A 136,449-nucleotide genomic window follows, 5' to 3' on the forward strand; every position below is an offset into this window, starting at 1 on the left:
AAAGATGGGGCCTTGAAGAGATGATTAGACTGTAGTTCTAATCATCCACGCCATAGTGAATGGATTAAAAATGGTGGCCACGGGTATGGTTCTGAGGACTTTAAAAGAAGTGCACTAGAGGTTCTGCCATATGAGACCCCTGACTCACTGTAACCACCACTGAGACCCTCACCAGATGTGTTCCCTCAACTTTGGACTTCCCAGCCTCTGAAGCTGTAAGCAATAAATTTTGCTTTCTTATAAATCACCCAGTTCTGTATTTTGTTATAAGCAAAAGGAACTAGTACCTGGACATATGGGTTGTTTCCACCTTTTGGCTATTGTGAATAATGCTGCCATGAACATGAGCGTAGAAGTATCCATTTAAGTACCTTCTCTCAATTTTTGGGGGTATACTCCTACTGGTGGAATTGTTGGATCATATGGCAATTATATGTTTAACTTTTTGAGTAAGTCATGCCCTCATGTGATTCTTACATGTAGCCAAGGGAGAAGAACATTGGTATGACCAGCATCCTTCTTATAACCTAAGAGAGTACTGATTGGTAGTTAGTAAATATTACTGAATGAATTTTTTCATAAATTGCTTTGTAACCCAATGCATTTGTTATCGACACAAATTCAAAAAACTGTTATGTGGATTAATGCAGTTATTGCCTTGTTGAAAATCCCAACAAAGTGTCTCGTGTCCATTAGAAATAACATCCCAATTGTAGTTCCTTCCTGAAGTTAACTTGTGTTTCTCAGGATAATTTAAGTATCAGAGTTTCTGAATGATTTGCTTTGTAGATAATAAATTAGACTTGATACAACACTTTTTCTATCATAATGCCATTTCTATCCTAATACCTAGTATTATTCCTGTCATAATACTAGTGCTTGGATAAGTTTTCTTGAATAGGAAGAAGGTAGCACTATCCATAGGTGTGTGTTGCACATGCGAATGTCTCCCATCTCATAAATTATTGCCAGACTATTAGGCCCAAAAACCTCTACTTGAAAACTAACTGCAAGGATACTCACTACGTGATAGTATACCCTTCCTCCCCAAGGGGTGTCTACTCTAAGATATCAACTACCTTTTGCAATGCTCTATCACCCTTTCTGTAGATTGGACCATTTCTTCAGAATTTACAACTTCTGTTTGAACACAGGAGCCAACTGGCATGCTCCATGTGGAGACAGGGATGGGCAGTGAGAGACAGAAACACATGCAGTCTCCTGATAGAAGTTCTTCAATCCCAGACCTCTATGTATACAAGTCTGTAAAAATGCATACATGCATAAACATGCATGAAATACATAAATGCCAGAGTGAACTTAAAAAAAAAAGAAAGAAAAAGTTAACTGGTGTAAGCCATAATAAAAACCTCAAGATTTGCAATTTTAGTGTGGTCTCTAATAATTGATCAAACTCTCCCTTTTTTCTAATTGTTTTATGATCTTTAGAAAGGTTCCTGCAATTTTACAATCATTCTTGGCTGTGAAAGAAAAGGATAATGGCTTGGGGCACCAGCTGGGGTCAGTCAGAGGGATAGGAGGTACAGAGGAGATTTAATGCTGCCTGGACAGTGGATTGTCCCAAGAGGAAACATGCAGCAGATGCTAGTTTTGAGATCAACTAGGTAAATTCTAAGACAGCATTGTCTACAAGACAACCTGGAGAACCATGGTTCTGGGACAAACATGGCAACAACAATCCTAGTAAGCAAATAAATTTGGAGAAATGCTATAAACTGGCAAAGTCACAACACACTTCAGTGTAGTAAAGGCTCTGAGACCTAAAGAAACCTGAATAACTTTAACACAGGGTTTATGAAATTTATTTTGCATGGAACACTGTTCTTAAGTAACACATTATTTCAAGGAACTGGTGTTCCCCGGGACATAACTTGAGGAATTTTGCTCTAGAGCCAGAGAACTGGATGTCTTACATGGCTGCTCTTGTATCCCGGCCCTTCAATCCCTGTTCATCCCTCCTACAATCAAAGCCCTCTGTCAGCCACAGCTCCTTGCCACTTCCCTTCCCTTTACTAACCACTTCTCTTCCTTCCAAGACAACATGCAGACCAGCCATTGAACGCCACCTGCTAAAGTCCACCTCCTGCACCTTTGGCTCTTTTCATTTCTCCCACTTGGAACATGTCCATTTCTTCCTTCAAGATCCAGCTCTAAATTCTGCCTAGGGCTGGCTGATTAACTCAGTGATTAGAACATGGTGTTACACCACCAAGGTCAAAGGTTAGGATCCTCATACAGGCCAACTGCCAAAAAAAGAAAAAAAATTCTGCCTATAGGAAGCCTTTTCTGAAGAGGTCCACTTACTCCAAATGATCAGTATTTAAATCCTACTTTATTTAATGCTACTATATCACAGAGAACCTACTGATGATATATATTTACACAATTGTTCTCTTGGGAATAATTTGTCATTTCCACCTTTCAAATTTACTCATTTAACAACAGGACTAATCTTCTAACAGCTTTGTCCTCTCTACTGCACTTTTACAATACTCCACATACTTGAAATGCTTGTTTTATTTCTTCTTAAGTAAATCAAGTTACAAATAATGTATTTGAAAGTTTAAACAACGTTCTTTAAAGCATAGTGAGTCATGTAACCTGGCATGATCATAGACCAGTAAAAAATAATCCCAAATACTTCTTTAATTTGTCCCCTACTTTCCATGCCCAGTATCACGGCTCTTGGCAGAGGCCTTTATTTCTCTTCTTACACTACTGCAGTACTTCGTGGATCTCCAGTCTTGCCCTCCCTACATTGCTGCTTAAGCAATTTGAAAAACCAAAAGTGAAATCACTGTCCTGCCTAAAATATTTCAATTACTACCTGTCACTTACTTAAAACAGGATTTCTAAAACTTCAAGCATTTACCAGTTTTAGGGGCTTTAACATAATCCACATACCACCTGTACTCTTGGATATTTAACATCCATCTTTAAACAAAATCACATTTTAACTTAAATAAATTTGACATTACCCTAAATACTATCAGTGAAATGGCAACTTTGATTGGCAGGTATTTTTCTTTTTGGTACTAAATTAATATAGAACTATAAGATAAGAATATTCATCCATGTAGTACTTAAAAGCATCTTGTGTAACACCAATGGGGCAGAGATACTAGACTGTCTAGTAGGCACAGTCCTACAAGGATAAAAACTCGGTCCTTTGGCATGACATAATCTGGTCTTCACTGCCTTTCATTTTGGTCTCTGTCCTTTTCTCATCTGTATCCCCAGCTCTCCTGAACCAACTACAGTCTCCAGTGTTGCTGTGATGTTTATGGCTCTATGTTTCTACATATGGCTTTCTTTCTACCCTGTTCCCCAAACCATCTCTTCTTTCCACTGAGAAAGGCTCTCTTCAGTATTTTCACACTTCCTCCTTGCCATCAACACAGCATTCACCACTCCCTTTCCTTGCCTTCAGTGGACATTGTATTCTAAGTACTCTAAAATATAAGGGGTCTTCAAAAACTTCATAGAAAATGCCTATTATGAAAAAGCTGCATGGATTTCAAAATTGTTTTGCACTAAAATAAACTCGTACCAGCTAGTGATAACATGTCTGATATGATCTAGTTTAAGGCACAAAGAAGGATAAGACATCAGTTTGAAGAGTTCCTATCAGAGCAACATGAATTCTTCTAAAATTCAAGCAAGAACACACATCAAATTGATGGTGATCTCGAGTGGAAGAATGGTGAAATTGTTGATGCTTTGCAAAAATTTTATGGAGACAATGCCCCAAAGAAATCAGAAGTTTAAAAATGGATAACTCATTTTGAGAAGGGACAAGACAATATTGAAGATGAAGCCCACAGTGGCAGACCATCCACTAATTTCCGAGGAAAAAATGAATCTTCTTCATGTCCTAATTGAATAGGACCAATGATTAACATCAGAAACAATAGCCAACACCATAAACATCTCAATTGGTTCAGCTTACACAATTCCGACTGAAAAATGATAGTTGAACAAACTTTCTGCTCAACGGGTGCTAAAACTGTTGCACTCAGATCAGCCGCAGACAAGAGCAGAGCTTTCAATGGAAATTTTAAACAAGTGGAATCAAGATCCTCAAGCATTTCTTCAAAGAACCGTAACAGGCTTTTATTGCTTTGCAAGTACAATCCTGAAGAAGCACAATCAAAGTAATGGCTACCAAGAGGTGGAAGTGTCCAGTCAAAAGCAGACCCAGTCAAGAGCAAAGGTCATGGCAAAAGTTTTGGGGATGCTCAAGGCATTTTGCTTGTTGGCTTTCTGGAGGGCCAAAGAATGATAACTTCTGCTTATAATGAGAGTGTTTTGAGAAAGTAGCCAAAGCTTTAGCAGAAAAATGCCCAGGAAAGCTTCACCAGAGCCCTCCTCCACAAGTGCTCCGGCTCATTGTTCTCATCAAACAAGGGCAGTTTTATGAGAATTTCAATGGAAAATCATTAGGCATCCACGTAACAGTACAGATTTGGCTCCATCTGACTTCATTTTGTTTCCTAATCTTAAAAAAACTTTAAAGGGCACCCATTTTTCTTCAGTTAATAATGTGAACAACACTGCATTTACATGATTAAATTCCCAGGACACTCAGTTCTTTAGAGATGAACTAATGACTGGTATCATCACTTACAAAAGTGTCTTGAACTTGAGGGAGCGTATGTTGAGAAATAAAGTTTATATTTTTCATTTTTATCTTTTAATTCCATTTTTCCATGAACTTTTGAAAGTTCCCTGACTAGGTCATCTGTCTGGGTTATCTTCCCCTTTCATTGTCTTTGACTAGGCCATTTTACAACTCTGACAGATAGAAGTGAACTTGTAGAAAAGTGATAGTAATGCAAATAATTCTCACTCATAAATAAATTAATTCTGTCAGGTGGGGGTTCAATTTCCCTCCTCCACTGGGAATGAAGCCAATTTTGCATCTGTGAAGCAAATTCATTTCAACATTCCTGACGAGATTACATATTTATCTTATCTTTGGATTCTCCCCTAAAATTGTTGTAACCCCTTTCTGGTTCCCTCATTAATTAGTGAATTAAAATCTTCAACACATATTCATTATATATTTGTTGAGAGTCATGATTTAAACATTCTTTAAACAACTATCTTTTAGCAGTATTTGGCACAAAGCCTGGCACAAGGTAGGCACCCAGTGAATATTTGTTAATGATTGAAGACACAATTGATTGAATGAGTGAATTTAGACAAGTAAATATAGTCTTTGCTCTGGGCAATGTCAAGTATTTAGGTCTAGATGATTCATCATGAAGGAAATGTGTGGAATTCTAGTGCAACACTTAGCTACTATACCAAAGTTGAAATCAAAATGAGAAAATTCCCCTAATCCTTTGGAATATGGTGGCAGGAATGGGCTACAGCGGATGTGGCAAGCCTTGTGTCTGAGGGTGGCCTGAGTGGTCCTAACACAGTGGCTGAGTCAGAGAGGTCACTAGGGGTGCTGGGCATGGAATAAAGGAGACAATGAATGCCACTTAAGGCACATTACTCCTGCTTCCTTTCCCTTCATTGTATACAGGTCCAAGGATCTGCAGGTTTCCTCCTGCACTGGGTCTGTTAAAACCTGTCCAGCTATGAATAATATATTCATTTTGCCATTTTTAGTGGTAATACTCATCTACACAAATTGTGTAAAGGAGAAAAAAAACAACCTATGAGTCAATTTCTCCATCTATGAGTGTTTTGAAGGTTACATCAATGAAGTTCCATAGACTGAAACCACAAGCTTCCTGCAAATTGTCTGGATTCACAAAGATATATATCATTTTCAAGCAAGGGGGAAGAACTCCCAAGGATATTATCTATAGACATGCATGAACTTTAAAGGGGCATTTAAAAGCCAGATTTCCACCCTCAATCTTTTTCCTATCTTTATACAAACACAATGGTTGATATAGAAAAGAAAGCTGAATTTGTTTATTATAATGTTCCCAAAATTAACGTGGCAATTTTGAGAGTACTAACATACACTGCACCTTCTCCCATTCTATAATACTATTATGTACTATTATCTCCACTTTTTACAGATGTGGATATTGAAGCTCAGAGAGGTTAAGTAACTAGCCTAAGGTCACAGCACTAATAAGTGGCAGCATCAAGATTCAAATTCAGGCCTAATGCTAAAGGTCACATTCTACTATACCATTATGCCCCAGAAAAGAACCACAGGAGTGAAAATACACAACATATAATGAATACTTGATTGAGAGGAGAAAAAGACCAGTTATAAAATGTAATGTCAGTCCAGAGTAGAGGATGGAGGGTGGTGAGTAGAGTTCCTGGATATGTTGTGAAATTGCTAGATGGGAAACAGGGTCGGAAATGAAAGAGGTACTAGCTTGGGAAGAGGGGGGCGGGGGTCAATACAGTGCCCATCTGAGCTATATTAAATAAGGAAGCACCTGATCAAATTGGGAAGGATACTCTCAGGATAAATAACACAGGTACCTATTTTAACCCACATGCACATATGAGAAGCTGAATAAGTAACAACTTGCATACGGGAGACCTAGAAAAAAAAGAAGTCTGTTGGATCTAAACTGAAAGGTAGGATTCCAATAAAGACTAGAAAACTTGATTTCCATAATTGGCACATGCTGGTAATAGACTCAGAAAATATTTGTTTGATGATTGAGTACAAAAGAGGAAGGCACTAGAAGTGATCGGGAAAGGCTTATCAAGCCAAGCTGAGTATGAAACAGGCGCTTGTATATGCGAGGGTAATAGCCAGCATTTATTATCTACTATGTGCCAGTCGCTGAGTTAAGTGCTTTGCTTACATCAGCTCCTTTAATTCTGGCAACAACTCTATATAAACTATATTTACAGTCCCTCTTTAACAGATAAGGCAGAAAAATTAAGTAACTTATTCAAGGTCATGAAACTTGAATCATCAGATCTTTCTGGATCCAATGGTTATTCTCTTAGCCATTATACTGCAGTCTAAACTCTGAACTTATACGGGAGTGACAAAGTTTAGCGACTGCTTGTGCTAGAATGTGGTGAAGACTGCATAGGGCACCAACCTCGCCAAAAGGTAGTGAGAATTTGGGTGTCCAGATTATTGCTACAGAAAATCCTGCTGCTTTTGGTGATAAAAAGGACACAAGAAATTGGGCCGGGAAGCTTTGTGTCTCAGGGCTTCCTGGCTAATCACACTTCATGAATTGCTTGCTTTTGTCCCAAACTAATGTATTTTTCAATGGAATAATGGCGTTGGATATTGGTAAGATTGGGAAAGAGAGCTCGGGTATAGTCTTCACCTATTCCTCTATTCTGGATCATTCCAGGGAAGGGCATCCTGTATAAGGTTTGCTTGCTTTGATTATGAAGATTGTGGGTTGCAGTCTGACCCAGAGTAAACCAGATGATTCCTGCTAAAAAAAAAAAAAAAAAAAAAAAAAATCAGTAATTTCCAAGATCTGATAGCCTTAAATACACCACAGCTCAGTTTTTGAAAGTAATTTTAAAAGTCTAGGCAGAGATTTCAGCCAATTCTTACGTAAGTATCTGGATCTCTAGCACTACTTCCCTTTGTCAATGCCATGCACATCTAACCCTAAAACAGGAAGCGTCCGCCGAGGCTGCCCAACGCGGAGTGCTGGTGGCGTCGCCGGGCTCACGCAAGTCCCTGAGTCAGCTGAGAGCGGTCCCTGGAGCAGGCGGGTGGGGCGGGCGACCGAGAGCCGCGTGCGCCCTCTCCAGCGTGAGGCAAGCCTCCTCCCACGGCCTCGGGAAGCCCCGACGCCGCAGGCTTGCCGCCGTAGAGGAGCCGCCAGGGCGTAGTTCCTCCACCGCTTCCTCCTCCAGCAGCATCCGTCGCCCCTTCCTGCTTGGCAGAGCCGCCACCTTCCAGATTTGAAGCGCGCGCCACGGCGAGCCCAGCGGCGACGGGGGAGGAGCAGGCGCGAGGCCGCACGCACGCGCGCCCGGGATGGCCGGCCCGCCCCCGTAGGGCTCCGCCCCCTAGAGACCACGCCCCTCGCGCAGCTGGCGCGGCCGGCCAGCCCGGCTGCGCCCGGCAAACCTGTCTCGGCGGGGTGGGGAGCGGAGCTTCCTCCTGCGAGCGCAGCGCAGCGCCTCCCGATTTGCCCTTCCGCCCCTGCCTCCTCGGTGTCGAGGCGAGCGGAAGGTGCGCCCGAGCCGAGGCCCGCGACGCAGCCGGAGGGAGCAGCGGCGGTCCGGGTCGCCGGCGCGGGCCATGTCGCTGTGGGGGGATCCGCTGCAGGCCGCGCCGCCCCCGCCCTCGCAGCCGCCTCCGGCCGCGCCCTCGGGACCGCCGCTCGCCCCTCCGGCCGGCGCGACCCTCAATCGCCTGCGGGAGCCGCTGCTGCGGAGGCTCAGCGAGAGCTTGGACCGGGCGCCCGAGGGCCGGGGCTGGAGGAGGCTGGCCGAGGTGGCGGGGAGTCGGGGGCGCCTCCGGCTCAGGTGAGCCCCGGGGGCCGGGCCGCGGCACGCGGGGCGGACGGGCCGGGGCGCGCGGACGAGCCAGGTGGGCTCCGGGGCGGAGGCGTGCACACTGTCCGGTGGGGCTGCAGCGCGTCGGGGGCCTAGCGGGGCCGTGCAGGGACGGCTGGTGTGAAAGGAGCAGTGGGAGAAAGGAGGCGGGGAGAGCCCGAGCCCAGCCAAGTCCTGGGAGTGCGAGTCGTTCGCGGTGGGACCCCGAGCTCTGGAAGGGGGAGGCTGAATGGCACAGCGGCACCTTCACACCTCCTACCCTCCAACCTTTGAGCTGAACGAGGGACGTCGAGGTTGACCACTGAGCATACTGGGAGAAGGAAAGCTATGTGCAGACCATTATGATAGGGCAGCAATTCTAGAAGACTTAACCAAAAGAAGGTCTTTTGCATTTTATGGACACAGCCCTAGAAGACCTAAGGAAGGTCGGGAAGAAGTGCAGGAAAGACGTAATGAAAGAAAAGGGTTGGGGTCCAGGAATTCGTGAAGGTTTTGAAGGATGGTGGGAAAGACTGAAACTAAACTCACCATCTTCCTCCATCCAACCAAGTTACCCAATGCTCTTCTTGACTTCACCATGAGCATTAAACTATGAGTAAAACTATTTATCTTATTATCGGGCTTGGAACCCATATTAGTGGTTCTTGAAGTTTTTGTCTCAGGATTCTTCACACTCTTAGGAATTATTGAGGACCCCAGAGAGCTTTTATGTTGGATTATGTATTAGATACATATAATATATACTGACATTTACCACATTTGAAATTAAAACCAAGAAATATTTATTTTAAAAGAATAATCCATTACATGGTATTAGAAATAACATTTTTGTGGAAAAACAAACTTTTCCAAAACAAAACAAAAAAATTAACTATTAAAGTGGCATTGGTTTTACCAATTAAATCCATTTAGATTTAAAGAGATTAAAAATCTCTTTAATGTCTTGGCTTAATCACGGAGCCGGATTCTTTTATGTGCTTCTACATTCAGGCTGTTGCAATGTCACAGTTATGGAACACTGGAAACTCCAGTGTACACTCCTAATAATGTTTGAATGAATGGAAAAGGTAAATAAGTTCTAAATGTTATTATGAAAAATGGTTTTGACCTTGTGGACCCCCTTGAAAGAGTCTCAGGAATTGCACTAGGGGTACCCAGACCACACTCAGAACCACTACTCTATATCGTTGTTATGATTTTGGTCTGCCTTTGAACCCTGTAGCAGTTTTTAAACTTCTCAGATGACTAAACTTTGTCTTGTACTATAATTATTTGTACACATCTTTATAAACTCCTTAAAAATGTGAACCATCTCAATATTCTGTGTTATGCGTAGAATCTATCAGTACTTGTTGAATTGGCAGGGGAGGCATTCATTCAAAATTGTCTTTATTGAGTACCTATTTTTTGCTAGGAGTTCCAGAGGATAAAAAGTTGACAGATATTTAGTTCCTTTTCATAAGGGCTTATTTAGTAATGGACTATTTGGGGTCATTACTAATAACCTATGAAATGCTATGTTGGGTGTCAATAACAATAATGGGTTTTTATCATGTATTGAGCACATAATATATACTAGACAACGTACCGTTTACATGCATTTACTTTAACCCTCCCAACAACCCTGAGTTTCAGAGTTTGAGGTGAGGCAAAGAGTAATGATGATTTGGGATTACTGCCTGTACAGAGGAGTAGTGATATGAGAAGAGAACCAAGAAGTGGTAAACTAGCAAAATCGAGCAGATAGATGGCATTTTTTTTCTGTTCTAGGAAAAATATATTGGGTTTTTGGTTGTGCAAAGGAAATCCAAAATACTATTATGGTAGGTCCATAAATTTCTGAATTTCTAGACTTATAATGTAAAAGTTGTCTTCTTGGGGGCAGAGCTCCAGGGTATTATGGTGTTAACTAGTTCTCTGGTTAGGGTAGGTTCTGGGCTTCCTGAAGAGAGCCTGGCACCCAGTATCCCTACTTGGTGATGAAGGAGAGTGGAGTCAGTGAGGCCCTGCCAGGGAGGAAGCTTGGCTGGTAGAATCTAAAAGTAGTGGATACCTAATGTCAGGTGTTGTGTTTTCTTCCCCACACCTTCAGTCAGGTTTTGTTAAAGGCTACAGAATGGCATTCTCTTTCTTTCCAGAAGTAATGGGAAGGCTTGGGGCCACTTTTCATGGAGTAGTGTAGAGAGAAGGGCAGGCTCAGCACTGAAGGCGTGCATTTGTGGACTCTGAGAATTCAAGGTAGGAAGTCTGATGAGAGACGGGGGTTTCATCAGTCTTTCAGGACAGCCAAGGGTAGTTCTGGATAGATTGGTTGGGTTGGAATGGGAAGGACTGGAGAATTGGGGAACATTAAGCTCATATACCAGTTGAGATCAGAAGAATCAAGCTGACATAAAAATGGTTTGCACTGGGAACCTGGGGGCTGGGGAATGATAAGTGAGGGTGAGGGTCAGCCGGTGATGCTTACTCTGTTTAAAACAACAAAAAAAAGTTATTGTAAAGTGATTTCGTTGTGATGGGAGAAGAGCATCTGTGCTAGTAGAAGGTCCTAAAGGTATTTTTCTCAAACTGTAGTGTGAGAGTGGACAGGTCCCATGAGAATATGAAGTCCTTTTCTCAGAGTTGCTGGATCCACAGCCCTAAAATCTCAAAAGGTTGCCTGTTCTGTTTCATTTTCTTCCCTTCACTTTTCTGACTTTTTACGTCTTTTCTCAACTAGATGACAATTACTTAATAATAAAAATAAGCCACAAGAAAAAAGTCCATTCAGAATGGTCTACCAGGGATTAAGAATAATGGTGCATGTTTTCAGATGGTTGCTGATGACTCAGAATAAATCTTTGCATATACAAGTGGGCCCTCCAGGTCCATGGGTTCCTCATCTGTGGGTTGCACATGTGTGGATTCAGCCAACCCCAGAGTGAAAATATTCGGGAAAAAAGAAAAAAAAAAGGATGGTTACTTTTGTACTGAACATGTACAGACTTTTTTTTTTTTTCTTGTCATTATTCCCTAAACAATACAGCATAACTATTTATATAGTATTTACATTGTATTAGGTATTATAAGTAATCTAGGGATAATTTAAAGTGTGCAGAAGGATGTGCAAAGGTTATATGCAAATACTGCACTGTTATATCAGGGACTTGAGCATCCATGGATTTTGGTATGAGGGGGAATGTGCTGGAACTAATCCCCTACAGATACCAAGGGACAACTATAGTTTCTCACAACCATGTGCATGTAGGAATGCCCTATAAACAAACTTAGCCCTAATTCCATTTCAAACTGATGAAATAATTGGACGTCCTTGCTGTCAGTATAGATAGTCAAAGATTCTGAATGTCTTGCCCAAGCTATGTGAATTATATGATGGTGTGGAGCATCTGAGCCCTGAGGATGGCAGAGCTTTCAGGAGGCTCTAAAATGCTGCCTGAATTCCATTAAGCAGGGAGCTTATAATAGGTGGAACTATGGAACATGAATACCCAAGAAAAACAGTCAGTCATTGCATACCTGCTGTATAGAAGGTGCTCTTTTAGCTGCAGAAATCCTGCTCTCAAGCAGCTTATAATAGCAATGAGACGTGTGTAAAAAGCTCTAACAAAAGGTTTCCCCTTCATCTCTACCTCCTCAGTCTCTGAATTTTGAAGTGCCTTAGCACTCAGGCTTTGTATTTCTTTATCTGTGCTTCCTTACCTAATCTCTTTCTTGGTGTTGTCATGCAGTTTCATGGCTTTACATATGTTTAGGTTGATTACTCCCAATTACTGTCTCCAGCCCATTTCTCTGCTGTGGACTCCCAGATTCATATATGTAGATGCCTCTTTGCCATCTCCTCTTGAATGACTATTAGATGTTTTAAATGTAACCTGTCCAAAGCTTAACATGTCTTCCCTCATAAACTGCTTTCTCTCAGTTTTCTGCATCTCAGTAAATGGCAGCTGCATCCCTCTAGTTGCTTAGGCCAAAAACTTCAGAGTCATTTCTGACTCTACTTTTACACATGGCATCTTTTCTTGTCAGCAAATCCTGTCTGCTGTACCTTCAGTATATGTGTAGAATCCAGCCTCCGTTGCTACCACACTAGATCAAGCCACCATTGTCTCCCGCCTAGGTTATTCCAGTAGCCACTTAAGGTTTCTCTCCTTCGTCATGGTCCCAACCCCCAGTCTGTTCTCAATCTAGCAGTAAGAATGATTCTTTTAAAACATTTAATCAGATCTTGTCCCTCCTCTGCTGAAAAACCTCCAATTGCTTTTCCATCTCAGAGTAAAAACACCATTGAGTTACCTGTTAACTCTTGGACCCTCTGTCCTGTTATTATCTCTTCTTTCTTTCTACTCTAGTCACTCTTGCTTTCTTGTTTTTCCTGGAACACAGTAGCGTCTTTGGACTTGCTGCTTACTCAGGCTGAGATGTTCTCCACAGATCATCACATGATTTCACCTTTTCAAATGTTTGCTGAAAAGTCAGCTTCTTAGTGGTGTCTTCTCTGATCATAGTATTTAAAATTACCCCTGCATCTGCTTCAGCCTTACCTATTCCCCTGCTTTGCTTTAGTTTTCTCCAGAACACTTACAGCCATTGGATGAATGGAGATACACACACACACACACACACACACACACACACACACACACACACACACACACGGAGATATCTCCGTGTGTGTGTGTGTGTGTGTGTGTGTGTGTGTGTGTGTGTGTGTACATATCTGTCTCTCGCTTCTAGAATAAAAAAATCCAGGAGGATAGGGAATTTTGTTTTGTTTGCCACTATGTCCTCAGTGCCTGTAAAAAATGGTTGGTCTGTTTTCGATGATTAACAGATAGGTTGAATTAATGATAAAGATTCCAAAATGTAAATGTACCAAGAGGAGAGGCAGAAGAACCTAAAAGTAGTGCTATGGGCTGCACTCTAAAGGGTGTATAATATGTTGCATTGATTACATATTTTTAAAAGTAAAGATAAAAATTTATTTTTTAGAAAGCGAAGCTCATTTGTTTCAGTGACAAATTAAGTCAAAAATTGCACATTAGGGCTCGTTGAAACCACTTCAAAGCACAGTCTTACAGGAATGTAACTAAAAAAAGAAAGAAATAAAAGTTTGGTATGTGTAGGCATCATCTTAGCCGAAAGCCAGTACCAGCGTGGAAAATCAGTAAAACGAAAGGTGATATAGAATCTTGTTTTTCTCCTGTGCCTCTTGTATTGGAAGAGAAATTGTCTACTTCAGTTTGATCTTTGTTCTTTTATGGGAAAAAGTCAAATTGTTGTTAGTTTTCTCTATTTCATTAATTAAAGCATCACTTGGTTGCATTCTGTGAGATAGCTTCTTAATTTAATGTATCAGATTCTGGTAAACTTCTGAATCATAAAAAATTTTATTTAGCGTTCATCCTTATTTTTATAAATCTTATATGCTAGTTATTTGCAAAATTAGTAATCCTTATATTGTTTCTAATACAGGTTCCTTGACTTGGACATTTCAGGGACAAGTAAAAGAAAATTTTACAAAATAGGAACACCAACAGGCATCTCCAGTTTTTTATTGTTGTTGCTATTGTAGTCACCATTATTTCATAAAAGAAAGGACAGCACTTAAAAATAGGGAAGACAATTTTAGAATGAAAGACAGTCTTGTTGTCCTTATTTTTATTATTTTACCTTGGGCTTCAGACTGGTCTGCAGTCCAGAATTTGGGAACAGTTGATCTGTAATATAATGACTCACATTTAACAATAATCGTGTATTGAATAAAATACAAATTTAACTAGTATACTTAGAAAAGAATACTTAGTAAATATAATGGTCACAGGAGGCCTTGGAGAACATTATCAGGTTGTCACAATAGTAGTTACACAAAAAAATTTTAAGGAAAAGCTAAAATAGGTTCAGAAATAAACGTAGTAAAGAAATTAACCTTAGTATTCGTTTAATATTCCCATTTTTTAATTACATAATAAGAGCAAACCTTTATTGAGTACTTATTACCTGCCAGGTATTGTGCCTAGCACTACTTACATGGATCATCTAATTTAATTCTAAATTGGATTCAAATTAAATTAGAATTAACTCTATGAGGTAGATAATATTACTATTGAACTTATTTTGATTGGATGCATTTTTTTCTATATGAGATAATCAACCTTATCACAGAACTATAAATCTTGGATGACAATATAAGTGCTGTGGCAGCATTTTAATAAAATTTTAACCTGAATGAATGAGGATTAAGAATATTTCAAGTAATAAATCTTTCTAACGTCGATTCTGCCACAGCAATGGCACTGTTTGACCTCTTCCACCTATCCAGGCTTCCAGCCTTTTCAATTATGATTGAAATTCATCCAATAATCATTCAATTGCAAAATAATATGGGCAAGACAGAATTTCAGGTATTGAGGATATATATACATATATATTAGATGGGGATTCTGTTTTCAACAAGTTTTCTGTAATCTAGTTAGAGAAGATATGCTCACAAAGAAAAAGCTCATAGTTTTAAGGCAAAATTATGTCAGATAAAACATAGAACATAGATCTGCAAACAGCTGCCCATGGGCCAAACACAGATTGCTGCCTGTTTTTATACAACCCATGAGCTAAGACTGGTTTTTTTATTTTAAAAATTGTAAAACCACCACCACAACAAAAAAAAACATAGCAAAGAAGAATATGCGACAGAGACTGTATGGCCCATAATGCCTAAAATATGTACTCACTGACTCTTTAGAGAAACAGTTTGCCAACTCCTGGTCTATAAGATAAGCCAGTTAGGAGATTGTCTATAGTATGTTTGGTGGGCTGGTGTGGTCTGAGAGGACCTCACAGAAAAGCTAGAGTTTACATTGTACTGTAATTCGAATTGGCAGAGAAAGGAGAGGTGTCTGCAAAGATGGATGGGGTTCAAATTCTACAATATACCAAACAGATGATCTAAACGCTAGTTGGCCATTGTTGTTGGTTATGTTTCTTTGGGAAGGTTTTTGGGTTTTTTTGATTGTTTAGTTTTTACTGTATTTTTTTTCTTCCCTTGCATGTTTCATACTTGCACTTTCCCCTTCTATAAAATGATTAAAGTCCCTATTGTCCCATTATTTATGGCCTTCTACAATCTGATCTTAATCTGTTTTTCTAACCTTGTGTTCTACTGGACACAGTAACATGGAAAAGGAAATCATATACGTATGTTAAACACTGGTACTAAAAAAAAGAATGGTTTTAACAAAAGACAATAAGACAGAGTGTAAAGATTCTTTAGAGCAGAGGTTAGCAAGCTATTTCTGTAAAGGGTCAAATAATAAATATTTTTGGCTTTGCAGGCCAACCGTTTAACTCTGCTGATATAACAGAAAGCAGCCATAGACATATGTAGATGAATAAATGAATGAGTGTAGCTGTGTTCCAATAAAACTTTATTTACAAAAATCAGGTGGCTGGACACATTTGGCCCACAGACCATAGGGTATTTCTAGGCACTTAAAAGTACTTTAAATGTCAATAGCACTGATTCTCTCTTTAAAAATATACCTTTTGAAAATAATTGAAAAATGAGTGCACATAGTAAAACATTGAACAGTACAAAAGGGTTTATAGTGGAAAGTCATCCGGCTGTGAACTCTACTCTCCTATATCCCCTCTCTAAGGCAACCAGTGCTACCAGTTTCTTGGCTATCTTTTTAAAGTTACTCTGCATTTATAAGAATACATACATATATTCGTGGTTATAAAAATAGTAGCGTAAAGAACATACACTATTCTGTATCTTCTTTTTCATATGAATACACATGTAGACATACTACCTTGTTGATACAAATAGTGTATTATACACACTTTTGTAGGTTAATTCTTTGATTTTTCAATATGTCTCAGAGATATATGCCTCTGCCTTAGTTTTTTTTATGAATTTGCAGTATTTCGTTTGATGTACATGTAATAATTTATTTAACTAGTCATTTTGGATATTTTAAGTCTTTTTCAATTGCTGACTTTATAACATTGATTTCTATCCAGTGCCATATCTGAGACATTAGCATCTCTTTCTCTCAATTCAGAGTACTACTCACACTGTTTATATATGTGCATGTGCCATGATTTAAGATACTTTGGCTCCCTGATGGAGTGAGATCGTATTCCTTTCACTCAGCAGGCAGCAGAATCTAGCCAGCTAGGGCCTTCATTTTGGGTCATATTGTACTTCATCACTGAAGGAGTAAAGACATTTTTCTGGTCTTCCTATTTCTCCTTCTCAAATTAAAGGCAAACATTTTTATCAGCGCTAAATTTCTCTCACATCCTGTTTCAAGATATCGCTCATTCTCCTGATTCAATAATCATGGGAGCTGAGTAGGAGACGGGAATAAAGAGGAATTCCCATGATGGAGAAGGAGGAGGAAAGGACACTAGCATTCTAATGCAAATAGTTTCTTACCACTCACCAACTGGTGGTTTGTTCCCTGCATCACACGCAGAGCAGGCATATTGTTGACTTGAATTAAATCTGTTGCTTTCAGTTGTCTGGACGTGGAGCAGTGTTCTCTTAAGGTATTGGAGCCCGAAGGAAGCCCAAGCCTATGTTTACTGAAGCTAATGGGTGAAAAAGGTTGTACAGTCACAGAACTGAGCGACTTCCTGCAGGCTATGGAACACACTGAAGTTCTTCAGCTTCTCAGTCCTCCAGGTAGGTTTTTCCCTTAGGAGTATTCTCCAGGAGTTCATGGAGTCAGACTTAGAGGAAAATACCTCATTTGACCGAGTGAGTTGCATTAAATATTTCTGGGAAATATAAATGTGTAGAGCCTCATTTTTTCCCCTGGGTTGGGACTAAAGAACACATAAAAAGCAAATACAGTGCATGAACATTGATTGGATTGTGGTTTAAAAAACCAACTATAGGAGACATTTTTGAGACAATTGGAAAAATTTGAGTATAACCTGCATATTTGATATTAGGGAATTATTATGTGACAATGATTGTGTAGTTCTACAGAAGAATGTCCTTTATTCCAAGGAGATGCATGCTAAAATGTTTAGGGGTAAGAGTTATACAACATGCATTGAAACAGTGCAGCCAAAAAAAATGAGTACTCATTTATTTCTATGTGTGTATATATATATATACTCAGATGAGATAAAACAAGTATGACACATGTTTATTGTTTATGGGTTTTGTTGACATGATGCTTTTGAGATGTTGATTAACTCAATCATATGAATTTTTCCTGAATATACCAATATTGAGTGAGGCTTCTCACTTCCAAGGTCAGGAGGAATGGTGAACAGTCCCTCCTCTCCATAGCTGCAGATAGAGTTGGTTAACTGCAGTGGTGCTGGGCAGGAGGGATGTGCCATCAAAGCTTCCTGATGGCAGCAGCACTGCAGGCCTCCTTTCCTAAGGGTCCAGTTGGCCATTATGTGTCCCACTGGAAGTTAAGAGGCTAGTAAAGCTTGGAAGAGCCATGGAATAAGGACACGATACTCCATTTCACATGGTTTTGACATGTGCCATTTCATTATATAACCAGCTCAATTGTGTTATATTTTAAAGCTAACATGGAGATCCTAAAACTATCATCTAGATCTTGGTTTTTACTTTGTTAGTCCTGGGATTGAGGAATTAAGGACACATGATATAGTGGTGTGCTGTCAATTACATGAACCAAGAAGCCCCAATTGAAAGGGGCATGATAAAGGGAATATATTTCTTCTTCCAGCTGAAAAACCTAAAAGCAGGTTGGGCTTCAGGAGAAGCAGGTGCAGCCCTGTCTCTGGGGACTTGGTCTGTTTTTGTCTTTGCTTGTCCTCTCTTGGCATTGGCTTCCTTCCAAGGCTGACTCTCCACATAGTCCAAGGTGTCTGCCAGCTGTTCCTGGGCTCGTTCACCTTTGTCCTTGATGTCCCAGCAAAAATCAGAAAGCTCACTCTAGTTAACTAGTTTCTGTCACATGCCTGTCCCTAAGCCTATCACTGTGGCCAAGGAGATGGAATGTGCTGATTTGCCTGGCTTAAGGCCAGGAATGGAGTTGGGTTGAGTCAGCTTTCCAGGAGACATGGATCACCAAACACAGTTGGCCCTGTTGGAAGGAAAAAGGAAGCAAATGCTGGAAGGTAACCAGAAAGTCTACCACAAAGGGCCCTGGATCATGAGGAGGAAACTTGGGCTTCAAGATCATCCTCTGCATTACAAAGCCTAATGTAGATGGTGCAGTAGGCCTCCTGTCAATGCTTCCTTTGTGATATGCACTGTACTGGATGCTTGACTTTTGTTTCCCAGTACCTCTTTGTACCAAGAGGTATGGGATAGGAATAACTAGCTGCTAATGCAGCCTCCCCCCAGCTCCCAAATACAACTGTTACCTGTCACCCAACAGTAAACTTCTTAAGGTGGCATTTATTAATTTTTGTATTCTTAGTGCCTCAAATAGCACCCGGTTGTGACTATTGAAGTCTACCAGTCTAGAGGACACAAAATGAGTTACTAAATTCTCTTACTTTGTAGAATATCAGGGCCTCTGAAAACTTAAATCACCTCTCTGGGAAGTAATATAACTTTTATGTCTCTTTCTCTTTTTCAGTTATTTCATGTAATTACTCTGACCATTAATTGCCAAGTCTACAAATATTCTCTACCTCGCAGAGTTGTAGGAGTTACATGAAATAATGCTGTGTTGAATTGCATTTAGACAACAGGGGCCTCACATCTCATGATTTGTGGTGTGATCACTGGCTTGAGATCTAGGGTTTCCGATTTTTAAAGCTTCTTATATGTAAAACTGGGATGATTGAATTGAGTCATATTTATTTGTATGTAATGATCTGCCTGATATTTTAAGGCAATATTTTATATTTTGATATTTGACTAAACCAGCAACTAATAAAGTGCCATCCTAATAAACATCAGTACTCTTCCTTTGAAAAGTCTATTTTTGCTTTTTGTGTTTTTCTCCAAAGTATGGGATTTGCACTTTCCTGTCAGTGTTCCCTTGTACAGATTGTTCTGATATTTGACCTATAGGCTTTTTCAAGATTATCTTGTAGGACTTTTTTGCATTTGAAGGGAGAATAGGAAATAGAAGGCCGTTTCTATGTTACCACTTATGCACTGTTTCAGTGAAGTTTTATGTCACATTAGCCGTATAGTAGCCATAGGAACCAGTTGTTACTTGAGTATTAATTATTGATTTGAGAGGAAATATTTTGAGATCTAATAAAGCTCAGTAATTTTAGGAAGAAGTAACTGATTTATTGTTAGCTTATTATCTGCATCTAATATGGATAATCTAAAACTCATTCTATTCATAGATATTAGAATAAAGAAATATAAGAATTATAGAGAAGAATTTAATATTTAATAAAGATATTGAGAATAAAAACTGTTATTATATTAAGAACTTAAGCTCTGATAAAATTGACTTAATTTGTGATTTTGCTCATTCATTTAGTAAACATTTAGTATATTGTGATGCCTTTGCTATTCCAGGCATTTTGTTAGGTACTGAGAATTCAAAGATGAATAAAACAGTAGTTTCTGTCTGCCGAAAGGTTAGGGTTTACTAGGGGAGACAAACATGTAAATGACCACATCCAGAACTACAGTTTTGCCAGCCAGCAGCAGAGGCCAGAGATACCACCTCCCCTTCCCGGAACTGGCCAACAGGTCTTCAAGGTCTCCAGCAGCTGGAGATGATTGTCTGAGCCCACCAGGCACTGGGGTGGGGCAGGGCATGCGTTATTTAAAAGTTACAGTGCAGAGTTTTCTCCAATAAAGGTAGATTGACATTCAGGAAGAAAAAAAAAAAGGACAATCATAAAAACAAGTATGTATAAAATAAGTTTATCTAATCTGGTTATTCCTTTATGGTATATTCTTGAATCTTGGTGGATATCCAAAGCGAAAATATTCTAATGTTTTCTCTTTTCGTGGTAATGCCATTTACAGGAGGACATTAGTTCTTACTCCACAGGAAATCTGAGGAGGTGATTTTTCTCTGATTGTCCTCACAGAGAGAGGCCTGGTTTAGGTTAGTAAGATGAATTCTGCCAAAGGTGCTGTGAGCCTCTGAACAGACCTTTCAAGTCTAAACACAGGGAGAAGGGGAAACTTTAGATTTATTTTGATAAAGGAAAAACTTCAGTCTCATCTGCCATATTCCATTCTAGTTGTTTGTATAACAATAGCCAGAGATAGCTATAACTGTAGTATGCAATGTCTCTGTTTTTTGAGAAAATGACCAATTTTCTTTTTAGTGTTTGTTTTGGTAGCCCAGACTAGTGAGGGCAGCATTCCCACACCTCTAAGTGGAGCAGTTCCCATGACTAGGAGCCATCTTGTGTGGTCACCCAGCATGAAGTCTAAGTTGAGTGTAAACTCACCCCGAAATCCTTGCACCCTGTGGGTTCTGGCTTCTGATTTGTTTTCTGAAGGAGCCCTGAGGAGCGAGGTTTATCCTCTTCTGCCTTCTTTCTCATTAGCCTTGTCCACAGCACATGGCTTGGCCAGCTTGCCTCTCAGCCCAGTCTTGCTTGAGCTATGGTACAGAAATTGCTTCCAGTTTTTATGTGCAAATGGTGTCCATCCCCATTTTTCAGCACTAAGAAATCTTTTCCCTATTTATTCCCTTGGTCGTCTCAGTGGGAATTGGAGAAGGGAATTAAATGGATGTGCTGAAATGGTTTTGAACCAGAAGTCTGTAATGATTTTTTTTTTTAGACCTTTATTCTTTTATTTAAGCTTCAAAGACTCTGACCTCAAAACAACCAATGTTGACATCTGTATTCATGGCAAATGTAGATAAACTTAGATGTGCAGTTCAAGATGTTTTTATTCGTTTGTTTCATGTTAAGTGAAAACATTCTCAGTACAGATTTATAGGCTCGATAAATTATAGTTATTTAGATCACGAAGTGGTTGTCTGAGAAAGTAGTACCCTTACCTGGAATTGGCAAAGTAGAGCTGGACAGTGGAGGATATTTAGAGAGAATTAACATTTTATCTGTGGGTTTCATTAGGGTGCATCCTAAGTTTCTTTCCAGCCCATTTTGTGACATTGCCATTTTATCTCATTCTTCATGTAAAAGGTCTGTCACTGAGGGTATGTATCAGGCGGCTATGGCAGGGTCAATTAATTTCTCTCCAGTGACATCTTTTCCATTTGCCCCCACCCCTTTTTTATTTCATATCACATTTTCCCTTAAATCTCTTGTAGCATACTCAGTTATATTTCTGATATCAATTTTTTTACTTTTATTATCTCTAAGATAAGTGCAAAGATTGTTGAAAATTATTCTTTAGTTTCCAGAATATCTTTACGTCACATTTTATTTTCACAATTCTTTGGGGAAACAGAACAGTACTATTATAAATATTTAAATTTTACCAGCAAACACTCATGTGGAAAATGAGATTTCCAAAAGTTACCACTTGGCCAGAGTAGCAGTTAGTTTTTGACAAAGATAGGATTAAAAACCAGGTCTCTCAAACCTGACCTGAACTCAAGGCCATTTCTGTAATGCTAGAACATTTGTAGGTTGAGAAACTTAGTTATGGATTATTACCTCAGTTGCCTCTTTGACCCATGAACTTTAATTTTTTTTCTTCTTGCCATGTTAAAAAGTACTCAAATACTGTATCTTACTTATAACAGGGTTTTCTCATCTCGTGAACATCAGGAAGTTGGCAATTATTCCTGAAAGGAAAATGTCAAGGAATGGAAAGAGACAAGGGTGGTGTGGATGGGATGAGGTTAAGGAAGAAGTGGAGAGGTAGAGACGGGGCTGGAAGCGAGGCCTGGAAGAATGTGCTCCTGGGTGTGGAGTGTTTGAGGGAGTCTTGGGTGAGGGAGCAGTCTTGGGATGAGGGACGTGATGCGGGAGACTTGATTTAGCCACAGTAAATACAAATGGAAATTTGACTTGTGAGAGGGACATATGTGGTCATGTAGTGGGGGAGATTGTCAGAGGAAGAGGAATGGTATTTATTTCTGCAATGCTGTGAGCACATAGGACTTTTCAGTGGTAGCTTAGAAAATTTCAGAGTAGCATTGAGGAAGAGATTTTTTTTTTTTGTCTTTTTGGTGACCGGCACTCAGCCAGTGAGTGCACCGGCCATTCCTATATAGGATCCGAACCCGCGGCAGGAGCGTCTCCGCGCTCCCAGCGCAGCACTCTCCCAAGTGCGCCGCGGGCTCGGCCCGAGGAAGAGTTTTATATGGAAGCTGATGAAATTAAGTTTTTGGTTCATCGGCTCTGAAAGTAGATGCACTTTAATGTATGCAGTAGATCTGTTTCTGGAAAAGGTGTTTGTAAATTACATCAGTATTTACATGCATATAAATATATATATAGTGAACCTATGATGAATCCTTCTGTCAAGTCGAGAATCATCCTATTTTATCTCTCCTGTAACTCCCACAGGATTTTAAGTGTTGTTTTATTACCTAATATCATGTATCTGTTGTCTGTATATGTGTGTGTTGAAAGCAGAATCCTTCCTTCCATCGTACCTAGTCACATTCTCCCAGGCTTACAGGAAATCTAGTCACCTCTCTGATTTCTTTGCAGATGTTATCTGAAAATATGCTTGTTTGCCAGGAAGCTGTGTGTTCACCCTTTAAAATAGAACTTCCATTTGTGTGCCTCAGTGTACCCTATGTAGCACTGGGCCCTGCTCTTTCCTTACCTTTGTTCAGCACCTTCTGACTAGTAGGCGCTGCGGGAGGGTGGTTAAGGGTTGACCAGCTTCCCTGTTGCACAGCGCTGTGTGGGAGGAAGGAAGTATGTGTGGTTAAACATAGGAGGTGCTGTGACTTCTTTTCTTTACTACTTATCAGGGGCAGTTTCCAAATCACATTTTGCCTTTCAGTTCTCAGTCTTTGAAGCAATAAGTAATTATTTATAAATACACACATACACATGCATACACACACACACACACACACACACACACACACACAAGATTATTTCAAAAAGTTCGTGGAAAGATTTGTATTATCTTTCAATTCTATTTTTTCACAAGCTTTTTGAAGTACCCTGTGTGTGTGTGTGTGTGTGTGTGTGTGTGTGTGTGTGTGTGTGTGTGTGTGCTTGCTTGTTGAAGACTAGACTACTAAAATTGTTGGTACAGGAGAGACATAAACTGCAAGTTTGAGTGTATGTTAAAAATCACTTAGTCTTGTGTTCCACACAAAGGAAGGATACTTTTTAGAACATCCTGGCCATATGATTCCATTCCAGTAAAGTCATTCCTTCCTTTGCAAGACACTGTAGGGAGGAAGCCTTTTAATTTCCCTTAGTCTGGTCTCTTTGTATAATGGCAGAGCACATTTGACTTGGTAAATTTCTGAGCAGTGTTACAGTACAAGATTGTTCTCTACCTGACCCACTCCCTCCAGAAAGGTAGGCTAACTGTGGCAGAAGATGGTATTACCATGGAAGATATATTAAGAATCACTGGGATAGCAAAAGCATAAGGGTTTTAAAGCCAAGGAAACCTAAGCTTGCATCCTAGTTCTGCCATTTTACAATGAAAAAAAAAAAAAAAATTACACTCAAGGTAATCTGGCTGACCTGCAAGTTGATTAACCTCATTTTTTCAATGTAACATGGACCTAATTAATACCTACCTTGTATGGTTATTTTGAAAGTTAGAGATAAAAATGCCTGGTGCATATAAAGTGGTCAGTAAATTGCTGCTGTAGTAATAATTATTATATTATTATTATTATTTATTATTATACACAGTCATTCAACAAATACGTGTTGAATACCTACTGTATCCCATATGCCAGACACTGTTCTAGGCGCTGGGTTAAACTAGTGACTAAGACAAGGTTCTTGCTCTTGTGGAACTTCTGTTTTAGTAGGTAAGATGGACAATAAGAAACAGGGATCTCGGATAATGATTAGTGCAATGAAGGACACAAAACAGGATGAATGTAGTAGAGAACTGGGGATAGCTATTTTATAGATGTTTCCCAGAGAAGCTGGTGATATTTTAGTAAGAGATCTGAACGATGAGAAAAGAAAGAGCCTGCGATGAAACAGTATGGAGTTGGGGAAAGAATTAAAAATTAAGTTCAAGGACTGGTAAGTGGCAAGGCGAAAGATAGCTTGGCTTGTGAAAGGAAAGAGGAGCGATGTAGGGGGAGAACCATAGAATAAGGGCGAAGCAGGAGAGGTCAGTTCACATGGGGCCTTGTAAACAGGCCATAGTAAGGAGTTCAGATTTTATTCTAGTGGGAGGGCATTACAGGGTTTAATTCCAGGAGTGATAGGAAATAATTTATGTTTTAGAAAGGCTGCTGATTGGAAGCAGGGTATCAGGTTAGTAGAGCATAACAGTAGCTCTCTTGAGCTGATGGTGGCCTGGATTATGACTGTGGTACTGAAGATGGTAAGGTGTAAAGAACTTCATTGGCAGCACGTGCAGATAAATTACACATGAGAATGAGGAAGTGAGGAGGAGGCATTCAAGGGTAACTGCTAAGATTTTGTCCTGAGTAACTGGGCAGATGGTGGTAGGCTGCAAGACTGGCTTGCCTTTCCCGAGATAGGAAAGACTATGGGACTGGCGGAGTAGATTTTATACCAGGAGGGAATTGGAACATGCTAAGTTTGAGATTGCTGTCAGACATCCAAGTTTAAAGCCAGTGTAACCAAAACTCCTACATTTTCTAGATTTATACTTGTTCTCTTTTGTTGTTGTTGCAACTTTTTTTTTCTTTTATCTCACCCAAACTTGGAAAATCAGAATCATTGTATCTTAAAGTTGTGATGTAGGACTCCCTTGGCAGATGAGTGGTAAATATGGGGACATTAAAAACAGTGTTGTGAATTTGCTGATTTCAGCTAGAGTGCTCATCCCATTTTCCACCTTTCCTACCAACATGTACCACAGAATTCAGAAAAATTCTGAACTTCGTCTATCCTGTGCTAACTTGACCTCAGCATAAAAGATTAATGAATACATAAGCTATCTCTTGGTAAGAGCTTTAAATTAATTTTAGAGAGGCTCTGCAATATATACTAAAGATTTTCTAGGGTTTCTTCAGACCCTCAAATGTGCTAGGAATGTAATAAATGTTTATTGTGGTTTTATTTGATATCTTTCTGGCATGGATTTTACATATGTACTTCTATACTTTTTTTCCTAGAAAATTTAGTACTTTTGATGTATACTAAGATTGCTATTATTTACAACATCTCATCTTTACAGATGCTCCTTAATTTACAATGGGGCTACATCTTGATAAGTGCATCATAAGTTGTAAATATCATGAGTTGTTAATGCATTTAATATAACTAACTGGCCAAACATCACAGCTTAGCCTAGCCTATCTCAGACACGCTCAGAACACTTACATTAACCTACAGTTGGGCAGAATCATTCAACACAAAGCCTAATTTATAATAAAGTGTTGAATGTTTCATGTAATTTTTTCGAATGCTGTTCTGAAAGTGAAAAACAGAATGGTTGAGTGGGCTCTCAAAGTATGGTATCTAATGAACATGCTTCGCTTTCACACCATTGTAAGGTTGAAAAATCTCAAGTCGAACCATCATAAGTTGTGACCACCTGTATTTGTAATCTTGTTTTGTTCCTTTGGATTGGTGGGTTGTAGAGAAAAAAGGCACTGTTATGAAATCACATTCAGGATAGAAAAGAAAGAAAATAAAAGTAGGTGAAAAACTAAGTTTTATAAATTTAATGACTTTTCCTCCTTTCCTGAAAGCCAACTAACCCAGTTTTATGTATTATTACCTTGGAAAATGTAAAATTTCCTAACTTTGGTTTCTTTTATGCCAGTTTTCTATTGCTGTATGATAAATTACCCCAAAACTGTGAGCTTAGAGCAACCACCATGTATTATCTCACCTGGTTTCTAAGGATAGGAATTCTGGAGTGGTGTAGCTGGGTGGTACGGGCTCAGGGTGTCTCATGAGGTGGCAGTGAAGCCGTCGGCCAGGGCTGCAGTCATCTGAAAGTTTGACAGGGTGGAAAATCCTCTTCTCAGATGGCTCATTCACACAGCTGTGGTCAGAAGACCTCATTTCCTCCCAGGCTGTTGGCAGGAGGCCTGAGTGTCTTTCCTCATCCCTGGGGCCTCACTGAGGTGCTGCCTGAGTGTCCTCCTGACATGGCGTGCGCTTCCACAGCGTGAGTGCGTGAGAGGCAGGAGAGGGGAGTGGGGGTGTTCTGTGATTTACTACAGGGTTTTCTTCCAAACCCCACTCAGAAGTTTTCCAAGTTTTAATGCTGGTAGACATTCCTCAAATCAGAAATGTTTGCATCACAAGTATCAAATTTACATCCCTCTACTCTGTTTCTGTGCCTTTCTGCTTCCAAAATAATTTTCACTTTAACATAAATCATGGTAAAATCATTTGAAGACATTTTCAGTGACCGCATCTTAGTCTGTTTCATACTGCTGTAACAGAATACCACAGACTGAGTAATTTACAAAGAACACAAATTTATTTCTCACAGTTCTGGAGGCTGGAAGTCCAAGGTCAAGGTGCCGGTATCTCATGAGGGCCGTCTTGCTGTGTCCTCACATGGCACAAGGCTGAAAGGCAACCAGGGACAAATGTTACATGTTCTTACATGGCAGAAGAGCAGAAGGGAGAGTGCGCCTACCCCCCACAAACCCTAATTATAGAGCCCTCATGACCTAAATACCTCCTGTTAGGTCCCAGCTCTCAACACTGTTGCATTGAGGATTAAGTTTCCAACACATGAATTTTGGGGGACACATTCCGACTCTAGGAGGCATTTAAACTTAACACTTGTGTTACAAACAGTGTACCTACCTCAGTAGAAGTGCTGGCCACGTGAGCATTTATGACTGAGTATTTGTATGAGCTGGCACTGAGAACTACATTATGACTACTGCCTGGCAGGCGTATGTTATAAGGTGCATCCTGATTTCAGAAGTGTTAGAATGTGGAAAAAAATGTTTCTAAGCATTGAAGAAATAGGGCAAATAATTTTCTTCCATATCATGGGGAAGTACAGTAGATCAAAGTCTTCTACAGGTAAGTTTCCTTCCTCATGGTTTTACAAAGCCTGCAATTCACAAACATAATCTGATGGGGAAGGAGATGTGAATGGGTGATTTATGAGAAAGATAAGTATGCAGGTTATTTCCAAAATATTTCCTTCTTTTGTTTAGATATATAAACAAGGAAAACCTCTCTTGTATGATTTTATTTAATTTTTCTCTCTCTTTTTTTAAAGGAATAAAGATCATTGTAAACCCAGAATCAAAGGCAGTCTTGGCTGGACAATTTGTGAAACTCACTTGCCGGGCAACTGGACATCCTTTTGTACAATATCAATGGTTCAAAATGAATAAAGAGGTAATTTTTATCTTTTCAACCTGTTAGTCGTGGCAATTAGGCTTTCTTCTAAACTTAATGCTAAGGTCTCCATTTGCAAATCTGAAACTAAATAAAAGTTGTTCTGAGATTATGATCTTTCCTTCAGTGTAATCACCTTATGCCATAGAAGAAATGTGTGGTTGTATACAATTTTGATTTCCATCCCTTACACGGAGGTAAGGGAGAGCAGGTACAGAACGTAGTAAAGAGACTGCACACAGGCTTTGGTGCTGGACAGGTGGTTGGAACCCCGACTCCCACTGTTAGCATGTGAATTCCTATCCTCAGGGCTTGTGAGAATTGATGGGATGTTCTATGTGTCTAGACGAGATAGTAGATAAAGATGTTTTTACCATATTTTCTCAATTGCAAAGTTGCTTTCATTGTAATAAACAACTTTTGAAGGAGAAATAGTGGAAGAAACTTACTACATTCATTATATTGTTTGTAAAATATGTCCTGATGGGAGAAAGGGAGAAATGTAAGGTGATGGGGAGTACATCTTAGATTCGAAGAGTTGTAGTGGATTTTAAAACTCTTTAGTCAAGTTTTGTCAAACCTCTCTTACGTTGTCAGTTCTATTTTAAGAGATATTTATTTAACAAGTATTCATGGAGGGCCTGTTTTGTGCCAGGCCATGTCCTAAGGCTTGATGTTGCATGGTGACCCACAGGTCCCTGCCCTCAGGGAGCTTACACTCCAGTGGGGAGAGACAACAGTAAGCAAATGCAAGAAGACCTGCTCCCGGCTGGAAATAGCAGTAGTGGGACTATGGCTGGGCGGTGGAGGTGGATCACAGCACATGATTCAGTATGCATTTTAGAGGCAGAGTTAACCAAACTGGTAGATGAGCTGTGGAGCCTGAGGAAGAAGGAGGAGAACTCGAGGATGACCCCTTGGTTTTTCACTTAAGCATCTGGGACATGTTATATGCTAAGGTGTGGAAGATTGGAGAGGAATAGATTCAGGGAGAAAAATCAAGCATTTGACTTCAGACATATTAAGTTTGAAATGCCTGTTACACATCCAAGTGAATCAGCGAGGCATTTGGAGATCTGGAGAGACAACATTGAGATCTATGTAGTGGAGGACGAAAAGATTTTCGATAAGGTGACTAAGAAGAATATTCCAGAGAGATAGAAAGAAAACCAAGAGAGGATGGTATGAAAGTCTAAAAAGGAAAGAAGAATGGGGTAGCCAGCTTCAGTGCTGCTGAGAGGGGTGTGGGATGAAGGGAGGTTTGTTTGGTGTTTTTGTTTATTTAAGGTAGAAGGTACTAGAGTATGTTTTTGAGAGGGATACAATAAAAGGGAGAAATAGATGCTAAAGCAGAGAGAGGGAAAATTGCAGGAGCAAGGTCAGAGAGGATGGGATTGTTGGGGAAGAAAAACTTTTCCTCTACACTCTTAGGTTCAAAGACTGGGAGCCTGTGAATTAACCTCAGATTAATAGGAGAAAAAAAATGTATTCATATGCATACAAGAGCTTACAAAAGGAGTAGCTTGCTAAATGATAAAATTAAAGACTTATATACTTAACTTAGTAGGGAAAAGTGAGGGGGGCGAGAAGCCTGTATGGAAAGAACAAATAGGTTTCTTCAGGAAAGACAAAGGGGTTTCCAGAAGAACAAGGAGTGAGTGGAAAGTTTGTTTGACATTGTTTGTTCATGCTGGTGCCCATGGTCCTTTCTCTTCTTCACAGTCATAAAACTCCCCAGAGAGAGGATTTATGGTAGGTTTACTCTTGGTCTCCTTACTGGGAGTAAAAACTGCCCCAAGAGGGAATTTATAGCAGCCTCATTTCCCAGAAGTTTCTGCTTTTAATCAGATAAGGGAAGCTCAGGAAGACTTCTTTCTGCATCTGTTGAAGCCCGTATGCCTTCAGTTTAATGTAATCTTCCTATCACCTCTGGGGTTCTGAGTGGGTTTCCACAGATCTTTAGCCCCTTGCCTTTGTTAGGGAGATGCATCTTCCCTTTTAACAAAATAGAGGAAGGCACTTATAAATAGGTACGGACACGGATAGGTGTGTGATTTTGTGGCAGGAAAAGGAGAGAATTTCTATCTGAAGTCATTGCTTGAGGGAAGAAGGATTGCAGGAGGTTTGAGGACAGAGTATACAGGAATAGTGGAGTAGGAAAGCAGACTTAGTAGGGTGACACTGCAGGATCGTCAGGCAGTACTAAGTGCAGTCTGTCATCCCGGCTGTCACATCTTCAGTGAAATGTTCCTGCCCTGGTGCAGTTCCTGAGAGGGAGGATAGTTGGATTCAGTTGGCTGAGGTTTGGAGAGGGAGAGGGGTGAGCTAGTTAAAGTACTTTGCAAGGGAGCTATTATGGTATGTTGAGGCACTTGAGTCAAGCCCTGGGCAATGTGCCAGAGTTGGATGGAGCTGATGAATTGCTGGGAGCAGCAGAAGTGAAAGAACCTGTTGTGGTGACAGAAGCCCATGGGAAGACATTGGGAAACCTTGGGTGGCCTTTCCCTCCCATCACTGATACCCTTTCCACAGGCTTTCTCCCACCCGACCTTGAAAGAAGTTGGATATTGTTTGGTTAAGGTGATGCCCTCTTAAAATTTTTTGCATGTGAGAAAGTGGAGTCGTGGGGTAAAATAACTTGCTCTTGTATTCACAGCTCATTTAGTCAGAACTGAAAATAATAGCCAGGTCTAACTCTGTGTTCTCTCCACGCCACTGGGGTGTTTGCCTCATTGTATGGCTACTTAACTCACAAATGTTGCAGTGCAGGTCCTTCTGATACTAAACGTTTGAACTGTTGTAAATGACACAACAGATCTTCTGGAAAATATTTTGGGAACATTTTAACTCTCTGGTTTGTAAAAGACTGTGGATTTCTAATACTTCAGTACTAAGTAACTCAAGATGTTATTGTTTGTTTTATAAGTAACAAATATTTTAGAACTTGAGAAAAAAAAAGGACACACTTTCAAAACTCCATACTGAGCTCACAGATTTTGCATTGTGTATTTGTCATTCACTTATAGTCTCTTATTGATTCTTTTACAGATTCCATATGGGAATGCATCAGAACTTATTTTTAACACAGTGCATGTAAAAGATGCAGGCTTTTATGTCTGTCGAGTTAATAATAATTTCACCTTTGAATTCAGCCAGTGGTCACAGCTGGATGTTTGCGATGTCACAGAAGTAGCAGAAAGCTTCCAAAGTAAGTGATAAAAGAAGTTAACGTTGGGATGGGGATTGCCTCATTTTATTTGATTTTAAATGTTTACTTTTAAATAATTTTAAAGTATCAAAAACAGTACCAAAAGCTCACATATGTACTTCATTCATCAGTATAATGTCAACATTTGTTAAGACTTGGTCCCATGGGCTTTGATTGTCTTTCTCCATGCATGTATATATAGGTATGTGCAGATCCCTTAGGGTAACATAGAACCTCCTCAGTCTGGTCTCTGCTGCTGACCTCTCCAAACTCGCCTTCTTTCATGGCACTACCCTGCCCTTACACACGGCATCTGTGCCCAAGCTCAGTTTCTCCCCATTACAGAATTGGTAAAGGGACACGAAAAATCAACTATGTTGTATATTTATAAATTAAAATTTAAAAATTTAAAAAATCAAAATAAAAAGATATTAAAAGAAAAAAATTATTTATTTGCCTAGCATTTGAACTGTGTAGGGGTAAGGAGTAGCTTATCGTTCCCTTTTCTTTTCCTAGTTCTCATAGTAGTCACTCATCAGTTATGCAGTTCAATGAACACCTTCATGAGGCACAGCACTGGCCGTAGGTGTTAAAGCTGTTCTAAACTATGCATAAGAGAGAGCCCTTGATCCCACATTACTTACAGAATGATCAGGAAGGAAAGATTATTGCAGTAGAAAGCAGACTTCTTCAAAGTCTTCCTTGGTACCACCTTCTTCCCCCCCAAAAATTAACCTTCTGAACATAATTCTATTACATTTTAGTTATTATTGTCAGGCCTGTCTGCCTATTAGACTAAACTCCTGCAGGGAAAATCTGGGTGTTAATAATCTTTTGTAAAACCAAATGCTTAACAACAAATAGGCTCTCAGTAGATGACTGAATGAAGAACTAGGGTGAATTCTGTTTAACAAGGCAAAGATGGAAATATTTCCATCAAAAACATTTAATATTTTTGCATTTAAAACACAAACCTAGGCTATCTAAATATCTGAAGCGTTCTCAATGTCCAAGACTTATCTTATTTAGAAACAGATTATGAAACTAACATCATGGAAAAACCACTACATCTTAAAGTTACTTAAGACTGCTGAATATGGTCGGTCCTCCATATCTGTGGGTTCCACATCCGCAGATTCAACCAGCTGTGGATTGAAAATATTCAGAGGGGAGAAAAAAAAAACCAATAAAAACTACCAATCCAGCAATAAAAAAAATACAAATAAAAAAACAATAGAGTGTAGCAACTATTTACCTAGCGTTTACATTGTTCTAGGTATTATAAGTAATCTAGATCTAGAAGTACTTTAACATATCTAGGAGGATATATATAGATTATATGCCAATACTACATCATTGAGCACCCATGGATTTTGGTATTTGCTGGGGGGGGGGGGGGCTGGAACCAATATACCCACAGATACTGAGGGATGACTGTACTGCCTTGTAAAAAGTAGATCAGTAGATAAACACAGCATTTAAGACCTGATAGTCATGTGTTCTATAATTAGGCTGTAAGTCAAGTAGAGGTCAGTTAGTTATGGTCTCTGGTTTTGGAGAAGAAAACCTTATCTAATGTAGTCTTACTGCTCACTTTTCAATTCCTTTCTGTGATGTATATTTTTCTCCAAACTTGTATTACTCCTAAAAACTTGTGTCACAAGATGTGAACTCTAGAGTTGATGTTGACACTACAGGCCATATAGTGTATCATTTACTACAACAGAACATTTCATCAAGCTGCTTTGCTACTCATTGTCCTCCATCTTTTTAGTTCAATAACTAGTATTGAGCAAGAAAAAAGATGATTTACTCTAAAATAAAGAGTAGCCATCAGATTATTTTGTTTATTAACACATATAGTCAAGAACCATATTTTCACATTTTCTTGCTTCTTTGCAAGTATTACAATTTTTCTGTGCTGGACATTGAGTATAAAAGAACAATAGAGATTTAAATAAATAGTATTCATGCCCAGAAATTGGGCATACCTTTCTTGTGTCAGACTACTAGAATGGGGGTATACCATCTGATTTTTAGTTGAGTTAGGTCTGGGCTTTAGTTATATTCAGTTTATAACTGGCTGATTTGAGGGCAGAATGAGGATCTTCCCTGTTTGCAGGGCTTGAGACTTGAGTATCAAGGAGACTCCAGAGATCTCTGCTTTACAGCCCTAGTATTGGACTGTAAGAGATCTCACTCCGCTTTAAATCCAGACTGCCAGCTTTTTGGGTCACTGGGGAATTTTTGTTCTCCGACCCCACCCTTGACTTTCCTGTGTGTCGGTATCTCAGATGCCCTGCCTAGCTGCCTCCAGCCAGCCTCGGAAGCCTGTGACACTGTATTCACCGAGAACCTGATTTCCTCTGAGGGGTTCTCTCAGACCTCCGCCCTGCCCTCAGCCTTCAGCAGGCCTTGTGCACCTGCACCTCAGAAGGGCTCTTTTCAGCTCTCCTCTGCCTCAGTCTTCTGCAAGAGCACTAGGTCATGGCCCACGGGAAGGAGCTGGGGAGTGGAGCAGAATTTCTTTGTGGCTAGGGCTTTTTGAAAATCTATGCAGTCATGGCAACAAGGATGACCAACCCTTCAGTCCTAGGCACACTGAGACCATTGGTCACTCTAATGCCAACTCATACTCTGCCTTTGAAAATGTGTAGTATTCAGCTGGCTTACTCTTCCTCACCCATTCAGCTCTAAAGGCATTAGGTGTGGCCAAGCAGAGTAGGCATTCACGGGGGTGAGGGGGGTTGTGATGGCTCAGAGCAGGATATCGAAGCCCACGTAAGGCGTCCGTGTGGAAGTGGGGCACAGTCTCTGGAAATAATCATAATTATTTGAGATAGATATTTATATCTTTCTAGACTATTTCTGTGCATGTAAGAAACTTTAATATATGTAAAGGAAATCATATTCATTGAAGAAATATTATTGGTCACCTGCAATGTGTTAGACACTGAGTTTCATGATGGAGACTTGGTATTATGTAAAACTGATGAGCCCTCTGCTCTCAAGGACTTAACAGAGTAATAAGTGAGTGTTTAATGAGTAATTTCTGATGAAAAAATTTCATTGGGAAGAGATGTTAGTGATAACCCATCCATATTTAGTTAGTGACAACAATATTCCTTATTTCAGTAAGTTAAAGAGCAGAACCTAAAAGTTTTACATGTTGAACATGAACATCACTCAAGATGTTAGTAAGTTGTCTGCTCCCACCAAAAAGGTTCTGCAGGTCAGACACATTTGGAAGACACTTGACCTACATTCCCCTCTTTAATTCACAATGCATAATAACACTTTGAAAGCTTTGAGAAGTCCTGCAATAAAGAAATGTGTTTAACCTTCTTTAACCCAGAATTTTCTAAATTTATTTGTTCACAGCATTCTTTTATCCGCATAACATCTCTCAATATTTCTGGGAGTGTTACAGTGTCATGAAACATAGTTTGGGAGATATTACTAAAGATTGTAAAAAATGAAGGGTAAACCTGGACACATTTTTTTTTTAGATCATGAAAAACTTTGTTTTATTTTTAACCTAGAGATTTTATTTTTTCTTTTACTTTAAGGAAGTTTGGATGGCATCTCCGAATCCAAGTTGCAAATCTGTGTTGAACCAAGGGCCCAAAAGTTGTTGCCAGGCAGCACGTTGGTTTTACAGTGTTTTGCTATTGGAAGCCCTATTCCTCACTACCAGTGGTTCAAAAATGAATTACCATTAGCACATGAGACAAAAAAGCTATACATGGTAAGAAGTTGATTTTTTGGTTATTTGGGGGGTTAATATATAAAACAAGTGGTACAATTGAAATTTAAGTGAACATTAAAACTCATTTTCTTTGGGCTATCTAATATTTTCAGTATTTTTATTTAAGTCTCTTGTTATTTAATATTAATTGATTCTTATGTTGTCAAAAGTACTAGATTCAACATGCTTGTATGTAAAATGTCAAGTAGTATTGTACCAAACTCACCACTATTGGAATCATTATATCATTTGCTTGCTAATAATCTTCATGAATGGAGATAATCTGAGAATGTCTAAAGCCTTCTGAAATGTTATGTTTTGGAGGGTTTTTTGTTAAAAACAAAATGACTTTTTCCTTGAGCCAATTTAAATTAAAATTGAAGAGGAAATATGTTCTGATATTGATATAGGTGCCTTATGTGGATTTGGAACATCAAGGAACCTATTGGTGTCATGTATATAATGATCGAGAGAGTCAAGACAGCAAGAAGGTAGAAGTCATCATAGGTAAGCAGTATTCCTCAGTATTTTGATAAGTGGAGTATAATATAAGTTCCATAAACTGAAACATTTAAGCAAAGGACTTCTACTTCTTTTTATACCATACTGTTTAATGGTGTGTTAAGTATCAGGAGTTATATTGTTTATGTAGAAATTTGAGAGAATGCATACTAAATTCATAACCTAGGTTCACATACAAAGAACAGAAAGAACCAGAAAAAAAGCTATTTTATTTAGGTCATTTTAGTTATTTTTGAATCTTAAAGTTTATTTTAAACATTTATGGCAAAAATGTATTCTTCAAAGCTTTAACTACAAAAAACTTGGTTTAGTGGAAAAAGATTTTTAATAAAACATTTTAAAATGGAAACATTACAAACATATAAAGGAAAGAATGACTATTAACCAATAATCCCCGTTAAGTACTGCATAATTTGGGAGTTCGTTCTATCTAAGCTTAATACATTTATGGTTATGTTGTTACTAGTAGGAGATGTCAATGCGTGTGCTGCCAACATATTTCTATGATATTTTTCTCTCTGCTTAATGGCTTCCCTTCCTAAGATCATGAATTACAATATATTCAAATTTGTTTTCTCTGAAACAAGGAAGAACAGATGAGGCAGTGGAGTGCACTGAAGGTAGTATAATCTTTGGTTTGAAACCAAATCTCCTGCATGCTGGTTGCTCTTGGGATTGGTGGAGTGCTCTAGCTTATTGAGTGCAGTGATGGAAAAAATACTAGCTCTAAGAAATGATTTTGATTGAATAATGTTATATCTTAGTCTTTGAAGTTTTATATTTATAAATTGCCACAGACACAAACGGATACGCTATTACAATAACTGATACTCAGTTAATTTTTCTATGCATCTAAGAACAAAGTTCCAACATTATATCTTTTGAGTAGTAAACATTTGCAATCAATTGTTAATGTTAATTTTTATCTTTATAAAATTTGTAAAAAAGATAGGTGGCTATACTGTCATAGGTATTTGTTTAGATTACTTTATCCTTTAGCCATGATAACATACATGCCTCTCAAATGCAAGTATAGTTTCTATATAAGTTTCAGGACAGGAGATCTATTGTTCAAAACATGTTTTTTCAAATATCAAGTATTCTGTGTTAATATAAAAGTGACAAAGATTTTTTTTTAAGCTACAAGGCTATAGATTAATCTACCATGGTACCTTTACCATAATATGTAAACCAAACTGAAAATGTATGCCAACATAAGCTTCTCATTTGTCTTAATAAGCCAAAGCATTGTACTTAAATTGTAATAAGTGAATATTAAAACTTAGATCACCTTACCTTAGTGTGATATCACATTGTTTTGCAAAATTAGGTTTGTGGATAGCAAAGTATTTTTTCAATTTCTGCCTCTTTAAACTACTATATAACCTTAGGCTCTACTTGAGTAAAGTAAGAAAATGTTAAATCTTATGTTTCCTGGTGTTCCTGCCTTTCATATCTCTATGGTATCACTTTGAAATACTCTAATCCTAATATATAGTTGTGAACAAGAATTCTCTCATATGGGGATTTCCAGTCCCATGATCTATTAACCCTATGTGAGGGAAGCCATGTGAAGAAATCCTAATTAAACTCCTCTTCCTCTCTTACTCCTTTTTGCCTAATTGCATGGTTTTTAAAACTTCCTAACATTTGAGACCCCTAAGAATAAATACAAGCTAGCACTGCTGTTTGGCTTCCAGGTGATGCCTGTGAATTATCACTTTGCTGTGCTACTTCTATACCTACAAGATTCTCCAAATAATTGTTGCAGTAACAAACGCACTGTTAAATAATTTTCAAATAACTCTATTCAGAACACATAGAGACGAAAATTCAGCTGTGAACTTGCTTCAAATTTTTCAGATGGAAAAATTAGATGCAACTTTTTTTTCTGAAAGAATCTATAAAGTCGAGACATTTTGTAGGTGGTGGATTCATGCATGTTATGAACAGTTTCCTATAATATATCTTTTTCTTTTAAACCTATAGGGCATGGTATCCTCTATTCATTTTATGTGTTTTGTTAAAGATACTTGTCAGGATGAGGAGTGGGGGTTGAATAGGTGTATTTTTTTTTTAGAGCAGCAATAAATGTAATGGTGAATACATGTATACACATTTTAAACAGTCATTTAAGAGGTTAGAGGAGTGGGGACCCCAAGATAGAATGTGGAATATGGCAAAAGAATCTAACCGTATTACAAATGTATGAAACAATCTCACTGAAAAGGGGTAGAAGAATAAGATGCTTCTGACCTAATTAGAAATGCATCTAGTCTGTAAGACTGAAGGCAAAAGTTATTGTATATATCCCAGGCACTGGTGGATACCACTCTTTGATTTTATGTCACATGTAAGAATGAAGTTCCTGCATAATATATTATGAACAGTATAACATTTGCAATTTATTGTTAATGTTAATTTTTGTCTTCATCAAATTTGTAAAGAACGTAGTAGTGGCTATAATGTCATAGATATTTTTTAGATTATTTCACCTTTCCTTTAGCCATGATAAAATGTCCCACAAGGGGTCCTGGTTAATTCTGAAACCACTATATCTCCCAAAACACATTACACCTTCAGAAACCACAAATCTAACCATGAGGAAAACATTGGACAAACCACAGTTGAGGAATATTCTACAAAATACCTGACCAGTTACTCCTCAGAACTGTCAAGGTCACCACAAAGATGGAATGTCTGAGCAACTGGCACAACCAAGAAAAGCCTGAGGAGACAGAAGTAAATGTAATGTGGTGTCCTAAATGGAGTCCTGGAACACAAAAGAACGTGGATAGTTCATAAGTTGTGACAAGTGAACTATACTAACATAAGATGTTAATAACAGGGAAATTATATTTGGGGTATACAAGAACTCTCTGCTCTATCTTTGCACTGTATGTAAATCTTAAATGATCTGAAATTAAAAGTTTATTTTAAAAAAATCATTTGGGATAGTTGATCAGTTTCAAGAAGTTTATAGTTGAGGCCACAGACAGACTTATCTTTTGGCTGTTTTTGTCCCATAATTTGACAGAATATCTAAAACTTTGGACAAATGATGAATGAGTTTATTACCTTTTTGTCATTTAGTGAAAGCAATAATAGCTTAGAATCCCAAAATGATATCCACAACACTATTCCTTCCTATTCAGTATTTGAAACATTATAACATGATTTAATAGCTCAAAAACAACTTTTTTGATTAGTCTTACTATTTGTGCTAAATTGGCAGTTAGATTATTTAAAGTTAATCTATTTTCTCTTTTATTTTAGATGAATTAAATAATCTGGGGCATCCTGGTGAGTAATACAAATATAAAACATTAATTTTAGATTTTTAATTTGTCAAATGCAATAAAGATACTATCAATACTCTTTTGCTATGGTAATACTAGTTGCTTTTTTTCTTTATTGAAATAATATAATTTAGGTTTGAAATTAACTACTTATATGAAACACAATTTTATGCTAGTGAAACATTAAAAATATTTAGACTAAAAAACTTTAAGGTAGAAAAGTATTTGAGGCAACATAAAACATCAATATATTTTTTATCATTGTGTATTACTCCTTATATCATAAAAAGGAAGTTAATGGAAGAAGTGCACGATCTTTAATTTAAAAGACAGGAAGCAGTTTTGAAAGAGTGATGGGGTAACATTTTTGAACTTGTCAGACCCCTGGGGCCTTGTTCTTTGCTGCTCAGTCATAGAATATATCTGAACTAGTTGGGTGGGGTCCTCATCAGAAGTAAGAGGCATGTTAGTGGGGATAGTTGGCACTATACAGGTAAGGTTGGTCAGCGAGCATTAAGAGACTGACAGTTGGCAGGAGTGTGCAGAACTCTCTAGGCCAATTTTAATCACAACAGATTTCTGAACAAATTAAGAACTACATAAAGAGAGAAGTCATCAATATAGGCTGTGGTCATTCTGAAAGATAGTGATTGGAACCTGTGAATATATCTGAAGATAAAATCTTATAGGAGTAGATTAAGAAGGGAATTTTATCATCTAATATTTGTAGAAAGCCCTGTTATTTTTCTCCATGTCATTTCTCATTATTTTAGCACCACAGCTAGTTTCTTTAGTTTCACAGTCCTATTTTGTTAGTAAATATCTATTATTGTGATTGCCGTTTTGGCTGGGCTGATTGCATATAAGCTAATCAGACAAAGCAGAAAGCCACCATTACCAGTTTACCATTCTCCTTGCCGTAAGGACCTTGAATTCATGCGAAGCCTCAGTAGACTTGCTCCAAACATCCAAAACTAAATAGTGTCAAGAACAATCCTAGTAATTGTTTCTCTTGGTCTGGATAGAATCTCCTTTTCCTGAATTTGCCTGTTATTTCTTGCCCTTCTTCAGGGAACATTCTGAAAGTTATTTCACAAAAACTTTTGCAAAAACTACTGCTAAGCTTCTAAAATTTTCCTGGTCTCCTCTTTGATTATGTCTTTACTCCCCAAGATTCAGAGACACCAAAAATTTGAGTTTGAAAAAAATGATGTGTAGGGAAATGATGTGTTTAATAGGCTCCAGCAGCATTTATTTTACCAAAAGTGCAAAGTTACCTTCTCTGTAGTAATAGACACACAGTGATTGAACTTCATCTTTCCCTGTATCTCTTCTGGGTGGTGCTCAGTGTGGGAGCAATTTTATTTTATGTGTAATAGATGGTGAAAGCATAGAATCTGGAATGAGACTCTAAATTAGAATCCAGATTTGCTATTTACTAGCTTGGTAACTTGGACAAGTGGCTTAATCTCTCTATGCCTCAGTTTCCTTATCTGTATAATGGGTTAATAATAGTATATACTGCATAGAATAGAGTGAAGTTTAATTAAATCTGTTACATATAAAACATGTAGAACAGTGCCAAGGTATCAGTAAATGTTAACTGCTGCCGCTACTACTTCTTGTTAACATCACCACCATTTTCAGATTGTAATTTCTACCCAGCATGTAAAGGATTAGTAGCCCCAGCTGTGGCAGCCAATTACCAAAGGAATTCCCCTGCCTTGATTCTAGTTCTGTCCATCTATGTCTTTATCAAAAATCTGAAAATCTGAAAATCGTAAGTTAACTATTAGAAACTATATTCTACATTTTAATGATGCTACTGATGTTATTGTTCATTGCTTTTCTATATCTATATCATGGATAATAACATCTTATCTGTTTTGCTTTTTTATCTTTGTATAGATAATAAAGAGCAAATAACTGACCAACCATCAGGTGAGTAGGACTTTAAAGAGCATGATCAAAGCATAATTATAGTATTTAACTATATTTAATTATCATAAAGGAATTTAAGATAATTTTAATTTGATTGTTTTTGTAAATATTTGAATAGCATGGGGACCAAAAAAATTTTTTTTGGTAAAGGAAATTATAGGAGAGGAAATTTAAAAAAGATTACAAATTCAGTTTCTGGTGTCAAGTCAACTTCTATGGAGTGATTCATGTGTTTTTGGCAACATGCAAAAAAACATGTACCTATTACACAGCTCGCATAGAGAAAGCAGTGATTAGTACTGTCTTTGGTGGGGGGTAGAGATTAGGAAAGCATCACAGAAGCTGCAAGAAGCTTTAGAGTTTGCTTCCCCATCTTCTTCAGTGAGAGCAGAAGAGGATTTAAGATAAAGTGTAAATGAGCAGTTGCATTTAAAGAATGCATTGGAGAAGAAAATACAAGGGAAAAAACTAGGAAAGTAGGAGAAAATCCAGGAGATTCATACTATAAAAGTTTAGCAGATTAACAGTTAAAGGTGGTAAAAATAGTCAACATCTTTTTTTTTTTTGACCAGTAAGAGGATCGCAACCCTCGGCACGGTGTGGTCTGCACCACGCTCAGCTAGTGAGTGCACCGGCCATCCCTATGTAGGATCCAAACCCGTGGCCTCGGCGCTACCAGTGCTGCACTCTCCTGAGTGAGCCATGGGGCCAGCCCAATAGTCAACATCTTGATCCCAGCAGAAGTCAGTTAAAATAATGTCTAAGATTTGTCCAGTGGATTCAGCTAGTGAAGAAATGATTGATGACTTTCAGTAAATGTTGGAAGTGCATAATGTGTGTCAGTTACCAAGGCATGCCTAGAATTCAAGTACAGATAACATGTCTAGTGGGTAAAGAACCATTCAAAAGTGAACAAGTGGAGACATACAGTACAAATTAATTTGTTGAAAAAAATGGTGATCTGAGGTTAACTAGGTGGGGCGTACCTTCAGAGTTTTTTGGAAGGTGGGAAAAATATGAGAATTATTTACATTTGGAGAGGAAAGATCTATTGAGACTATAGGTTAGAGGGACCCATAAAAGAGAGGACCATTTATGGAGCACATTCCTAGAGGAGATGTTAGGGTTTGGCCTAAGATGAAAAAGAGATATTGGCTTTAATCAAAATGTTGAAACCTCTTCTTTACATATTAGAAGGACAGAAAGATTGGTGAAGATGTAGATAGATTTGTTAGAAAGATGAGGACATTTTTAGTTGATGGTTTTCCTTTCTAGGTAATTAGGCTCAGTAGCCTGATTGAAGGATTGAGGAAAAGAGAGCAGAGTAAGGCTGATTATAGAACTGGGCAGTGGCAGAGGTTTAGTGGCTAAAGAACATGGAAGCTAGTGAGGTCTGACCATCTACAAGTGAAAAAATATACAGAGAGTACAACTAAGACTTTTAAAAATTAAGAATTTGTAGTGGTACAGATGAGTTGTGTGATTTTTCTGTAGCAGAACTCACCTTTAAAATAGAGAAGGCAAACTGATGAGCTGGTCTTTCTGTTTGTTTAATAAATACTTACCAGGTACCTACTGTGTGCCAGGCACTGTGGTAGTTAGAGATTTATAGGCCACATTTGGAAGAGGGCATGACAGTTGGGATTTGGAGGAATTTACCAAGGGATAAAGACTGTGTAGAGAAAGAAAGCCTTGAACAGGTTAATAAACTGGTGGAAAATGGAGGAGTAAGGAGATTTAAAAAGTTAACTGAGTTGGAAGAACAAGAGTAGTAGGGACAAAAATGTTAAAAAATGGGAGGTTGTTATGGTTACAGAAGGAAATGTATTGTTTTGGATTTCAAAGTTGGGGCAGCTTAGGTGATGGCAGAGTCTAGGATATGATCATAGAATTGGGTGACTGTGAAGGTGAAGGCCTTTGATGTTGAGTAGAACAGGGGACTGTGAATTACTATCTTTAAAAAAGTCTGCCATATTTTATTCATAGTGGTAAGTTTTTGTGTATTCCAGCTCCATTATCTTCCCTCTAGATCCTAAAACCTCACTGGCTAAGAAAGACCTATTAAAACAGTGTTCTGAACAAGATATAGCCGTTCTGTACTATAGTGAGAAACATGTATGTGCCTGTAAGCACACAAAATGAGAAAATCCTAATGTGACTGGGTTAGTTGTTGAAGATGGTTCAATTACATTGTGTGTTTAGTAATAATATTAATAAACTAAGTGTTTTCACTTAGTGCAATATATAGTTGAACCCTGAGATGTTGATACAGTCCTCATTTTTAGTAGATGAAACTTTAAAACTATAAGTGTTTAATAAATCTTGCTCAGGATTACACAATTGAAGTTGAACCAGGCTTGATGCTACATTCCATAGCTTCTGTTAGCTCCATTTTATCAGGTATCCTTTCTCAAACGTGTCCTAATTGAAAGAATAACATGATAAACTGATTATCAAGTCAACTTCTGTTATTGAAGTTCACCAAATATTTACTGAACATTTCATCTGTGCTACCCTTTATGAAGTAAGAGAATGAACCTTGGTTCCTGAGCTCAAGGCATTGCAGTCTTAACAGGGAAGGCAGACATTAAGTAAATAATACAGTACATAATACATGCCGTAGTAGAACTATGTAAAGGGTCTAGAAATTGTTTATTGAAGATGATGATCAGATTAGTCTGGGAGAGTCAGGGAAGGCTTTACCTAAGAGGTGAAGGCCAGGCAGGGAATTTCAAGGATAAAATGGGAGATCCTGAGTGGATAAAGTGGAAGCGCATGTTTGAGGTAGAAGGGATAAGACACAGAGAGGATGGAGGTGTGAATCAGATGGTATGGGTAAGGAGCAAGCAGTTCAGTACTGCTGGAAGGTAGAGTGAAACGGAAGGAGTAGTTGGGACTAGACTGGCATTGTAGTTACCTATAGCTGCCCAACATCATTCCAAAATTTACTAGCTTAAAAACACCGGTTGTATTATGTCTCATGATTCTGTGGGTTGACTGGGTCCAGCAGATGGTTCTTCTGCCAGTCTCTCTTGGGGTCTCATGTGGTCATAGTCAGATGATAGCTGGGCTGCAGCATCCCAGGGGGTTTTGTGCACATACCTGGCACCTTAGGGGGGACTGATGAAACACTGAAAACCGATCTCTCTCTCCCCAGCCGCCTTCTTCTTCCTTTTCCTCTTTTTCTCCCTCCCTCACTTCCTCCTCTCTCCTTGAATGGTCTCTCTGTGTAGCTGCTTTCTTTACATGGTGACTGGATCCCAAGCAACAGAAGCTGTCAGGACTTCTTAAGGCTGAGACCCAGAACTGGCAGAGAGTCACATCACATTATGTTGCTCAAAGAAAGTCACAGGGCAGCCTAGTTTCAGGGATGGGGGTGACTACACTACACGAAGACAAGGGTACCATGGTTCATTGGGGGTCATCTGTTGCCACAGTAGAAGGGTAGGCATGGGCTAGAATGCAAATGGCCTTATATGCCATACTAAGGAACTTGGAATTTATTTGTAGGATAATGGACAGTCATTAAAAGATTTAATGCATGAGAATAACAAGGACTGTATATTCAACCAGTCATATTTGATGCTAATACTCAATTTTTTGATAGACATCCAAAGGTTTTTTAATTTGACAAATACTTAATAGCATTTAATATATGCCAGGCCCTTTTCTAGGTTCTTATGAGTATTAACTCATTTTGGATTAGTAACATAATAATTAGAATTATTAGACATGGAATTAAATGATATAACACTGTACCAATTTTTGAAGAATACGTTGCATTAAGCTTTGGAAGATGTCTAGGATCTTGTAGTTAAAATATCTTTCTGAAGTAGTTTCATTGTTTTTTTTGCTTTATCAACTAGCGTTTTTGTTTCCTTTTTCCAATAAATTGTTTGTATTCCAGAAGCTGTGGGTGGCTCTTACAGTAAATGTTTTTCTACAGAAATTTCTTCCATTTGTTTTATCATTTGAAAACTATCATAAATTGCTTATATAGTTGCTCTTTGGAAGTTTTTTTTTATTCTCTCTTATCTCCTCAAATTCAAATTTTACTGTTCCTTTCTCTGTCATCTCTCTAAGGTCTGACTTTTCCTTTCCCTTTTTACAACTAATTTCCTAGAATGGGTCTTTGTTGTCTCTCATTTCCACCACAGCAGTCTGCTTCTCTATTCTAAATCCACCCCAGTTCACCTGCCATCCAGGAACTGTTTTACAAGTAGACTGGACAAGGTAAGATTTACTTACCCATCATCTTAATTACCATTAAATTCAAGAGAGTGCTCTAAGACGTCTAAAAGTCTAGTTGAATATTAAATTATTCGTTGTAATTCAGTGAAAATGTACTTTTAGTATATGTGCTGCCGAAGCGAGCACAGTGAAAATGTACTTTAATATTAGTTACCATTATGCTTCTTTGCTGGTAGTAAATATCCTTTGCCTGGTTCTCAAAAGCATCAATAAGTTCAATTTCAGTTGTTTGATATTTTAGCCTCTTGTGTTCCTTAGAGTGTACTGGTCTGCTACATTATTAAGTATAATTTTTAAATGAAATTAAATACTAATTAAATCACGCAGTCTTAAAGCATGCTTTTTTATTATAATGATACCATTTACACAGGTTTTATTTTAATCTTTATATCCTCCTTTAAATGCCCACCCCCCGCTTTTTTTTTTTTTTACAGCAAAGGACAAGGTTGCTCTTTTGATAGGAAATATGAATTACTGGGAGCACCCGAAGCTCAAAGCTCCTTTGGTGGATGTATATGAATTGACCAACATATTAAGACAGCTAGATTTCAAAGTTGTCTCCCTGTTGGATCTTACTGAATATGAGATGCGTAATGCCGTGGATGAATTTTTACTACTTCTAGACAAAGGAGTATATGGTAAGATATTTATAATCTTTGTTTTTATAATTATCTACTATTCTTTTCATTGTGGAAGTTAGGTTAAGAGTTGAAAATCAGATACAGGTAAGGTAAGCACATCGTTGAATTGAAGAGTTTTATTTTTCTTGTAAAAGAAAAGATAGATTTGAACTTCACTCCATATGAATAATTAATTAGCTTAATGTCTTTACTTGCTTACGTATTTCTTTTTTTGTCAAAACAATATTGTTCTTATTAGAATTCTGACCTGTCTTTTGTGATTTTGTTTTTTTTTTTACTATAAGAGCTACTCTAAAGGCTGATGACCAAATAGCTAAATGTACATTAATATATGTAAAATACTACTGTATGTGTTTAGGGGTTTTTTGAGTATAAAAGTTTGTAACCGAATGTACTTTAAATTTGTTTATTTTTTCTAACTATTGCTTGGTATTTTCTAGTCTTTGAATAGGAACTAGAATTTAACAAAGAAGTGGTGAGTGAGGCATATGACAACAATTTGTAAATTAAAGTTTTATGCAGACATGGTCAAAGATGCATCTCCACAAAAATTGTAACAGTACAATTTTTAATGTTTTTTCTCATTCTTTCACTTACCTATGTTAAGAACACTGCATGTAGGTGAAGAATTTTAAGACAGATAGTACGCTGTCAGTAGTAATGTCTTTGGTGTCTTATTCTTTTAATATATATAACCTCAAGTATGGGAACACCAGCTGTTGAGCTCATTTGAACCATCTTTCACAGGATTGTGCTTATCATGACATTGCGCAATATCATTTGACTGCCAGGAAAATGATATTTCCAGGCCTGTTGTTAGGCATGCAAATGATAAACAAAAAGTATCAAGTAGGCTTCTATATCTTTCTAATTATTTTACTTTAACAATTTCTGAATTTAGTCTTTTTATTTATACTTAGATTGATGTGATGAGGCAAACTTGGTGGAATTGCTAATGATTCTCAAAGTAGGATTTTTAATGGAACAAAAACCATTTTTTTCAAGATGTAACACACTACTATGTAAGAGAAAGGGGAAAGTCAAAATTGTATTTAAATGAGTTTCCTTCTCTAAATGTTGATTACTGTCATAACACAAATGTAATTAACAAGGTAAACCTCAAATTTGAGATTTCAGCTATTACACTGATGTTGTAATAACATAACTTTGAGGGCCGGCCCATGCCTCACTCGGGAGAGTGTGGTGCTGATAACACCAAGGCCACGGGTTCGGATCCTATATAGGGATGGCCGGTTAGCTCACTGGTTGAGCGTGGTGCTGACAACACCAAGCCAAGGGTTAAGATCCCCTTACTGGTCATCTTTAAAAACAAAACAAAACAAAGCAAAAAAAACATAACTTTGCTTATGAGCGTTTTGGAGTAATGAGTAATAGGAGAATCCATCCATTTTTCTTTCAAAAATATGAAAGAATACACAAATATGCCCCCTTGGTAATTGGCTTATATTTTCAGGCTAGAATCAGGTGAATTGTTTAAGCATTTTTATATTATATGATTTATCTCGGTTTTTAAGTTGCCTACATGGCCTAAACAGGAAAAGGCTTTTTAAAACTTCACTAGAAATAATGAGGGGTAAGGAAAAAATATTGATCACTTAAGGTTTCTGGATTGGTGAGGTATTGAAAGAGTGAGGAAATTATATGAAGAATTAGGTAGTTGATTATTTATTCTCATTTCTTATTGACATTGTCACCTTGACTTTTTAAGCCCTTTGTTTGGCTTTTTAAATCAAAACCTTTATTTGCCCTTGCTAAGTAGAGAACCAGAAATATAAGCAACTGTTACAAGATTTTAGTTTAGGCTGAAGCTTTGCCCCACTGTGAAAACATCATCTTGGAATACAGAATAAAGAGGCATGTTAAAGCAAAATCACAGCTTAAGAAAGCTAGAAAATTTTAAAATGCTACCGATTCATGTCTTAACAGGGTGGCTGCATTGTATTTTGAAGTATTGTGACTATCCAAAACATCAGACACATCTACATTAAATGTAAGTGTGGTGAGGCTTGAGGGTTTAGGGCATGTTGTAAAGAAATTTTTCATTTTTCTTTTGGACCATGCCTTTACCTCTAGCTGATATCCCCCAGTGACTAATAGTAATTGGGGAAGGGTTGGAAGGGAAAATCATAGGAGTTTCACCATGAACAACTTTAGATATGGAAAACAGGGACTCAAGCTTACTCCCTTTTCTATTATAACACCCGTGGGTCTATAAAAGAAATAAAAATTACAACAGAACAGAAAATAAGTAATTCACTTTTAAACATATATAAACATAAAAAACAAGAATCAAAAACAGAAATAACTGACTTACACTACATGTCCTTGAAGATAAATAAGGGTAAAGATTTCTACTTATTTTATATAGATAGCTAGGATTAAAAAAATAACTTTTGGCATGCTATCTGCCCCACCATATGTCTTTCTATATTCATCACTTGCTGCAGCTTAGCTGTGCTTTGTGGAGAAGAAAAAAAAAGAAGTCTGGTCAGAATATGCCAAAAGCCTTACTCACCCTAGAGGAGTCATTCAGTTCACTGCAGCTCAGTGATTAAGTAATGGGCATTAGAATAAGCTATCCCAGGTTTGAAGCTTTGGCATTTCTGCTTAATAGCTGTATGACTGTGGTCTAGTTATTTAACTTTTCTAAGCCAAAAGGGGATCCATAAAATGAATAGAACTAAGTTAATGAGGTTGTTACAGGGTAAGTAAAATAAAAAATTATCCCCATGCCTGACACGTTGAAAGTGCTCAAAATATTGTAGCTATTATTACTGTAGTTTCCTGAGAAGTTATTAAAGGAATTCATGCTTTCCTTCATCTTTAGATTGGGGATTTGGATTAGGTAACATTCCACTTCAGGCCTCAATGACAGAAACCCAGCTTTCATCAGTTTTTATGTTAAGTGTCTGCCGAAGTTTTCTTTTGGGAAAAAAAGGAGTTTTTAAAGCCATAGTGTAAAACAATAAAAAGCCAGTACACTGACACTTCACATTTTCTGAGCGTAAAGTTAACTAAAAAGCCGGCAGTATATTATAGACACAGTGTAACATAGCACAGAGGTTTAGCTAACCTACATCCAAATTCTGGTTCCATCTCTTATTAGCCTTTTGAATTTGGGTGAGCTTTTAAACCTCAATGTCTCAGGCTTACATCTGTAAAAGGAAGTTGATAATATTACCTACCCTGTTCTGAGGTTTGTGTCATGAGGATTGTATGAGGTAATAGGACTAAAGAGCTTTCTGGAGCCGTGCCTGACACACCGTGAGTGCTGCATGAGTCTGCCGCTGCTGGTGCTTGATGCTCTCATGGAGCACCATGCTAGGTGGAGTGCAGATTCACTCAAACAAGAACATTTTTCATTTAAATGATTATTTTCTTTTTAGACAAAATATCTGTGACAAACTATATTCTTGAAAATCATGTTCCCAAGAAATAAGATTCCCTAAAGATATCTAATTCTTTGACATTTATAAAGATATTTATTTTGTTCTCTATCCTTGAGAAATGGGATAATTAATTTAATGAATAAGCAGTACTAGAGATGGAATTTTAAAAATACAATGATTTGGAGTATTTTATTTTACATAAAAATACTTAATTCCCCTCAGTATAATTTGGTTGCAGACTTTGATACAAAATGCTTATATTTTTCATAAGTCATCTGGGGAGGAGAGACCATCTTGGTGTAAGTGTCTTAATTTCAGTGGTTGCAGGGCTGGACATATGGCATTGATGTAGTAGAATCACACTTAGCTTTCCCCTGGATGAATGGGAGCTAAGCCCTCCCTTGAGTCAAGTCTTGCTAGAGCCAGACATGTTAAATGGCATGATGGGGCTACACTCAGGCTTGCTGGTTGGTGTCTTAGTAGTGCCATTTGTTGACCCTTTCTAAAAGACCTTTAGATCTGACTCTGTCTTGATCAATTTGCATTATTAATTTAATGCAATTCAATATGTATTTACTGAGTTCCTATTATATTCATAGTCCAGATAAGGAATATGCTACATGCTGAGGGAGATATAGAGAATAAAGAACATGATATATCCTCCAAAGAAAATTGGACTTACTTTATATAATGGGAAAGAATGCTGTATATGGAGTTCAGACATAAGCAAATCATTTAATCTTCTTAATTTAGTTTTCTCATCTGTAAAATAGGGGTGGATTAAAATTAAATTATGTGTATGAAAGTACTTTGAAAACTATGAAACTACTACGTAAGTGTAAAAGATTTGTCAGAAAATTTAAGTATACATAGAACTGTAGTGTCCATAAAAACCAGTATGTAATTACCAAAAAGTGCTGCTGCAGCATTTCAAGATAGGGAGAAACTGAAGTTTATTAGTAAGCTACAAGCCAGGTGATGACTTGCCAAGGATTCTGAACTTGAGATAACCTTGAGGACTGGTTAAGATTTGAGTAGATAGAAAGGAGAGAAGCACTAAAAAGACTGATGGGAAATATTTTGAATACAAGATAGAGGAGTACAAATTTTACTCTTTTAAAGTGTATTATTCGGCGAGCGGTTTAGTTGTGCATCAGTCACCACTAACTAACTCCAGAACATTTTCATCTTCCAAAAAGAAACCCCATACCCGTCAGCAGTCACTCCCTTTCCTCCTCACTCCAGCCCTTAGCAACCACAAATCTACTTTCTGTCTCTATGGATTTGCCTATTCTGGACGTTTCGTATAAGTGAAGTCATTCAATATGTGGCCTTGTATGTCTGGCTGCTTTCACTTAGCATAATGTTTTCAAAGTTCATCTATATTTTAGCCTGTATCCAGAACTTTATTATCTTAGGACTGGATAATAGTCCATTATGTGAATATACCACATTTTGTTTATTCATTCATCAGTAGATGGACATTTGGGTTGTTTTCACTTTGCAAATTGTAAATAATGCTGCAAAGAGCATATGTGTACACATTACTGTATGGACTTAAGTTTTCAGTTCTCTTGGGAGTGGAATTGCTGGGTCATGTGGTAATTCTGTATTGAACTTTTTGAGGAACTGCTAGACTCTTGCCAGAGTTCTTACACCATTTTATATTCCCACCAGGTATGAATGCCATTTTCAGTTTCTCCATCCTCACCAACCCTTGTGCTGTCTGTCCTTTTGATTATAGCCGTCCTAGTAAATGTGAGGTGGTATCTTATTGTGGTTTTGATTTGCAGTTCCCTGGCAGCTAACGATGCTGAGCGTCTTTTCATGTGCTTATTTGCCATTTGTATATCCTCTTTGGAGAGTGTTTATTCAAGTCCTTTGCCCGTTTTTAAATCCCATTGTTGGTCTTTTTATTGTTGAGTTGAAGAATTCTTTATGGATTCTGGATATAAGTTGTTTCTATTAGATATATGATTTGCAAATACTTTCCCCTGTTGTGTGGGCCGTCTTTTCACTTACTTGATCTTTGTTGCTTATTGCATTCAATCCCCTCCCTTTGTGGTGATTTTCAAAATTCTACCTGTGCGCTCTTTTTTGTTGTTGTTGTTCCCTATCTGTGCGCTCTTATTTCCATTTACAACAGTAATTTAATTGCTGGCTAGGCCAGTCTCTTTTCTGTTAGCCTGCGTTCCAGGGCCATGCCTTGTTTGCATCTGTTCTCCTGCCTGTAGTGGGCCTTGCTCTCTCCCTGCCTTTCCCCATTCTCCCCAGACCAGCGCCTGCTGTTCCACCTGACACTGACCTCCCTCCCTGCACTTTATGCGTTTCCTCCATGATTGCCCTGACGACCTGATTTAGGGCATTTAATTGTGTGCTGACTCACAGTATTGCATAACAACATGAGCATGCTTGAACATCCAGCTGGGCTGCAGGATCCTAGAGTGTGGGAACTCAGTGCCAGCATGATAATATTCAGTGCACACTTGACCTGCACTGGATACATGGGCATATTCATTTTCTCATTTGACCTGAAATGTATGTGCAAGAACTATTTTTCTCATTTTAATAGAAATTCCAGAAAAGAAGATGACCTGGATTCTGCCCTCTAGGACCAAATGAAGCAAGTTATCTTCAGTTCTCAAAGCCACGTTCTCTGTTAGGAGTTGGGGCTATAATTGCAATGGACTAGCTATTTTTTGGTTTCTTGTCTAAATGCCTGGTAGTATTAACTTTAAAGTACCCTTTAAAGAAATCTTTATGTCCAGAAGATTCAGAGAGCTAAACTGGTGGGCTTTAGAGATCACAGGCTTAGGGGAATATATCTTCAAAAGTATTTCTATCAAATATTTTTATAAGGAAGTCCATGCCAATCTTTTTGTTGTTTTTACAGCGGAAACAAACTTCTTTTCAAGAAAGCATTTAGAGTTGTTTGGTGTTTTTATAGTATCATTTCTCAGTAAGGAAATGTGACTCATCTATTGAGTCCTAAAACTAACCCGAATTTTAGATTATTAATTTGAGAGAGTCTAGCTGGAAAACTTATGATATTTATATCTCATAACACAAAGAAGAAATATAAACCTATAAAATCAGATTTCCCCTCTACGATTATAAATCTACATTTATATCTTTATAACCCATAGAAATATTTATGACAATGACTATGGAGCTGCTTGCACTTGGTATCATGGTAGCTATTCATCTGAATTGTGTGTGTTTGTTCATCCATTAAATCCTTGCTAAGCTCCTGGTGTGAGCCAGGAATACACAGGTAAATGTAAGACTATCCCTGCTCTGAAGGAGCTCCTAGCCTCATGGGGGAGACAAATGAGTCAGGAAAGAAGTCGTAGGTGCCTTCTTTTTCATACATCATGACATAAAATTGCATTCCATATTATATCATTGGTTACAAATTATTGCTTTTATAAATTAGATTATACTTCAGACAACATCTTGATGTTTTAAAATGCAGAATTGAAGACTGTTGCCAAAGTAATTTTAAATGCAAATTAACATTGACTGTATTTGTAATTTGGTATTTCTTACACATGTGTGCATCAACTTAAAGAAAATAAAAGTCACTTTTTTAAAAGAAGTGTGCTATCCTTATGTTCAGAGTGCATTTAGAATTAACATCTACCTCTTTTTTTTTTTTTTTTTTTCTTTTTTCTTTTTTCAGGGTTATTGTATTATGCAGGACATGGTTATGAAAACTTTGGGAACAGCTTTATGGTCCCTGTTGATGCCCCCAATCCATATAGGTCTGAAAATTGTCTGTGTGTACAGAATATACTGAAATTGATGCAGGAAAAAGAAACAGGACTCAATGTGTTCTTGTTGGATATGTGTAGGAAAAGGTAAAATTTCTAATCTTTATTAAATGATTGTTGGAGTTAAATATCAACCTTGACAAATTAAACGTAAGGCAAACTTGTGAAATGCTAAGAACCATTTGAGTTTGTGAATTTTAGATTATACATTGAAACTGAAAGAAGAAAAGTAGAGGAAAATATATTTTCTCTATGTATATCTAATACTTTAACACTTTTCCTATTTGCTATAGAACAAAAGTAAAGAACTAAAGGGTTTGGGTACTCATCATACTACAAGGGATGATCTATAATTTTAAGTTATGTATATACTAAACGTATTATATTTTTCATTATATTATTTCTACTCTAAGAATGCTGTTTAACTTTTTGTATTTGTATCTGCTCTTCTCTCCCCGTTCCTTCTTTTAAATAGAAATGACTACGATGATACCATTCCGATCTTGGATGCACTAAAAGTCACTGCCAATATTGTGTTCGGATATGCCACGTAAGAAAATTTCGTGTTTATGCAGAAGATTCCTTTATTCTTCTATGCCTTCTTTTCGATTGTAGATTAGAGGCCTAGAAATACCCATAGACATCTAGGCGTAAATTTGTCTCTATGATACTCTTGGTAGAAAGCCTTAGATAATGGCTTTAGCCCTTCATATCTGGTTGTCTCTTCACTATGCACCAAGGCATTTAGTTCCTGCTTCAATGTGAACTCTAATTTAATTAAGGATGTCACATGAGGGGCAGAAGAGAGAATGGGGCTCATCAGTGTGTACAGAAGCCGCGCATAGCAAGTGTCTGCTGTTTAAAATTTTTCTTTTTTTAAAAAAATTTACCTTTTTATTGGATATTGACAAATTATAATTGTATATATTTATGGGGCACAACATGGTGGTATGGTATTTGTATACAATGCAGAATTACTGAATCAAGCTAATTAACGTATCCATCACCCCAGATACTTATCATTTTTTCCTCCTGTCTAGCCAAAACCTTCAACCAATATCTCCCCTTCCCCCAACTCCCCAGTCTCCAGTAACCACCACTCCACGTCTGTGTGTCCTATTTTTTAACTTCCACATACAGTGAGAAAACGTGCTGTCTTTCTGTGCCAGCCCTATTTCATTTCTTTCTTCCCCTATTTTTAAGGTGTCAAGGAGCAGAAGCTTTTGAAATCCAGCATTCTGGACTGGCAAATGGAATCTTCATGAAATTTTTAAAAGATAGATTATTAGAAGACAAGAAAATAACTGTGTTACTGGATGAAGTTGCAGAAGGTAAAATAAAAAATAAAGAGAAAACTACCTGAAAAAAAGAGAGAGTAAGGGAGATAAACCTACACAGGGTTCTCTGGTGATTATTTTACTCATACTGTTATTGTGTGGGTTTGGGATTAGTATTTACTTTATAAAACAAATTTTTAATATATCATGGAGCAAAATTCCTGCTATGTAATTCCTTTCTTCCTTCCGTAATTCCTTTCTTCCTTCCCAGTTGACTTAGCTGCATGCTGTCTGTGCAGCATTCCTGAGACTACGGGGCTGACCCCAGGCACAACTGTGAAGTAAAGTTTAATCTTCAGGGCTCCAACTTGTTTCTATGCCTGGCACTTTGGCGCTGCCCAGTCTACCTGTTTGCAAAAACAGTTGTCCAGTGAGCAGTCTCTCCCAGGATTGAACAGAAAAAACTTCAGAGAAATTTTGGGACCCTATGAGAAAAAGCTGAATTTTTTTTTTTCTTGATGAACCTAGTAGTTTTAAAATCTTGCTTTGAGAACATGATTGTGGAGGTCTAAAACCACATCTTTCATTCCCTCTGTCCCCTTCCCTGCCTGCTGGAATAATGCTGTACTCATGTCAGGTGCAAAATAAGGACCTGTTAAGCAGTAGATTGCAAGGTGTTTTTTGAAATGCCATTTTATAAGCCACATCAAAAAGAAGGTAACTCTTTTGCAAACTAGCACCACTAGAAAATGGGGTTTCATGGATGTTCTCAAGATGGCAGTTTGAGTATAAGGTGTTCCACCAACAGCCGTCAGTCACATTGATTTTTGTGTTTTGATCAGTGTAGATATTTTAGCTAGATCACTTGATTTAACCACTTTCCCTTTTAATATAGCCAGCCAGGGATTTGGACTTCCTTCCACTCTCCTGCTTCAAGCAGAGCAGTTCAGCTTTTGTCTGTTTTTTTATTTACTTAATGTATATCTAAAACATGTAGAAAGAAAATAGCACATTACAAAAGCATGCATATAAATAACATTTTTGTTAAATTTAAAACCTAAAACATTGGCACGTGCTATTTACAGATACCTAAACATGAGTAAAAATATGAATGGGAATATAGACAATGCACTGGAATGGTTACTTCAGGTGAGGAGAGAGGAATGATGGTGCTTTAGCCATATGGGTGGTCTTAGCACATTATTTCCTCTTTTCAAAAGTAAAGATAGCTGGGCCCGCCGCGGGTTTGGATCCTATATAGGAATGGCCCATGCACTCACTGGCTGAGTGCCGGTCACGAAAAAGACCAAAAAAAAAAAAAAGGAAAAGAAAAAGTAAAGAGAGCTGAGGTAAATGTGGTAGGTTGTTTTAACTTTTCTCATAGATATGTAGTCATTTGTTTACTAGCTGAATGTATTTTTCAACAGTACGGACATAAAATTATCACAGCTGCTCTTCTAGTAAAGAAATACACTTTTAGCTCTTTGTGGATTTCAAGCCTTTTCTAGTCCCTAATATTCCTAGAATTACAGAAGATAAAAGCTAGAAAGGGGCCTTTAGAAGTGAATGGGTCCAATGTTTTTCTGTCCTTGCTTACTGCTACATCCCCAGTACCTTGAACCATGCCTGGCACATAGTAGGTGCACAGTAAATATCTGTTGATGAATGAATGATCTCAAGACTATAACATGATTTGTAGGAATGTTTTGGGGCCAAATGTTTAAAACACAACAGCAGAATGGTGGTCTTAAAAATGACATTTACTTTCTTATCTTTCAGATATGGGTAAATGTCACCTTACCAAAGGCAAACAGGCTCTAGAGATTCGAAGTAGTTTATCTGAAAAGAGAGCACTTACTGATCCGATACAAGTGACAGCATATTCTGCAGAATCTCTGGTGCGGAATCTACAGTGGGCCAAGGCTCATGGTATGGTAAAGTCTATTTTTTGTGAGATCTTTCTATAATATACTTATTTTAAATCGTGAAGTTTTTTTTTTCCTGAATAAACAGCTTTCCTTCAATTTTATAGTGAAAATATTTTGGCCTAGTAGGCAAATCCAAAACTAAACAAATGTTTCAATTATAGGTATTAAAATGATCATTTTTTAAATCTTCTATTTTTAAAATGGGCTAATTTTCCATTTGTATAATATATAGTCCTGTAGAGTCTCCTATATGGTGATCTGTTCAAGTGTGCCACTGTCAGAAATCAGACAGGTCTATCTGGGTTCTCATCAGTCTCTAACACTTGATAAAATGTGCTCTATGAAATAGGGATGAGAAATCGTCCCTACTTCATAGGCTTGTTTGAGATTGCACGAGAGTTCACATGAGAGACAAGCATCATACCCACCAAGTACTCTGTGCTCAGGGGTGTTACTGAGCATTCTCTCTTGGACACTTGAATCGGTTGGATGATCAGGAGAAAAGAAGATGAAGTGAAAACATATCTATAGCTTGATTACTTTTTGGTAATTCTATGTGGTTTAGTGAAAGTGAGTTTAAATTATTGACTGATATAAAGACTTTGGATTTTCTGTGAGTCCTGAGTGTCTATTCTGTGGATCTTTTAGCATAGATAACTGTAAAAAAATGTATTTATTGAGCTCCTATAAAATATCTTTCTTTTGATAGTATAGTACTTTTTGTTTCCTAAGATACATTTTTGGTAAATTAACATATTAAAGCTCATTAAAATGTAAAATGCCATAAATATATTATCTTGACATTCCAGATAATTGGATAAATAATTGAAATTGAGTGTCTTTTCCCTAGAAAAAGATCTAAACAATAACAAAATTACAATGGTAAAGATCCATTTATGGTAAACAAAACCTTTTATGAAATGAAACTGGAAGATGTGGTGAAAAGTATTTGTAACAGATTTAATAAGTAAATAGTTATTTTTATGATGAAGTGCTCCTACAAAATAGTAAGAGAAAAAACATTGACACCCCCTTCAATAAATAAACAAATGATGCACATATAGCAATCCACACAGTTGGAAATATATTAATAATAAAGAAAGAAATATAGAAAATGGCAAATTTAAATAGTAATTAAGGAAAAATTAAAACTGGTGTATTTCTTTTTTTTAATCGCATCAAAAAGACATTTTGAAAATTAATAATCCCCTGTTTTGGAAATGTTATGGTGAAACTGTTATCTTCTGTGTAAATTTAAAAGTTTGTCACCAAATAGCTATATCCAACAATCCTAAAGCATTAAATATGTGTCAGAAATATTGGTCATGATAGAAAAACAGTAGAACCCAGAAATATTATATCTACTCAAGAGTAACAGAATGGTTAAAGATAACAGACTCTAAGTGTGGCCATTCAGTAACATTATACTTTACTAAAAATTGTTGTCATAAAGATTGAGGCAACAGTGAAAATGCATCTACAATTATATGTATACTTTTGATTACCACTATAAAAATTACATAAGGAGATGAACAAGAACTATAAGAAAATAATAAATGGAAGATTTGATTTGTTTGGCCAACAGAATATTGAGCTTTTTTTTTTTTCCTTTTTTTAATTGTGTGTATATGTCTTTGTTTAAACAATATGATGACGCTAACCATGTTTTGCCCCATAAAGGATATTTGCATCAGAAAACCTACCAAGCACTCTAAGTAATTTTTTGTAAATTGTTCTGATTGTTCTTTTTCAGAACTTCCAGAAAGTATGTGTCTTAAATTTCAATGTGGGGTTCAAATTCAATTAGGATTTGCGGCTGAATTTTCTAATGTCATGATAATCTATACAAGTATAGTCCACAAACCACCAGAGATAATAATGTGTGATGCCTATGTTACTGATTTTCCACTTGTAAGTCTCTTTTCTCTTTTATTTAAAATACAATGATATATTCTCACTTATTAAAGACTAAATTTTTGAAAACTTAAAGTTGATGGTAATATAAAGGAAATATATACAAGAATACTTCAAAATGTTCATGGAAAGATTTGTATTACCTTTTAATTCTATTTTTCCATGAACTTTTTCAGGTACCTTCACATATATTTATATACATGTATATGCATATGTTTATCTATTTGTAGTTTAGTAACACTGGTCATAATATTTAATAATTCCCCAAATTCCTCAAGTTTATCAAATTTAGAAATGTCTAAAGTTCACTCAGGAAGGATGCCTTTAATTTCTCATGTCCTAAATAGGACATCAAATATAAATGTGCTATATGGATTGTCAAGAATGATTTCCTTTTAAAACCATTGTTTCCAGTATAAGTTATTATAACAGTATAAGTCTTATTTGTTGAGGTATGACTATATATTGGAAGAATAGAAATCTAGTTCTGTTCTTTCCAGACATTTAGGTATGTTTATTTTGTGTTGCTCTAAAGAAACTGATTAATAGTACCCCTCTCTCCTATATAGGTGTGACAGATTAAGAAATAAACAGGAGTAAGAAAAACAGAAATCCAGAATATCACTGGTTAGTCAATGTGCAGTGGTGTTTACAACTAACTGATCACAACCAGTTACAAATTTCATTGTTCCTTCTCCATTCCCACTGCCTCACTTGACCAGCCTTAAACAACAACAACAAAAAATCACTTTTATTACATGGAGGACATTGCTTCATGTTAGAGCAAACGGCCTAGCACCAAACCCCAGAATGAGACAGTCTTGGCAGCATGGACTGGGATAGGTGTTGGGCAGGGCGAGCCTGTAGGCTTCTCTCTGGAGGAGCAGGACACCTCTTTGCTCTTGGCCGGTAGGTTAGCTCTAAAAGAAGAAAAAAGGAAAGGCTGACTGTGGCATGCCGATTTATTCTTCCTAAATATGCTGATCATATAAATTCCTGTGCTCCTTCCCAAAAGCAATGGTAATGAAGGAGAGAACCTGGGAGTCAAACAGGAAACCTGAGTAGGTTCAGAAGTGTTTCTAGGAATAGTTTGAAAGGAAACTATCCTTTCAGAGCTCATTTTACTTTTTAAATGTATTAATGTAACATTTAGAATGCCTATTATAACCATAGAATGTTGTTTTCATTGTTTCTTTATTGCTGGATAAGGGATTACCAACTCAGGCCAGAATTCATGAGAAAGATATACCTGCTGAGATGTTTTACATCATAGACTATGTTGTGATTTTCATTGATTTCGTTATTAACATTCACTGATTTTTCACAGGACCTAGATATTGACCCAAAAGATGCAAATAAAGGGACGCCTGAAGAAACTGGCAGCTATTTAGTATCGAAGGATCTTCCCAAGCATTGCCTCTATACTAGACTCAGTTCACTGCAAAAATTAAAGGTTGCTACTTTTCCTGTTTATAGCTTCTAATGGAAAACTTTTTGAAGCTTGAAAATTCATTTTGGCATAGTCCATAGATGTACCACTTTGTTGGGTATTAAATTGAAGTAGATACAGATAACTGATCTATGGTGGGTCTTATCAGTGACCCTTTTTATATTATAATCTATCCCTTATAGTGTCCTCAGGGCTTTTCTGTGAAAGTATATGTGCTTTACCCTCCATATTGTTGAAAAGTTAGGAACATAGAGCTATTCCGCTTGTAAATATTTTAACATTTTCAAATATCATTTTCTAGTACTGTGATTTTCTACAAAACATATAGCAAATTAGAACTGGAATTTCTTTTTAATTTTTTTTTCATTTCTGGTTGACTTGCAGATGAAGGCTAATGACTTAGCTGTACATGGTTGAGCTTTCTAATAAAAGCATGTCCTTGTGAAAATTGAGTTTTTAATTTATTCATAGCTAAATGACCATAGAAATGTATCAGCCAAAATTCAGGGAGCAGAACAGGCACTACTGGCACTTACATGAGGACAGCAGGCATAAACCTGTTGTCACTGCGTTCATAACTAATCTATTTAAAGTCTCTTCTCTTACAAATTTAGCCTGTTATCTGATTCAACTATATTTTCCACCTATGATTGTGAATTATTATTTCATAATATTCTTAAAACAGCTTAAACTTTTGACGTAGGTGTAAAGTCAGGTTATTTTTTTTCATTAAAGGATAATTCCCTATCTCCAATAATAGAAAAAGATAAGTTTCCTAAGCCCCACTGCTTAGAAAATGCCTTTTCACTGTTCATCAGAAAAACAAGATCTCTGTGATTTTGACTACTTATAGTAGTAAAAACTAGAATTCTACTAAACTGTTAAGTATTGAAGGAAGGAAAAGGAAGATGATTATAGCTGGCCTTTCTTAGTTCAGGGTAGATGGAAAAGATGCCCTGAAGATTTGGACCTTGGGAAGAAAGGCAGGGGGTGGCAAGGGAGGCAGTGAGTGGATTTTTGTTGTGTATGTGTGTGTGAATAATATTTTAAGATTGATATATTTTCACTGTCGATAAAAATAATAAACCTCATTTCTTTTCTTTTCCAGGAACATCTAATCTTCACAGTATGTTTGTCATATCAGTACTCAGGATTGGAAGACACTGTAGAGGAAAAGCAGGAAGTGAACGTTGGGAAACCTCTCATTGCTAAATTAGACATTCATCGAGGTTTGGGAAGGATGACTTGCTTTCAAACTTGTCTTATGTCTAATGGCCCTTACCAGAGCTCTGCAGCCACCTCAGAGGGTGCAGGGCATTATCATTCATCTCAAGACTCATTCCATGCTGTTTACCATTCACATCTTGGTAATTCAAATAGTGTTATGCCATCAGGTAGTTGTCATTGCAGCCGGACTCCAGATGCATTTATTTCAAGTTACCACACCCACCACTATTCATGTCAGTTTGGTAGAAGCAATGTGCCAGTAGAGACAACTGATGAAATTCCATTTGGTTTCTCTGACAGGCTCAGGATTTCCGAAAACTGACCTCCCTGTTTTTGAAAGTGAGCATCATTACTAGATGCCTGGTGTGAAATAGTGCTTACATAAAGTGAGGCTTTGTGAAAAGGCAAGTATGTATATGTAGAGAGGGGAAATTAGTAGCAGCTGTTTCCTAGCAAATTCAGGACTTTCAGATGTTGGAATTATGTTATTTAACCACAGACATCCTCTTCCTCTTTTTTCTCTTTTAAGATTTTGTGAATTGGTTAATGTGTTCTATAAGAATGAAGTATGGGTATGTGTGTTTATATGTACGTAACAAAAATATTTTCATTTTGCCAACTCTGAAGTAAGAGCAATGGGAATGGCATTATTGTAGAATAAGTAATTGTGTATTTAGCACCAGAAAGAACCTTGCTGGTCATCAGGCTTAACCTGATTTTATTAGTGGGAAAAACAGATTGAGGCATCTTGTCTATGTTAGAACTGGCACTAGAACTGAGACCTACAGACTTCTATTCCAGTATTTTTTCCACTACACACTGCCTTCCTGACAGGGTCTGAGACACGTATTATTTTTGTAGATAGATTGAACTATATATATATAGATATAGATATAGATTATATAGATATGCATATCTGTAAATTATCTCAAGGAATGTAGAAACTTTAGTTTGTGACTATAGGACTTCGTTGCAAGTGTTAGTTAAGAGATTTGCATACAAATCTTATGTAGAACAGGCTGAAATATTCTTGTGCATGAGGTCATGAAACCACATGATAAGTCACAAAATGTTTCTCTATGTTCATGCTGGACAGCAGAGGTCAAGAGTAGAGATATAATTGAGAAATTTTGGTAGCTGCTTATGTGAATCTTCCAAACATTGAAAATGTCTTCTTTGATAACGTGTATTTTCTTATAGAATTTTGTTGGCATTAGGAGATAGTTTTCTTATCACCTTTGGTTCTGCTTAAAAACAGGTTATAAAGGCAACTGGCAATAACAAGGAAAAAGATTGAATTGGTAATTTTAAAAGTCCCACAAAGAAAATTTCAGGCTCAGATGGCTTCACTGCCGAACTCCTCCAAACATTAAAATTAACACCAGTTATTTGCAGACTCTTCTCAAAAAGTCAAGAGGAGCAAACATTTCCCAGCTCATCTTATAAGGCCCATCTTACTCTGATACCAAAACCAGACAAAGCTATTGCAAGAAAACTACAGACCAGTATCCTTAATGAATACCAAAATTATTCACACCAAAATTATGAACAAAATATTAACAAAGTGAATTCAGCAACATATAAAAAGGATTATACACTGTGACCAAGTGGGATTTATTCCAAGAATGTATGGTTCGCTTAACATCCAAGAATCAATTAAGCTAATAGTCACTTCTCATTATTCACAGTAGTTATGTTTTACAAAGTCACTACAAACACTGAATTAGAGAATATTGAACCATTGCTCCTAGGGAAAGTGTGTATGTGTGTGTACACATATACATACCTTATGTAGATTGTGAGCTTGAATCCTAAAAACAACTCATCCTAGCAGATTCTACTTTCTTTATCTCAGAAAAGTAAAAATGAAGTTTAGAAGTATTAAGTTACTTGCCTAAGGCCACCCCACTAAAAGGTGCCACAGTTGGAATTCAAACCCCTTTCAACTGGCTCCAGAGCTTCTTACACTACACTGAACTGGCCTCTGCCATCTCCGTCCTCTGGTCATCTATCTACGAGAGCAGAAACAACCTCAGCTGGGAACATGCATATTGAGTGACCCAAATTTTTCACTGTTCTGCACGTCTACTAATGATTGCAAAAGTGCCATGAGTATTGGTTTGAGGGTTATAAATAAATTTTAGCAAGTTGATAAATTCATAAATATCATTGTGAATGAGGATCAACCATACCATATTAATAAAGGACAAAATCCACATAGATTGTCGTGATAGAAGCAGAAAAAACACTTGATAAAAACCGAAACCTTTTTATGATTAAAAATACCCAACAAACTAGAAATAAAAGGGACCTTCCTCAACATGATAAGCATAACATTTATGAAAAACCCACACCTAACATCATACTTGTGGTGACAGACTGAATACCAATTGCTTTCCCCCTTCGTATCAGGAATAAGACAGCGTGTTCACTATCACCACTTATGTTCAGAATTATACTTTGGGTTCTAGCCAGGGAATTAGGCAAGAAGAAGAAATAAAAACTGTCCATATTGTAAAAGAAGTAAAACTATATGTATTCACAGTTGACATTCTTGTATATAAAAAATCCTAAGGAATTCATTAAAAACTAATAAATGAGTTTAACAGGTTGCAGGATACAAGATCAGTATCCAAAAATCAGTTTTATTTCCATACTAGCAATGAGAAATGAGATTAAGAAAATTCTATGTAAAATAGCATCAAGAAGAATAAAATATAACTACAAAACATTGTTGAAAGAAATTAAAGAAGATGTAAATAGTTGTAAATGGAAAGACTTCCATTTTCATGTATTGGATTCCAGGACATGACATTGTTAGGAAGGCAGTGGTGCCAAAATTACAGATTCAACACAATTCCATCAAAATCCCAATTTTTCGCAGAAATGGCAAACTGATGATAAAATTCATATGGAATTACAAGGGACCCGGACAGCCAAAACTTGAACAAAATTGGAGGACTTACTGTTAACAATTTCGTAACTTACTACAAAGCTACAACTATCAAGACAGTGTAGGTGTATCAGTGTAGGATGGACATGTAGATCAAAAGAATAGAACTGAGAGACCAGAAATAAAACCACACCATTCTGATCAGTTGATTTTCAACAGGGGCAGCAACACTGTTCAGTAGGGAAAGAGTAGTCTTTTCAATACATGGTGCTGGGATGACTGGTAGCTACATGCAAAAGGATTCCTACCTCATACCTCATACAAATGTTAACTCAAAATGGATCATAGACTCCAGTATAAGAGCTAGAAATCTTAGAAGAAAAAAGAATTAAATCTTTGTAAGCTTGGGCTAAGCAATGGTTTCTTAGATACAACACCAAAAGCACAAGCAACAGGAAAAAATAATTATGTGGGACTTTACTAAAATTAACTTTTGTACCTTAAAGGGCACCATTGAGTAAGTGAAAAGACAACCCACAGAATGGGAAGAACATTTTGAAAAATTGTATGTCTAATAAAGGACTATATGCAAGTGCTTAATTAGGGTGACTGTGGAGCAGCACTGCCCAGTGAACTTCTGTGGTGATGGAGACGTTCTGTATCTGCACTCCTGGTGTAATAACCTCACCATGTGGTTGTTGAGCAAGTGAAATACAGCTAGTGTGAGGAACTGAATTTTTTAAATTTTAGTTTTAATTTAAATAGCCCTATGTAGCTAGTAGCTTCCACGTTGGACTATGCAGCTATAGTGAATGGGAGTTAGGTAAAGGAAATTTTCACATTTCACTTTTTACCTTTCTGTATATTGGCAATTTTTAAATCTAAGCATGTATTGTATTTGCAATTTTAAAACTGGTTTAAAAAACAAAAGTATGGTACAGTTTTTGTCTTTTTTAACAGCTATATTTTTATTTTACTTGAATCTTTTGTATCAACTGCTTTGCAAATAGTAAGATAGGATTTATACATGAGTGGAATTTGGGAAAGGTAACCTATCAGTTCCAATTAGAATGAAAGAAAGAGATTAGGATAGTAGAGTTGTGAGCAAGTAAAGGTTCACCTAAATCCAAAGCCAATATTTGATGCTGAGGAAGGAGGTATTTTCTGGAAGGTAACTTTAAAAATGTATAAAGTAGCAATTATAATAAAATTTTCTAGTAAAAGAAAATTCAAATCTCAGTGCATGGGATAATTTGCATATAAAATATTATATTGTAGGGCTGGCCGGTTGCTCAGTTGGTCAGAGTATGGTGTTATAACACCAAGGTCATGGGTTCAGATCCCCACACCTGCCAGCTGCAAAAAATAAATAAATAAATAAAATATTGAATTGTTATTTATTAAGTGATGAACAGGCCAAATCATGAGAGAGTCTTAGAAAAGAGAGTCTGTAGAGAAGAACACTGGCACAGAAAAGGTGCACTTACACTTTGCCTTCTTCCTCTATCCCCAGTGTTATTACTTTTCACATCTCTGACTTGCACCTGAAGCACGAGTGAGGTGGCCTCTGCAGTAATCACAATTTTTGATTTGTCAGATTCAAGAAATTCAATCATGTAGCCAGACAGAGCTTAGGTATTTGACACATACATCAGCACAACTTTAATGTCAGGATGAAATCTGATGTTTTTTACTTTGAAGGTTTTTTTTTTAACAAAAGGCCTAATAAATTTTAAGTTTTTTCCTGTTATTTGAACATTCCCCTGATACTTATATGTTGTCATCACTTTCAACCGTCAGCTGATGCCAAGTACTCAGAATTTACACATTACTTTTGTGCATTTCATCCTGTTTCTCAGATTGATATTGATATTAACGTTCAAATTCACAGTTGGGCATTGTGGATTTTATCCAGGCCTAACTAAAATATATTTTTTATTTCTTTCCCCTTGAATTATATGACATATTTCTCATATTAATAAAATATTACTAAAGAAAAATATACCTGGAACATGAGAATGTTTGTATAAATGTACATATGCTCTTTTTTTTCCAACTTGACAGCATTACAAATACTACAGCATCAGACACAAAGTTAGTCTTTACTAAGGAGAAGGGGTCTGAGACAACTCCAAGTTTCACCAGTTACTAATAGTGCAATTTGAAGTGTGTTACTTGTCTATGATCCTGCTTCCTTATCTGTAAAATGATGATGATGATGTAACATCAAAGAGCTTATAATACTTTGCAGAGCTGGCAGTACTGAGACCATTCCTGTAAGGTGTCGGCTTTTTGAAAAGGATTGGCATTGTTCTTCAAATCGGACATTAAAACCACACCTGTACACAGTGTACTTGTTATTAAAGTACTTCCTATAAAGTACGTTCATAGTATTGGCAATGTATATCTTCTAAAATAAGTTGCAATTGAATTCCGTTCACTCCAAATACGTACAAGTAAATGTTAAAATACTCTGAATTTTTTAAAAAATCACTTTTGAAAAAGCATGCAGATTAACATCACCTATTGTTAGTGTCATATAAAATACTTTAAGTATATCTACCCCTCAAAACAGCTCTGGAAGGTGATTTACTAAAAGATTAACAGTGTTTATCTCTGGTGGGGTTATTTTTCTCTGTTTGCTTACCTATGTTTTCCAGATTTTGTACAGTGAACAACTATTGTATAATTTTAAAATACAGATGTGCAAAATTGTATAATGTAAATATGCTCAGCTTCAATAAATATTTTAGAACACATTTTTAACTTTTAATAAGGACAATCTTAAATTCAAAAATACACAGGACTTCATATATTTTTTAATGTTGTGAGGAATTACATGCTAAGCACCAGGACAGAGGATGGTATCACTTTTTGCGTGCTAGGTACAAACATTTTACACAGCCTCGCAATTTATAGATGAAGAAACTGATTGTCAGGATAACCTGAGATATTAATTTGCCCAGGACAATCTGATAAATGCAGAGACAGGATGATTGAAACCCAGACCAGGGCCCATTTTCCCACATGTACTGCTTATACAATAATGTAGAAGATACACAATCAGGGCTGTCCGGTTAGCTTAGCTGGTTAGAGTGCGGTGTTACACAATCAAGGTGAGGATCCCTGTACTGGCCAGGTGCCAAAAAAAAAAAAAAAAAAAAATCAGTGCAAAAGTGGTATGACAGCAAATGCTCATATTTGATGGAGTATTATGTAAAGATTGTGTCTAAGAGATATAACTCTGAGTGAAGTTTGCAAGAAATTGTCCTATTTTGAAAACAAGAAATGGCATCTTGAATTAAGATAACTTCAAGTGCTTGATCTTGGTGTTTACCAACCACAGCAGAAAAAGAACCAAGTCGTTTCTGGTGACATTTTAACAGTGTCTTAATACCTCATTCTTCCATGAAAAATATTTTTTAAATATTGAAATATTGTTCACAGAAGAGAAAGTAATTTACCATCTCTAAGTATGAAATCACAGGTTACATTCAAAAACTTTCCAAAGGATTTGACCTAAAATTAATGGTACATGGCAGCAGAATAAAGAATTTTTTAAAAATAGTATTGCTATATTATGCTCAATAGAGTAGGCTGTTTTGATAGGGAAATGTGATTTTTTATGTTTTTAAAATATTTCCATAAGCTTTAGTTTCACTAGCAACTTCCAGCTTTATGTGAAATGGCCATTTCTGTATTACGAAGACATAGTGTTCTCCCCTAAAGGTTGTCAATTTTTGTAGTACTTGTATATGTTTATAATATATACATCTCCTCTTGCTGTCAGACTTGGGTTCCTGCATTACTGTATGACCTCAGCGTCCTCTAGGCTATACCCTAACTTCGGTAAGTGGTTTTGTTTCCCTTCCCAGTTTCTTGTTCAAACAGTTGACCTCACATCTGAGTCCAGTGGTTTTCAAACTGTTCAAAGTAGCTCCTCCTTGCAGAGGTGGATTTGGGTCTCCCACCTCTGTTTCATCTAGAAAAACTCTGCTCTTATCTGTTACACATTGCCTTTCCAAGTAAGCTTTGGTTTGTGTACTTTCTCAGCCCAAAACACTAGGCCCCACCATTGCTGGGGAATCTCTCCTCACACATACAGCCATATCCCACACCAGCTGGGTGACTTGAAAGGCCATAGTGCTGAGAAAGAAGGGAAGAAAAAACAACCAACTGAGCAGGGAGGAAAGAAGGATTCTAGCCTCCCCGTTGAGGGAAGGAGTGCTGTAAGTCAGTTTGAGCTTCTGATGACAAGTAAAGGCCATGTACACAGCTACTGACCAACAGTTTTAGCCTCTGGAGCAAACAGCACCAAACTTGGCCATCAAATCAACTTCATAATACACATGTGGCTTGCTGGTAGGTGTTAGTAATAAGGCAAGGTGCCATCTGGTACCTTCCTACTTGAATCAGTTCTTATTGCTAATAAGTTTCTTGAAAGCTGATTTTACACTTCAGTGTCTCCTGACCTAGTTATGGCTTGGAAGGTGTACATTTGTGAGGTGCACAGTGGCTTGTCCATCCACAAGGCACAAGTGTGCTCTTTGGAGAAGGCCAGGTGGATGACACACTGGGGTCAACACGCTTGGCCTTGCTCTTCCTGGAAGCACAGCTGTGCAGAAAACCTAATCACAGAGGCGTCTGTGAGCATGACAGGAGCAAGGGTGTCACCTCTCCCCCAGGGTAACGGAGACACAAAGGATTACGCAAAAAGCCCATTTCTTCTGAGCAGTGAGAGGCCCCAAACGGGTTAATTTCCCACAAACCCTCAAGAACGAAGCATTCCTCAGAAAAATAACACTGAACTGGAGTCTTCTCTCAGTATTTATTCTCCAGGCCAGAAAGTCACAGAAAAGAAACATAGATGATTACAAAAAGAACAGTAAGATAATTGTCATGGCGACAATCATTAGGTTTAGCTGCACCAAGGACATCTGCCCTTGGAGCCAGCAGTTTTACTGTGTTACAATTATTTATCTACAACAGAGACTTTAGCCAGGGGAAAGTTTTCTGTCTTTCGCAAGCTTAACATTTCTATATGTAATTTTAAAAAGTCTGTATCTGAAACTACAGGGCCTTGGAAGCTAGGCCCTGTGAAGTACATTTGCTTTATAAATGTTAGTATCCTCCACACAAGGGGAGTCATTTAGCTGGATCTAATGGCCGATGGCAGCAGGCTAAGAGGACCCAAACACCCATTTCATCGGCCAACCTTGTCAGGGAGCCTGGAATGCTTACAAACCAAGGATCCTTCTGTGCTGGACAGCACCAGCAGGGCACTGCCAGTGTCTGCTGTGAATGCCCCTTTCTGATGCAAGTTTTGTTTAGCAGTGGTAATTCATCTGATCAGCTTGCAGACTTAACCTGCAAGCCATTCCAGCCATGGAAGCTGCTTGACACATGGCCAGCCTGACCCATCATGAGTCCATATCATGGTGTGACTCAGGACTATCTTTTCCCGTAGTTTCATATCATCAACGCTTGTTGGCATCATGTGACCTACATTGGTCACCAAAGCCCAAGCTGGGGCTGGTCAGCAGAGAGGCTGAGGGCTGTGGAAACCCCAACAGTTATTGGATAGCATTGATCCTGTCCATAGATGGAAAAGAATGTCACCAAATAATGCTGTAAGGAAGGGTAAGGAAGACCATTCCACAAAGTCCTGCTCAGCTGAGCTGCCCCAGGCATTCCCCTGCTGGTGAGAATGGAGAAGGGACGTCTTTCTGCGTGGGCCACAACGTGTAGCCGACTTTCAAAATGCCTCCTGAAAGGGAGGCTATCGGGGTTGGCCCGCACTGCATGGGAGCTCCCTGACCAGGTGCCACGGGGCCTAGGATCCAGCCAGTCTAGAGCCAAAGCTCCCTGAGCCCAGCCCCCAAACTATAATCCTAGTGGGCTTGTGAGGGGACAGAGGGCAGTTGCAGGGCCTTCTCCTGGAGGACTCATACTGTTCCCAGAGGGTGTGCAGTACAGGCTCCAGGCCAGTCTGCTGGCTGAGTGTGAGGAGTTCTGTCCCATTCTCAGCTGCCTGGCACTGAAACAGGAGGGCTGGGTCCTCTAGAGTTCCCATTAGGAATTGTTCACACAGCCCCTGAAGGGCAAGAGACTTCAGAGAAACCCTAAGCTGGCTGGGGTGGCAGTTCTCCTTGAGGGGACTTGGGCTGAGCCCGCTGTGTGGCAGCCTCTCCCCACCCTTCCAGGTGGAGCCCCCGCATGCCCTTTGCCCCACTGATCTCTGGCCCTGTGGAGCACTGTGTTTTCCAAGGTGACCACGACAAGTCTCCCGTTCAGTGTGCTGTTCTGACTGTGTAACTTGGACACTCCTCCCATGGAGAGGTGGCATCTACGTTCCCTTCTCCAGAATCTGAGAGATAGAAGTGACATCCAAGGCTAGATCATAAAAGGTGACACAGCCTCTGCCCACCTCCCTGGGGACACCTGCTCTTGGAACCCAGTTACTGTCAGGAGGCAGAGGGGCACAAGCAGAGGCTGTGGGGGGCCTGGCTGACACCGGAGGTCCCAGGTGACTGCCAGCCTCAACCTCCAGGTGCGCTACTGGGTGAATCTTCAGAGGGCTCCAGCCCCCAGCTGTCAGTTTACCTTCCTAGCTAAAGCCCAGACACAGGAGAGAGAAGCCATTCCTATGGATCCTTTCTAAGTTCCTGACTGTATTAGCTGCTGCTGCTGCTACATAACAAATTACCCTGAAGTTTAGTGGCTTCAGATGACAATAATCCCTTATTCTTTCTTGTGGTCTCCGTGAGCACAGCAGAGACAGCTTGTCTCTGCCCCACGACATCTGGAGCCTCACCTGGAAGGCTGGAGGCTGGAATCACCTGCAGGCTGTCCACTCACCTGTCTGGCAGTTGATGTTGGCTGTCAGCTGAGGGCCTCTCTGGGCATGTCAGCTGGAACGTCCACACGTGGCCTCTCCAGTGTGGTCCACATTTCCTCCCAACATGAGTGCTTCAGCCCCCCATCTGCACTGCACGTTCCCCCACTTTGAAAGATCTGGCTCAGAGTCATCCTCTGAAACCAGCCCACAGGCCATCTCTCCCACCACGCCCTCCCCTGGTCCCTTCAGAAGGAAGCCATGGGGACACAGAGCAGCACTTTTTGTGTGCATTTCAGACCTGCCTTGGGAGACTAAACCACATCTCGGCAGGAACAGTACCTGACAATGACCCCAGGACACGTCGGCTTGGCTGGGCCTGTCACCTTCCCTGATGGGAAGGCCCACCTGTGAATCGATTGTCCTGTGGACCATGCCATCATGGTCCAATCTACAAAGCATCATGTCATCCTTTGTTGTGACTCCTGTTTCACCATTTGAGGAAGGAGAAGAGGAAGGAGGAGTGAGGAGGAGACTGACTGGTCCAGGAAAGGCCACACAGTGAATTGAGCCCAGGCAGAATCGATGTGGTCACCCAGAGTCGAGGTGCCCTGCTCCATTCATTCTCAACTCGCCTGGCAGTGTTCAGTGCACTGACCTTGGAGACAACGTCCCCGCCACCCATGCTTAGCCACATGCTTGGAGAGGTGGCACTGCCTGCAGATGGACAAGGTGACCCTTCCACCAGATGCTCCGCCCCTCGAACTCAGCTTTGTCTGCTGTTGCATCTGGCACAACTTAAGGTCTGTCCATCATTCTTCCATCAAGCCTGGAGACAGTAAAAGGGTACTTCAAAAAGTTTGTGGAAAAACAGAATTAAAAAATAATACAAATCTTTCCGTGAACTTTTGAACTGCTCTTATATGTTTCAGTCAATTATATATCTTCCATTTAAAAATAATAATTTAACTCTTATTTTTAAAGTCTTGGTTATTTGCAGGAGAGTTAATAAGTTTAAAGTGTTGCCTCTAGGTGTCTGGAAACATATCTGAACATTCTACCTTCATTTTTGCATGATCTTACTTTAAAAGTTTTTGCATTATAAACTGCACTTCCTTGGAACATAGTCTCAGTATGTAATGCAAATTCTCATAGAACATTGGGGCAAAACACCCTCTCCTCCAACCACACAGAACCTCTGGCAGTTCCCAGGTGTCGTTGGGGGTCCCCGAAAACACCTTCAGGTTCATTATTTCACTGGAAGGACTCAGAGAACTCAGAAGCCATAGTACTCATGGTTATGGTTTATTACAGGCAAATGCACACAAAATCCAGTCCTATCCCATCCATACGCAGTTCACTGTAGAGGCACTTGGCCACACTTCCGCTGACAAGGCTGGGGGGAACCTGGGGGTCTATGGTTAGAGAAGGGGGACAAGGAGGTGAGCTCTCCAAAACATGCCCACGTGTGCCTCCTGCTATACTTTCATTCCTCTTCCCCTTGCAGCCCTGAGCTGCCACCATTTCTCCCCCCCACACACACTGTTCTCCTGGCTTCTGGTGGCAAAGGAGAGGCTGAGGGGGAAGGAGGCGGTAAAGGGAAGATTGCTCGGATGGTCTCATCCCTCTCTCAAACCCCTCAACACTGAACTCATGAAAAACTCTTCAAATATTTACATCTTGGCTGCCCTGATAGCCAATCATGAAAAGAACGAGCCCTATATTTGAACACAGCACTTAAGTCAGAAGAATGGCATCCAACCCCCGGCTCACCATGAATAAATAAAAAAAGAACCATAGATCTATTGTGTGACTCCATTTCTGTGAAAGGTCCAGGCAAGGCAAATGTGTACAGATAGAAGGTTAGTTTTAGGACTCAATAGATGAGTCACATTTCCTTATTGAGAAATGATACTATAAAAACACCAAACAACTATAAATGCTTTCTTGAAAAGAAGTTTGTTTCCGCTGTAAAAAATAGCAAAAAGATCGGCATGGACTTCCTTATAAAAATATTTAATAGAAATGCTTTTGAAGATACTTTCCTCCAAGCCTGTGATCTCTAAAGCCCACCAGTTTAGCTCTCTGAATATTTTGGATATAATGATTTCTTTATATGGTACTTTAAAGTTAATACTACCGGGCATTTAGACAAGAAACCAAAAAATAACTAGTCCATTGCAATTATAGCCCCAACTCCTAACAGAGAACGTGGCTTTGAGAACTGAAGATAACTTGCTTCATTTGGTCCTAGAGGGCAGAATCCAGGTCATCTTCTTTTCTGGAATTTCTGTTAAAATGAGAAAAATAGTTCTTGCACATACATTTCAGGTCAAATGAGAAAATGAATATGCCCATGTATCCAGTGCAGGTCAAGTGTGCACTGAATATTATCATACTGGCACTGAGTTCCCATGCTCTAGGATCCTGCAGCCCAGCTGGATGTTCAAGCATGCTCATGTTGTTATGCAATGCTGTGAGTCAGCACACAATTAAATGCCCTAAATCAGGTCGTCAGGGCAATCATGGAGGAAACGCATAAAGTGCAGGGAGGGAGGTCAGTGTCAGGTGGAACAGCAGGCGCTGGTCTGGGGAGAATGGGGAAAGGCAGGCAGAGAGCAAGGCCCACTACAGGCAGGAGAACAGATGCAAACAAGGCATGGCCCTGGAACGCAGGCTAACAGAAAAGAGACTGGTCTAGCCAGCAATTAAATTACTGTTGTATATGGAAATAAGAGCGCACAGATAGGGAACAACAACAACAAAAAAGAGTGCACAGGTAGAATTTTGAAAATCACCACAAAGGGAGGGGATTGAATTCAATAAGCAATAAAGATTGAGTAAGTGAAAAGACGGCCCACACAATAGGGGAAAGTATTTGCAAATCATATATCTAATAGATACAACTTATATCCAGAATCCATAAAGAATTCTTCAACTCAACAATAAAAAGACCAACAATGGGATTTAAAAACGGGCAAAGGACTTGAATAAACACTCTCCAAAGAGGATATACAAATGGCAAATAAGCACATGAAAAGACGCTCAGCATCGTTAGCTGCCAGGGAACTGCAAATCAAAACCACAATAAGATACCACCTCACATTTACTAGGACGGCTATAATCAAAAGGACAGACAGCACAAGGGTTGGTGAGGATGGAGAAACTGAAAATGGCATTCATACCTGGTGGGAATATAAAATGGTGTAACAACTCTGGCAAGAGTCTAGCAGTTCCTCAAAAAGTTCAATACAGAATTACCACATGACCCAGCAATTCCACTCCCAAGAGAACTGAAAACTTAAGTCCGTACAGTAATGTGTACACATATGCTCTTTGCAGTATTATTTACAATATGCAAAGTGAAGACAACCCAAATGTCCATCTACTGATGAATGAATAAACAAAATGTGGTATATTCACATAATGGACTATTATCCAGACCTAAGATAATAAAGTTCTGGATACAGGCTAAAATATAGATGAACTTTGAAAACATTATGCTAAGTGAAAGCAGCCAGACATACAAGGCCACATATTGAATGATTTCACTTATACGAAACGTCCAGAATAGGCAAGCTAAGGGCTGGAGTAAGGAGGAATGGGAGTGACTGCTGACGGGTATGAGGTTTCTTTCTGGGGTGATGAAAATATTCTAAAATTCATCAGGGTGATGGTTGTATGATCTATAAATATACTGAGTGTACATTTTAAATGGGGGAATGTGTGGCATGTGAATTATATTTCAATAAAACCTTCTTTAAAAAAAAGAATGTAGTTCAAAATTTCTGAGGCTGTTTGGTTTTGGATTTTTTTAAAAAGCAAATCATTCCCCATATGTATTTCTTTCTCTCGTTTTTTGGGGTGTGTGTGTGTGTGTGTGTGTGTGTGCGCGCGCGCGCGCGTGTGTGTGCGTGTGTGTGTTTGTTTGCTGGTTTATTTTTGTCCTTCTAATCTGTAGGGAAAGTGAAGTATAAATGGTCAGCATTCCTCGGGGGTTCAGAGTCTTGCTGGGCATCTGATGTAAATATGCACGTGTGCCCGGGTGTTCCTTGGTTATCGTCTAATGTAATTGCACCTGTGCACCCAGGTGTCCTGGGTTATCAGACTTAAGTATAAAGTCGAGTGGCTCTGATCCATGGTGCCCCCTGCCCCGGGATGGTCACTGCCACTGCTTCCGGATCTGCTGTAAGCTACCACCACCAAGGAAGCCGAGGACTGAGCTCCTGTCGTCTGCCAACGTCTCCCGGGATCTTTCCCAATTACCTAGCAAGGACCTGTGTGTGAGGGGTCTGGTGACCCAGCCTGGCATGTGAGGGGTCTGTGACCCAGTCTGTACAACAGGTTTGAAGGGTCTGTGGGCCCTAACCCCTAGCCCTGACAATACAAATAGAAAACTTATTGTAACTAAAATAATGAAACATTTTGGCCTTAGTTATGAATTGCCTAGCCATACAATTAACATAGTCACTTAGCAATACAATTGGCTATGTCTGCAGGATTCTGACAATTGTCCCAGCCAGACATAATCCCAAGAAGAGCATAGGAAAAAGTATGTGAAGAGGGGGTGGAGGGAACGGCCCTGAAGAGACTCTGACTCATAGCTGCCATTTCTTTGTGGACGAGGTGCCTCCTCCATAAACTTAGTCAAGGGGGTAGTGAAAAGAGAGAGGTGGGTCCTCACGGATGCCTCTGGGACTGGTTATCAGGACTTGTGAAAGGCCCAAGGTGTAAGAACTGGTCTAAGGAGGGATCTTTTGGGTTCCAGTAACAGAATCCCACTCAAATGAGCATAACCGTAAATGAGCTTTAATTGAGATGATTCAAGAATGTCCCAGAACCCAGGGGCAGAGGATACAGCCATGCTCTGGAAGGATCAGAAAGCCACCAGTAGCCAAGGCTGTGCCTCCCCAGAGTGTCTTTCTCCACTTCTTTAAATGCAGGTAAGAAAATGGTCATCCCAGGCCCCACATTTCATCTCGGTTCCAGAAATACACCTACTGGGGACCTGAGCCTCAGTTGCAAATTCCTGATTGGGTTAGCTCAGCCAGATCTGGACCTTAATTTAAACTGATTACAGGTAGGTTTATGGTTGATAATTCCTTCTTACCACATGTATGAAATAAGTATCTTCAGACTTCACCTGTGTAAAAGAAAATGCAATCAATATATAACGGAAACAACCCCTTGGGATGAGCAGAGGCTGCGGGAACCTGCACATTTCCACCAAGAGGCAGGTCGCACCAGCCTGGGATTAAGAGTGTATCCTCTCTGAGTTTGAAGGTCAGCTCTGCAGCCTGCTCACCTGTTTAAGCCTCAGTTTCCTCATGTGTAAACAGTGCTATCTGCCAGAGGGGTCATTGTGAGCATTAAATAAGGTAAAGCTAAAGAGCTCACCAAAGAGCTTAGCATGGACAGGTGTATGGTAAACTCCCAGTAAGTCTTAACATTATGGTCAAAATTACGGTCAAAATTAAATTTGGAACACCCAGTATGTCATTACACTGGGGAAAAAAGGAAAATGTAGTGGGTTGAATGGTGGCCCCCCAAAAGGTATATCCACGTTTTAACCCCAGAACCTGTGAATTTGTGACCTTGTTTGGAAATAGGGTCTTTGCAGATGTAATTAAGTTAAAGATCTGAACACAAGATAATCCTGGATTAGCGTAGGCCCTAAATCCAGTGTCCTTATAAGAGACAGAAGAGGAGATGACATGGACACAGGGAAAGTCAGATGGAGGCAGGGATTGGAGTTATGCAACCACAGCCAAAGAATACCACAAGCTGGAAGAGGCAAGAAAGGACTCTCCCCTAGAGCCTTCTGAGGGAGAGCAGCCCTGCAGACACCCTGATTTCAGAGATTTTGGATTTCTGGGCTCCAGAATTATGAGAGAATAAATTTCTGTTGTTTTAAACCACCAAGCTAATGGTAATTTGTTACAACAGCCCTAGGAAACGAATACAAAAGGGCCGAGGGGATCATGAGCAGGTTCACAATCCACCTCTACGTTTGCTTCCTTTAGATCCAGGACCTTCTGTTCCAGTCTCTTGCGCCCCCTCCCGGCCCAAAGAAAGAACTGTGCCCCCTTCAGTCCCACAGCTATTTGACAATCTCAGATAAAATGGGAGAACAGAGGGAATCTCAAAACTTAGACATACAGTTTGATGGAGTTTGGATGTGTTGTCCCCTCCAAAACTCGTGTGGAAATTTGATCAACAATGTGGCACTGTTAGAAACTGATTGAGTCATGGGGGCGGATCCCTCATGAGTGGATTAATGTTGGGGGGGGGATTAATGAGTGAGTTCTCACTCTATTAGTTCCCGCGAGAGCTCGTTGCTTAAAAAGACCCTGGCACCTCTCTCTCTCTTGCTTCCTCTCGCCACGTGATCTGCTTGTACCCACCGGCTGCCTGCTGCTTTCCACTATGAGTAGAAGCAGCCTGAGGCCCCTGCCAGATGCAGCTGTCCCAGAATCGTAACCAAACAAACCTCTGTTCTTTATAAATTACCCAGTCTCAGGTATTTCTGTTATAGCAACACAAAACGGACTAATACACGGTTGTAAGAAAAAAATTATTAATAGTGCATTATTTCCCCACCTTGAAAAAAAGAGTGAAGACTTTAGCGCTAGTCCTGAAGTCTCGTGGTCTGTCATGTCCCCTCTCGCCATTCTTGGTAAATTCAAATCCAAGGTGATGGCCCTTCCAGCAACTTTTCTCTTGTTTCTTCAACTTCCTCACCAGCAGAGACCTCTTCCTGTAATCCAGCCATACACATCCCTGGAGATACCCTGGACCTTGTTGTCACAGAATTTGCATACTTCCAAAATCGTGAATGTAAACTTTGTCCTCTAATCACAAACCTTATCCTTTCAGCTCACTTTCTGAAGTGTCCCTTCAGTAAAAACCGAATCAAGACTGCTGAACTATTGATCCCTCTAACTGCAGTCAAGTCTCTCTTGACTTGTTTTCTTGTCTAACCCGGGTCCTTTGGTCCACCTTCGCCCTCACAAGTACCAGCAAGTCCCTTGATCCACTCTCCCTCCATTTTCTTTTCACTGTCAAAACTCCAACCTCCACCATTTTCCACACACATTTCTCTCTACAGAGACCCCCATGCTTCCTTCTCCTCCCCTCGCACTCTTGACTGAGAGCCTTGCCTCGTCCATCATTGAGAAAATGGAAACTGTCCCTGAGAAGCAAGAAGCCATCTTGGCCATATTTCTAACCCTCTTGCACCTACGACCGTATTTTTCTGTCTTCAGCTACAATTGAGGACACGTCCTTCCTCCCTGTAATCCCTCCACGTACATATCTCCTTTTTGTCTTTCCCAAATTTCATTTCTTTGGTTGTCACCCCTCTTTCCTACATTTTTGATATTTCTCTTTTTGGCAGCTGCTGCTCATTGGCACACAAACCTGCTGTCAGAGCCAGCTTTGTGGGCGTGTGACTTCTGCAGTCACACAGGGCCCCGTGCTTGGCTTAGTGCTCTGCTGGGTTTAAATTCTTAGTAGTTGTTGAACAAGGGGCCAGTCCCGCCTGCTGTAGTGTCTCCCATTCTCTCTTCCTCCTCTCTCTAAATTGCCAAAAAAGCAAGCTGTGTGAACCCTCCCTGTTCCAGTCCCAACACTTTTCTCCTGAAACTATCCTTGTCAAAGTTCCCCATGGCCTCGATTTGGTGAAATCCAATGAATACTTTTCTGTTGTCATCCCTGAAGACCCTCCTTTATTCTCCATCCTAGCACACTATTGATTACTTTCCAAGCACTTTTCCCAATTTGTAATTGTGGAATTTTTAATGTATTATTTTGTTTCCTTCTACTAGACGCTAAGCTCTGTGGGCAGAGATGGTGTGTGCTCAGTGCCTGATCTAATGCCCGGCACACAGAAGGCTGTTTATGGAGCGAAGATGTGAATGAATGTGCAAATGTATTAAAGAACCTGATGGCCGGCCCGTGGCTCACTCGGGAGAGTGCAATGCTGATGACACCAAGGCCACGGGTTCGGATCCCATATAGGGATGGCCGGTTAGCTCACTGGCTGAGTGTGGTGCTGACAACACCAAGTCAAGGGTTAAGATTCCCTTACCGGTCATCTTAAAAAAAAAAAAAGAACCTGATAAGAACTCAAATGGTCAGTAATGTAAAAACTCAGTAGGGAAATTTTAACAAGCTAGAATGATCTGATGGGTGAGAAAAGCAGAGACCAAAAAATTGGGTAAAAATAGTCAACCTGGAAGAGAAATGAGCAGATATAAACTAGTTTACATTAAGAGAGGCGGAAGCGTGGGTGGTGGCTGTCGGAGGTGGAATACTGATGTTTAAGATTTCAAAGGCAGTGCAGAAAGTCCTACATGCTGACTAGTTCCAGGGGTGGTCATGAGTGTGGGTGGGTTGGGTAAAGTGGAAGTGAAAGTCACCGGGGCTAAGATCAACTCATATGAACAGTCAAGCAATCAGACTGACAGTAAAAGTTGGAGTCAAAGGGAAGGTGCCACCAACATTTTCAATGAATAATAATGACTAACACTTATAAAGTGCCAATTATGAGAGAACAGAGAGACTGCACTGCTGAGACAAGGTGGGCGAAGGGGAGGAGTAGACAGTGAGCCCAGCCCAAGGAGCTGCCGAGAGCCGGAAGGACTGTATTTTTCCAGAGGGGAAGTGCACTCTGTGTCCCCCCCATCTCTGTTCCAGGCTGCTGCTGGACATCACCATTCTGGGACAGGATCCAAGGGAGCTCAGAGTCCCATGACCCGGCGGGCCCGCCCACCCCAGCGGAGCGCGGGTGAGCAGCCTGGCCATCTGAATCTGTGCCCTTCTCCACCTCCAGCTCAGAACCCCACTCAAGGCAGCGACCAACCCCCTCCATCCCAGCAGACAGCAAGCAGGGAGTGCGCTGGTCCCCTGCACCGGCTGGTCGCCTGGATCCATGCCCACCTTGCCCGGGAGCTCAGAGTTCTGTCTGACACAGCAGACCACCCACACCAGTGGAAAGGGTGGAGAGGGTGCGGGGGGTGAAACAGCACCTACTACTGCGCTCACCCAGAACCAAACTCAACACCCAACCCAAGCATCAGTATAGAACACTTCTATAGGCAAGAGTCTCTCCCCTCAAAAACTGTTCCAGAAATTAAAAGATGTGACCACACCCCCAGACCAAAAAAACAATACAAAAGATAAACGAACAAAAAGTTGTTTTTTTGAGAAGATAAACAAAATTGACAAACCAGTAGCTAGACTAACCAAGAAAAGAAGAGAACAGACCCAAATATCAAAAATCAGAAAGATTTTATGAATAAGACTTCAAAAGCACAGGCAACAAAAGTAAAAATAAACAAATGGGATTGCATCAAACTAAAAAGCTTCTGCACAGCAAAGGAAACAATCAACAGAGTGAAAAGACAGCCAACAGTGGGAGAAAATGTGTAAAGTATGCATCTGACAAGAGGCTAATTTCCAGAATAAACAAGGAACTCAAACAACCCAATAGTAAAAAATCAAATAACCCAATTAAAAAATGCACAAGGGAGCTCAATAAATGTTTACCAGAAGAAGACACACAAATGGCCAAGAGGTATATGAAAAAATTCTCAACATTACTAATCATCAGGCAAATGCAAATCAAAACCACATTGTGATATCATTTCACCTCAGTTAGACTGGCTATTATCAAAAAGACAGAAAATAACAAATGCTGACAAGGATGCAAAGAAAGGGGAACCCCTATACATTGTTGGTGGGACAGTAAATTAGTACAGCCATTATGGAAAACAGTATGGAGCTTTCTTAAACAACTACAGATAGATCTACCATATGACCCAGTAATCCCACTACTGGGTATATACCCAAAGGAATGGAAAGCATCATGCCACAGAGATACCTGCACCCCCATGTTTGTCGCAGCTCTGATCACAATAGCCAAGATATGGAACCAACCTAAGTGTCCATCAACAGATGATTGGGTAAAGAAAATGTGGTGTGTATACACAATGAAATACTACTCACCTGTAAAAACGAATGAAATTCTGCCATTCGCAGCAACAGGGATAAGCCTGGAGAAAATTATGTTAAGTGAAATAAGCCAGACACAGAAAGAGAAATACAACATGTTCTCACTCATATGTGGGAGCTAAAAAAGGAGAACAAAACAAAACAAGCAAACAAAACAAATAATGATAGTTGAACTGTTAAAAGGAGAGAGAAGAACTATGTTTACTAAAGGTGGGAAAGGGGACGGGGGACAAAGGATAGTGAAAGGCTGATTAACGGGCACAAAAGTACAGCAAGATAGGAAAACTAAGCCCTATTGGTGTACAGTCAACCCAGAAATCTATAATCAATAATGATTTATTGCGTGTAACCAAACAACTAGAAGAGAGGAGATCAAATGTGCACATCACAAAGAGATAATTAAGTTTTGCAATGATGAATAGGCTAATTTCCCTAAATAGATCAATACACGTTGTATACATGTATTGAAATATAACTCTGTGCCCACAAATATGTACAATCAATATGTTTCAATGAAAAATTTTAAAAATAAAATTAAAGTGCTTACTATGTGCCAGATACTGTTCTAAGTGCTTTACATACATTAATAACATGTTAACAATAACCCTATGAAGCATGTTATTACTATTGTCACCCCCATTTTATGGATGAGGAAATTGAGGCGAGAGGTCACCCAAGGTCAGACAGCCAGCATATAGTAGAACTGGTACAGGAGTCCAAGCTGCTGGACTGGAGAGTACACCGCCTCGTTTGAATGACAGGACAAGAGCCAATCATGTTGCGGTTAAACGTGGAAGGGAAAGCATGAACCAGATCTTAAGGGCTTTGTACTTCATACTAAGTTTGGTAATGACCCTCTTGGCAATTGGCAGACTTTGAAGGAGGTCAGGCAGGGGCATGACAGATCAGATTAATGTTCTGGAAAGATCAGCCTGGCTGCAGAGTCCGGAGGGAATGCCCTGGAGGCAGCAGAGCTCCACAGAGACTTGCAGGGACGGGTGAGGGAGAGTGGGCGGGGCTCCTAGAACCGGGCTCCGGAAAGAAAATGCGGCCACGCGGCGACAGCGGGCAGACAGGCTGGAGACAGAGCGCACCCTGCAAGGACGAGCAGGGGCCGGATCCGCCCCGGGGGGCAGGGGAAGCTCACCTAGCCCGAAGGCAAGTGAGCAGAACCCAGGTGACCTGGAATTGGCTTGGTGTATGCCAGCCTGCACCCACACAGAGGGCGGGGCGGACCCCAGTGAGAACCACCGGGGCCTGCGCAGGGGGAGCCGGCTAAGAACCTGCGGGGGATCTTCGCGGACTCGGGATTGGAGGCGCCCCTTGCAGGACTGCTGGCTCTCCTCCGGCCTCCCCGCCCTGCTGTCTGGGGCCGGGCCTAGCCTTGGGTTTTCCTCTCTCCCTGAGCTCTGGGAAGGCCTTGAGCTGGGTTCCCAGCAGAGGGCAGCGCAGGCTTGCGTTTGGCCTTGGCTCTCTGGTCTGGGCTGCCCTATCTGCACCTTCCCAGTGTCCTTACAACCTAGGAGCTTCCACACTCAGGTCCTCCCCATCCAGCTTGCAGTTCAATACAATGACCGGGGACCCTCAGGAAGGGAGAGGGAACGCAGCCAGGGCAGCGTGGTTGACAGCCACTCCGGCAAGCCATGAACAAGCCATGGCAAGTGGCCGCTTTTCGCTCCTCTTCCTTCCTTTCCCACCCCCACTCCCGCAACCCAGGAACCTAAAGGGGGGAGATCTGTTGAGAAGTGCCACCGCTGGGCCGGGGCACGGCCACATGCCACTGAACCTCCAAGGAGGGAGACTCCTGCTTTGCAGAACAGTCAGCCAGGTTCCTGCTTGGGGCCCCATTTGGGAGGCAGAGGCAGGGCAGAGAAGCAAGAGAGTTTAGAGTCTAGCTGAGCTTTGAAACTTAGGCGCCCAGCAAGAAAGGAAAAAGGACAGGAGTGATTGCAGAATGCTCCCCAGAAGACCTGACTCTGGATGTTAACTCTCAAAATTGGGTGGCAAATCATGAATAAAGGTCGCTAGATCCCTCACACTCTAGTTATTTATTGTTTTAAGGATTTTATTTTTTTGTTTGTAATTGTGGTAAAATACACACAACTTAAGATTTACCATCTTAACCATTTTAAAGTGTGCGGTTCTACTGTGTTAACTACTTTCACATCATTACCACTCTAAATTTTTATCGTTATTTCTCACCTACAGAACCTGAGGCACAGAGAGAGAGGCACAGTGTCTATATTAAGGAAAAGACAGAGATCTGGATAATGACTTTGTTGAATAAAATATGGAAGGTATTCCAAGGTGGGTGTGAGAGGTTTGGCAGGCCACTGTACACTTATGAACTTTCTGGGTGCTTCTGTCCCAGGGTGTTTACACCTGCACATCTCAGTCACGTCTGCCCCCACGCCTCCGCCATACACTGGCCAGGCAGAACTTGCAGTGAGTCTGGGAGTGCTCAGAGAGGATCACAAAGGGATCCCTGCCCAAATTCAGAAGCAGCACCAAAGGCTATCCAAAAACCTCTGAAATAATCCAAAAATCTTGAACATAATCCGTGCAGTGGCTGAATGAGAAATTACGAGTAATTATGACCAAAAAATTTTAAGCGATAAAATACATTGGCTATTTGGCCTTTGATGAGCTAGAAAGCTAAGCAAGACAGAACTTGAACCACTCATAATAACAATGGCTACTGATAACAGTGAGCCTGGCCTGGTGCTGACTACTTTGTTCATTCAAGTCTTCCCATGGAGGTGCTGAAATTATCCTCATTTTACTGAGAAGGAAATTGAACCCTGAGGGCTGGCCGATATGTTCAAGGTCATAGGGGAAGCAAATGCTGGAGCCTGGATTTGGACCCAGGGAACTGACTCTGGTGGCCTTGCTAATGACTACTCTCTTGCCAATAGTGTGTTGGGTGCTGGGGTGCAGCGAGGAAATAGACTGGGCAGTTCCCGTTCGGAGAGACTCAGAAGCTGGTGGAAGAGGAAATTCACCATCTCTGAACAATGTCAGAGCCACCAGTGTTGGTGAGCTAGCACTGCCCTAAATCAGTCCATTATGACTGGTAAATGTTAACGTGAATACTTTAACAAAAGTTATCAATGCAACCACGGCGTGTCCACGTGCACTTGCCGGCCAGCTCACCCTTTTCCACCACATGCCCTCTGTTTCAGCCTTCATTGCCAAAGGACATGAAAAAATCCTGAATGTTTTAACACCCCAGCCATCATATCTTGGATAGGCTGCCTGTGACCTTCCTGTGCCTGTCCTGCTTCTCCTTCATCTTTGACTTTGCTGTTCAGCTCTTTACAGGACGTGAGCCTCAAAGCCAGGAGACAGCTCAGGGAAGTGGTGTTCTCTCTTGATCCAAAAGGGCAGAGAGAGAAGGTAGAACAGGAAACGTGGAATGATTTTCTATTTTCCTGTACTTGGTTTTTTAAAAATGCATATGAGCTCTTATATTTCAAGCTAGTGGTAGGCGGAAAAGAAAAAGCTTTGAAAACAGTGTTATTTCAGGTGCACCAGGCAGCTGCGCACACCATGACTTTAATTAACCTCTCCTTTCTTTGGCTCATACCTGACCTTCCCCCTCAACCTGCATCCACTGCATTGTCCCTGGGGAAGCTGTGTGAGGAGCGAACCAGCAGCTATTCTAATTGTGATAACCCCCACCTATTTATTTATTGTCACCTAACTTATCATAGAACAAAAAATATAGCCTTTCATGCTCAGGGCTTGATCGATTTGGAGCAGAGGCATTTATGCTCATACACTGTGCTATTTCCCTTTGTTATCTGTTCATTACTTTTTGTAATTGAGGCCTGCTCTCATTTGTCTGTACGAGTGGGTGATATTTGAATGCACTCTGGCATATAAGTGTTTCAACAGATGTTGGGGAAAAGAACATAGGGGCAGTGTTTGCATCTGGTCCTTTCAGGATTTGTTTTGTTTTGTTTTTCAGCATATTGTCAGTGCTCACATTGCCCAATGCAGTTGCATTAGGTTGCCTTATAGAATTTCTGCACTCCTTTTTCCCAGGGAGCAGAGCATGCATCTGTTAACTCTTCGGGGCATTTCTCAGCCATCAGATGAAGTGCATGCCCATTCAACTGCGTCATACCCCTTTTTGGGCAGCAGTTCTGGCCAGGAAGTGCCCCCAGTGAGGACTCTTATCCCAGTAATCATCAGTCAAAACCAACTATTTCTGGCTTTCTTAGCATGGGGCTGGCTTTTGCAGAAAGAACAAAATATGAATTCTTGTTGGGGATGGCATTCTCTTGAGATTTTCTCCTCACATCCTGTTGGATCCACTTAAGTGTCTATTTCAATTCTTCAGACCAGGGTTTTTCAACCTTGGTACTACTGGATTTGGGGGCCAGGTCATTCTTTGTTGTTGGGAGCTGACCTGTGAGTTGTGGGATATTTTAACAGCATCCCTGCCCTCCGTCCACTAGATGCCATTCGCAACCCCCCCCCCCCCCCCGCTTACCTCCAGTTGTGACACCAGAAATGTCCCCAGGCATTGCCAGATGTCCCCTGGGAATCACTAAGGTGGTGAGTAGAAGCCAGGTATGCCCCCAAACATCTTACAACACACAGGACAGCCCCCACAGTGAAGAATTATCTGACCCAAAATGTCAGTAGTGCTGAGGTTGGGAAACCTCTCCTAACTGTATAGCCTGGCATTAGTCGAGCTTTTTGTTTTTTGCAGATTTTTACGTGATACACCCCTCATTAAGATTTTTCTCTCTGATACCAAAAAAGGGATTGGAAGAACTCTGTAAAAAGTATAAGCTTTCAAGAGAGAAAGTGTGCTTATCCTAAACTTGGGGCCATCTAAAACTTGGTAGAGATGCGGCTACTCCTACAAAGGGAAAGGTTAGCAGAAAATTTAGGCTCTAGGGGAATTGACCAAGATGCTGAGCTTGTGATGGTCACTGTAACATCCTCAGTGGTGACTAAGGGACCACCTTTCCCCTCCATGGTTTCTGCAAAGAATCTCCCACTGGGGACTTCAAACCACAATATTAGAGCATGGGGCAGCAATAAATCTGGTGTGCCCAGGCCTGTGTGGGCAGCACTTCATGCTGTGGTGAGAGATAGTCCAGAGCTCCCATGTTCTCAGGGGCCAGCTAAGGTCCTAGAATGTACCACAAGATCTGACACCAGGACAAAAGATTTGTAACCAGGACCTTCTTGGAGGTTCTGGGACACATGGGTGGCACTGTATCTTAACTCTCTGAGAAGTGGTGAATGGTGCTGATTCTGGTGAAGTTCAGGTGTTCTGAAGAAGCTTTCTCTGCTGAGAACTCTTACCTGAAATCTGGCTCTCTGAAAAGCAGAAGGAAAATCTTGTATTTGGAGAAGGTAGCTCCCAGCAGGACTTCTTTATGTCAAAGTCAGAAACAGTCTCCCCAGAGATAGTCAAAAAGGATTCAATATGCTTTGGTTGTTTTAAAATCCATCTTCCATCCTCCATGACTGCTGTGGCTAAGGGTGTCTCCCCAGTGGACCTATGTGGTCCACCCAGTTGGTAGCTGGACTTCAAAGGACTTCCTCTGCTCCCTGGAGAAAGAAACTGGTGCGGCTCCAAGGTCTCAAGCTGTCCCTAGCTCAGGAGAGTCCCAGAAATGCCCTTCTTTGTCCCCAAAGTGGGAAACACATCAAGAAATACAGCTCCCATTTGCACATTTCAGAATTCCCCCTGGTGAAATATTCCATAGTCCTTGGACTTGGAGGAATTGATGTTATGGAAAGATTTCCAAATTATAAAGAAGTTCCTCCTGATATCATTCAGTCTCTGCCCTGATTTCCCAGTGTGGGAGATTGAATAACAGCCCCCAAACATGTCCACAATGAATCCTCACAACCTGTGAATGTTGCCTTAGGTGGCAAAAGGGATTTCGTAGATGTGATTAAAGTAACAGTCTTAAAATGGGGAGATTATCCTGGATTATCTGGGCGGGCCAATGGCATCACAAGGATCCTTATAACGGGAATGTGCCAGCCAGCAAGGCGAAGGCAGTGTGGTGACAGAGCAGAGATTGGAGTGATAGTCTTTGAAGATGGAGGAAGAAGGGACCACGAGCTGAGGAACACAAGCAGCCATAGAGTCTGAAAAAGGCAAGGAAGCAGATTCTCCCCACAGAGCCTCCAGAAGAGCCAGTCCTGCCAACACCTTGACTTTAGCCCGGTGAAACAGCTTTCAGACTTCTGCTCTCCAGAACTGTATGAGAACAAATGTGCATTGGTTTAAGCTGGGATGTTTATAATAATTTGTTACAGCAGCCATAGGAAACTAATACACCCAGTAAGTGTGTATTCACTCATTCATCATTTATTTAATAATCAATCTGTACATATTTATTGAGCAGCTACTATGTGAACCACACTTTTATAGGCATAGTAATGAAGGGTAAGAAAAGGAACTGCCATTGCCTAAACTAGTACCATTTATTGGAATGGCACTATGCTCAGAATTTCCACCAGCATGATCTCATTTAATCCTTAGACAACATCAGAAAGTGATTAATATTATTCCCATCTTATAGATATAGAAACCACAGTCCAAACAGGCTCAAATAACTTGCTCTAGGTCCCACAAGTAACTAAAGCCACACCTTTCCCAGGGCACAGCATCCTTGAGACATATAAAGACACTAGAAACCTGGCCCAGCATGGACGAAACTGACAGTGTGTTGTCTGTGTACTGCCCTTCCTGTGTCCTGGCATGAACCTTTTCGGCACTTTCTGCTATTTCCCTAACTGAGAAACTCTTCCCCAGCACTCAAACATATGTGTTGAGTACCCACTCTGTGCAAGGCACAATGCCAGCCTGTAGGGGGACTGAGATGAAGGTAACTTCTGAGGCTGAATAGGGCAGCTACTCCTTTGTGGGACTCATTTAACCTTTCTCTCCTTCTTTCTTTCTCATTCTTCCTTCCTTTTTTTTCTTTTTTTTCTTTTTTTTCCCTTTTTTTCCTCCTCTTTCTCTTTCTTTCTCTCTCTCTCTTTCTTTATTTCTTTCATGTCTATAGCAGGCGCTGTTGGTGCCCTGCCCATATCTCTGTCTGACTCAAATGCCAGTGTCTGCATTCTTTTTTTTTTTTTTTTTTTCTTAACTAAGGCTTTCTCCAGAGGCGGTTCTGCCTGAGTACTCAGCAGCCCAGAAGTGCCACCGAGCTCTCTCCTACAACCAGTGACTGACAGGAGTCAGTGCATAAATCTCTCAGTCCATTCCCTCCTTAGGTGCGATAGGTAGCTCTGAGGCTTATGTTTTTTACACTGTTTTCTAGTTTCTTCATGGGAACTGGGATTAAGTTCCACTTGGACACAATGAAACTGGTTTGCTAATGCACCCTCTGTTAAGTTTTCCTCCTTCGCTGCCTCTTCTCTCTGCTCCTTCATTCCTGCTTCCAGGTATATTCACCTCCTGAATAAACCACCTGTATCAAAGCCCTTTCTTCAGGCCTTGCTTTTGAAGAAACACAAGCCAAGATGATGCCCCCCACCCATTGTCATTTGTCCTGTACTGCCCCTGGTACAGTGAGACTCCCTCCTGGCCTTCAGTGTTTGCAAGAAAAGGCGCCAACCAGAAGGACCTGGGACTGTGCTCAACGCACCTGCACACTAGTTTGGGAGGCCCACGACCGATTCTAAATCTTTCCAGAACTCTACGTGTGGTCAACATTACGCTACAGTGTTGTAGTAAAGTCTGCTAGTTGTCCTTCAACAGACCTTCTCCTCAGTAATGGAGCATCAATTTTTAGCTGGACACGTAGGTGCTTGAAATAAAGACTTCAGTTCCCAGACTCCCCATGGTTAGACGTGGCCGTGTTACCGAGTCCTCGCAAATGGAATGTGAGCGAATGGGAACAGCAGATCTTCCTTAAGGAAAGTGAAAGTACCTCCTCTGGCCCTTCCTTCCTTCCCTCCGCATGGAAAGTAGACACGGAGGGCGGCCATCTGAGGCCACGTGGGTGAGATGACACTCCCGTCAGCTAAAGCAGCCAGGTGGAAGGATCGCCCGTTGACTCAGTGAGCAGAGCCGCCGCATTCGCTTAGACTGTTACGGGAGAGGGAAACAAACTACAGAGCTGTTTAAGCCACTGTCGTTTTGAGTCTCTGTCACAGCAGCCAAACCAATCCTGTTTCTAGGCTCTGACTGGGTAGGGGAGAGGAACCCATAACAATACCCAAAGGCAATGACAGTAAGAGCTGTGACTCTGTGCCAGGCACGAACCTGTCATTCAGTTCTCAACATGACCCTATGGAAGAGGTGCCACTATTGCATATGTACAGATGGGCAAACTCGGGTTTGGAAAGGATCAGAGTGTAGGGCCAGAAGGCAGCAGAGACGGATCGAATGCAGTTCATCTGAGGAAGAGCCTGGGTTCCTTAGTCATGATGCTCTTGGCCTGGCCCACAGCAGTCTGAGAGTGCTGAGGTTCTGGTGGGGAGAGCAGCTGTTACAGTTCCAGACTCTTTAATAATGGAATAATAATAATTATTAATAATAATATATTCCAGACTTCTAAATAATGGAACAATAATAATAATAATAAGCTTAGCACCTTTTTTTACTGCTCTTCTGACACAAGGCTTTACATCCGTGACCAGTATAGACCCTGCCCAGCAGCCTTCAGCTACGGTGGGCTTCGAACATGGAATTAGGCAAAGTCCATACCAGGGAATTGTAACACTGAAAGAAAATACTTCAAAATATTTTTGATCACTATGGCTCATTTTCTTTTAGTTTGTCTTATAATGGAGGATAACTTAACAGACCTAATCTAGGAGCCAGTATTTTAGTTTGCATTTTAAGTGGCTTTTATGACTTTCAAGAAGTGACACTGTGGTGATAAACAGTAGCAGACATGTACTGAGCACTTACTATGTACTGGAACATCGCCTTATTGAATCCCCTCAACTTCCCTAAGAAAGTATGGAAATAGAGACTGGAAAAGTTAACCAGCTTGCCCCAGGTCAGCGTGTGGTGGGTGGGATTGGGGGCTACGGTGGTCGGTGAACTACATCGAATCTGTGTCCAGAGCCCATGTTTTCAGCCACTGGGCTACTTTGTCACTGTTATTTGTAACTGGGGCTTTAGAGCAGGTTCTATTTATCATAAAAATGTTTTCATTTCTTGATCATCAGGCTGAACCTATATTTAAATACTCAATTATCCCAAATTAGAAACATGAGCATATTCACAGACCCACCCAGTTGGGCCCTAGCTCAGCCCTACACAGCCCGTTTCCCATTCTGAGACCTGCAGGTAAGAATGAATTCCCAAGGGATGCCCACCTGCCTGGGGTTGGAGCTGTCCTGGAACTTGGAGGGGCAATGCCATCTTTAAGGCCAGGCTGAAGAAGAAACCAAGCAGATACCACCTTGGTCATGTGATCAAGGTAACATCACCAGTAACGAGACATGTCAACATCGTGTATCCCTCATATGACCTGCCAGCAAGGACACAACATCACTTCTGTGGGATTCTTGCGAAAATGCATAACTTCCATCTAATCATGACAAAATATCAAACAAACTCAAATTGAAGAACAGTCTACAAAACAACTGTGACACATGTCAAGGTTGGGAAAGTCAAGGAAAGACCAATGAACATAGATTGGAGGAGACTTAGTAACATCTAAATGTAAAATGGAATTCTGCATGGGATCCGGGGACAAAAAAAGTGGCATTTGTGGATAACCCAGAAAAATCCAAATAAAGTCTGCAGTTTAGCACTAGTATTGTACCAGTGTTAATTTCACAGTTTGGATTATTGTACTGTGGTTATATAAGATGCTAACATTAAGGGAAGTTAGGTGAAGGGTATATGGGAACTCTGTTGCTATTTTTCTGTAAGCCTAAAATTATTCCAAAATAAAAAGATTTTTGTTTTTATTTTTTAAAAAAGCATTAATGATAGGTAAAAAGAAAACAAAGAACAGATTGGAGTTAGACTCTAGGGGAAGGAATATGGCCTCAAGCTTGGCTTCTAACAGTCACATGCACAGATGGGAGTCTTACTCTAAATCTTTTTCTGTATCTTCTTTTTCAGCCTTTCTCTGGAAACTTAGAAATGTCTCCAACAAATAGTGCTTAGAACTTTGACCCAGGAGGAAGAAGAGGTAAGACTAGGAGGTAGGAGGTAAGAGCCTAGTCTCCAGTGTCACAGGCAGCTTGGCGGGGAGCACTAGCTCAACAATGACCAGGTCTGAGCCTCAGAGATCTGTACTTGTCCCTTAAGCCCCACGACTGACACCAGGCACAAGAGACCGCCCTTCTTCTCCAAGCTTCCTGCAAGCCCATCTGGCGTCCCTTTCCACACTCCTATCCTACATCCTTCCTCTTGCAGCTTTCTCAATACTCATTTTAACCTGATCCAATGCTGGGGAGGAGATGAAGGGATGATGTGAGCCTCCCCGTTGTCCTGCTCATGGATGAAGCCTGGAATGTTTTCCAGAGCTTGATTCCTTTTCAGCCTCAGGACAAATAAGGAGTCTCCCTTTACCTAGAACTTACAGTACAATACCAGGTTGTTTACACCACAGTTTTATTGATCCAGACTTTGGGGGAGGCTTTGAAAAACTGCTCGTACCTTGTCCTAACTCTTCTGCCATATTTCTCAGATTAATGGTTTGCCGGTGTTCCCTTTTCTGGCCAGTCACTTCCAGGGGATTTTGCAAGGATTCACAAGTTAGCCTTTGGAAAGAACTCTTTGAACTCCTTCATAAATAAAAAATCTCACAGCTGGAAATTCTGATGCCTTGTAAGTCCTTACAAAATCCCAAAGCGCTTAAAATGTTTGTTGCTTCCTAGTTGTTGTTATTAGTTATATACATACACAACTAGCTGCTATTGCAGAACACTCACGATGTATCAGGCTGTGGGTTAAGTTCATGATATAAAAATCCCTGTGATCTCCTTCAGTCAAACCCTGTTACAATGTTGATTTAGGGAGATAAAGATCACTTTTATGAGACTTGGGCTTTGTGAGTCACTGGTTGGAAAACAAAGCAGCACACGTGTGTTTGCATCTACCAGGAGGACTGAAGTCACAGCAACGTGCAGAGTTCCCACGCACTTTGCCTGGCCCAGGGTAGGAACTCCATCATGCGAGTGGGTGGCATTTCTTTCAATTATTGCAAAGTGAGATGAGCCAATGCTGGAGATACCAAGCTGGGGTCAGAGAAGCAGAAACTGATTCTGATAATGCAGGGTTCTCTGCTTTTCTGGTAATTTATAAATAAAAATGCACAATCGAGAATCAGTTCCTGCAATCAAGACTTTTCTTCACTGTTCTCTGTTTCTTCAAGTCTGTGCTTCTTTTCCAAATAAGCACAATGCTTTGGGTATTAAGACCCTGAGCACTCCTGTTTGGAAGATGATTTCTCAGCATTGTCCCTGTCACCCAGACTACCAGCAGGAATACTGGGAAACACTTCTCTGAAGTGCATTTATGGTTTGGCTCATTTTCTGAGAAAAGGACAGGAGGGAGAACAGAGACTTTCGACTGTGGGGAACCAGAAAAAATGAGCACAGAAAACACAACTTGTGTACTTATTCTTCAGTTAAGGTTTAGAAGGGTCTTTGCATGTAAGTAGCCACCAGGGGGCACTGTTATCCTCTTAAAATACTAAAGGGGTGTGTGTGTGTGTGTGTGTGTGTGTGTGTGTGTGTGTGTGTGTGTGTGTGTGTGTGTGTGTGTGTTGGAGCATGTGGGTATGTGTGATGTGTGTGTGCGAGCATGGCACGTGTGGTGTACGTGTGTGTAGTATGTGTGCACATGTATGGTGTGACGTGTGTGGCACGGTGGCGTGTGGCGTGCACATGGCCTATGTGCGCACACATGAGTGGAGGCTGAGCGACAGCTTTCCTCTCTTCTGCCCACCACCACTCAGCTGGGCAGCCTGCTCTTGTTCTCCCTCATCGCCAGCACTCACCCACACACCCGCTTCTCGCTATCATTCCTCTTCTCCATTCCTGAAATTAGCAGAGAGGAACAAGAAAGCCCAGCAGAGATCATGAAACCAACATCAAATCAAAGATCTTTTCCCAAAATGCCTTGGGAAGGACAGCAGGCCCTCAGCACACCTCCTTATCCCATTCTCTCCCCCACCTGTTCTTTCTAGGGTCGCCCACTATGCCTCCCCAGCCCCAGCCAGGCAGTGCAAAATGCTTTCCAGGAAGATGGCCCATCATTCTGGTGATATGTAGGCATATGCATGTGAAAAGAGGATTCTAGACATATTGTGGGTATATGCATTTGAAAAGAGGACTCTAGACAGTACAAAGACTTTAGAAGAAGAATCCTTTAAAGTTGGCACTTCAGGCGTGTTTCATGTTAGACTACCTGAAACTAGAGGACGCTTTGCTGTAGGAAACCTTCCCCGTCCCCTAAGATCACACCAGTACAGAAAAAACCACCTTCTCTGTCTTTATGTAAAGTAGTTCTTCTCTCCTGAGAACCTGGGCAGCACATACAGACAAGACTGCCGGCCCCTATGTGGAAGCTGCAAAAACATCACTATTCATTGATCCTGCTCTTTCTCCACCTGCTTAATAGGCATTAAAAGCCATCCACTGAAGGACCGCCTCCAGCAGTTTTCAAATGCATTAACGTAATGGACTCGTCTCCATAGAACAAACCTCCAGGGACCGAGATTAGGCAAACCATTTATAATGCTGTCATGATGCAGGAGAGGCTGTTGAGGTTCTGGAAAGAGCTTGTGGTTTATTTTGAGGAGCGCTTTGAGTTCAAATGCAGACCCAACTGTCCAACTACCTGGGCAAGTTCTTGAACCTGCCTAAGCTTTCACCTCTCCATCTATAAACTGAAATTAATAATCTTTGTGCGCAAACTTATTGTGAGTCTTGGTAATATAAGATAATACAGGCACATTCACAAGGCAGAAAGCTCAGAGACAATATTAATATTGCCTACTGTGCATCAGGCACTTTGATAAGTGTTCCAACATCCATAAATTATCTCAATCTTCACAACAGACCTGACTTTCAGAAGTAGAAATTAGAGCCTAAAGAAGATAGTGCTAATGGGCTTGAAAGGACCGTAGCCAGAGTACAGCCATCTTTGGGGTAACTGTGAATGAATGGAAAATTCCAGGCAGCCATTAACTTAGGAACACATCACAAGTCAGTGATTTGCTGGACTCACAATTCCCCTTCTTCAAGTTGCAGACATTCCAGGGACTTTCCAAGAAGCTGAGAGTCATCAATTCCTCTAGGTCAGTGGTGGAATTGCAAAACGGATCATAAGCCAGAAAACTGAAACTGTGCCCCAGGAGGAACCCCCTTAGAAATTTATTCTCCTTTTTCCCACTTTATGTTCTCACGCTCACATACTTAGATTTTATATATACTGAATTAAGAATTAAAAACTAAATTTCTTCTGTTTCTCCTGCTTTCCTAATCAACCTGTGAACAAAGGAATTCCAAAGAAAGGCCCAAGTACCCTAGCTGGTTATTCATCTGTACTCTTGCTTGAGGCAGATTGTGTTAGGCCAGCACATTAGTTAAGGGTTCGAGTCATGTATTTTTATGTTCCAGTAATGCAGAAATTATTGTCTGAGTCTTTCCCTAGGAGATAATAACCCCAGACTCAAGATACCATCAAGGGCTTGAAGCTTACCAGCCCACCGACTGCAGACTCAATGACGCCAAGCACCCTGTCCATCATAAGACCCTGACATCTGACTCAGACCACCTGCTGGTCTCACAACTAACCCTTCCTACCCTTACATAATCTTCCCACTTCTTTTCCTTTATAAACCTCAAACGAGGCATCAGAAGGTGGGATGATTTTAGCCTGGTCATCCCCCAGATGACAGTAATCTGAATAAAGCTTCCTATCTTTGCACTAGCTTTTGGATTTGGGGGTCATTTGTTAAGTGTTTGATGGGAGCCAAACCTGTTTTCAGTATCAATTTTAACAAGCCAGGCAGGAGAGGTGCACCCCCAGGTGGCCTGGGCTTTTCCTTGGATCTGGACAGCTGGAGAAATTGGCCACAGAAGCCTACCAGGCTAACCCAGTCACATTTTGGGGGACTGCCCTGTGCTGTCTGGGGTCCAGCTGCTTTTGGCAAGTGGGCCTTGTGGTGGAGATTTTGAGTGGCTGCCAGGGTTCTTTTAAAGCCAGAGGATCCTCCTGGTCTCTCCACCACAGCGCTGGCTGCCAGTTTCACTTTGTTGATGAGGAGGAAGCTTTTTAGAATGGGACTGGTGAGTCCTTTGGTTGGGTAAGTTAATTGCCAGTGTGCACGCCAGATACCCTCTATCCATGCTGTCTATCAGAACTGGTACCATAGGTGTGGAAGATGGTAGGTTAGGACTCTGACCATTGGTCAATTTGCCAAGGCACCTCACTGAAGTGTGTGTGTGTGTGTGTAGTTATCTTTGTCTATGCATGTGGCAACCGTCTTTGTCTGCTATCTGTGCGACTACTTGAGGATCACTGGATCCCGTTCCATGCCTTTTGACCTTAAGATCACTGGGAAAGATTGTGCTGACTTATAAGCTGTTTGTAGCTCAGTGGGAGAAAGAGGTGAATCGAGTTGAGAGCCTGCCCGAGTTACAGTGAACTATCTGGGAAGATTTGGCCTATTTGGTTTTGCTAAGGAGGTAAATAGACTGGGTTGTAATTTTTACTGGAGGGAGTAAATTTTTTCTTCAGTGGTTTAAGGTGTTTAACCACTTGGCGACTGGGCCAGTGGAACCTATGCCTTCTTCTTCTTTGTGGAGTTTCCTATACGAATGAGGGACTGACTCCCCAAGATGAAACATTTTGGATGGTTCTGTGACCAAATTAAAACTAGTTGTTCGCTTTTCTCTGTCCCATGGTAACTTATACTGGACCCCTTCTTCTCTGATTAGTGTTTAGTGTTGGTTTCAGGCCTTTCATGTGCAAAAGCTTAACTAGGTAAAATCTGGTGGTAATTGTGTCTTGGCTAATCATAAGAGTTTGCCAGTTGGAAGTTGGTGCCAGATCTGTAACAAGAGATCTAGGGTATGGGGGAATAAAGCCCAGCAAAGACATGGGATGCACTGTGTTAATCCCCACACAGAGTCCCCTTGGACACGTAACTGCTAAATACAGCCACACCCCCATGACTAAGAAAAAGATTATTTTTTCATTGCAACACTGCATGACTGATGTATGTGTTAGATTCAGAGGAATGTTGGCCCTTTTGAATGGATCTCTGAACTACTACACAATTCTACATTTAGAATTATTCTGTCAGAGATCAAGAAAATGGGACAGATTTCTTATATCCAAGCCTTTATGCTTCTTCATAATTATGACACTCAGAGAGAAAGAAATAAACTACCGGTTCAAAAGAAAGTTAAAAAGATGTCTCAGAAATCTCAGATACCTATTTTAGAAATAGAAAATTTAGAGGAAAGGGAGATTGAAGATCAGTGTTTATTAGAAAGCCCTAAATCCCAGACCTGATCTCTCTCCCACTCTAATTGACCCTGAGCCACTGGGGCTAAGGGGCCCTGATGCTCCTCTGAACCCACCCTTGCCAGGGGTTAAAGATTCAGAGGCCCCTGGCTCCATGCCCCTCCCCCAAGTTATGATCAGAGGGTTGGAATGGTCTCTCCTTCAAAGACCTGCCAAGGCACCCAATTTAGCCCAGGTGCAAGTTCATATGGAGCAGGACAATTTCCCTTAAGACAATTCCTCACAGGGGGACTGAACACCCAGAGCCAAACTGCTAGTTATTTTTGGACTTACATACCATTTTCAACAGAAGATTTGATGAATGGAAAAACTCAAACTTCCCTTATTGGGAGGACACTCAAAAAATGACAGAATTGTTCGCTAGTATATTTAACACCCCCTGTCCCATGTGGGCTGATATCCAGTCTCTAATGAATATCTTGTTAAGAGCTGACTAAAGGAGACTAAAGGCAATTGAGGAAGCCTACATATACATCAAGAGGACCCTAATAGAACCCCTGATCCAGTAAATGCCATACAATTGGTGGATTTTAATTGGGACCCCAGCAAAGGGGGAATGCTGAGGTTGGTACATTATCATCGATGCATCTTAGCTGGCCTGAAGAAAGGGATACCAAAACTAATAAGTTTAATAAAATCCAGGAGTTATGTCAGGAGGCTAATGAGAATGCAGCACAGTTTTAGGACAAGCATATAAAACTTATAGGAAATACTCAGATGTGGACCCAGAGGTGTCAGAAAATTTAAGGATGGTTAACTTACCTTTTACTGAGCAGAGTGCTCCTGACATTAGAAAGAAATTATAGAAGCTAGATGATGCTGTTGGTATGAGCTCCTCCTCACTAGTTGATACTGCCTTCAAGATTCACAACACCTGACAAATGAGAAAAGCTAGGTAGGCCACCATTTTCTTAAAAACAGCAGGTTATAAGAAGTGAGAAGAAAAGCAGGGCAGTGTAGTGGATTGAATGATCCCCCAATGTCACTGAAGCTTAATCCCTACTGTAACTGTTGAGGTTGGAAATTCTATTATGGTAATTGAAACATGGGGCCTTGAAGAGATGATTAGATTCTGAGGACCATACCATAGCAAATGTATTCATTATGGTGATCATGGGTGTGATTCTGAGGACTTTTAAAAGAGAGCACATGAAAGTCTCTCTCTCTCTCTCTGCCATTTTCTGTCATGTGAGACCCCTGCATTGCTGTAAAGCCACCATCAAAGAAGGCCCTCACTATAAGTTTTCCCTGGACTTTGGACTTCCCAGACTCTGAAACTGTAAGCAATAAATTTTGTTTTCTTACAAATTATCCAATTCCAGGTATTCTGTTATGCAACAGAAATGCACTAATACAGCAAGGAAAAGAGAGAACCAAGGAAAAGTTGGAGAGGGGTACAGTGAGTGGGAAACAATCAATGTGCATATTGCAAGGAAATTGAACATTGGAAATGTGATTGCCCAAGGTCAGAGAAAGAAAAAAAAGTACAAAAACAAATGATGGAAAAATGGGACTCAGATGAGGAATGAAGAGGCCCAGGGGCTCCCCTTGATCTTTACAAACCAATTACCATTTTTCCACAGGAGCCCTGGGTACAATTGATTGTAGGGAAGCAATTAGTAGATTTCTTGGTAGATGCAAAGGTGATGTGCTCAGTATTAAACACTAGGTTGGCAAAGGACTCTAACTGATCCATACTTATAATAGGAGTAACTGGCAAACCTCCCCAAAAGACCTTTTACAACCCCTCAAGTGCCATCTAGGGGACAGAACTCTGAGACACATCTTTTTGTATCTGCCTGAGTGCTCAATTCCCTGGTTGGGTCATGTTCTGCTATACAAGTTTAACACTTAGGTAACTTTTTCCCCCAAAGACAAATAGCTCCAACTGCTGGTGCCTCTAGAACAAGCTCTACAGCTTCAAATGCTGCTTACCCAATCCAAGGACAAGCCTGAAGATTCATGTCCACCTCAAATCTATGAAAAAGTGAGTACACAAGTCTGAACAAGTGGGGTCCCAGGCTGTGCAGTGAATGTCCCACCCTTATCCATTGAATTGAAACCCCAGGCACCCATACCAAGGAAGAGACAGTACCCATTAAGGAAAGAGGTTTTGGGGGGGATTCAACCAGTCTTGCAGAAATTTTTAAAGTATGGACTAATTAGACCTTGCCAATCACCTTACAATACTCCTTTACTGCCAGTGAAGAAACCGCATACAGGGGAATACGAATTTGTACAGAATCTTCAGGCCATTAACAAAATAGTACAAGACATTAACACCAACATCCCAAATCTGTACACCTTACTGGCTGCTATTCTTGGAGATTATATTTAGTTTTCAGTATTGGATCTAAAGGATGCCTTTTTCTTAACTCCTACAGATGAAAAGGCTCAACAACTGTTTGCCTTTGAATGCAAGATCCTAAAACAATGATAGTTTTTCAATATCGTTGGTCAGTGTTACCACAAGGCTTTGAGAATTCTCCCACCTTGTTTGGTGAGGGTTTGGCTCACAATCTGAGACCCTTACAACTCGATGAAGGGATTTTACTTCAATACATAGGTGACATAGTGCTAGTCAGCCCTACTTATGGGAAGTGCTTACAAAATACTATAGAAGTGCTGAATCACCTGGCCAAATGTGGCTGCAAGGTATCCCCTCAGAATGCTTAAATATGTAAGGAAAGGGTCACTTATTTGGGATTCCAGATGCAAAAAGCACAAAGAAGCCTTCCAGGTAAGAGAAAACAAGCCATTACAGCCATCAGGAATCCCAATACCCAACACAAATTGCAAGAGTTTGGGGGAATGGCTGGATTTGGCCGCATCTGGATCCCCAACTATGAATTTATAGTAAGACCCCTATATAAGGCCTTAAGAGAATTAGACTCTGAACCTTTGACTTGGACTTTAGAATGTCAAAAAGCATTCGAATTGCTCAAAGAAGAATTGCAATCAGCTCCAGCTTTAGGCCTTCCAAATCCTAGAAAGTCTTTCAAATTTTATGCACAAGAGAGATAAGGACTTTGGTTGGGAGTCCTCATTCAGATGGTGGGAGACATCCTACAACCTATTGCCTGCTTTTCTAAACAATTAGACCAGACTACAAAAGGATGGCCCCAAGTTTACAAGCAGCAGGTGCCACATGTGACATACTGCTAGAAGGAGGAAAATTTACTTCAGGATAGGCAATTACTATCTATGTGACTCCCCAAGTGCTTAGCCTCCTAGAACAAAAGGGATGATATTGGCTAATGGTGGGGAGGATGGGGAAATATCAGACCATTCTGCTTGACAATCCTAGTGTCAGCCTACAAATTACCACCACTTTGAAATCAGCAACTCTACTGCCCTCTCCTGATGGCCTCCCTTTACAACATCAGTGTGTTGAAGTGATAAATTTGGTTTACTCCAGTAGACAACTGACAGATCCAGATTGAAACATGTATACCAAAGGCAGCAGCTTTATGGAAGGACAAAAACATGCCGGCTATGCAGTGGTCACCATCAGTCAAGTGATAGAAACCTACTCTCTCCCCACCAGGACTTCAGCCCAAAAGGCTGAGCCAATTTCACTCACCCATCACTAGAACTATCCCAAGGTAAAAGAGCCATCATCTACACTGATTTCAGTTATGCCTTTATGATTTTACATGCATACGGGACCATTTGGAAGGAAATGGGGTTACTGAACTCCAGGAATAAAGTAGTGCAATATCCTAATGAAATACTAATATTTCTGCAGGCAGTTATGTTGTCTACAGAAGTAGCAGTCATGTACTGCCTTGGACATCAAAAGGATGATTCTGTGGTGACTAAAGGAAATCAGGCCACTGATAAAGTAGCCAAAGAAGCAGCTAAATAACCCCCTATCATGGGGTCATAATCCCTCACATAGACCTTGCCAGCTTCACACCAAAATATGCAGTGGAGGATCAAGAAAGGGCCAAGGAGTGGAGTTTTACAGGTTAGATCCCTCTAAGAAATGGAAGACAAATGCAATGGGCACAATCTTGCTCCCTGAGGCACTCGTGTATCCAGTTGTGAAATACTTACATGAAGGGACTCATTATGGTCAGGATGCCTTGGCAGAGTGGTTGCAGGCCCTACTTAAAGGCCCTCAAACAAAGAAAATTATTCAGCAAGTGCCCGGGGGATGCCAGATATGTGCCTGAAACCATCCTAAGACTGAGGTTCATTTGATGCAGCAAGCTGGGTAATATAAGGGTATCTGCCCATTTGAGGACTAGCAAATAGACTCTACTCAGAGGCCCAGAACCACTGGAAATTTTAGGTATTTGTTAGTGATGGTAGACATCACTATCTATTCTGAGAAAATGCAGTGGGTGGGCTGGTAAGCTTCAAGCCCTTGATGGTTTCTTGAGGCTGGGGTCATTATCTCCTAGGGAAAAACTCAGACAATAATTTCTGCATTACTGGAACATAAAAATACATGACTCGAACCCTTAACTAATGTGCTGGCCTAACACAATCTGCCTCAAGCAAGAGTACAGATGAATAATCAGCTAGGGTGCTTGCGCCTTTCTTTGGAATTCCTTTGTTCACAGGTTGATTAGGAAAGCAGGAGAAACAGAAGAAATTTAATTTTTAATTCTTAATTCCGCATATATAAAATCTAAGTATGTGAGCATGAGAACATAAAGTGGGAAAAAGGAGAATAAATATCTAAGGGGGCTCCTCCTGGGGCACAGTTTCAGTTTTCTGGCTTATGATCAGTTTTGCAATTCCACCACTGACCTAGAGGAATTGATGACTCTCAGCTTCTTGGAAAGTCCCTGGAATGTCTGCAACTTGAAGAAGGGGAATTGTGAGTCCAGCAAGTCACTGACTTGTGATAGCATTGTTCCTAAGTTAATGGCTGCTTGGAATTTTCCATTCGTTCATAGTTACCCTAAAGATGGCTGTATTCTGGCTACGGTCCCTTTCAATTCTCCACTGTCAATCATTCCATTCATTTCTATGGATAATGGGTGAAGATTTATCTGGCTACTTCCTCCTGGGAAGGGGTGCCAAAGGGATTAATTTGGAATGGAATTTCATGACATACTGGGAGAAATATTTCTTGGTTCCTTTCTTTACCTTTGGGATAACTAGGGGTAGTTATCTGTCCATGAGCATGGTGGGCCAGTGTCTCAAAGCTACTTCAGATTCCATTTGTATCAAAATGGCCATTAGTCCTTGTCAAGTTAGGGTGCAATTGTATTCCCATCTCTGGGTTTCAAAATAGGACAGCCTGGTCTGTTGGGTCTTTTCTACCCATTTGACCAGGGCCTCATTAACCATTTGCACTGCCTCCCAACCTTTCCCTTCATTCTGGAATACCGTCCCTTCTATGTGCTCTATTTTGCACACACAGGCTTTTTCCAAGGAATGTCTCTCTTCAGTGGCTGCAAATTCCACCTGCTCCAAAATGCCTAATCTGGTTCCCATTCCCCCTAGAAGATCTCTCTGTGGAGGCCAATTTTGGCTCACCCACCGTGAATGTTATTGCTAAATTATATTAGTAGCTTTTGTACTATTAGGATATATAGAAGTAACCCAGAATTTGTGGGTATCCCAGACCATTGTCAGGTGGATGGATGTCACTCTTAGGTAGGCTTTTGTCTGGATATTCCATAAGGTTTCCCATAGTTGACCTGGTCTAATAGCTGAGTTTGCACTGTCAGGTATCTCTGCCCCTCATTTTATCCCTATAAACCCATTTTTGATCTATTATTCTGAGTCAAGGGCATCCGTCCACAACTGCAAAGTCAGGATGTCTCAGAGCAAGTCCTGCTATGATATATTACACAGAAAGCTGCTATATTTCTCCTGTCATACCCAGGCAAGGTTCTGAGTCTCTCATCATCAGTTTCTGTAGTGACACAATGTTCCTTCTGATCAGAATTCTCTAATAACCTGCCAGTTTCATTGTTGGGCAAATGTTCTTGCAACATGTCGTGTTTTGTTCTGTTTTTGAAGCAAGGGTAGAACAACAGAGAGATGTCCTTTAGCCAAATTTAAAATTGAGCTGTTCCATCTGGTGCCTTTTATTGTATTATTATTAAGGTAATGCCATATAACATATGCATATCTGACAGGGAGATCTGTAAAATTAGCAGTTTCCCAAAAATGTTCTTCAGGTTTTAAAAGTGGAAGGGGCGGTGTCAAACAAATAGAAAAGACTTTTGGAATTAGGTTAGAAGTGAGAACATTCTCTATGTGTTACATAGAATGAAAAAACAAACAAAAACAAAAAACAAAAACCAAACTTATTTTATTTTCCTGAGCAGGTATTTCAGGTCTTCCGCTGGGTTACAACTCCACTGAGGTTTGGAGTTGTTTGCCTCTGAACTCTCATTAGGTGAGGCTCTTTTGACTTGTGTATGATGGATCCAAGGCTTTATTCCTGGACGCTTTAAGGAAGAATGGGTTGTTAATAAAATACTCCCCATCTTTCTTTGAGTTGCTGATCAGGACCCTGTTCCTTCCTGACTTCGGTAATACCTTGTCCTCTGGTAAAAAGGGAATATAGTGGGTCATCAGTTGGGTAAGTGGACCTGAAAAGAGCATACTGATGGATTAAAGACAAGATTTCATGTAAATGTTTTACATACTGTTTTATTTGACTGTCATTCACTGGATCAGCGGGTGGTCTCATGAGACCCTGACATCTGATTCAGACCACCTGCTGATCCCATGACTGACCCCTCCTGCCTGTAATCCTTCAACCCCTTACCTCATCTTCGCACTTCTTTTCCTTTATAAACCTCAGACAGAGTGTCAGAAGACAGGATGATTTTAGTCTGGTCATCACCCAGATGCCAGTAATCTGAATAAAGCTTCCTATCTTTGCACCAGCTTTCAGATTTTGGGGTTATTTGTTAAATGCAAGAAGGCAGAGGAACTTGTTGCCAGTATCAGGCTGTCTAAATTGTCTGAGGAAAGCCATGCTGACTGAGGCAAGAAAGATGCTGTTCCAAGAGTCCAGTTTCTTGCTGAGAGAAATAAATGAGGATATTTTTAAGGGGGTGCTGTGCATTGAATGTCACCCCCCAAACTTATTAAAGCTTAAATTGTTTCCCCCAAAGTTCCAGATATTGGAAACTTGGTCCCCACTGTGATAGTGTTGAGAGGGTGGGAAATCCTATTATGGTAATTGAAAGGTGGGGCCTTGAAGAGGTGATTAAGTTGATGGCTTAATGGTGGTCAGTGGCATGGTTCTGAGGGCTTTAAAAGGACAGCATGTGAAACTCTCTCATTCTTTTCTCTGCCATTTTCTACCATGTGAGACCCCTGCATTGCTGTAAAGCCACCACCAAAGAAGACCCTCACGAGATGTGTTCCCTGGACTTTGGACTTCCCAGCCTCCAAAACTGTAAGCAATAAATTTCATTTTCATACAAATCACCCAGTTCCAGGTATTTTGTTATAAGCAAAAGAAACGGACTAATGGGGAGAGGGGGACAAGGTGAGTAGAGGAGGTTACAGGAGGAATTTGATCTGGATTTACATGCTTTGTTCTGCTGGACCCTGGGTATTGCTCCTCTATGTTGGCAGTGCACTGAACAATAAAAAGTTTGGCTAGAGTGCGGTGTTATAACACCAAGGTCAAGGGTTCAGATTCCTGTACTGGCCAGCCACAAACAAAGAAACAAACAAACCAAAAAAACCCACACAATAAAAGGGCACCTCATGAAATGGGTGACTGAGTCTCTTCAGTGTGATATTTAATATCATGATGTTTTCCAGGTTGAAATGATGGTCTCTAAGGAAACGGCATTATGGCAATTACTAAAAACAGCAGTGTATCCCTCCAGAAGACATTTATTTTCTTTTTAAGGGATTTAATTAAATCATATTTATAAAATACATTAACATCTTTTTCATTGGGTATGGTCAGAAAAATGGTCATTTTTCAACATGGAAGGAGACCTGCAAACTGGAACCTCTTCCAGGACTCTAGAGATTAAAACTTTTTCTTTTTCGTGTTGTATGCCCACTATATGACTTTACTTCAATCTCTCCAGTTACAGACACACCTTTTGCATGTTTTGACAGCCTCTAGTACTGTTAATTTTAAAATGTGTGATAATGATCTTGTAGTTATGTTTAAAAAGAGTCACCTGCTTTTTTTTCTTTCTTTTTTTTTTTGTGGCTGGCCAGTATAGGGATCCGAACCCTTGACTTTGCACTCTAACCAGCTGAACTAACGGGCCAACCCCAGAAAAGTGGTCATTTTTATAGTGATTGTTTTAGTCTTAGACGCTGAAATCTTTAAATGCCAAGGCATGTAAAAGTTACTATTGACAAAATCTTTCTAAAGTGTATCACATATCTAATAAACAAAATTTACTAATATCTTTTAGCCTGGATAGTTTTATTGATCCCTTCGAAGCCTTCAGAACTTTTATTATCCTGAGAGAAAACTGAGACTGGAAAGAGGATGGGAGATTTTTGCTTGTTTTTGGAATGGGGGAAGGAAATAAATGGAAGGGGAAATGTGGGAGAGATGGAAGAAGCAGAAGGCAGGAGAGAGCGTGCGCCACAGCCACGTGGGATATAGGGCGCGGCACTAGAGGGCGAAGGTTTGAGAATCACTACAGCAGAGGAGACTTTAGTGGCGGAAGCCATTAAGAAGTTCTGCACATAGAAATGCTGAGATGAATGTGTAGTAGTTTTGACGATGGCAGGTCAGAAAATGCCAAGTCTGAGCACTCAGGGCCGAAGGCCAGGATCAGCCGCCAAGCAGGGCTGTCGGGGACCGGTCTCCTCCTCCGCCCGTCATCAAAGCAGAAGATTGCCCTAGACCTCTGTCTAACACCTCCTCCCCCGGGATGCAGCCAAGACAGGCTGTATCCTAATTTTCCACAAGTAAACATGAGCTCAGTTATGCCCACAGTTCCCTCTCTGGCCTTCTCCTCCCGGGAAGGAACTGAGGCCCCAAAAGACTTCCCCTCCCCTTCTGGAACCAAGTGCTCTTGGGTGTCACCTGCTACCACCACCTGTGAGAAGGGAAGGCCCTGGAAAAGCCATCTCCTCCCTTCCTCCCCCACCCCTGCTTTTCCCAGCTGAGGCTGTCCTCACAATGGCGCTGGGCCAGGCCCTGTTGCTGAGGGAACCAGCAGACAGCCCTGCCCCCTTGTGCACAGAAATAGCCAAGGGAGAGGAGCAGAGGATTAAATTGCCCTAATCTCCCAGCTCCAGAGGAGGTCGGGCGCCTGGCCACCGTGAGGTGGCAGCTCCCCACTGACCCAGAGGAAGCAGGGGCCACCGGCCTAATCCTACCTCTCCCTCCTGCTCCACCCCCACATCCCTCCCCTCAACCACAAATCCCCCAAAAAGGGAGACCACCAGCTTTGCTTCCCTCACACAGGAAGAGACAGTCGAAGCCAGACACTGCCCAGTTTCACCCTCCTGATCTCTCCCCAAGCTTGGAATCGAGGAGGAATTTGCTTCCCTCATGAGCGACACAATTTTCTTCAGTTCTGACTCATTGTCTGTAAATGTTGATGGATATGAATCAGGCCTCCTCTACCTGTCACTGAGGCACAGCCACAGGAAGGTGTGCCTCAGTCACCACTGGTTCCATTCCTCGCCCAGCCCCTGAGGGTCCCACAGCTCCCCTGGGAAGAGGTCTCCGTCATTGAGTGCAGGCCTTCCTTAGATGCTTTGGCTCAGGAATGCTCACCCCTAAACTGCACACTAGGATCCATGAATTGCCTTTTAAAGATATCCGTGCTCAGGCCCCACCAGACCCTACAAGTGTAGATTCAGTTCGCCTAGGGTGGGACACAGAGAACGGCGTTTTTAGATGCCCCAGGTGAGCTGAGGAGTCCCTGGGCTGACAGCCCCCAGTGACTGCATCAGAGGAGCCAGCTGTAGCTGAAGTCACACGGTCCAGTGCTTGTCCAGGTTTACACTGTCGCCAGGAGACCTGGGACAACAACACAGTGTTCTTGACTTCAGCACGGTGTTCTTTCTGCCATGTTACTTTCTCTGCTTAAAACAATTTTTGTGTCAGCACTCTGGGTTATTACTTTAAAAAATTTTTTTGATGATGATATACATACTATTTAGGAAGTTTATAAAATATTAAAGGTATAAAGAAGCAAATTAGATTCCTCCATAAACCCCGACACCCAGGGTCAGAGACTGTTAATATTGGGCATTATCTTTTCATCTATTTTCTCATATTTAAAGTATAAAACAGGAGATACAGAATACAAAGCCCTATGTCCTCTTTACACTCTCCATTGTACCCTGAATGTTGAGATAGGCCTCTTGTACACTGCTGGAGAAAGTATGAATTGGCAAATTTTTTAACATGCCATTTGGCAGTGAGTATCAAGAATATATTAAATTTTTCACCCTTCAGCCCATTCCATTTTTAGGAATCTATCTTCCAGGAATGATCAGATGCATGTATTTATGGAGACTTTCATTTACAGAGACTTTCATTTTAGTGTTTTTTAATAGTAGCCACTCTAATTGTCAACCTCATAAATGTAAAAAAATTAGCGGGATAGTTTAATAAATTGCGGTTATTCATGAGACGGAATATTCTGTGATCATTAACAATTACATTTTCAAAGAATGTGTTACATCTATGATAATCTTCCTCTCCTACTGTCCCTCCACACCCCAGGGGCAGTTGTCTTGAAGCTCAAAGCCTGTTGACAGAGTTTGGATGTGTTGTACCCCCCAAAGCTCAAGTTGAAATCTGATCCCCAACATGGCAATGTTGGGAGCAGTTTGGGTCATGGGGGATGGATCTCTCATGAAAAGATAATGCACTCCTGGGGAAGGAGGTAGTGAGTGAGTTCTCACTCTATTTATTTCCACAAGAGCTGCTTGTTTAAAGGACCCTGGAACCTCCCCTCTCTCTCTTGCTTCCTCTCACCATGTGATCTTGCACCCACCAGCTGCCTGCCGTTTTCTGCCATGAGTAGAAGCAACCTGAGGCCCACACCAGATGCAGCTGTCCCAGAATCATGAGCCAAATAAATCTCTGTGCTTTATAAATTATCCAGTCTCAGGTATTCTACTATAGCAACAGAAAAATGGACTAATACACATGTCTTATAGAAATATCCCTCTTGTGATTCTACTGTAACCCCTTTGGATGCTATAGGGTCAATTAATCTTTCCTTTCCAGATCACTGGTAGCATTTATTTTCAATACCAGACATTTTTGGCAGTTTATCCATTTTATTTATTATGCATTATTATTTATTTGACTTACTCTCTGGTGTGTATGTATGTGTGGGTACATGTGTGGGTACATATTTGTATGGATGTGTGATTGTGTGTATATATGTAAGAGAGAACGAGAACTCAGGATTACAAATTGCTTGGGGGCCGGGGCTATAATTACACATCTTCATTCTCTGTTAGTTCTTCAGTTTCAGCCTGTCTAAAACTAAATTCATCTCCCACAATTCTGTTTCAATTCCACAAAAAACTTTTTGAGTGTACAAATCTCTCTCAACTGGCTTTTCCTCCTGCATTACCCATTTCTTCAGTGGTATACCCCCATTCTCCTTGGGACACCCAGATTCAAATTTTTTTTAACCACTGGCCTTGGAATCCCGCCGCTGGGTTTTTAAAGTCTCGCTACATGTCTCTGTCCATTTCCACAGCTGCCACCCGGGCAGCTGTCCCTTGAACTACTCATCTCTTTGCTGGACAATGTGCTTACAGCCTCTTGTCCCTTCAAACTATCCTATGTTCAGCCCCTTGTTTATGTTCTTTTTATCCCATCACTTCTCCTGCTCAAAAGCCATCCATGGCCATTTTTAAATGGCCATTATCAAATGAAGTGCTTGGGCTGGCAGGTTAGCTCAGTTGGTTAGAGTGTGGTGTTGATAACACCAAGGTCCAGCATTAGATCCCTATACCAACCAGCCACCAAAACAATTTTTTAAGTTGATAAACAAAGTGCTGACTTCTTATCCTGGCATGTGGGTCCCCCCTTCATTTGATCCTAATCCATCCATCTTCCTGTTTTCTATCATACAACTTCCAAATGGACATTTCTTTTTTTTTTAAAAGATGACCGGTAAGGGGATCCCAACTCCTGACTTGGTGTTGTCAGCACCACGCTCACCCAGTGAGCCAACCGGCCATCCCTATATGGGATCCGAACCCATGGCCTTGGTGTTATCAGCACCGCACTCTCCTGAGTGAGCCACAGGCCGGCCCCAAATGGACATTTCTAACTCATGCCAAAGTGGTGTATGCACCATGCCCGGGGCACGCCCTGTGTCCCTGAGCCTTCTCCACATACCACCTGCCTGATCTTGGATAATTTGCTTAACCTCTTCAACCTCGGCCCCACATCTACAAAAACAAGGATAATACTAATAAGATCTTCTTTGAAGGATTGTTGCAAGAACAAAGCAGATGCATGAATGCAACAACCATCACTTTTTTGCTCACAGTTTTGCAGCTAGGGCCAAGCTTGGCAGGGACAGATCATATCTGCTCCCAGGACTGTCTCTGAGGTGGATGAAGGGGGCTGGAGGATCTACTTCCAAGATGGCTCACTCACACAGTGGGCAAGTTGGTGCTGTTGGCAGGGAGTTCAGCTGGGGCCATGGTCTGTAGCCTCAGTTGTCCTCCACTTAGACTTTGCAGGTGGCTTTTTGGACATCCTCACAACATGTCAGCTGGGTTCTGATAGGGGAAGCAGAATTTGCCAGTCCTCTGAAAGGTTACTCCTGGACCTTACTGGTATTTCCTCACAATGCCACTTCTACTGTATCCAACTTGTCAAAGTAGTCCCAGGCCAGCCCAGATTCAAGGCGGTGGGGAGACAGTCTCCACCTCTCCAGGAGGGAGTGGCCTCTGCATATCAGGAAGGAAAGAATTGTTGGCCACCATCTTTCAAGACAAGTTACCACCTTAGGGTTTTTGCAGTTCCCTAGCTCACCTAGCAGAAGAGGTGCCCAACAAATATTTCACATTTATTAAATTCCTAAAGCCTGTAATTTATTTGTCAGAAGATTAGGCTGCTGCCATAAATCGTGATTTGACTTTGCCCCCCTGCTGTGCGTAGTCAAGATATTCCAATTAACATTAAGCTCCTTGAGGGCAAGGCTCCTATCCACAATATACAATTTTTTATTCCTCCCACAGAGACTGACACATTGTACATGATCCATAAATATCCAGCGCTTGATTTATTTTCTTCTGACAGCACAAGAAAGGAGTGCAGAGTTGCTCTTCCTGAATTTTTGCACAACACAAAGCTCACTGGCCTCGAGGGAAGACTCAGAGAAACAGGCCTTTGTTCTCCAGCCTTGGGCAGAGCTGGGCCCAGAGCCTTCCAGAAGGGAGAGTTTCGTGAGGAGACTGAAAACTGCGAAGGGCGTGTTGAGGAAATTCCATTCAAGACCCTCATTTCCGAAACTGCTCTGCGATTAGCCTGGCTTTGTGCAGGCCCCAGTCCCAGGCAGAGAGAGGCCAGCTCTGAGGTCATAAAAAGCACCAGGGAAAATACAAGCAAGCCCCTTTATAGCTGGGACAGGAGGTTAAAGGATTTGCTTCATTGTTTATTTCTCAGACTGAGGCCAATTATCCCAATTACTTAAAAAAAAAAAAAAAGTTTGCTAGAGATAGTATTTTAAGTTCATTTCTGCTCTGAAACAGGCCTCTGCAACATATTTTTTTTTTCCTTTGGTTCCAAGGACTCACACTCAGTCTCTGTGGCAGGGAGGGCAGCCCTGAGGTCACCCGTCAGAGGGCCAGGGGAGGTCAGGGGCTGCCTAATCATTCCCAAATGCGCTTGCAAGTAGCATAGGTTTGAATGCTGCATTGTTGCTAGGGGCCTGGGGCTCACACGGGAGAGGAGAGCTGGGGGAGCTCTCTCTGTGGTTCAAAGGCAGCTGCTCTGGTTTCACTACCCTTGAGGTTTCAGTCCTTGAGTCTGTCCTAAATTCAGTTCCCACTGTCCCATGTGCGTGGGAGGTAGGGGGTTGGGACTTGGGACCAACACTCTGTAATGCAAAGCTGCCAACAGAGCTGATTCACAGTGCCTGGAGCTGGAAGACCCTTAGGATTAGCGTGAGAGGCTGAAAAGGCTCCTGACTGCTTTCAGAAGCCAGCGAGCATTTATCTAGAATGCCCAGAGCCAGTGAAGGATGCACCTTGCCCAGAACCAGCCAAGAGCTCCTCACTTCCAAGCCCTGTCAGGATGCTGTGGAGTGTAGCTGAAGGCAGGACACTGGAATTCAGAAATGAACCCCAAGTTCTGGCTTACCCAAGGGTGGAGTAGGTATTTACTAGATAGTGTGAATTGAAAAGGAAGTTAAAGGTCTCAGATGGTCCCGCACAAGAAATATCTCCACTGATACCTGAAAATCTACCATAAGTATGATGTAAATTTGTATTTATTAACATGGAAGGGTATGTTAAGATACATTCAATGCAAAAAGCAAGCTTCAGAATATTATATAAAATATGGCCCTATCTATATATGGGAAACACATACACACTCACGCACTCACGCACAGGAAAAATGTGGAAGAATATACATCAAAATGTTGATAGTAATATCCCTGACTGGTGGAATTTCAAGTGATTGTTTTTCTTTTCCTTTTTTTTTGCATTTTGGAATTTACTTATGCTACACCTACATTTCTTCAGTAATTTTTTTCAAAGAGAAAATCTAACATTCATGAATCATTTCTTTAGTTCAGTGTTTTCCAAAATACGGTTTAGAAAACACCAGCATCAGACTCAGAAAGCTTGCTGGGAATGGAGGCAGGGGAGACCCTGAGAAACAGCACTTTAAGCACCTTCTCCAGGCAATTCTAATGTAATGTAATCTTCCTGTTAAGGACTGAATGTGTCCCCCCAAATTCGTATGTTGAAATCCCAACCCCCAAGGTAATGGTATTAGGAGGTGGGGCCTTTGGGAGAAGGTTAGTCTCTTATAAAAGGGACCCAGAGAGCTCTCTCACCCTCTCTCTAGCATGTGAGGCTACCATGAGAAGAGACCAGTCTGCAGTCTGGAACAGAGACCTCGCCAGAACCCAGGCATGCTGGCACCTGATCTCAGATTCCAGCCTCCGGAACTGTGAGCAAGACATTTCTGTTGTTTTGTGAGCCACCCCATCTATGGAACTTCATTGCAGCTTCCCACACCATCTGAATGGATGCCTACTTTCTTTGAAGGTTTGGCTCTATGGTGAGACACTTCATGTGTGACCACTCAACCCCACTGTCCTGGACCTTCTTTCCTTGCTGACCTTTCCCACATCCTTACCTCCTTTCTATAAATTCCCAGGAACCAGAAATAACGTACCAACCCGACCCCTGGCCGCATAGACCAGGCCTCTGCCCCCAACCATCTGTCCCCGGGTAAAGCTCCTGCAGTCCTTATTCTCCCCCTCCCCCTTGCTCTAGTCTCCTCCTTTCCTTCCCTAGACTCTTTTGGCTAGAAGAACTAACTGCATAGGCTGCTTTACATAATTATATAACCCAAGTGAGACTAAAGCTGTAAACCAATTAAGTGTGCCTACAGTCGGTAGGCATAGTAGTGGAATCGTGGGGTAAGTCTAACCTTGCTCCTTGCTACTCATGTGATCCTAGGTAAGCTATTTAACCTCTCTAAGACTCAGTGTAAAATGGGGATAGTCATGCCTACTTCATGATGTTGTTGTTACAAGGTTTAAAAACAAGATCATGTATCTATGCAAAGCAACTGTGCCCAACAAAAATAAGCTATCACCAACCTAAACAAAAAATCTCATAAAAAATCTGAGACAGTACTTCTCAAACTCCCCAGGGAGTTTAGTAATAATGCACATTATTAAGTTTTCTCCCTATATGCTGTAGATTGTATGCCCCTCCCCCCACCCCAACCTCATTGTTGTTTAATTCCCACTGTAACTGTTGAGGGTGGGAGATCCTATTACGGTAATGAAAGGTGGGGCCTTGAAGAGGTGATTAGATTGTAGGACCATGCCACAGTGAATGGATTAATAATGGTGGTCAGGGGCTTGGTTCTGAGGGCTTTAAAAGGAGAGTGTATGAGGAGCTATTTCTCTCTCGGTCTCTTTGCAAAAATGCAATATGAGACCCCCGGGTCACTGTTGCCACCACCAAGGCCTTCACCAAATGTGCTCCCTGGACTTTGGACTTCCGAGCCTCCAAAACTGTGAGAAGTAAATTTCATTTTCTTTATAAATTACCCAGTTCCAAATATTTTGTTATAAGCAATAGAAATGGACTAACACACCAGATATTCCAAATGAGTCCCTCTATGGTTAGGACCCAGGAAACTGATACTTAGCAACTACCCCAGGAGATTCTGATTACACTTTGCAGGTGGTCCCAGGTCACACTTTGAGAAAAACTAGTCTAAGACATTCATGAGCAACACAGAAATAATTTCAGTTACTGAATTACCCCTACTATAGCAGTTTACTTTCAAGTAGTCAGCTATTCATACTGCATGGTCATAGGCTGGCTGACATTTGGCTGGTCTAAGCTGTATGCAGGTCTGTTCCATGTGTCTCTCATCCTTCTTGGACCACCAGGTACCCAAGACACATTCTTCTTATGTCGCAGTTACTAAAGTTCCACCAGATGAGCAAGCACATCGCCACACCCAACTTCAATGGCCGGGGAGGAGCAGATATCATGCCCTGCATCAGGGGTATGAGTGGAAGATAGATGCTTGTTTCTGTAAACCAGGAATTGGCAAACTACAGCCTATAGGCCAAATCTGTCCTGCAGCCTGTTTTTGTAAAGTCCACGGGCTAGAAATGGCTTTTACATTTTTGATGGGTCATAAAGAAAAACAAATTGGTATGTGACAGAGACCATATGTGGCCCACAAAGCCTAAAAAATTTACTACATGGCCCTTTAAGGAAAAAGTTTGTTGATCCCTACCATTTGCCATCCAAACGTCAAAGGTCTTTTTTGTGCCTTGAAGTACTGCACAGATAGAGGTGGGTGGTTTCATGTTTTTGTTTGTTTTTAAGTTAAGGGGGATTGAAAGATATTTCTAAGGCATGGAGCAGAAGCCATCGGAAAGGAGGAGGGCAATAGTTGGAAAAACAGAAGAAAGCAATGTTGATTAAAGGAGAATGGTCTTGAAGAAGGGTCCTTGAAGAGGAAGGTATAAGGGAGGAAAAATATCTTTTTCTCTACCCATCTGAAGTTCATGGCTGCAGCCTCTATAACAAAAGACAAATTAACAAGAGAAAAGCACACATATGTATTTAATGTAAGTTTTACGTGACACAGGAGCCTTCATAAGGAAATGAAGACCCAAATAAACAGTTAAACCTGAATACTTTTATGCGAGGCTCAAAGAAGAGTGGACAGTTGTGAAGAAATTTGATAGGAAAAAAATGTGTGATCTAATGGTAATAAACCGAGGGAAGCTTGGCAAGTCCTGTTTGTTCAGATTCTTCTCATATTCCTGCATCTTCAAAGATAAGGGTGAGGCACCTCTCACTTGAGGGTCTTATGACCTGCTTCAGGGCGTCAACCTGGAAAGAGATCCTGAGGCACTGATAAAGTATCAGAGAGTTTATTTGAACCAATATGAAGACTGCAGCCTGGGAAGACACAGATTCCTTGAGTCACATGTTGCAATGCGCAGGTCGGGTTTCAGTATTTTTATAATCACAGAGAAGTGAAGAACAGAGGGGAGAAAAGGGGCCAGTCCCTTAATCAGCACGTCAGTTTTTCTGTTGGTTGCATAGCATTATATGAGGTGTATTAGTCCGTTTCTGTTGCTTATAACAAAATACTTGGAACTGGGTAATCTATAAGAAAAGAAATTTATTGCTTACAGTTCAGAGGCTAGGAAGTCTAAAGTCCAGGGAACACATCTGGTGAAGGCTTTCTTTGGTGGTGACTTCAGGGAGGGAAGGGTATCACATTGCGAAATGGCAGAGCAGAGAGAGACTAACCTCCACATTTGCTCTCCTTTTAAAGTCCCCCAAACCACGCCCATGACCACCGTTTTTAACCCACTCACCAGGCATGTTCCTACAGTCTAATCACCTCTGCAAGGCACCACCTTTCAGTGACCATAACAGGATTTCCCACCCTGTTAACAGTTACAGTGGGGATCAAGTTTTAGGGGGACACTCAATTCAAGGAACAAGAACTACTTCAAAAAGTTCATGGAAAGATTTTAATTTTTAAATTAAATTCTTTTAATTCTATTTTTCCATGAATTTTTTGGAATAACCTCATAGAGGCTGAGTGTTTCTCAGTTGCACGTTAGATACAGATGTATGAGTAAGGGTCACAAGATACATTTTCAGTATTCTTAAGTTAATACAACTTCTTTAGGCACTGGTAAGTCTGGTTTTAGGTTAAAATAATCTTGTAACAGGTTCAGAACGTGTGGATGTGGCTGTCGCCACATTCCAGATTCCCCCAGTCTGTTAGGAATCTAGCTGATCTCAGTCAGAGCAGACTTCTGGTTTCTCAAAGAGAAGGTGAGAAAATCCTTCCTAGTGTTAGAAACTTTCAGGGGAAGAAGGGCCGGGGAAGGTCAGACAGATGTTCCTGCCCATGTTCTTTCTCAAATTCCTTCAACTTTTAAATATTTGGGGGTAGCATGTCCTGAATCCAATCAAAGGGCCACCTTTTTCTCTAAGGCTTATGAAAATGGAGAAGGCACTGGGGTGGGAGGAGTGAGATAAAGTTGTAATATAATTGTCGAGGAGAAAAAGAAGAAACCGAAAAAGGACAAAGCAGGATTGTCTGTGGGGCAGGATTGCCGAGGTATTAGGTGTTAAGAAAACCTGTCACAGACTTGGAAATGGGCAAGAGAATTCTGGTGTCCTTGTGGTGTCTGGTAAAGTGCTGGGTGTTTCTAGTGGAGCTTCCAGGAATTATTGGACTCTATGGGGTTTGTGCCCTGGATCGTTTTTGATTGACTAATCTATTTAAAAACACTGTAGAGATAGAAGTTAAGTTGTAGAAAACTGACAACATAAATTTTCCTTGTCCATAGGAATGTACAGATTCCTGCTCATGGCAACGCAAAGGAATCATATCCTACAGAGAACAAAAATCTCTGTAAGTTTAAATTCTGATTTGAACCAGTTTTAACATCTTACTGGTTTCTGCATTAACCAATGAGTTAAATAAAATCTTTGACACATGTTCATTTTTTATTTGCATGAGAGGATTTCACTTTTTTGAAAATTAGAATTTAACACAGGTTTTAAAAAACAACAAAATAAAGAGTCTTGGAGATTAAAAACAAAACACAAAAGATAAAATGATTTTTAAGGTTTAACAAGCTTGACAGGCTCCTTCAACAAACATTTGGACACATGGTTTGTGCCACACATTATTCTGGAACGAAGAAAAGAAAACTAGTACTTGCATATTGCTTTACCAGCTCTAAAAGCTATTTTGCACCTCTGTAAGATAAGAAAAGTGATAGTAATGCAATAATTCTTGCAAAGACATGCAAATGAATTTTGTTTAAAAAATTATCTTTAAAAACAAGAAGAAGAAAATTTGAAAACTATCTTTTAACAACATCTAAGATGTCTCTTATGATAGTCACTACAACACTGTGGGGCCATGTCTGCTGTTATTTATATGTCTTCATTCTGAGGATGACAGAATTGAGGAACTGAGAGCTTAAGGTCACAATAGCATAGAGTAGCAGAGTCAAGGCTGGAACTTTGGAAGTCTTCTGACTGCAACTCTTCTGTCACTGCAACTCTTCTATTGTTGTTAAAAATAAAAATAAAAAAGACACCACGTTCACATTACTTATTTGCTCATCAATGATGAACATATGAACTGTGACTCAATAAGCCAATGGGCCTAACATTCCTGGGCACGTGATGGTTCATGTGAAGTGTCCGGGCGTCAATAGGAAACTGGAATCTACTTTTTTTTTCTTCTCTAATAGGTCATCAAACCAAAATTCTCACAAGCTGAATTCTTCAAAATTTACTTATCTATTTTTTGTGTGTCTGGCCAGCATGGGGATTTGAACCCATGACCTCAGTATCACAAGGCTGTGCTCTAACCAACCAAGCTAACCAGCCAGCTCCTGCTGTGATCTTACTGCTTTGTTTCCACTGCTGATAAACACTCCTCTCAGGTACATTAGGATTGTAGGTGGTTTCACTCAGAAGGGCCCTGCATCTTTCTCAGGATAGCCACTTCTTTTCCACTAGCAGCCCAAGATGTGATGAATACCTGTAGGGTATGAGTTTAGACATTGTGCTGGGCGTTTCCCAAATCCCACCTAGACAACAGCCCATAACCCCTACAGTCATTCAGGCAGCAAGCATTAATTACAGAAGAGTAATAGCATTAGTGATTCAAATATGAAAACAAAGCAACACAGGATCTCTGCCTCAACTAGCAGAGTCTAATGGAGAGCCTGACAGACAGACAGACAGACAGACAGACAATTACAATCTACCCTGCCAACCAAGGGTTGGTGGGAGCGTGGAGAAACCCGCCTCTGCCGTGTGTTTGAGAGAATTATAGAAAGCTCAGTAGAGCCAGATTTTATGTTGAGACCTAAAGAATAAGTAGGAATTTGCCTAATAAAGAAAGGAGGGGGTGTCCAGAAGCGTCTAGACAGAAGTACTGTAACAAAGGGAAAGAGCACAAGGTATCCAGGAGGCAGCAAACAGCCCAGAGTGTCTGCAGCAATTGGTATGTAGGGAAGATTTCCAAATATGAAACTAGATAGGTAGGCAGGAGCAAGTCATGGCAGGTCACGAGGAGAAAACTTCCCTGCAGGCAACCAGTAAGAGAGACAGGGAAGCGAGGCCTCAGCATTCATTCTGCATAAAAGTTTCCACAGGATACCATCAAGGAAAGATAGGGGCCCCTTCAAGGACACAGTCGTACTCTGATGACTGACTCAACACCACGCCCATCCTCAATTTCCTACCCATATCCACACCACAAAATAAGTTCCATGGTACTCCAGATAGAAACTCAGTGGATGGAAGCTAAGGCATTGATTTGCATGATGTAAATATTTTCTGTTGCTGGCTAATTTCTTTGTGGTCTGAGGTCTCCGATCCTTTGCAATGATATTTTTGTTTGGGAAGGAAGAGGGCAAATGTTCTGTGAATCTGAAGGAGAGACACACTGTCATGGCCAAGCAAACTGTTCATGTAGCAACATTAGTTGGCATGGATGTTTTTGCCAACCATTTATCAAGGTTTTGTAGGTGCCGATTGCAGGATGCAAGTGGCCTCCTTCTGAGTATTGTTTCTGGAGACCTCTCAGACCACAGTTCGGTGAGCATTGGTTCCCTCCCCTCTTCCCATCTGCCATTGCGCCTCCATCCCCACCCCTCACCCCTCATGACATCCTCATCCGTTGGGGGTGGGGTTGGGGGGTTGGGAAAGAGTCTGCAGAGATGAAAAGAGAAGGAATTAATCTGTTCCTAAGAGAGGGCCTGCCTCAGCTGGCTGACAGCTTAATCTCCCCAGGGTTGCTAAACATTCCTTTTATTTTAATGTGCTGGCTTTTCATAAAGCACTGTTGAAAAGAAACACGATTTTGGATAATTGGGCAGTAGCAGCATCTTTTAAAGCAGAGTGAATGCAGTCTGTTAATGGTATCTATGATAAACACCATAGGGTACAGCTCATTAATTGTTAGCAACAAGGGGCATTTAGACCTCTAGCCTCACCTTAACTCAATTCTCACTTCTTGGTTTTTTCCCACTGATTTTGATGTCAAAAACGAAGGGAGGAATCGCTCTCCTATGCATTCTCATCCCTCTGTACAGCATCTTTGGGACCCCAGGACCACCTAAATGTCAGGGCAATGTTGTCATTGTAGCCACCAGCCCAACCCGGCCACCACCCTCATCACAAGCAGCCTATTGTCTCCCTCTCCTCTTGAACATCTCAGGAGCAATTTTTCAGTGATTTTCCATGCCCTGTCCTTAGGCCTTTAATCCTGCATTTCTCTGCGTGTTCCCGCAAGATTAAAGATTTTTTTTTTTTTCTTTTTGGTGGCTGACTGGTACTTGGAGATTAAAGATTCTTGAAGGCAGCATCTATGTCTGTAGTTGATCCAGCCCAATGCCTGGCTCTTGGAAGGTTGTATTCATTTTCCACTGCTACATAACAAATTACCACAATCTCAGCTGTTTAAAACAGCACCTATTTATAAACTTCCAATTCTGTAGGCCAGAGGTCCAGGCAGGTTCAGCTGGGTTCTATTCTCTGGGTATCACAAGGCTGAAACCAAGATGTTGGCTGGGCTGGGCTCTGGAGAAGAAGCCACTTCCAAGTTCATTCAGATTGTTGGTAAAATTCAGTTCTGTGCAGCTGTAAGACTGAGGTCCGTGTTACTTTGTGGGCTGTCAGCTGAGAGTCACTTTCAGCTCCTAGAGGCTGCTTTTTGGTCCTTCCATGTGTCCCCCTTCTTCTTCAAACTAGGAAGGTATATATAATCCTTCTCAAGCTTTCAGTCTCTCTGATTTCCCCTTTGGCCATCAACCAGATAAAACTCTCTGCTTTTAATGGACTCATGATCAGATTAGGCCCACCCAGATAATAATCTCCCTTTTGATTAACTCTAAATCAACTGATTAATAACTTTAATGACATCTGCAAAATCCCTTTTTGCCAGATAATGGGACATAATCAGGGTGTTTCTAGACCCTGGGATTAGGACAGAAGATGTACTGGATGTGGGGTATTTTAGGATTCTTCCACCACAAAAGGTCTCAGTATATATAACAGCAAGAATTGCTGGGGTAGGAAAATCTCCACTCATGCAGTTTCCGTCCGCCCTCCTTGGCATGACAAACTTGACCTGGTGTCTGGCCTGCTGACAACTGTGAAGATCTAACTGGGTGCCACAATCCCAACTGGGCACCTCAATCCCAACTGGGCACCTCGTGTACATAGTAGAAGGAGCTGATGCCCCCAACACCTGCAGCTGACCACCTCTGGCTTGTCCAGGACTCACCTAACACATAAGCTCACTAGCCACACTCAGAGACTCTGCTCTCCTGAAGTGCGACAGAGATGGTTCGGGGTCCTTTGGCTTTAAGAAGCACCATTCCTCCTTCCCTAACCTCGTTCCCTAGAGCCTAGACTCTGGACTGGACTGGGGTCCTTGCTCAACAGTAAATCTTTTCTATTAACGCCCCCAATTGTCGGTCTCCTGGTCTTTTGCTTTATTTTTTGTCTTTTGCCCAGAGGCCTCCCTGATCTGATATCCTAGTACCCATTTTGTGTGCCCTGTCCTGTATGCATTGAAAGGACGAGTCCACACCAGTTGACGATCCACCCGAGAGAGCTTGTTTATTAGGCAGCACACACACATATATATAGGGCTTTAAGGGAAGGCTGATTGGCTTAAAATACAATCCCTACTTAGCATACCGCATGGGGCTTGGGGTGGGTGTGGCTGAGAAGGATCAGGGTGTGATCCCTTGGGGCATTTGGGTTCTTACATGCATGGCTCCATCCCTTCTTCTCTCTTTTGTAGCTCCTGAAAGTCTTTCTTCTCCACCTGCAGGCGTGAGAATCTCCCACTCCCCACCCCAGATGCCACTATTTCTATTTCTCAACACAGCTGTCTTTTTCTTACTGTATCTCAAGGGCCTAGCATGTGGTAGCAATCAGTATATACCTGTTAATTGAATAAATAAATGAATAAATGAATGAATGAATTAGTGAATTTGAGTCATCTATGCTTTTTTAATCTTCTATTATTCTTATAATATTAATACCATTGGGCTGCCTCTCTGGTTATAGGATCTATCATTCATTCACTCATTCACTCATTCATTCATTCATTTATTCCTGAAAATACAAAGATAAATATGAATAGGATAAGCATTTTTTCTAAGCTATTGAAGAACTTGTGCTCAGAAGAGGATAGGGGGCATTTCATTCCTTTGGGGTGAGTTTTGCCAGCCCAAAGTGTCTTTAAAAACCAGCATATAGGAGTACAAGCTACTGTCAGATTTAATCATTAAGACTCTGGGTCTGACAATCTAAAGAGTGATAGAATTTCTTTCTTTTGTGAAATACAGCATTCTCATTGTTTTTTTACTAAAAGAGACACTTAAATTTGCTTCCCACCAGGTCCAAAGCTGGTGCCTAATGTGGCTGAAAATGTTATTGAGCCCAGTGAGGAAATCCAATGCCCTCGGGCAGCAGGCCTGAATAGCAGCCTTGTTTCCAAGGGCATTCTCCTTTGTTTGCCTGGGATCTCAAATGACATGTTTGGACACAAAGCCTCTTAGGTAGAAATTACTACATTTGCAGACGTTCCTAATGTGGAGCTAGGTTTATTATTTCAAAGTCTTTTTTTCATGATTAGATTTCAGTGAAGTTTTACAGCTCGTAAAACCCTCCTTTGAAAATAAGTTTTGTTATGATGTTTATTAGTTTTGTTGCTAATCTTTTTTTTTTTTTTTTTTTTTTAAGGTTTCTTCTTTGTTTGAGAGCCACCCTGCATTGAAATTTTCAGTGAGGATCTCACTTTCTTCCCATCAAGGTCATTTTCTTAACCTCTCTGAGATATTTATCATGACAATTTTAAAACCTTTCTGTATGAAAAGAGCACAGAAGAGATTGCTGATAGAGCCTAGGAAAGTCAGAATCCTTGGGGAATTGGGGGGAAAAGAGGCCATTTTCCTAATGACTGTTATTCTCAGGCTGGTAGATAAAGTGGTTCCTTAGCCCTAGGGGCAGGTTTGGGCCAAGGGACCCAGAAGCATAGAAATCACAACCTTCATATTTGAGAGATGGTCTGTGTTCCCCGTTCACCAATTGTATTAATTATATTTTCTTATTTTCTGTATTCTTGATGCTCTGGCATCTGTGGCCTTGCAGACTGGGGAGAGACCATCTCCCAAGTTTAGCCAATCCTTAGAGACAGCTAACTACACACCTGGGAGCGTGCCTTTCATATGCAAACTAACCAATCCTGATCCCATCCTCCAAACCACCTCCTTTGGCTGGCTCTTACACTCCAGGAGGCAATCAACCCAGGGCCAGGTAACAGATGGCTAGAGACAGCACCTATGCCCCAGATCACGCAGAAATTATTCAAACTAGCCAATCCTAAACTTGTCTACACTGCTTACCTTGCCTCACCCTTTCCTTCCTGTGAAAACCACAATAAAGTTTCTCATCCATGCTTTCCCCAGCTCCTTCTGCCTCCTGACCAGCCCTGGTGCTGCTCCATGTGGTCCTCTATGGCCAGCCATGCCTCCTGTTTCTAGGGAACTGTGAGTAATAAAACTGCCTTTTCAGTAGCAGTCACCTCTTGATCTGTTGGCCTCACCATACGTGAATAATAATAAAACCTACATTTTAAAACCCAACTGTGCTCTCAGACTCACTCCCAGGAAGTAAGAAAGAAAGAAAAGGAAGAGTAAAACCTGTGACTACCAACTCAATCCAGAACACTGAGCAATAGAGGAGAATCTGTGAAGGGTAGGCGGCCAAGATTTTCTGGCTGTGGACATTATCCAGTCAGCTTCACCAAGAGCTTGTGAAGTGGGAGTACTGTCATCCTAATTTTGCTGATGGGCAACTAAGACACAGAAAAATTAAATAATTTGTCCAAGACCACAAAGGCACACTAGTAGACAGTAGAGCCAAGATTAAAACTTTGTTTTGTTAATATTCAACGCCAACCCAACTCCAATCTTTTTGTCTCAGCTCCTGCCATTTGCACATCCCACTTCATATGGGAGCTTCTCCTGGGTTCCATTCCAAAATCTCTTTACTGTCCACCAAATCCCCTGAAATTTAAGAGATGAAGATGTATGGTATTCTGCCTCCTTCTAGTGGTACTTTAAATAATCAGTGGTTTTTCCAGATATCTGATGTCCTGCCATATAGTCTTCTCTGAGCTACATGCAGTGGGGAATGAGGATAGTCCTGGGCATGACAGGTTTTTACAGTCTAATCCAGGATATACAGCTAACACAGGAGGGTCAAAACTGGATAATACAGGGCAGTATGTAGTCAGCTGCCAAACTATGTGGTACAAAATATACAAGTAAAAAGAGTGGAGGAGATCATTGAGAACTTCCTGGAATAGATAGAACTTGATCAGGACTTTGAAGAATGGGAAGCAGTTGGGCAAAGAAAAAGATAAGAGAATTATTTTTGGACATAATGGTGATTCCTCAAAAAATAGAATTATCATATATCCAGCAATTCCACTCTGAGTATATATCCCAAAAATGAAAGCAAGGTCTCAAGCAGATACTGTACATCCATGTTCATAGCAGAACTATTAACAATAGCCAAAAGGTGGAAGCAACCCAAGTGTCTGTCCATGGATGAAAGGGTAAATGAAATGTAGCATATACATATAATGGATTGTTATTCAGCCTTAAAAAGGAAGGAAATTCTGATCCATGCTGCAACATACATAAAGCTTAAGGACATTAGGCTAAGTGAAACAAGCCAGTCACAAAAATACAAATACTGTATGACTCCACTTATCTGATATACCTAGAATAGTCAAGTTCACAGAGACAGAAAGTAGAATGTTGATTACCAGGGGCTGGGGGTAGGGAGGAATGGGGAATTGAGTTTTGCTTAAAGGGACCAGTTTCAGTTTTAAAGATGAAAAAAGCTCTGTGAAGGGATGAGAGTGATGATTGCACAACAAAATAAATGTACTTAATGATATTGAACTGTACACATAAAAATTAAGATGATAAATTTTATGTTATGTGTATTTTACTATAATTTTTTAAAAGGAGATATTTTCAGAAAACGAGAATTATATATGCAATGGCATGGAAATTAGATAGATTTGATTAGAGTAGAGGGTACAGGTAGAAGAAGAATTGAAATTAAGTAGGGTGTTGTGGGACTGTGAGCATAACTTACTCCATCTTAAGCCCTTACTGTTTGTTATGTCTTTGTGAGAGCTTTTCCCATAAAGGTATACAGTAACTAGGGAACAGGTAGTTAGAACAAAAGATAGGCACAACCTGTTGACTGTAAAGAAGGAATGATTAAGTACCAGTGTGGAAATAAGCCATCCAGGCCACCTGCATCAACATTTGGAGCTAGTTACGGTAAGTTTGTTTACAAACTGTCTATATAAACCTGAACTCAGCCTTGAGATAGCATAGAGAGAAGCTTGGCATATGCTTTTGAGTCACCATCTGCCCAACCCATTACTCTGTAAGTAAGTTCTCCTGTAATAAAGTTCTTTGCTTTATCACATGAAATGGCCTATTTTGTTGCTCAGCCTCAAGTTACTTCTCTATAGGTAGAAAATCTGCCCTTGGTCCACCTTCAGACAGGTGTATATGGTGAGACCAAGTACAAAGATTTTAGGCATGGGGCTGGCCCGTGGCTCACTCAGGAGAGTGTGGTGCTGATAACACCAAGGCCATGGGTTCGGATCCCATATAGGGATGGCCAGTTAGCTCATTGGGTGAGCATGGTGCTGACAACACCAAAAGGGTTAAGATCCCCTTACCGGTCATCTTTTTAAAAAAAAAAAAAAAAGATTTTAGGCATGAAGTGTTAGGAGCAGGGCTCCATGAAGTAATGGCTTAATGAGAGCTCAATCAGAAGCCTATTTATAGGACTCTGAGACACCAATAGGAGACCGGGGAAGGGAAGAAGCTCTGAGAGAAGGCAGAAGCCTGGGAGGCTGTTGCAGGGACCCCAAAAGGGGCTGATAGGAGCCAGGTGGAGGAAGTGGGCATGGAGAGTTGGGAATCACTTAGACATGCTAAAGGAGAATTAGACAAAGCCTTGTCACGGACTATTAATAGAGCTGTTTCAGGTTTTGATGGTCTCCTGATTCCAGGCCACAGGTCTCTCTATAATAAAGCTGTCCCCACCCCACCCTCACCACCAAAAATACTTCAGCTTATCCAAGGTATCCTTGGTGATCCGCCATAGAACCATCTTAGTCTAAAAAAAAGAGGGAGAAGAGAATTGGACATGGACTCATTCTTCGTGGAGCTCGCAGATATATTAAAGGGAAACAACCTGGGGCCTCTCGAAGGACAAAAAATGTTCAAGACCTGCCCAGAGAAACAATTCTTCAATGGCAATGGGGCCTCCCGGCAGAGAAAGAATTTTGAAATGGGAATTAAAAACAAATTCTCAGTGTGATTATTTGGATATACTGTTTTTTGAGCTAGATTGTTTAATTCTGACTGTATTATTATTACAGCCTTATTTCAGCACCCACTGCCCGGCTCATTTAAACCCACAGATCACCTAAATACCAGTTTTTAAAATTCCTCCACCTATTCTTTCTCAAAATCCACTAGCAAGAAGCTAAAATACACTTGTTGGTCTTCCTCTGTTTCTCCACCACTTGCTGAGGATTGATGTAGGCCAGCAGCAAAATGACAAAAAGTCAGGAAGTAACAAGGACCCACACAGGGTAAGAATTTCTTTTAAGTATATGAGAGTTATTTACATCAATTTCATTCCACGGTTTTTCTGGTACCCTGTTAAGGAAAGATGATGAGCATGCAGTCTGACAAACTTTGTTTTGTTCTGTGTTTTGTTTTGTTTCGTTTTTAGGGGGCCTATTTTGAAGACAGCCAATTGTACTAATGAGGCACGGGTATCCTTATCACAGATTTTCTCTTTAAGTTGCTCCTGCCAAAGCATCTTGAAATAATAGGCACATTTAACCATTAGTCATGTTTGTAGTCTCCGCCCAGGTAACCCAGGGTTGTTCCTGAGCAAATGTCACCCCTCCCTTCAGGCTGCTGGGGAATGTCATCTATTTGGGAATGTTAATTTCCACACCTCCCATTTCAAGCTAGTTCTCTACCAATTTAAACAATTGTCGACCCTTCCTTGAGTGGGCTCCTTGTCCAGAGCAAGCAGCACTCAGTTGAATCTTATGGTAACACAAGACCATTGCAGATTTCACATAACCTACACATGAGCAGAAGGGTATATTGTGGCCACAAAGGATGACAGAATTTACAACTGGCCGCATGATGCAGTCATCTCTCCACTAAGGGCCCTGAGTGTTCATTGAGAGTTTTAAATGCTTATGTTATCATTTTGGCAGTCCTCTAAGAAAAAGTTAATATCTATGTCATGTGGGTCATCTGGCTGATTACCACACAGTTCAAATTCTGCCTCATGATGCTGCTGTTCACATTTTGTTTTGAATTCCCAGGTATGCTGGCACTATGGCGCTATCAAAAGCTCAGGAGCCCTGTGACTCTGAGTTCTTCCTCACCAACCATAAGTGCTCAAGAGTAGACTGCAGCATTTCAAAGCCAGTTCTTTTTTTTATTGTTGATTATGAATATTCATGGGATGCAAAGCTCATCCCTCATGCCCATGATGTGAGGGCCAGATTCATACTGGCAGCAGCATAGCCATTACCACAAATTGCATTTGTACCCCGTGTCCCCCACCCAATTACCCCCAACCTCCTCCTCCCCCCCCCCACTCCACTTTGTATCCCAAGCAAGGTATATTCTCTCCCTCTACAAGTCCAATGTACTACTGTGGTCTTTCTTTCCTTCCTTCTTTCTCTCTTAGCTCTCACATATGAGTGAGTACATGTGGTATTTATCCCTCTGTGCTTTGCTTATTTCACTCAACATAAGTTCCACCAGGCTCATCCATGTTGTTGCAAATGGGAGAATTTCATTTTTTTTTGTGGCAGAGTAGTATTCCATGGTGTATATATACCACAGTTTCCTTATCCAGTCATCCATCAATGGACATTTAGGTTGGTTCCATATCTTAGCTATTGTAAACAGAGCTGAGATGAAAATGGGAGTGCAGGTATCCCTTCAACATGATGATTTCCATTCCTCTGGGTATATACCCAGAAGTGGGATTGCTGGATCATATGGAAGATCTATCTGTAGTTGTTTGAGAAAACTCCAAAATGTTTTCTATAGTGGTTGTACTAATTTACAGTCCCACCAACAGTGTAGGAGTGTTCCCTTCTCTCCACACCCTCACCAGCATTTGTTATTCACTGTCTTCTTGATTACAGCCAGTCTAACTGGGGTGAGGTGGCATCTCAATGTAGTTTTAATTTGCATTTCCCTGATGACTAGTGATGTTGAGCATTTTTCATGTATCTGTTGGCCATTTGTATGTCTTCCTTTGAAAAATGTCAATTCAGCTCCTTTGCCCATATTTTGATTGGGTCATTTGGTTTTTTACTGTATAATTGCTGAGTTCGTAGTATTTTCTGGATATTAGTCCCTTGTCAGATGCATAGATAGCAATATTTTCTCCCACTCTGTAGGTTGTCATTTCACTCTGTTGATTGTTTCCTTTTCTGTGCAGAAGCTTTTTAGTTTGATATACTCCCATTTGTTTATTTTTTCTTTTACTACTTGTGCTTTCAGGCTCATGTTCATAAAGTCTGTGCCCAGACCTCGTTGCTGAAGTGTTTCACGTATATTTTCCCTTAGTAATTTTACAGTTTCAGGTCTTATACTTAAGTCTTTAACCCATTTTGACTTGATTTTAGTGTATAGTGAGAGGGGCATATCTAGTTTCATTCATCTGCATATGGATATCCAGTTTTCCCAGCACCACTTGTTGAAGAGGCAGTCTTTTCCCCAATGTAGATTTTTGTTGCCTTTGCCCAATATCAGATGGCTGTAAGCCTGAGGGGTGATTTCTGGGTTCTCAATTCTACTCCAATCGTCTGAATGTCTATTTTTATACCCGTACCATGCTGTTTTGGTTACAATAGCTTTGTAGTATAATTTGAAGTCGGGTAGTGTTATGCCTCTGGCTTTATTTTTTTTGCTCAGGATTGTCAAAGCCAGTTCTTCAGTGTAACATACATATTTGGTGGAGGATGTCTCCCAAATTGCAGGCTTTTATCTTTTTAATCTTTGTGAAATAGGGCAATTGACTTTTAATTTATGAACTTGTAATGAAAGCAAAAGTGGAGAAAAGCAGTAAACTGGAAATTATGAATGGTGTAATTTACAATAGAAGTAAGCAATTTAGAGTAAAGAACAGAACACCATATGTAATTTATGCACAAGGGTAGAATGCATACTGGAAATAAGACAAGATTGATACTTAAAGACTAAGCAGAAAAAATAGGACAGAAAAAGAAGAGGCGAGTGGTGGCAATGTCAACAGATATCCAGTGTAAATTTTGGTTCATAGTAACCAAGCTATATAAGTTAGAAAAAGTGCAATCAACAAAAAATATGTTAAGCATATTTCTGAACTGATTCTCATCCTTTTCTTTTTCTCTCTTCCTATGCTATGTATACACATCACACTTCCAAGAAGATTCTTGAAGTTTCCTCAAAGGGAAAAGGGAGGGGTGGGTGCCCACTCCACCTCCCATGGAAAATCCTTGGACTATTATTCCTCTAAAAATTAAAAAAAAAAAAACCAAACTACTTATTTCAGGCAAGTACAGAGAGGCCTCATTTCTTTTCTGAAGTATCATTGAAGAATGAGTTTCTTCATGGCAGTAAAACTTTACCCTCACCCATTAGGATGGCTACCCTCAAAACAGACAAAATGAAATAATAAGTGTTGGCAAGGATGTGAGGAAACTGGAACCCTCCTGCGCTGCTGTGGAGGCACGCAGGGGGGCAGCCACTGTGGGAAGCAGCAAGGTGGCTCCTCAGAAGGTTAGCTGTGGAATTACCACGTGATCCAGCGATTCCACTTCTGGGTGTACACCTAAAAGAAACGAAAGCAGGGACTCGAACAGATGCTTGTACATCCATGTTTATACATAGCAGTATTATTCATAACGGCCCATACATGGAAGGAACCCAAGTGTCCAACCATAGATGAACGGATAAACAAAACACAACATATCCACACAATGAATTACTATAGAGTGTAAGAAGGAAGGAAACTCTGACACATGCTACAACATGGATGAAGTTTGAGGACATTATGCTAAGTGAAATAAACCAGTCACAGAGAGACAAATGCTGCATGATCTTATCTGAGGTACCTAGATGGGACAAGTTCACAGAGACAGAGAGCAGAATTGCCAGGGGCTCAGGGGTAGGGGAGGGTGGGGAGTTGCTGTTTAGTCGGAATAGAGTTTCCTTTTTATAAGATGAAGAAGTTCTGGAGATGGATGTTGGTAATAGTTATATAACAACATGAATGTATTTAATGCCATAGAGCTGTACACTTAAAAATAGTTAAAATGGTAAATTTTATGTTATCTATCTTTACCACAATTAAAAAATAATTAATTTTTAAAACATTTTGTAGCCTATCCTTTTAAGTGCCAAACCTTGAAAAAAGTGGTTGTGAATGAAAATTTTCTCCATCACATGACCTGTGTCCCTGCTTTCTTAAATAGAGCAACCATCACCTGAATGTCTCCTGAGGATCAGGACCGTCAGCTGGGCCAGAACCAGCAAGGCCTCTGCGGACCAGCCAGAGGCAGGCTCGTCACTCTACCAAGTGGTTTTACATTATGGCTTGCTCCAGCTTCATCTCTTTTCTTTCTTTCTTTTTTTTTTTTTTAAAGATGACTGGAAAGGGGACCTTAACCCTTGACTTGGTGTTGTCAGCACCACGCTCTCCCAAGTGAGCTAATAGGCCATCCCTATGTGGGATCCGAACTGTGGTCTTGGTGTTATCAGCATCACACTCTCCCAGGTGAGCCACAGGCTAGCCCTGCCTCATCTGTTTTCTAATTTTCCTGTCACCTCCCTAGTTTCCTGCATCCAGCAACTGAGCATTTCCTTTCAAATTTGAAGCTTTCTTTTTGAAATCCACTGTAAGCTGAGAAAGCAGAGAAGCAAGTGTATTCAAATGGAGGGCCGTGCAAAAAGCAATGGCCCCTAAGAAAGGCCAGGTTGGGGCGGGGGAGTCTTCTGTGCAGTGGTACCAGCCAGTGTGTCCATGCAGAAGGCAACAGAACAGGTCACAAACACCAAGTTCCTCTGGATGCTTCCCTGCCTCCCTGGCTAGGTTGTATCCAGAATTGACATTCCTTCATATTGTGTTTTAAAATACATCATTGTGAAATAATACAACATGCATACAGAAAAGGGCATAAAATAAATGTACCATTCAATGGCTAATTATAAAACTAACACTTATGTAATCATCACTCAGGCAGGAAATAGGCTGTTGCCTGCACACCAGGCCCAACCACACACACACACACACACACACACACACACCCCCCATATACTACAACCCACTTTCTCCCTCGACACACCTCGTCACTGTCTTAACCTTCATAGTGATCATGTCCCTTTCCCCTGTAAGTATGTAGTGTAGTTTTGCCTACTTGGGGACTTCATATAGATGGAATCATACCGTGTCAAGCTTCTTTTGTTCAACATTATGTCCCCATCGTTGTATATAACAGTAGCTCATTTCTGTCATTGCTGTGCAGCTATTCCATTTTAAGAATATGTGACAGTCCCCTCATGCATTCTGCTGTTGACAGACATTTAGGTTGTTCCAGGTTTTGTGTATTATGAACAATACTTCTGAGGTTCCTAGACTCCAGTAACACCAGCAGGAGGAATAGCTGCTTCTGGCTACAAAAACCATGTTCCTGTTTCAGTCAATGCTTAGACCACGGTGGTCCCATAAGATTATAATGGAGCTGAGACATTCCTATCGCCTAGTGGCGTCATAACCATTGTACTGTCATGGCACAACACATTGCTCACGTGCTTGTGGTGGTGCTGGTGTAAACAAATCAACTGCAAAATGTGGTGAGGAGGAGTGCCCAGCTTACCCACAGGGGGACCCTGTCAAAGGTAGCGCAGAGCTGTGGGAAGCCAAGCATTTAACACAGTAGGTCTGACTCCAAGTGAAAGAGTTGTCTACTTTTGAATTCTTGCTTTTTTAAGTGATTCCCACCCATCCCCACAGCAAAATAGTAGTAACAGTCAGCTAACACTCATTGAGTGCTTGCTGAGTGCCAGGCATGATCCCTACCTGTAATTTAATTTTCTAACTTTGTGGGGATGGTGTTACTCTAATCCCCACATAACAGATGAGGAAAGTGAGGCACAGAGAGACTTAGTAACATAATCAGAGGGCCCATGCTCATTCATGCAACTCATGGCCAGTGTAGATCACAGAAAGATTCATTGCTGTTGCCTTTCATAATACACTTTTACACAGCAAAATCACCTAGTGACACATTTCTCAGAACACATCCCCGTTGTTAGGCGATCCTTGACTGTATCTAAAGTGGGTTCAGCTTTCTGGCTGGGCTGCTACTAATGCATTTCCCAGTTAGCATTTCCCAAAGTTTCCAATGATTAGAATCACTTACTAATCATCCAGGAAACCTTACTAAAAATCCAAGTTCCCAAACCCAGACCTCATGAGTCAGACTTTGCTGAGAAGATACAGGGGAATCCATATTTTTAACAAGTGCCCCGGGTAACTCCTGTGACCCGTGAAGTTTGGGAAAGAGCATCTTTCCTATAATCCCGATCATATTTGCTTCTGTCTTTTCTGAGACTTCGCTTCATTTATTAACTCACTTCCAACCACATGCTGGCCACCAGTACCCGCTCTTTTTCTACAAACACATTCATGTTTCCCTCAGTCCTAGTTTTCCTCAAACCCATTCTCATCTGCTTTCTTTATACCAACAAAGTTTTCTTTAAAATGTCTGCATCTGCTGCTTTGACTTTCCTGCATTCTGCTCACTGATCACCCCACCATGGTCTGGCTTTGCTCCACCAATCTACTAAGCTTCTAGCAGGTGCCCATGACACCTAATCGCAATTCTGGCTTATCCGTGGCCTTCATCCACTTTGATGTTTCTGCGACATGTGACTCTGATGTCTCCCCTCCTGGCTTTTGTGCTGCTGCCCTTTCCGGGTCCTCCACTCCCTTGTGTGCCCTTTTAATTCTCGTTGACTAGATTCTCTTTGCCACCCTATAAATATGGCTGCCCCCGCAAGGTCTCTTCCTTGGTTTTGTCCTTTTCTTACCAGCCTATACTGCTGGCTTTTGAACCTATACCCTGAAGAGGCAGGTGTCTATCACCATTATTAAGGAGACATTCAAATTATGCTGCCCGTCTGTGACTTCAATTTCTCTCTCACAATGACTCACAGTGAGTCACCATTGCTGATAGAAATGGATGGTTTCCCTTTTAAACTATTGTTTCTCATTCCCTCCCAGGGTGATCCCCTCCTCCTCCTGGAGACAAATATCACTAATAACCAATAATAATATATCAGTGTATAATGTATAATATGAAGGTATAAATCAATGTTTCCAGCTCTCTCTCTTAAGATCCATTTCTATAGAAGCATCTTCTTACGGCCTACTCTTGGGTGCTTCTCAAACATTTCAGACTCAACACAGTCAAAACCAAAATAATTACTTGTCTCCTCAAGCTTGCTTCTTCTCCAGGGTTCCCTAGCTCTGTCATCCTTGTGCTCACCCAACTGCACACGCTGGAGTGACACCTGTCCTTCAAAGTTTACTATGTCCAGGTGACTCTCTCTCCATCCCTTCCTGTGTCCACAGCTCTGGTTTAGGCCCTCATCGTTGCTTTTCCAGACTCTTGCAACAGCTCCTTACTGGTCGTCCAGCTTTTCATCTGCTTCCTTGAGCCTCACAGCTACAAACTACAATCCTTCCTTGTTACGAACTTTTCTTTCAAAAACCTACCTGCAATATCAGTCCCGTGCCTTCAAAGCATTGATTTCTGTTCATTGCAAAGGAATCAGCACAAATTCACCTCACAATCGGATCCCAACCTACTTTTCCAGTTTACCCCTAATCCCAAACGTGATATTCATAGTCTTTCTCGTGACTCCAAGACTCCATGTAATGGCATACCTCCAAATTCTCACAAATATTTCTTATTCTTTACCATGTCCTTCTCTGCCTTATGAAATTATAGACTCCTCAAGTCCAAATTCCAATGTCCCCTTAGGTGATCCCACATCAAACTACCCCAAATTAATCACTCCCTCCTCAAGAGATCCAACATATTTGCTTCTACCTTGGGCTACCTTTGCTTAAGGAATCAGCTGCTTGTTCAGAAGGAGGCTGTGGCAGCTTGGGCACAGAGTGTCATATCCAACACATTGAACTCTAGTTCACTGCTGGCATTCTCTCCTGCTACAAGACCAGTTTTACTTAGTTTTATATCCAGTGCTTTGCACAGTGCCTTAAAAAGGGAGATAGTCAGTAAATGTTTGCTTAGCTGAAATGAATGGTTGAAAATGCATTGCAGATTAAGCACCTGAATTTGGGATTACCAAAAAGAGGGAGAAGAGGAAATTGTATCAGGTCCAATGATGAATTTAATTCATGTTTATGAACATAGAGATGCTGTCAGCATGTAAAAGTCTAGCAGATGATCTGGGGAGATATTTTTAGACAGAAGTAACACCTGCGCCCCTTGCCTATTGTTGGCTTGTCCCTTTCCCATGTGTATGCACCTCCTTGTACCTGTCCCAGGGAGGGAAACACAAGGTGTCAATAAGGTTGAAACTCCCTATCTGTGAGTTTTTCCCTTGTACATCTCCTTAGTGCAGGGAATCCCAGGTATTTAAGAAAGCAAAATATTCTGTACACATCTCTATTGTAGGCCTCATCACTTTCGATTATTATTATTGCTGAAAATTTCAGGGCCGGCCCATGGCTCACTTGGGAGAGTGTGGTGCTGACAACACCAAGTCAAGGGTTTAGATCCCCTTACCAGTCATCTTTTAAATAAATAAAATTTCTTTCTCCCCAGCTTGACTGAGCTCCTTACGAGCAGAGACACTGAACCTGTCACACATTGTGTTCAACATATGTTTTATTGAAGTATTGCATGAACGGAAGGATGGATGGGCAAGTATTTTACTTTCAACAACTGATATGAACTGTAGTGGATTGAATTTTGTCCCCCCCAAACTCCCTGAAGCTTGAATTGTGTCTCCCAAGTTTTATGTATTAGAAACTTAGCTCCCGCTGTGATTGTTGAGAGGGTGGGAAATCCTATTATGGTAATTGAAAGGTGGAGCCTTGAAGAGGTGATTGGATTGTAGCACCATGCCATAGTGAATGGATTAAAAATGGTGGTCAGGGGTGTGGTTCTGAGGGCTTTAAAAGAAGAGGAGAGTCTGTCTCTTTCTCTGCTTTCTCTGCTTCCACCATTTGCAACGTGAGACCACTGGGTCACTGTCGCCACCACCAGATGGACTTTGGACTTCCCAGCCTCAGAAACTGTAAGCAATAAATTTTGTTTTCTTTGTAAATCACCCAGTTCTAGGTATTTTGTCCTAAGCAACAAAAACAGACTAATACATGAACTACTGTCTTTCTTACCTCCCCCATGGTCAGAATGACGTAGCTCCTTTCTAGGCTAAAGGGAAAGATGGGCCTGCCTGAAAATTGATATTTTGATCTTTTTTCACAGTTGCCTCCATCATGCATCTTTCTCTTAAACTACAACACCAGCCTTTGAGGGTGGAAGAAAGGGGAGCAGAGGAGATCGTTTTTTCTTAATAGTTTTCACCTGTTCTTTTCAGAGTGGCATTTGTGAAGATTAGCTCTAAAATTCAATTTCACTTATGTATTTATGAGTAGGTAATAAGTTCATAAGATATAAAATTCGAATGGTTGAAAAGGTACACAAATGAAACTTTATAGCCACATCCCATCCTAACATAGCCATTGACATTACTTTCTTGAGTATACGTTTAGTGTTAGCTTACAAAAGCAAAATGCATTTTTTTTTTCTTTTTAAGCAAATGGAAGCATACCATATACCATCTTATCTCAACCTTGGCTGCACATTGGAATCATTTGGGGGACTTTCAGAAAATATGCATTATAGTAGCTGGGAGAGGGAACCAGCTGTCAGTATTTTTAAAAAGTTCTCCAGGTGATTATAATGTGCATCCAAAGTCAAAGACCACTGCATACACACTGTTCTGCAGCTTCTGTTTTTGTTTTTTTGTTGTTGTTTGTTTTGTTTTGTTTTGCCAATGTCATAGAGGTGGGTGGCCTGTTAGCTCAGTTGGTTAGAACATAGCCTTATAACACCTAGGTCACAGTTTTAGATCCCCTTACTGGCCAGCTGCCCACCCCATCCCCCCAAAAAAAACAACATCATAGAGATCTTTCCATTTCAATATATAGAAATGCCCACTTTTTCATAGCTGCATAGTATTCCATTGGACAGATGGACTATGATGGCCTTTATGGACATCAGGTAGTTTGCACTATTTTGTACTTACAAATAAGCAGCAACAAATAATCTTTTACATCTGTCATTTAACACATATGCATATATGTCCGTAGGATAAAGCCCTACAAATACCATTACTGAGTCAAAGAACAAGAGCACTTATAATTTTGCTAAATATTTATAATTTTACTATTTGTCATTTTTCTAACTATTTGTAATTTTGCTAAATATTTCATGCTAAATATTTGATAGTTACTACTAAACTGCCCTGTGAAGATTAATTATTAATCCAGCTTTATGAAGAGTTTTTAGACTGGAAAAGGGTGACTGCATTTTAGAGACATGTATGCTAGGACATGATTACTGTACTTGGGCTTAAATTTCAAAAAATGACTAGAGATTGCAGAAATTGATCATTTGTTGTCGTTAGGGTTACCAGTGTCTTTCCTGATAGGCATGGTTGGCTGCTCAGTTTCTTGTTGTTAAAGAGTTTTGTTCTCAGAAAGGAAACAATCTGTGCTCTTTGATGTGGTTCAGAAAAAAGAGACCAACACCACATTTTAAAACGCTTTGTGGAAAAGCATCCAGAAGCGGCCCTTTAGAAGAAAGAGTTCACAGAGCTATGGCTCAAACGAGAGAAGTTTGTAGGGACATGAAGAATTTCTGACTCTGGAGGAATTCTCTTGTTAAAGAAAACACAAAAGTAAATAATGAAAAATGCAGACCCAATTATTCTCACTCTGATGGGAATAACTTCCCAATCCGAGTGAATCTGTACTTTGAGGCTGTGCCAGAAGCTGAAGATAGTAAATCAAGCACTGAATTAGAAACACACTCTTGTACAAAGGCATGTATTCCTACGAGCAAAAACCAGACACTCTTTTGGAAGTTTCCACACTTTTATATGATTGAAGATTCTTTTCTACAACATTCATCTCTTCTGCTTCCTTCTTAAATCCTCCTTTCTCCTCGTCCTCCTGCTCTGAGAGAGAACCAGACACAGAGTCAGAGACAGACACAAAGAAAAACATGAAAATACAGGGGGAAATGGAGAACAGATTTTCTTTTGGTTATGGCATGTTTTAAAAATAGCTGTCAGGATGTGCTGAGAGAAATGGGCCATCATAAAATAGATTATTTTCATATTGAATGAATTTTATGGTATTCCTATATTTCTTGAAGAAATTCAAGCACCAGCCTTTGAATAGTTTATCAGACAAGGTTTGTTGATTGAAAGCAATAGAAATTAACTTATGAACGTAAACTACAAAAGGTGGAGGTTATTTCATTGACGGTGGGCAGTTCACAGAATTAAAAGCAGGAACCAGGTCAGGTCTGGGGACCACAGTGGCAGAGGCTTGTATGGGGCTTCTGCTGGGGATCTTGCCATCATATGATTTTTTTCAAACTCCTGGGGAAAATAATCTGATTGCTTTTTCCTGGGGAAAATTGCTCTGATTGAGCACAGGAGGTGGGCTTCATCACCTGCCCACCTCCTGTGCTCAGGAGCTGAGTCTGACACCAGCAAGGGGTGAAGGAAGTTGGGTTAGGGCTGTAATCACTACCTCCCAAATCACCCAGTAGTTTATAACCATGCATTGAATCTGGAGTAAATAGAAGTGCTATATTGAGATGCTAATCACAGCTATGACTTTGGTCTTCATGAGAATGTGTAGAAATTTGATAAGGATTAGGACTAGACAAAATGTTTTCAAAAGTCCTTCGTAAAGCTGAGGAGTACTGAACATGTTTCAGGCTTCCTGGACAATGCCTGTCATCTTTTAAAAGTGAGCATTTAAAAAGCAGTGTGCCAATCTTTGTTCAGCCATGTTGAAAGCATTACTATTCACAATAGCTAAAGGGTGGAAGCAATCCAAGTGTCCTTTGTTTATTAATTTCATAAATGGATAAATAAAATGTATATACATACAGTGGAATATTATTCAGACTTAAAAAGAAAGAAATGCTGACACACGCTACAACATGAGTGAAACTTGAAGCCATTATGCTAAGTCAAGCCAGACACAGAAAGACAAATCCTTCATGATTCCACTCACATACGGCATCTAAAATAGTCAAATTCATAGGACCAAAGAGTGGAATGGTGGTTGCCAGGGACTGGGGTAGGACGCAGTGGGGAGTTATTATGGATGGGGACAGAGTTTCAGTTCTATAGGGTGAAGTTCTGGAGCTGGATGGTGTGATGGTTGCACGGCAGTGTGAATGCACCTAATGCTACTGAGCTGTACACTTAAAAATGGCTAAAAGAGTAAATTTTATGTTATGTATAGTTTACCACAATGTTGTAGAAAAATAAAATCAGTGATCCCAGAAGCACAGCTAATGAGGGTGGGAGGGAGAAGGGGGAGGACTTTATTTTTAGGTGGGGCTCTTATACCGTGTCTTTCTGCAACGGATTGGCTTGGCTGATTCCAAGTGTCTTACTTGGCCATTCTTTAGTTTACTGAATAAAAAAATTCGTGACTTCTACAGAAATATTTCAAAGCCAGGAAACGATTTCTTTTTTATGTGTGTTACAAGGCTAGCTGGTCATCTGAACCCCTCCTGCATTGACACAGGCTTTCCTCATTGGGTTGCTCTGCAGAGCCCAGGAACAAAATAAAAACTTTACGGCCAAGAGCACT

General features: G+C 40.5%; 1 protein-coding gene across 2 annotated transcripts; it reads left to right on the forward strand.

Annotated features, from left to right (window-relative positions):
* The first annotated feature begins 8,115 nt into the window (after positions 1-8,115).
* MALT1 (MALT1 paracaspase) lies at positions 8,116-61,505 on the forward strand. 2 transcript variants are annotated; one of them, XM_063077284.1, is made up of 17 exons: positions 8,116-8,466; positions 17,016-17,182; positions 27,737-27,858; positions 30,907-31,066; positions 34,636-34,814; positions 35,225-35,321; positions 35,924-35,956; positions 38,613-38,639; positions 40,544-40,576; positions 45,262-45,465; positions 52,561-52,738; positions 53,127-53,201; positions 53,855-53,982; positions 55,708-55,857; positions 57,610-57,767; positions 59,098-59,223; positions 60,329-61,505. In XM_063077284.1, exons 1-17 carry the CDS (start codon positions 8,240-8,242, stop codon positions 60,767-60,769), a joined length of 2,505 nt encoding a protein of 834 aa, XP_062933354.1. In that variant the 5' UTR covers positions 8,116-8,239; the 3' UTR covers positions 60,770-61,505. The 2 variants fall into 2 exon arrangements, with proteins under 2 accessions (XP_062933354.1, XP_062933355.1); XM_063077285.1 differs by lacking the exon at positions 35,924-35,956.
* Positions 61,506-136,449: the final 74,944 nt, after the last annotated feature.

Source organism: Cynocephalus volans, chromosome 13 (assembly GCF_027409185.1).
Source record: "Cynocephalus volans isolate mCynVol1 chromosome 13, mCynVol1.pri, whole genome shotgun sequence".
Lineage (NCBI taxonomy): Eukaryota > Metazoa > Chordata > Mammalia > Dermoptera > Cynocephalidae > Cynocephalus > Cynocephalus volans.

Bases quoted from the DNA above. Each gene is read 5' to 3' on its own strand.
- MALT1 (XM_063077284.1), top strand. From the start codon at position 8,240: ATGTCGCTGTGGGGGGATCCGCTGCAGGCCGCGCCGCCCCCGCCCTCG. The intron at 38,640-40,543 runs GTGAGTAATACA...ATCTTTGTATAG, and splicing joins AAATAATCTGGGGCATCCTG to ATAATAAAGAGCAAATAACT. The intron at 40,577-45,261 runs GTGAGTAGGACT...TTTTTTTTACAG, and splicing joins AATAACTGACCAACCATCAG to CAAAGGACAAGGTTGCTCTT.